A 144,179-nucleotide genomic window follows, 5' to 3' on the forward strand; every position below is an offset into this window, starting at 1 on the left:
AACTCTCGGTGTCTGCTGTCACACACCCTGCATACTCCATCTCCTCTGAGGAAGATTGGGAGATGTATGGTTGTGAGCTTCTGCAAGTATTTCAGTAGGTGTAGTGTGAAAGGGCTTTGTTATTCTTTCCCTAAATCAACCTAAAATTTACCCAGATGGGAAAACAGATTGGTTAATGGGATTATCCAAATCTGAAATTCCAGTGTTGTTCTTTTTTTGGACATGTTTGCTAGTCTGAGTGTTTGAAATCCAAACAATCTGTCTGTCAAGCTGGTATGCAGGTCTATGGAGAAGGATTTTTAAATCCCATAGTTACTTCTGTGCATTAGGAAACAGCCCTTATTTGTTACAAGAATGTATACTTTCTCAAATTGTTTTTTATCTAAGCATACATATAGAAACCTTATTCACCCATGATTTTTTTTAACAAAAAAACCCCCAAACAAAACAAAAAAGCTTTAACAAAAAAGCCTTGCTTCCAAAGGCTTGTATCTCAACTCAAGCAAGTATAGAAAAAATATAGTGCTAATTACCATTTTCTGCGTATTTTCTTTTGAAGAATGTCTTTTAGATATGGATGTTCTCAAAACCAAAAGCATCCTGAAAAAATTGTCAGTTCTTCATCAGTAGTTAGCATCCTGAGATTAATTTTTTCCTAATAAAATTTACAACAGGAATTCAATTTAGACCAAACTTTCTCACTGTAAAAGTTGCACTACAAATCTGTTGTCAGAGTTAAACAACGCAACCACCTTGTCCATGGTGGATTCTCAGTTCCAGTGTTTTCAAGTTCAAATTCCCTTGTTTTCAGGCTACCATGTATTATGTTCCTCCCAGGACAGTTTTACAGTCTTGCTACAGCGCTGTTGTTTTACAGCTAGCAACCTGGGCTAGTAGTTTTTACTGACTTGTTCAAATATCATGGTGCAGCATAGATGGTGGTTGTGATCACTTAGCCACCAAAGGTCAGACAGTTACACTTCAATTTCCCAGTAAACCTGCAAGGATTATTCTGCTTGAAAAATTCATTAGTCCAAGCCCCAGTCTACCATGGACAAAAGCACTCTTGGGTCAACTGGGGTTATTTGCTCTTACATGTCAGTAAACAGAGCCCAATGTATCAAGATACTACATTATTTTCATTGATATAAAGGGGGGGGGGAACAGATCAAGAATTCATTAGTAAAATCATGATTCTGCAACAGTCAAAGGTGCCCACTACGTGGCAGTGGGAAATGCTTCAGAATTTTGTATACAGAGAAGATCTCTACATTGCTGTGAACATTTTCAGAAAACCCATTGCATTCTTAACAGAAAGTGTTAACAAATTTGATTTGGGGAACAGAAGCCAAATGACAATTATAACAAAACCCAGAGGCCACCAAAAAAAAACCCCAAACTTACAATCCCCCATGTTTCTATAGTATTTCTTAGTAATGCTTATATTATGATAGCACTTGATGATCACACCAGTCTGGCTCCAACTGTGCAAGGTACCATCTGGACGTATAATGAATTTCCATCTTTGCTGGCAGTCAGAAAGACAAGAAATAGCTGATGGGTGAGATAACAGAGAAGCCAAAGTAGGAAGCAGTGGGATAGGATTACTATCAAAAAAAAGGATGTGCCTAACAGGAACATTAAAAAAGCTGTATCGCGTCAAAGCAAAGAGCCACCTTGCTCAGGATCCTGTGTCTGACAGCAGCTGAAAGAACACAGGAAACTTATATGGTATGTCCCCACCAAATTCTCCTATCTTCCAGCATTTGCAGTGCAGAGTCTTCCTGAGGGAGACATGGTTGCTATATATTTAGCAATCCTTAACAGATTTCTTTTCTATGAACCTGTCCTGCCCACCCTTAAACCCACCTAAGCCCTCGGCACCCAAAGCATCCCATGTTCCGCTTCGCAGCCACATGCGATTTGAAGAACCTCCTTTTGTTTGCTTTGAGCCTGGCTCCTGCCTGCTTCAGCTGTTGCTAGTTTGTTCCTGGTATCAGGATAAATATTGAAGAATCAATCCCCTACTCCACACCATTCATGATTTTTGTTCTTCATTGTAGAATAAACAGCAAAGAATCAGTATGCCATATCCCCTACACTAATCTTTAGTTAGCAGCAGTGGTGGTAAGCTGTCATTTCCTGGCAGCTGTATCAATAGGTAGTTAAAATACTTTAAAAGAGATTTTCTGTGAAAGAATTTAAAACACTCTACAGACTAAATTCTGCTAGCAATACCAGGGACCCTGCATGGAGGGAGAGGCCAAACTGCTTTGCCCATCGTCATAGATTTACTGTAATCCGTGCAGTGTGTGTCCCCTTGCACTCCTTGTTAGCAATGATAAAATGTGGATAAAGAGCTTTCTATACAATCTCCCCCTCTTCCTTTTTCTGGCTGCCTGGGAGCCCCACGCTTGCTGTGGGAGCTTCTCAGCACCGACCCCAAGCTCCTCTTCTTGCCTCACCTTGAGCCCACCGCTGAAGTGAGCAGCCCACAGATGGGCCAACTACCAGCTAGCCTTAAATCATCCACGTGACATTATTTATTACGGCAACACAGCAAAGAACAGAATCAAACTGCAAGAACTTAAGAGGAAAAGCAATTTGTCTTTCTCCTTGCAGTGACAGTGGAAAATTTGACTTGAGTGTTTCTTTTAAATCAAAATGATGAGTCCTTCTATTTAAAAAACAAAACCCCATAGAACGTGTTGGTTTATAATGGTCCATGGAAGTTGACTTAAAAAAAAATATAATTTAAACTCCAGTTTAAAGAAAATGCTGAGTTTAAAGAAAAAAGAGTATTTGCCAAGACCAAGGGTTTTTTTCACAGAACCATAGAATTGTCTAGGTTGGAAAAGACCTTTAAGATCATCAAGTCCAACCATCAACCCAACACCACCATGCCCACTAAACCTTTCTTCCTAAGGCAAGAAGATTTTCATTCATCTATCTCTTCCTGTTCTCATGGAAGTCACAAATAAAATTCTCATTACTGGGCCAAATCAGACATGGGTTGAGACAAAATCAGTGACATCAACGAAACTGCAGCATCCCCTAAAACACCTGGAAAGAAATGAACAAGGAACCCACTGGTCAGCCAGCAAGAAACGCAAGCATATCACTAAGTAGAGACCTAATAAATGTGAAAGAAATGTGAATATTCTGTTAGTGCATATGCCAGCTGTACATCACATCCCACCCCACCCCAATCTCTGACACAATAAATAGTAATTAATTTTGCAGTAATTCTTTCTGAATGTGATTATTGTGCATAGCCATGAAATCCACTTTGTTTTTAAAAGCTAACAGTCCAGGGCATATGATTCTTAGCTGATTCACAAGGTAGAAAGACAGTTCAGGAGTAAAACTTTCAAAGTTAAGTTCATGGGGAAGAAATAAGTCATAATTCAACACTAGTATGTTCACATCAGTGTCATGTCTGTTCCTAAAAATGTCCAGATTTTAGCATACAGAGCTGCACAGAGCTTTCGAACAATTTGCTCCTGAGCTCAGCTATTACCCACTCCCTGCAAGATTTTTCTTTCAGAGCCATAAGGATGATTCAGTTTTGGGCTGTGTAACCAAGCATTCTCTGAGCTGATGGGATCCCTGTCTGAGTGAGGATCACTATATAAACCTCAGAGCTGATTTAGAAGGTATATTTTATCAGTCTCCTTAAACAGCTGCATTTTTATCAGTGGCAGTGAAATACAGTTCCAACACCTGCAGCATGTTCAGGCCTAGGAGAGTGAATTACCAGCTTTCAAGAAATGGTTACATTTGAGACATCAGAGTCCTCCTTGAGAAAGGCAGAGGAAAACAAGAAAAGCTCTCTGGAGAGCTTTACCCAAATGCAAATTCTGACCTGCCATGTCTTATTTCTTCAGAATCAGTTCGGTAACTACCTCACCTTTTCCCTTTCCAGATACAAATAGAGAATCCCAGTGACTTTTAATTAATAAAATTCTAAATTCATGGACACATTTTCCTTAATTCCCCTCCCTTCCATTTGAAAAAGATGCTTGGCTTAGCATTGGTGCATTTGCTGCTACAATCCAAGGTAGGTGCCCTTGAAAATAACAAATGGACAAATGCTTACATTGTATATTCAGAAACAGTTTGGAATCCTTTCTGTGCCCAAAAGGTTGCTATGTATGCTGTACTAGATCCTTCTATTAGAGGTCTTATAAAAATACAGAAGATGCATAACAGTGCTTCCTACCTCTGAGGTCACTCAACCTTCATTTTATAATTGCTGATAACAGACTCCTGAAGCTCTGTTCTGGAGGAGAAAAGCATCTTACTCTCTTCTTTTAATATGCTATGCAGACAGAGTAATCTCTTTCCCGTCTCTCACTACATAAATTAATTTGCAAGATGCAGCTAAATCAGCTTTTACAAACAAAGAAGGGATCACAAAAATGAAAAGATAAAGAATGGCAAAATGCTAGAGAAAGGACCTTTATACTGAGATGTCATTGAGATGCCAGTGCAGCAGTGCATCCCTTTGAAACAAAGCGTGTGCTTCACTTCAGACACATGCTTAATCCCACTGATGTGTACTTAACACACACTTGCACCATTTTATAAGCCTAAACTAGTACTCAAGTAGTGTAAGACAACCTGATCTAGACCCTTGTGACAAAACTCCTTGCCTTAAAATTGTATACAAGAAAAGGCACATGTCTCAGGAGATGGTCCTCCGCACAATACACCAGTCTGTTTTACGGAGTCCCACACTTTTATTTCAAGAGGCCCCTCCGCACACAACGCTATTATTTGCTCAATATTGTGGGAAGGTGGTATCCCTGCTTTATTTTCATTTGCGTACACTTTTTCAAATGTAAATTCTTCCTCTATTGTTGATATAGATTTCCATTCCCGTTTTCCACATGTAGTAATTGCTTTTGCCTTATATTGGTAATGAAGCCAAATAGCACAGTTGCTGCCTCATTTTTGTATGCTGTGTGCCTGCAGATTGTAGAAACAGGAGATACATCCTCATGACAAAAAACGTCTTTATCAAATTTGCATATTTATCCACCTCTGCTTAATTAACAACTTAGCTTTTGAAAACTTAGGTAGGCTAAAATTTGCCAGTATTTTTACAGTGGCTATATATAATTTACACTGGGTAGGACTTTCCTAACTTGTATGTGTCATTTTATTGAGAAAATGGAATTCTGCTTCAGCAAATACCAGCCAGGTTAAAAAAAAGAAAAACTGTATGTCCATCAAAACAGCACCTCTTTATCTAAATATGCATTTAATACAAGAAGGTGCTAATCATTTTGATTAAATGAAACTTCTGTCATATTAGGCATACGGTAAACAGAAGTTGTTCATACAATTAGCAACATGGAAGTAGTGTGTCTTAGCTTATTCAAAAAAGACACCCACGTATGCCAATTATATTATTTTGCATTGACTGACAAAGAGCAAAAGTATGTTTTTAACTGAATTTTAACCAGAATGTGATTTTTGACAGATAAAATACTAGTAATTTTTAAGTGCTCAAAGAAGGCTTTTGTATACATAATTTGAAATATTTGTAAAAGCAGAGTATTTGTACACATAAAATAAAACAAACTGTAAGCAATCAGCATGTTTAGTTACATGATGTTCTCATAGGAGACATCCTTTTAGCACCTATATAAAGGGGGCAATCTCCTCTTGCTTATATTAATAAAGATGAAGCAATTCACCCTTGTTCTAACATGGAGTTAGCTCCTGGATCCACAAGTAGAGGCAAAGGGTAGAGAGAGACACAGAAACAGACAAGTTTGGGAATCTCTCCATTAAATACTTTATCTAGTTTCATTCATTCCAGGTTTAACACCACAATGGAGGCAATGCATCAAAATCCAAGACCAGCTGTTCCTCAATAAATCCCTGAAATCACTCCCAAAACACCAGTATTTTGTTTACTAGTATTTGCATCTGTTAATGTGTCCAAAAATCATGACCTGGGGCTCTTAAGATGCATGGGATTGTGTAATAATTATGAACTTAGCTTAAAGTAATTGCTGTGGAGATGTGCTTCTTTGATTTCTGATTAGTGCACATTTAGGTTTTGAGGACTTGCATTTGCTCTTTCCTCCACAATGATAGGGACTAGTCCCTTTCCAGCAGAACCGAAATTTCTCTCATCTCATAACAAGAAGCACATGCCGTTCGGGGAAGCGCCGACAGGGAGCTGACAGCCCCAGTAGCCCCTCGCAGCAAACCTGCCCCAAAAGGCTGCAACATGGTGAAACCACCCGTGCCGGCAGCAGCGATCCAAATGTACAACAGTGTAAACAAGAAGAGATCTGGACTCAAACCTAACAATAACCAGAGTGCTTATTTGAAATCAAGCCACTCTTTCTCCATTTAGCTTTCAGAGTACTGAACATAGCTCCATTTGGCAACGCTACTACGCTGTGTAAATCAAATGTAACAAAACTGTATGCACAAGCAGTTCTGTTCAGGCAAGGGCTGCAAAACTCTGGAGACTTTTCTTTTGTCGTAGATTTCTTTCAAAGCAATTAAGTTAGTTTAAATGCTGACGAGAACATTTTCCATCGCATTATTATTCATGTTCTCCCAGTCACTGATATGCATTGCTGTTCTGCTTGGGGCTTTTTTCTTTTTGCTACTTCATACAGGTTTGATTTGAGAGAGTGAAAAACTAATTAGGAATCATCGGTCCCCTCTAAGAAAAACTCATGATTAGGTCCTATTGACTCTGTCTGCTGTACATGTTGTCTGCACATTTCATGGTTTTCACAACGAAAGAGGCTTGCTGACCTAGGATCTTGTCAGCACTTATGTTTACAGAGTATTTAAAGATAATGACTGTATGTGACCCTTCAACTAAATGTTCTGTTTTTAAAAAGTGAAAGAAAAACAAGGATAAGCAATGCATTACCATAAATGAATTTGAAAGAACTGGAAAACTATTTACAGATCCAGCCAACATTTATATGCCTGATTAATCTCCAGGAATTTGACAGGCTAAACCCAAGTTTCTATGTTTGCAGGACTGCAGCCAGGTAGTCAAGCACACAGGTAACATACGGCATTGTTACAGGGGTTACAAAACACCTGATACAAATCACGTGGTGGAAAGCAAAAGGGCAGGGCAGCTTCTCTGCTGCAAAGCAAACTCTGCACTTGGAGTGAGATGCTCAAACAGTCACGTAAGGTGGGCGGTTTATAGCCAGCAAGCTGCCTGTGGCCTGGTGGGATAATTTGTCTTGCTTGTACCTTGCTCACGGTGGCCTTTATCCTGGAAAAACTTCATCAGTGCACCGAGAGGTTTGCCAACTCTAAGACTTATTTTGCTAACAGCAGCAGTCTGGCCCTGCTGCCGGCCTTCCCAGGGGCTGTGCTCTTTCCCGTGTTGTAAGACCAGCACATCTCTGACAAAGACACTCTAAGAGCTACAACATAATAACAACACGTGGCTTGCAACCTCTATTACAATCACTCAAATCTCTGCTCCCCTTGTACTCCTGACTGGCCCCCACGAAAGCAAGCCACCGGCGTGCCAGGGCGACGATCCTGCCACCAGCAGCAATGCTGGATGGAGCATCTCAGTGCACATGCTGCACGCTCTGGCTCTCTGGCAAACCCTGCGCTTGCAACATCAGTCCCGTCATATGACAGGAAAGGGTTTCCAGTATCTGGCTTTCTCCAGGCAGCAGAAGAACTTCTAAGTGGCCGTCACAGGAAGAAAAATTGGAAACGTCTAATCTCGCAAAGCTGGAAGCATCCGAGCACTGCGGAGGAACACAGAGGTTGGGAGATGGTTCCCGCTGAGGTAGATTGGGAGCATCCAAACCTTCTGCCAATGCAGCAGCGTATTTTCCTGGTATGCCAGCACTTGCTTGTGTATGTGTGTTTGTGACGCTGCCTTGGCAGCCTGCGTGGAGTCACTCCCCTTCAGGAAACACCCTGTGATATCAGTGCCCATTTGGGTGCTGCCTAGAATTTCCTTACTGTTTTTCTGTATCATGCTCTGGGTTTTCTGCTGTTTCTCTAAAAACACAAAATGACACCCTTTTGCACCACCACGTCCTGCTCTGCCTTTGCCTTGGGCAGCACAGGCAGGCTCCGCTTAAGGGGGAAGGAACCAGGAGAGCTGTTTGGGGCCTCTGTAGTCTTCAGAAGCCTCAGTTATCGACCGGGACCCCCCTGTGCTACACTATGTACGCAGAACAAAAAGAGCGCAAACAGCAAGCAGGAAGGCCAAAAGGGATATAATAATGCTAGTAGACTTCTGTGGATTTCTAATAGGCCTTAAGTGTTATGACTTTATTGTTCAGCTTTTTTACCCTAAGCAGCCATAGAAAGATGCCAAGGGAATGTGAATCAAAGGGAGTGATCAGAGTTAAGACAATATGAACTTTTCAATTCCATTCAAAAGGAAACACAGAGTGCACAGCCTGGGTCTTTCAGGTGATCTCATGATAAAAAAATACAGGCTAAAAGCTGGCTTTAGACACAGTGACAATATTAAGTGCATTTGCCTCCATTATTTGTATTTATGTTGTATTTTAAAGACTATAAAAGAAGGGCTCTGAGTCAGTGTTTTCTCTGACACTGAATTGACAGTCCTACCTGCAGATCCAGCCAGTATTTGCAACATGGTATTCCTTGTAACCTTTGGTAACCTTTACACTTAACAGGTTACTTATTAACATCTCATAAAACAATTATAAGCCAGACATTAGACGTCCCTTATTTTAATCTACAGACCCATAGCACATGCACACTTCTTTGACGAAGCACTTGTATTATTCTGTCTGTTACTTGTTGTATTTCACAGTAAGATTTTTCACCACAGCTCAGATACCCCCAAACTCCATTGGACCATCACCTGAAATAGGGAAGCATCTGCTAGGTTAGGGAGCAACCAACATACATTACAAAAAGCACAGCTAAAAGCAGAAGGGAGCCTGTATCTTAACATTTGCTCAAGCACTGCAAAACCTGTAGACAAAAGGTAATAATATTAGCTTAAAATATTGCAATACTTCTACCTACTGACAAACCACCCATTCTCTGCTTGCTCCTGTTCCTTGCAAAGCAAATGCAAGCTGTTAAACCTGACACCCTTCATCAGGTAGGCTCCCAAGCCAAGAGTCATGCCAACACCACTGGAAGGCACGCACCGCAGGGCAGAGGCCGGCGTGGGGGAAGTGGTGGCAATACCTCTAGCCAGCACTGTCATCAGAGGCTCCGGCTTTTGGAACCATGTTCTTACTCTGGATCCGGATGGAGGCTGCAGCTGTACTTGGTTACATGAGAGAATGTAATTGTCCTTAAACTGCATGAAATTAAAGATGGCAGTTACACCCTTCACCTTCAAAGAGATTTTAATTTGATCCATCCCACCAGCAAGTACATCTGTACATAGCCATTCTGGCATATTACTAATGTGTTTAATGGCAATAAACAAAGCCATGTGTTTTATGTTAAAACTCTGCTGCAAGGCTCTGCTAAAACACAGAGCATGAGATCTTGGTTACATGGCAATTAATAATTTCAATGGAATTTTATTTCAGCCTGGTATTATCTTTTGGGTCATACACAAAATCACAAGATACTCCTTCTCTATGTGTCCAAGAGCTCTCCTGTACATTAGATGCCCTATTATTAATTTAACCAATAATTTATTCAGACACTATTAAAAAGTGTTTGGGGATGCTTGTGGTAGTGAGAATAGTGAGATTCTTTTTCAAATCTTTCACTTGTAAAGAATTAATCTGAAGTGATTTATTGCTACTACCATTTAATATACCCTCTATATTTATGCAGGACAGCTGCACAACTTAGGGTAAATTATTACACCTCTAAAAATCATTCGTAGTTCAAAGATTTCTTTGTCACTGTGCACAAAGAAGAATAAGAATATTAGCTAGACACTGTGTTAAATGCATAAATAGACTCAGCTGACTTAGCAAACATGTGACTAGCACAGTACTGCTCAGAAATTTCTTGTAAAGTATAAGGTATGAAGCCAAAAAGGAAGTATAACGCAATACGTTCTTTAAAGTTATAATGGAACATATGAGAAAGAAAACACAATGCAATATGACTTACTCTGTAACTAGTCTAACCAGAAAAAATAATTATAGTCAGCTCTCCATTAATACTGGGTGGATTATCAAATTTGGAAATAAATTATGCTCAGGATGCACAACAGCTGCCTTGTTTCCAAACAGGCCAATTAAAGCTGGCAGGGCTTACTAACTCACGCACAGCATCATCCAGGTTCAGCACTGCTGCTTCCAGCCCCGAGCTGGCACTGGGCAGGTAGGTGGAAAAGCACTTGGGCAAACCTGGAAGCATGGCACCGAGACCCTCCAGTCCCGCAGAAGGCACAGTCCCCAGCTGCCATCTCACACCAGGGTCCCTTCATGTCATGTGAGAAAAGGCAGTCTGGGGAAGACCATACTTGACTGGCTGGTTACCAAGGGATATTCCTGTCCAGCCTCGGACAGGAACAAGACTGTCACATTGTAAAACCCCAAATTCAAGTTTGAAGATGCACTAATTTCTGCAAAACCGCAGTAGTACTGGAAGATTTTACATCGCTTTGCCAAGAGATTCATACAGCAGACAAATCTCGAGCTTACAGATCAATCCAAACATTCTTCTTCTTTCCTTTAAAATTGTTCATTCTCTCAACTATGAGATTTTTGGGTTATATTCAGGCTTTTGCTGGAAGGAAGCACCATCTTTTCTTAGAAACAGTACAATTAGTTAGTTCATGTAATGAATTACTTCATACTCAATGCTCAATTATTTATTGATTTTATTTGATACTATTAATTCTTACTAGTTTTATAAGCAGTATATATCAATTTCATTTTGGCCATTCCAGGGTTTTTACCTTAAGTTTTCACATTCTAAGAGGCATTTATCTTAACGCAATCATCTGTAGGTTACAGAATACGCACATAAAAATTAATTGGTCTGCTTACTGGAAGTGTTCTCCAGCTCAGTTCATACTGCCATGACAGGTTTTTGAACATTCAGGTGATTGATTCTAGGTACTGTGTCTGCTGTTTCCCTACTCTCTTTCCACGTGTACAATGTTCCCATTAAATTTGACTTTGAAGAATAGCTATCAGAGTGCTTTTCACTAGCAAGACTTTTTGTAGTAACTGAGTATTGCATTCAATACCCAGATTTAGAAGACAGGAGCTGAAGTGTTGTTAGTCTGCTGCTAGCACTGCCCAGTGCAGTCAGCATCTCCTGGACCACACAAGATAACTGCCCTGCCACTTGTCTTCCAGAGGGGGATAAAATACTGTGCAATGTAAAGCTACCGAGACAGCTCTGGAGAAACTGGCTTGGGTACCAGATGCAGCATAGGTACCACAGAGTGCCCTAGAAGCATGCGACCTGCAACGGGACCGGCCAGGCTGCTTCCAGTGCGCTGCCTAGGCCTGGCAGCCCAGCACGGCAGCACTGGTGCTCTGCACAGAAACCCATGAAACCCAGAGACAGCATCTTCTCATGTCAAAGGCTTAGACACCCCCTACCCAAAGGTCTGCCTATACACAAAGGGACCTCATTTTTTTATAATGTCACTACTGTTGTATAAATAAATTGTTGAAATGTTTGGTGGTAGTACTATGGGTTATTTTAATTATTTTAGAAATATTATTTGGAGTTATCAAGACTGAAGAATAATCCTTGAGACCTAATAAAACTAGGTGACTGGGAAATTAATTGCAATTATCAGTAATACAAGGAAAAGGTAATTTCAATTATTAGTAGGCAAGATTTTTTTATTTTTTTTAATTCAAAACCACCTGGACTGTGTTGGGAAAGTTCAATAAAAATGTTTTGATCACTATAAATAGGCAATCCACCAAGTTCATAGCTGTGTAAGGAATGATGCAAAAAAGAATGACAGATAGTAAAAGCGTCACCCTTCAGTAGTTACTGAAGTGCTTTTAGTTTTATTTAAATAAAACTAGTAGAACCTGTTCTGGAAATAGTTATCCTCAATTTTGGAATGACAACAGGCTTCCACACTTGAACCTTAGACTAAACAAAACCATCAAGGGGAACAAGATAAGACCTTAAAGGTTATAGCTCTTGGGAGGGAAGACAACGTGAAATAAAAACACAAACCACACCAATGTTTTCCTGGTGAAGGAAACACTTCAACCCAATGGGGAAGAGCTGTTGCTGAACTATTTCAAGACTAGAGGAGGAAAGAAAAGGGCCGAGTTGTAACAGAAGTATTTGGGAAATGTTAAAAAATGCCCTGAAGCTACTTTAACAGATACAGAAAACCTGATAAAGCATGGTCTCTTCTTCAGAGAATTTCAAATAATGTTTTCAAAATCTCTGAAGAAAGAAAAATAAGACACTAACACAGAATGACAAAATTAGCTCAGAAGTGGTCATGGATTCTTACGGCCTAGCTAATGCTTTACTTCATAACCTCTAGGCAAAAAAAATTTCTCTGACCTATTTCCACCATTCTAAAATTCTCTGAAATAACATTATTATGATAAAGCCATATCTATTTTTGTTTTCTCATTACGTAAACATATACTGTCATACTTGGTATCTTTGGTATTAGCCAGGGATTTTTATTATCGCTCAGTGTCTTTATTCAGGCAGGAAAAGTGGACTGAACGTGAGAACTGTGTTCTTACTCAAGGGCCTGGAACAGGGAGTCCAGCTTCAGCACCAGCGGAGCAAAGTCATACCAAGGCAGGCTTGGCACATTGGGTTAAAGGTCGTATCTCGAGCTTCAGAAGCAATACCAATCAATGTCAGACTCACAGAAATATCTTAGCCAAAATTACAGGGTTCAGTGATCACTTCTCATACATAATTAAAGCAAACAAACATCCAGCTGATCTGCAAAACTTTCCTAAGGCCACCTGCTTGTGTACAGTCTTTTAATTAGCAAAAAAAATCTGCATTAGCAATCACCTTTCTTGCCATATAAAACGTTAACCATTGTGTAAGAATGGCAGAAGTGGAAAAATCCACTGGGATTTAGATGCACTTACTATAATGGAAAAACAAGCCAATGCTAATGTTTGGAGTTCTTTTACAACTCAAGCTGCATTTTTTTTTTTTTTATTTTCTTCTATTAAAAGAGGGAAGCAACATTAGTTTCTTCAAAGACAAGAATGCCTTATCAATTTACAGCCAATATTTTTGTTTGGATATTGTTTGATTGGCAGGATTCTTCCTAAACCCTTGAGAAATGTTTTTTTCTTAAACAGGATTCTGGTTTTGAGTATCTCCATTTTTGTCTTGAGCCACACTGGAATGATAAAAGCTACAGCTGACAAGCACGAAGCAACTGATCTGCGTGCAGATCAGTAACTCCGGACTTTTAGAGAAGCTGAGGCATCCAAAAGCGGTGGCCACCCTTCAAAAACACGAACATAATGAAACACTCACAGATCAAGCAAGACTCTGCTTACTTTGAAAACATTAGCTTTGTTCAACTAAGCATCTGAATTAATGTCCAAATGCTGAAGTTATTAAACGCAATTAAGACAGCAGTCAGGAAGTAATAAAACGTTGCTTTGTACACGAAGAACCAGTAACTTAAAACGCGTCCCTCCTAACCCCCCAAGTGTAGCGATATGGCTGAGTGGGGATTGACCTGCCTGGAGCGCTCTGCGGTCCCATCGTTTCGCTTGCAGAGCTCTCCATAAACAAGAACGCATGCAGATGCCACAAACGAGGGCCGCTCGTAAGCAGGCCCATCTTAGCCAGCGGCTGCACTGGTTCTAGAAAGTGCTGGAGGCCCAGGGGTGCTTCTCCGAGCCACCTGGGGCTCCGGCAGCCGGGCTGACCCCGCCAGCAGCACCCAGCCCTGCGGTGCACCCGAGGAGAGGCGCGGTGCCCCAAGGGGCACAGCAAAGGGCTCCCCCGCAGCTGGAAGTCCTCAAGCCCCACAAGCCTAGGCTGGAGGATGCGATCTTCTCCTCATTTCCATCACACCCACACACCCAGGGAGACCTCCCTCAGCTGAGGCGGGATCCCAGTGCTCCTGCTGCATCCCCCTTCCCGCCACCCTACTACCGGCCGGGGGGACGGAGCCAAGATGCGGGGCTGCGGGAGGCCATTCCAGCCCCTGCTGCCTGCAGCCGGGGAAGGGGTACCCTGCATCCCCACGGGCGAGGCCGCCGCGGCGCCGGCCAGGCCCGAGGAGTTAATGGCGGCAGGAAGCCCCCACCCTCCCCGCCTGCCGCGCTCCCTCCTGCCGCCGGCCCTCCCCGTGACTCGCTTCCTCCCGCGGACGGGAACTGGGAGGAGTGAGCGGCCCCGGGCTGCCGCCCCCACTCCCGCCAGCGGACCCAGCCAGCCGCCGTGCCCCGCTGCCCGCCCAGAGCCGCGGCCGCCCCCGCGGGGAGGGACGACGGCCGAGCCCCGCCGCCGGGGCGTGCTCAGCGGGCGTCCGCCGCCGCGCAGCCCAGCTCCCTGCGCCCAGCCGCGCCGCCAACATGCCCGCCGTCGATAAACTCCTCCTGGAAGAGGCTTTGCAGGACAGCCCGCAGGTTAGCGGCCCGCTGCCAGGGGGGAAGCCGGGGCGGGGGGGGCGCAGCCGTGCCGCGGCCGCTTGCCCCGGGGAGAGCCCGGTCGCCCCGCCGGTGTGACGCACCTGAGGTGGCGGCGGTGCCGATGGGCAGCTCGTAGGGTCCGGCCGGGGCGGTGGGTTGACACCTCGGGAGGGCCGGGGAGCAGCCGTCCCGCCGCCGGGAGAGGGGTGTCAGCGGGCGGTGCGGGAGGACAAGGCGGCAGGGCGGGCTGCCGACGGGCGGAGAAGCGGGTCAGGGTGACTTCGGCTGCCGGAGCCGTCGGGGAGCAAGGGATGGCGTGAAGCGGGTAAATGGCACCCGGGTGGCGTCGGGGAAAGGCTTTGGTCTCCCCGTGGGCATCTGTCAGGGAAAAACAGGCCGTGTCTGCTCCAGGGGGCCTCCAGGTAAGAGGGTTGCACCCCAGCGGGGTGTGAGGAGGCTGGGGCACAGCGCCCGTTCTCCTCACCTTCCTGAGAGAAACCCCTCCTTTGGCTTTTTCCTCAAGCTGTCCTGTCTTGGCGTGCGTAAGGGTTGCCCTGAAGAGGTGAAGTGTGTTGGGGAAGGACGGGTGGGCATGGCTGGGTGCCCTGGCTTCCCCCGAGGTCCCTGAGGGAAAGGGAGGCTCCTGCGCTGAGTCACCTGGCCCAGGTGACAAAAGTGGGCTGAAGGAATGTCACTGCCAGCGTCCCTGCTCCGGTGAGGAGTCCCAAGGGCTGTAGTTCAGATACAGGGGCTTCCTGTGAGGATAGATGAGGTGAGGTGGACCCGCTGAAGATGACCTCCTTCTGAAGGAGTCCAAGAAATGAGGACAGGCAGTTGCTGCCCTTTCCTTCCCAACTGGAGGCAGGGGAGGACGTTTCTCCCCTCACCCTGGCGCTGTGCTCCATTGCTGGGAGCCATGAGGCGATGCAGCTGCAGACGTGACCCCTGAGGAGCGTGGAAACCCCACGGCGAAGAACGTGCCACGTCATGATGTTTTCAGGGGGCGGAAAGGTGTGAGGCCTCGAGAGCTGGGAAAGGGGGATGGAAGGAGGCATGATTGGGTGGAAGAGAGAAGTAAGGGGAAGGGGAAAGCGTGGAAATTTCACAGAAGGGTGGGGAAGGTGCACTTGAGGACAAAGCGTGGTGCAGACAGAGATACAAAAGTAATTGGTGAAGCCAGGAAAGAAGAAGGGAGGGCAAGGTAGATAAGCATGGATCCTGCTCCCAAGTAGCCCTGTGTTATAATCCTAACTCATCTGCTGATGGATCAGGAGGAGGAATGAGTAGGTAAGCTGTGGAGCAGATTGGTGAAAGGTTTTATGGAGTCTGTCATGAGACATTTTGAAGGGAAGCTTGGACATGCACCTGTCAGGACTTAATGAGTCTTGGGGCTTATCTTGATCACCTCTTCTTAGACCATTTTTCTGTGATTCCATGAAATCCCATCCTAGTAAGAAAGATTTTCATCATCTGTTTGATGTGGTGTATATGGAATCTCCATCCTTGGAGATTTTCAAAACTCGATGGGAAAAAGTGTTGAGTAACCTGATGTAATGTCAGAGTCAGCCCTGCTTTGAATAGGAGTTTGGACAAAGTGACCTGCAGAGTTCCTTGCCAACCTGAACTGTTCTGTATTTCAGAGTTTACCAAAATGTGCTAGATTTATTACGAGCAGTTATTAACATTTTTAACCTCCCTGCTGCACTCTGGAGCTGAAGAACTTGACACGCAGGATAAGTGAACTCATTTACCTTTTCAGTCAACACTTCCTTCAATGATTAAAAATGTAACACTGACTGAAAGCACCTGAACAATGCACTGAATTGAATTTGGAGGTCTTCATCTTTCTTCTGACCTGAAATGAAGGCTGTTAGCATCTTCTTTGCAATTACTGGAAATACCAGGCTGTGCATAAACCGAAGTATTTGCAGGATGTTTTGACTTGATATGGTCATTGCTTTTTGTTCAAGTCCTACAACTTTGGGAGGGAGGGGCATTGTTTAATTTTTATAATGGCCCAGCATTGCTAAAATCTGTTTTTTCATGCAAGGAAACAGGGGTTTGTTATTTTTTTCAGTCTTTTATATTTTTATTACTCTCTTCGTGGAGAGAGCTTTAGATTCACAGTGCAGCAGGGTCCCTCTGTGAGCTGGGTGCTACAAAAACAAAGCAAAAATGCAGTCTCTGTCCCACAGAACTTACAGCATAGCAGCTTATAGGATCATTTACTTCTGTGTAAAGTGACCTGATTCTCCTCTACACTGTGCAGTCACTTACAGCAATGCAAAGGGATGTTAAAATGAGGATATTACCTCACTTTTTATAAACTGTGTGAAGTATGTAAATTATATGCAAGACAGAAGAGAATTAGGCCAAAGTTATTTCTTCATCAGTTTTCTGAAGCTTGATTTCTCTCTCCCCAGCCATATAGTACTTTTGTCTTGATTTGTCTCCCAAGCACTGGATGAAAAAGGCCATAAGAATTGTCTTAATTTTGAAGTGTTTGGCCACGAAATAGGAGAGAAATTTATGTGAACAGTCATGCTAAAACCAAGGGAAATACGTGAAAGTAGAAATTCTTTTCCTATGTTTCCAGAAGCCGAGATAATGGTGCTATTAATGAGGCCTTGTAAATGTTAGCTTAATATTTGGATTACTGGTTTATTTCAGCAGCATTAGCTGCTATTCCAGAATTTGTCAAAACAGCAACAACAAAAATACACACATGCTGGTATTTTGTTGCAGATTTAAAATGGTGTTCTTAAATATACAAGTTTCCAAGAATAACTTCCAAACTGCTTGAATCATTTATTGTTTTTATTATTTTTGAAGAATGTGCTAATAACTGAGGCCAAGACTTTCAGAAATTATTTCCCAGAGCAGTTCTACGTCAACCCATATTTAGACATCTGAAAAACTGAACCTGCAAAAATTCAGTAAGATTTAGGAATGTAGCTGACATTCCTGTGTTTGGAAGCCTTTTCCAGCATGCAGAAATGTGTGATTTGTAGCCTATTTCAGGCAATTTCTTTATAGCTTTTTACTCTTGGCTTGAGATTTGTCTTGATAAATGTTGTGTCAAGTTTTATCATTTTTGCCTTTCCTAGATTTATTTTTTAACCATCTTTATACCATGTGCATTTCATGTGCTGTTGTAACACAAAATAAGGAAGGTGAGCACTGTATAGATAGAAGATAGTTTGTTGACATTAGTTTTGCTTGCTTTAATGCATCATTGGAGATGAAACATTTAAAATGAGATATTTTTGAAGAGCAATATGTTTTCAATTACTGGAATAATAGCTTAGTGTGGCAAACTCTCAAAATCATGCCACTGTCCTTGTAGGGAAGTTCTGCACAAAGGTCCTTTATAAGTTTGGGTTCTTGGTATTCATTTCATTGACTTGGCCTTCTTTCCATTCTTTGGTTTTTATGTTCTCTTTATTTGAAAACAGTACTTTGTATTACATATCTCCTTACATGCTGAGATCTCTAACTAGTTTCCCAAATGCATTGACTGCCAGTGTCTCTAAGCTAGGAAGTATTGTAGCAGCTTAGCATGTTAGCAGACTGAAATGTTGAGAGCTTTAGAGCTACTCAAAGTATGGAAGTACTCCCGTGCAATGTCTAGAACAGAACCCAAGTACTGACTCCCAAGTCATGTACTTTAACTGCTGAGCAATGCTTATTTCTGGCTTAGATACTTCTCGCCAGAGATGAAATGATAGTTAATCTTAGGCCAGGGTTCTTGAAGGATGCTGATTTTGAGTTTTTCAGGACAAACAAAGTCTGGGCAGTTTTGCAGAGAAGAATAAATGCCTTGGGGAAGTACATGTGCCTACTGTTAAAGTAGTGGAGTAACTTAAAACTATCTTAAATCTTTGAAATAAATTTTCCAGATTTGAACATGGATACTTAAGGTACATTAGAGATTCCTGTAATAGGAGGACAGATAAAATGCTTGCTCTGTTGCAGGACTGACATGATTATGAAAGTACTTGAGTCCTTGCGTGCCCCTCATGTAAGCAGATGAAACTAATTAATGTCATATAAATTAGCTGTACAGATGGAAAGACATTACCAGTTAGCATCAAATAGATTGGATTTACCAAAGTTAAGACTAAGGATGGGTCATGACTTTGTTAAAGGGACAACCTTCTCTCTTTCATTATTGTCGTGATCTAGCAAATTCTGGAGCTCTGCGTTATTCCAAGATATCTTTGTTTCCCATCTCAGGAGCTGTGTCAGCAACATAATTCTTTGTTCCTGTTGATTCCACCGAAACAAACCAAGGGAATTCATGTCTTTAAGATAACACAAGTCACTATGCTCTTTTTTTCCCCATTTTCTGACAAGGATGAGCTAGCAGAATGGAGAAAGTACGGGGTATCTCTGAGTGGGTGTATGCTTCTCTGCCTGTTGTTGTAGATGAACACTCAGTTGTTTGGTCCAATTACGTCAGCTAGCTTTGGCAGTGGCCCTTTAAAAGTTGCTCAAGACAGTTGAGAGTGAATAATACTCTGTAAATTATCTCATGGAAAGGGGTGCTTTTAATGCAGTCTGACATTAGAGAAGTGAGCAAGCAGTGGTGTTTGACCCAGAGTCATTAACGTGGTTTGGATTACTGTAGTCAGCAGGCAGATATTCGGGATTTTTTACATTCCTGATTATCTTGGGAGGAATGTCTATTAGAGCAAGAGACTGGGAGTCAGGATTTGGCCATAGCATTTTATCACTTTGCTTCCTTATGCCTCAGCTTACCTATTCGTAATAGAAGGACTAATTTCTATATGTTTTGAGATTCTGAATAAACAGAATCATGCAAAGTTAAAGGCTTATTATTTCTGATTGATTTGTATTTTTTGCTACCATCTATTTACAGTCATTTATGATTCTTTGTAATATTTTCACTCAGGACTAAAACCATTTGCTTTTTTTTTTTTCTATTGAAGACTCGGTCTTTGCTCAGTGTATTTGAAGAAGATGCAGGAACCCTTACTGAATATACAAACCAGTTGCTTCAGGCAATGCAACGAGTCTATGGTGCTCAGGTAATTTTTCATTTGTGTTTCTTTTGTTCGATGTGGAGTAGAAGATAAATTGCTATTATGATGCTGTTATTTACATGAATGTTGTCTGCACCTCTTGTGGTTTAAGAGGAGTTGTGGGTGTTTTCCATCTGATATCTCAGCCCCTTCCTGCCTTGATGTTCAGAAAAGTTATATGCATGAAAAAAATCTTATCTGCTTTGTCTGTCTCCAAACAATTAATGAAAGAAAAATTGTGGTATAGCCTTACCTTATGGTACATTGGAAGGCCAGCATTGACAAAATTGCTTGCCTAAACGTAGACACAATACACAGATAAGTATTCACACTGACTTTAGGCATCTGACTTAGGTGTTGTGACTCACCGTTTGGAAGGAACTGTCTATGTCCATTGATTACAGAGAGAATGTACACTTTTGAGTCATACTGAAATTGAGTACCTAAAGTAGTCAGTGTGAAACATATGAGAGCAGGAGCAGAAAAAAATAACACTTTCTGAAGTGCTTACATGACCTAGATGACTAAATCCCTTTGACAGTAAAACTTGTAAACCATATCCAGTGCTTTGGAAAATATTATTGTAAATCTGAGTGATTTTCAGTGAAGCTAGGATTCCCATGTACATAAAACTAGATATTTCAAAATACCATATCTAGGTCTTTAAAGACATACACAGTGTCTTGTGGAACTTTTGCAAGTATTTATGTAGGTTAGATACCCGAATCCCTTAGAAACAACAGCTTTCCTATTCTTAGACCAGTAGATCAGAGGACACAGAGAGATGAGGAGAATGGGGGTATTTTGAATTTACTGGAAGACTGAATGTCTGATTTTTATCAGGAATTACTTCAGGTATAAAACTACTGTACGTGTACGTCCATTTGGCAGGATTGCTCTTTTGGGGGACTGATAGTATGACTTGGAAGAGATATCTGCCCAGGATTTAGCTACCTACACCTGGAAGATCCAGCTTGGGAGAGCTTCAAAGTCTTCATGTCCTGGATCCTGTGCAAATGTAGAGCAATCAGAGGCTTACAGCACAGCTTAGATACTTAGAAAACAATACAGCGCTGTCATGGTTTAACCCCAGCCAGTAACTAAGCACCACGCAGCCACCCAGTCACTCTCCCCCACTCAGTGGGATGGGGGACAGAATTGGGGAAAAAACAAGTAAAACTCCTGGGCTGAGATAAGAACAGTTTAATAGAACAGAAAGGAAGAAACTAATACAGATAATGATAACAATAATAAAATGTCAGTAATAATAAAAAGGATTGACATATACAAAACAAGTGATGCACAATGCAATAGCTCACCACTTGCTGACTGATGCCCAGTTAGTTCCCAAGCAGTGATGCCCCCAGGCCAACTCCCCCCAGTTTATATACTGAGCATGATGTCCCATGGTATGGGATACCCCTTTGGCCAGTCTGGGTCAGCTGTCCTGGCTGTGTCCCCTCCCAACTCCTTGTGCCCCTCCAGCCTTGCTGGTTGGGCATGATAAACTGAAAAATCCTTGACTTAGTCTAAACACTACTTGGCAACAACTGAACACATCAGTGTGTTATCAACATTCTTCTACTGAACCCAAACCATAGCACTATACCAGCTACTAGAAAGAAAATGAACTATATCCCAGCCAAAACCAGGACAAGCATGTAGCCAAGGGCTGGAGAGGTGACATGAAATCAGCACTGAAAGTCATTGATGGGCATTTTGGTAGAGCCACGCTTTAAGAGTAACAAGAGTGTGGGCATGTTGGGTGGTAGAAGTCTGAGATCAAAGAGCAGGTAGGATTGAAATGGATGAAAGAAGGAAATGGGAGGAAAAATGCGGTTTGATTATGAAGTGTCCAGCTTGTGGATAACATGTTGCTTTCCCCTGCTGATGCTTTTTAGGATGGCATTTTAGGAAGCGGTTACTCTGGCCTGTGATTCATGAAAAAATTCTTGGTCTGCTTTGGTTTGCCTCTTCCTTTTCATCTTGGTTTTTGGCCTTCTCCATTTCTGTTGCCCCACAGTTATGACATTTCCTCTTTCTTTTCACTGCTTCAGCACATTTACCCATCTGTACCTTGCAGTAGTACTGAATCTACTTCATTTTCCCAGCACTTCTTGGCCACTTTCTTCCTGCACACTTCCTGCTTTAATTTGATCTGAATATTCAGTCACTTGTGAATATTGGATGTGTTCCTTGAAATACCTCATCAGAGTTTCATGCCATTTTGAGATGGGAGGCACATAGCAGTTGTTCGAAGTCAAGCTTTGTAAAGATGTGGAGGAAAACACACTGCACTATGACTGACTTAGGAAAATTCAGGTTTAGTGGCCAGTGTTGGCGACTTTACCAAAGACACTGGCTCAACGTTTAGTGTACTTAGTGTTGCCGCTTCTGCTGTTTAATTCCTTGAGAATCACTATGTGTTGTGACTTCAGTTTGGGGTTATGTTCTCAGAATCCAGTAGTGGCAAAAAAATGGCATTGCAGTAACAACAAAGCATATATAGCTCATATTAATTATGTAAGTGGAAAAGAAAACTGAAACTTTTTGTGTGGTTTTTTTTCCTATATATGCTTTAAAAAGTATTGATATTTTTGGATGAGATCTAAAAGAATACACCAAAATTGGGGCAGTATTATGATTTTTTCTTTTATTTAAAAATTAATGGAAATATTTAATTCAGTCATATATGGTGGTTAATTCCCAAGAGAATGGTGGTGTTGTATAGGCTAACATTGATTTCTGACTAATTTTATTGAGCTTTGCAAATATCAAGATATCCTTTCCAGGAGCCATTTCTGATTATTTCAAAGTAAGACATACTTTCTGACTGAATTCACCCTCAATTTTTGAGAGGCACAGGCCGTATTACAAAATTTTATGATTGCAGTTGCTGTAGAAAGAGAAGTGTAATGCTGAATTGCCCAATAAACATAAATGGACAGTTAAGAAAAAAACCTATGTGTAATATTTCTTTGCTGCCTAATCACAAGAGAAAATCAACTTTTGCTGATGTGTTGTTAGGAGACACATTGTCTGGGCCTCAATAGCAGCGTATTAGGAACTGCTACCAACCCTTTTCATTTTGAGAGGGAATGAGATTTAGTAGAGAGACTGTAGAAGCTGAGAGCATTGAGAAGCCAGGTTCTGAATTTGCCTTTTTATTTTCCTGACTTAAATTTTGTCTTTGCAAAGTCATTGTCATCCCCTGCTCTAATTTCCTTATCTGTAAAATAGGAATTAGTTACTGACCTACTTCGAAGCAGTGGCCATAAAAATGGCTGGGAATCAGTGTCATGGCAGTCAGACAAAACAGCAGTGGGTTGTACCAGTCCACAGTATTGAAAAATCAGGGTTTATGCCACCTCAAAACAGTTATGACAGTTTAAAAAATGTTAATCATGTTTTCTTTCTAACTAAATTCTGAACTCTTAAAATTTCTCAGATGTCTCAACCATACTTTCAAGATTTTCTGGAGTAGTTTACTAGAAGTTTGGTGTTCCTTGTGATGAAAACTCAGATTTCCATGTAATTCAAACCACTGTAGTTTGTGATCAAATAACAATAGTTGATGGTTCCGAATGGATGCAGTGCAAAGTCTCAGGGGAGTAGCAATTAGTTGGTACTGCTGTTAATTATCCATGTGGATATATGCATATATGTGTCTCAAAACACTGCTTTGCGTGCAGAGCAGCGGTAAGTTTCTAGATTGACAGCTCAAGCTGCTCTAAACAGTTGGATCAGTGCATTTGAAAGGAGTGTGAGAGCAATGTTTGCCCAGAGCCTTTTGAAACACTTAGGCAAGTAGGAATCTTTTTGAACATTCCTTTTTTTTTTTTGCCCTTTTTTAAGATACAGGTTTCTGCTAGGTGCTGGAGACCTAAATTTTCAGACTTACATGTATATATTCAAGCAGGACGTAATTTTGCATGCCTTTAACTTTTCTACTGACAGTAGGACAATTGTTGGGATGGGTGCATTCATTGGGATGGGATTCAGTAAATGATGTAGATGGACTTTTGAAATGACTTGAAATTGCTTTTGTCCCAAGAGTGGAAGGAGGGATCTGCAGCATCCTATCGCAGGGTGTAGCAGTGGATATGCTGCCTAGGCACCTGGAGCCACTTGATGTGGAAGGGCCAATAACACTAGGCTGCAGCTGGGTGATGTATTGCTAGCAGATTGCCTTTGGGTGCAAGGGCCTCAATGCGTGACAAGCCCCTGGTTGCTGTGCAGGATCAGGACAGTGCTCTCTCCTCTTTGAGCACCCACACCAGATGTGATGGGATCATGACTCTATTTTGCAAATGGAGTTTTTAGTGAAAAAGGGACTGCGATACTACAAGGCAGATGCAGTGTATGATGCCATGATTAAGCACGAGTCACAGCAACAAAATGTATGAGCTGTGCTCAAGGATTGAGTTTTGGTTGATCTGGCAAGCCCATGTGTGTAAATATAGTTAAGCATTTTTATGTCTTCAAGTAAACGACGTCCACGTGAGTACATATTGTACTTCCTGCTGTAGTTCTCCCATCTGTGCTGTGGTACCCTGAAGTGTACACTGAAGTAGTTATCATGTTAGTGGTCTTACAGAGGAAATCTTCCTTACAGAGTTTATTCCTGTAGTTCTTCCTCCTTGCAAGCAAGCCCTGATGCTGCACATGGAATTACTGCTGTCTGATTTCTGAGAATGTTGTGTTCATCGTTCTGGACATTTTATTACTTGAGCAATATGTAGTGCAGCAAGCAGGGATTGTTAGAAAACTTCATTTACTTAAGTTGCACGCTGAGGCTCTTGCAATGGTGTATGAGCAGAGTGTGCCCAGTTTACATTCCTGACTTCCCACTGCCATAGTAAATTATTTTCAGAGCTTTACTATCTTCTCTAGTTCTTCATCATACTATAGAAATGGCTCAGCTGGGATCTTCATTTGAAACAAAATGCCATTTAGAAACTCAGTAGACTGTTGTGTGTCTACTGTCTATTAGAAGGGATAAACAGTTAAGCAGGTTAGAGGAAAGTAAGATGTGGTGTTTTGTCATTGGAAAGAGGTTTCATGTCATTATTCCTGACAAATCTGTCTAGATATTAAGAGCAGTGATGACAGAAGATGAATAAAAATAAACCCATGTTGCCTTTATCAATATATCCAGAGAGAGAGCAGCATGGAAATTGTGAAGTGTGATTCTGTTCAGCATCTGTGTCTCTGTGAGCAGTTGTCTTGTGATTCCAGAGTCACACAGGCAAAGCAGCAACAATCTCTGGGGCTCTACTGCCTTTTTATGTCCAGACTCTTAAGGAAACTCTTGACAATTACTGAATAGTCTTGGGTTATATGTACCACATTACCTGGGTATCAGGATAACTTGTATCTGTCCAGGTCTATTTTACGTGGTGCTTTATACCAGTGTTATTTCTCTCCCCGAATTCATGATACCTCATGTCTGCATTTTTCAACAGTGCTGCTTGTTTCATCTTCCTATGTATTGACTTCACTAGGCTATATGTAACTCAGTAGATAGGTGTCAAGCTCTCTAGGGCATGCATGGATTTTCATATTTATTATGTTGCAGAGCTAACCCCAAGTGTTAAGAATTCTTAAATTAGTTCTTGCTAAACTAACAAGTAAGCACTGATACAGTTTTTCTTTTAATTGCTTTCTTTTCATGTCTGAGGGAACAACTGTGTTGCCTTTTCAAATGATAAGACTTTTTTTCCCAAAACATTTTGAAACAATAAAGTTTAAGTTAACATTTTGTAAACTTTCAGTTCCATATAGAGAAGCTTCAAGAGAGCAGATCGGACAGATAGATAGGACAAACTGTCTTAGTTTAGCCCTAGGAAAAGATTTTTATAAAGTTCACTAACACCAGTTCTCATAGATAAGGTAATGGAAGAGATGTCTTGAATCAAGCATTAATCTACCAGAAATGAAAAAACAACAGCTGCAGTAAATTACAGTCAGCACTGACTTCTGTGAAATACCGTATATATTATTGTTCCATATTCATTGTAAGTTTGCATCATATACCTCTGTGCTTCCTGAGGCGTATTCACCATATGTTGCCAACAGAGGTAAGCAGTGCATTATCACCTGAGAACTAATGTATTTACAAACCCATGGGAGTTGGTTTTAATACTGCCTATGAAGTTGGAGTTGTCTCTGTGCCTGGAAGCAAGTTAACGTTGTGCTAAGCAGGATCTAGAGATTTGAGTACTACAAGGAGGCATAAATGTATGGATGCCTTGCTGATAGTAATTGTTTTGCAAAAAACTGAAGAGATTCTTTCCCTATTGAATTAGCCATCCTACTATAGCTGCTTTTGCTGTTTTACAGCAGAGTTTTGACTAGTGCCTTCCATTTCTTGAAGCTATTAGATGATCCTTTGCTGAATGGTTCACATTTGTGAGGACTGAATGCCATGCTGTGAATCAGCGGCAGGGCAAGCCATATGTGAGCCTGATCTTGTAAAGTGCTGGGCAGCCTGAGCACTCTGGTGAGGCTTAGCTTCTCTCACCCTTGGGTTCATGTTTCCAAGCTATTTAATATGCAAACCTAAGCCTGTAGGACTGTAACATTTACTAGATTGCTGGAGAACTCTGTTTTGTAGGAGGGTGACATGCATATGTAGACAGAGCTGCGTAAAATTGTTGTATCAAGACCCGGTTCTTTCTGTGCTGTGCCTGGTTTTGAAAGTAAATGTCTTCCCTAATTCTGAAAAGATGAGAAGGCTGCAACTGCCTTACAGACCTCCTTCAACCACCTACCTGTTGGGTTTTTTCTCATTTATCAGGCATTAAGCTTTCCTAGATGTAAGCCAAATTTTATTATGTGTCATTCTGCATGTACATGGTGAGTGAATAAATACCTTTACCGGTATCTTGCTTGTTTACATGAAGAAGCCTTTGGCAGTTCTGTGTGCTGGTTACTTGCAGAGTTTTAAAAATGCCAGCTTTAGCTGGAGTAGGAAAGTAGCTTTGCAGAAAGCTTCATTATATTGGGATTGGAATTGGACATGCTGGAATAGCTCTCTGTCTTTAGAAGTTAATTTATAGCTCAGCTTAATCCTTTACATGCCCTCAAATCTGGAGTCTGTTAGACCACTGTCTATAGAATTATCTTCTGACTTCAGTGTATTAGCCCTCAGAGTTTATTTTGGAAAAATACAAAAAGAGACCCTAGAAAGGAATGGACTGTGTCACTGTTAAATTGTTAGTGGCATGGAGATTTTATTACAAACGGGTTACAGAAGAATCATACTCTCTTCTGATGATATGAACAGCTTGGTGAATCAAGGTGATGATGAAGAAGGTGGAATCAACCCAGAAAAATCACATGCCTTTGCTCTGGCACTGGATCAGAAAATAACAGTTGGACACTTTCTTGCTGACTTATTTGAAGGCAGGGTGAGGTACTGAATTAACTTGAGAATTAAAAAATGTTTTTTAATCTCTTGGGTTTTTTTTTCATTTCTGGTAGATTAATGCTACATTCAAGACACCACTTCCATTACCCTATCTATGTGAACTGGTGTTAGTGAACTTTATAAAAATCTTTTCCTAGGGCTAGCATGCTGTAGCATGCCAGCCAAGGTTAAAAAAGAAAAAAAAGACAGCATGTCTGTAATAATAACTGATTACTTGATACCTATTTGCATGCAGTAATTTCTTCTTTCCTTCTAGTATACTTTTTTACATTAATGCTGCAATGATGTTTTCCCTGCTAAGTAAAATCTTCTAATGAAAGTGAATGTATTTGCGAAGCCCAGTACTGGTTAATTTTACCTTAATTTAGAATACTTGCATTTCTGTTCAGGATTTTATTGGGTTTCTGCCTGATACATCATCTCATCAATAGCTCTCCCACTCCAGAAATGAATAATGAATCCTGAAATGTCAAAGTAATGTGGAAGAGATCTGAGCAGGCAGTCAGAATTGTATAGTAGTTTTTCTTTTCCTAGTATATACTGAATTTCAGTCACTTCAGGATAAAAGAAGTGAATGTTGCTGTATTCCATGGGAAAATCTTTTGGAAATAGATAAAACCTGTTAAAATAATTTGCCTGCATTTAGTGGATTTGTCAGTTGAAGCAATGCAAATAACTTTTAAGTCTTGAGACTGATTAGTACCAGGGGAGGGGAGGGAGAAGGCTGATTAGGAAGAAATGGGAGGAGGATTAAACCAAACTTTCCCAGATTAGTGTGCTTAGCAATGCAGTATTACCACTAGGTCAGCAGAGCACTTTGCCAGTTTCCTGTTCTTTATGCATTGTGGCTGTGTTTCAGTTTGCTAGCTTAATTTGATTTGTTTACAACTGTTGGGGGTGTGTGGTGTGTGTGGGGGTGTGTTTGATTGTTGTGGGGTTTTGGGGTGTTTTTTCCTAGTGATATAATGAATGATTTTGTACCTCTAAAGGGAACAAAGTCACACAGAGGTTGGGAGGGAGGATGAAGGACCCAGGATTAACTCTTTCACATGGGCAGGGATTGAGTAACAAGTTTGTTTGTAGTGTTCTGATACAAAGAACTAAACCTATAAATGAAAAATGTGACCTGCTGGCATCAATGGGATATCAGTGATGTGTGGAACTGTTGTCCCAAAATCCCAAAGTAAACTTTATGTCAGGCCCGTCCATCAATTTGTTCCGTACCTGGAGTAGCATGCCATGAATGTCTGCTTGGGGTCTATATGTGATTATTGTCACCTGATCATATACTTGATGAAATGTTGTTAACTTACACCCCTTTGAGACCCTCAGGGTTTATGTATTCCCCTATTATCCTGTCACATACTGGAGACTGCTCCTGGGGAGTGGCGATCACTGGAAGATGCTTCTTCCACACACCCCTTTGCATTGCCCATCCTCAAACCGTCCCACACAGATGAGTAATGATGCTCTTTGTTACTCTTTGGATATTGGGTGAGGAAATTGATGACCAGTCTTCAAAAACCAAACTGGTAGAAGCTTTGAGGATGGCTAACACAAAGGAATAGGATGCCTTTGGTGTCAGCCCATTATTCTGAAGCTTCTTTTAGTGTTAGCAAGTTTAAGCCAGAAGCATTTATCTTCCAAATTCAGAACAGACCACACAGTTGCAGATTTTGCAGGAATAAGTGAACCAAAACAAAAAGGGAAAAAGAGAGGAATGTTTCTAACACGCAGTTTATTTCAAAAGATTTCTCTCGCCCTGACCCAGCTGTACAACTGACAGATGGCATCACAGTTGCTGTGTGAGGACTTCATCTTCTTGCAGTTCTTACTCAGCTCTATCTTTAAGGTTGTGTTTATGAAAAAGATCGTAGGTCTGAGAACCTCTGCTTCTTTTTGTAATCTTAAATTCATCTTTGGACTCCACCCACATGCATTCAAACAAACAAACCCTTTAATGTCATCAGTCCACACAGAAGGAGTCTCATCCTTCCTGTCATTAAGTCATTGCTTGCTAGCTCCCACTTTGAAGGTGGCAAAGTCTCTCAGGTGTTCTTAGAGCCTGGGGGCAGATAGTTAAGGCTCATTCCTATCCTTGCCTGAGCCCTTAACAAGGTTTGTTAATTTATTATAAAGCACGACATCCTTTTCCATTCACTGGCTTGGGAAATACTTAAATGCCAAGTGTTTGTGTAAAGCTTTTTCATATTAAAAACTACACGGTCTGCATAATCAACCTGCAAATCTCACATGAATCCTTGGTGTTGTTACTGAGTGTAATGCTCATTACTAATTGGTCTGAGACAAGAAACAAGAATAATCCATCACTGTGAGATGAGAATAGTCATGGGGTGCACATGATCTGAGTTTGGACCCAGATTAACTCGGTACTGAGCCCTTGTTTGTACCTTGGAAGGCCTCTGCTCTCCCATCTCCAGCTATCTGTGAGTATTATCATCATAGTGTTTTAAGTTGGTCAGAACTAGCTCACCCATCTTATTCTGCTCTATGTTCACATACAGCTGCTGTTACCTAGGCTGTGGCTATGTCTCTTTGTTCTTTCTGAGCACTTGGGCATACTTAAGAGGCTGGCTAAGTGTTTGGGCCTTGCTGTCCATATTAACCTCCTTCCTGGCATGCCAAGGTGGTGCAGAAGCACCAGGCTGTAATACCGTATGTCAGAGGTGGCATCAGGCCAAAGTAAAGGGCGTTTCAGAATCTCTGGCCCAGATAGTTAACTGTGCCATGCTCTGCATGCGCAGGATGACAAGGGAGAACAAGAGAGCACACAAACTCTGTCCCAGTTTTAATGGTTTTCTGTACCAGCGCCAGCATAAAGAGTGCTATTAAAGCAGTTCAGAGACTGCTCTGAGTTTTACAAACTCTCTATGGCCATATGTATTTGGAGAGAGGAATAGATTAGGTTAAGGTTTAAAATGAAATTAAGCTAGTTTTCTGCATTACTGAGGAAGAGAAGGATCTGACAGGGGTTAAGACAGGTCCCAGTTCCCCCCTTCTCCTTTTTTCTTTTATTCCAGTTTTAAGTCATTGTTAACAAATTGGGAACAGAGGAGTTGATACACTTGTTAGGAATACATTGAGTAAAGACTGACATATCCAAATGCTTGTCTGTTTTTTTCCAGCTGTCAAGTAAAATTATACAACCTCCCTACAAGTCTTTCTTTGCTTAAGCATGTCTTAAGGATGTGTGTACCTTCATTGGCCAGTTTAGCCATGAGAATACAGAATTATGTGCTGTTTTGTACTCCTGTATCAACTTAAAGCACTGTAATTGCATCAGTGCCTTCCCTGGGCATGAATGCATTATATAAAGGCACATCTACTGGTTCTATTTATTGCTGTAGATTTGGCGCAAAGATGATTAACCGATATGAAACATTCTTATGCTGGTATGACAGCTTATCTGTTTGAGGTTGTTCTAGTTTTGTTATTTTGGGGTGTGGGAGGGGAACCCAAACCCAAAACTAAACCCCAAATCCTACCTGTATTCAAAGTAGTTAAACAAACTGTGTGTTGATTAGGTCTGAAGTGTACCTGTTATTACTGCTTCTTTATGCCAGTATTTTGGGACTGGTTGTTTGCATACAACTGAATGTTTGTGTAAGTAGTTGCAGATTCAGTCAAGAAGCTAGTAACAAAGTAGTAGTATCAGAAGAGCTAAAGACCTTTCATTATTTCTGTTAACATGTCAATTTTGTTTGTAGAATGAAATGTGTCTTGCCACGCAACAGCTTTCGAAGCAGCTCCTTGCCTATGAAAAGCAGGTATGTTCAACATATGCTTTTGATTTCTTTGTCAAGTCATCTGTGTAAACAGTGTGGTTTCCAGAAGTGCTTAGGGCATTGGCTTTACTTGGTTTCATGTGAAGGCTGTTGTAAAACTCCCCAGCGTGTTCAAGGGAGTTAGGTCACTTCTGAGAATCTTTAAAAAAAAAAAAAAAAAGGTGCAAAATATGAGTTGTTAAATTCATGAAGATGGAAACCAGTTTGTTCCTATTATACGACTATGACTTTAAAAGTAGTATAATAAGCATTAATTATATGTTGTCCAATACCCATTCATTTAAAACAAGAGGAGCAGGGTAAAAGAGTATATATTAATGAGTTACTGTTTTTCCATTTAGTTTTATTGTTTATTGCATTTTGTAGGAGTATTCATTACCTTTGTAGTGAAACACGTATTTTATACTCACCTTTATTGATTTACAGACCAAATGTGTTTTTCTATTTTCAGCATTTTGCCTTAGGTAAAGGAGATGAAGAAGTGATATCCACCCTTCATTACTTTTCAAAAGTTGTGGATGAGGTAATTTGAATTGCCAATATTCTATTTTTACAATATGGAATATTGGTAGTTTTTCTTTTCGTCTTTGTTCTTTTGATTCTGAGCCTTTCCACTGAAGGCTAGATTGTGCCTGGGTTTTAGAGAATCATTTGTTGGGTGAAAAGAAGTATAATATCACCCCTTCATAATGGTTAGAGCTGTTTCTGTGGCTTTGTCCCACATGCTGTCCTTAGAGCAAAGCTGAACTTCCTAAACAAGGGAATTAGAAAAGAGAGTAAACCAGCCCATTTTTTAATTTAATTACATTCAAAAATGACATTTACATTTTTAATCTTTAAACACTGCAATCTGAGCCAAAACCTGCCAGGGATGAATGCAGGGCAGCTGTGAATTAGTAAAGTTGCAGTTTAGTTGCTGTGACATCACGCAGAATTGAGAGATGTCTGAAGGAGGCTGCAGAAGTGCCTGCTGAAGACAGGTTAGGTGCTACAGCTGTGTGCACTGAACACTTCTACTCTCTGTAGGTTGTTGCTGAGTACTGAGTCTTTCTAAATGCTTTTGTTAGACCTGCCCATATAACATTTCAATATAATCTTAGTATCTAGGTCCTATTGCTTAAGTATCATTTGTCACATCACTCTTTCTGTTGTGAGCAGGGCTGTGCCATCAGAAAAGTGTTGTTGTTCTTGTTAATCTACTTTCAACTTTTGTTAAGAAGGCAAAAGGCTGTATTGAGGTCTACTTTTTGGGAGAGGAGAGGAGATAGGAGGGTTGTGGGGCAAAAAATAAGTTAAAATTTTTAGAGCCTATGGATAACTCTAACAATACAATGAGAGGAATCCCAGAAGTTAACTTTTCCCTTAGGCTTCTCCTGCTGCAGGTCTGCTCTCAGGGGATACTTGAAAAGGAGCATTTATTGTCACAGTCGTGTACTTGTCTATGTAAACTACAAATAAATCAAAACAAGAACTTTCACCTTCCCAGGTACAAGAGAACCATCCCATTTGGGAGCAGGAAGCTGAGAGCCTCTCTGTTTGGTTCTGTGGGTCACGTGTTCCCTCACAAGAACTTGCTCCATTCCTCAGCCTCCTTTTCTGTCTGTTAGCTACCCCCTGTACCTGTTTCTCAGTTGTCTGTTCTACAGGCATTGAATTATCCTGGTTTAGTTTTGTGTTGTCTAGTGGGAAATAGTGACTTCACCTTCACCTGCATATCCCTGCTTAGAGGCCTCCAGGATACCGCGCAAGTGGGCAGAATGTCATGTCAGCGTGTAAGCACTCAAGCAGTGTGATTGACAGTTGTCCTACCTGAACCCATCTAATATTCTTAGCATGCCACTGCTGACACGAGAGCCTTGCCTTTGTCCTAAACAGTGTCACACGAGTGCTTTAAAATACGTCTCTATGTGCTGAAGTTTAGAGAAACACTTAAAAAAGCAGGAATGGGAAACTGCTCCAAAGGTAGAATATTTGAATGGGACCTTTCATTGTGTTTGCCCCCTGTTGTGATCGTGTCCTGGGTAACCCTCATAAATGGAAAGAGATTCTAGTCATGGTAGTGGGACTGTAACCCTGTGGTATAGAGACTAACAAAAACTGGTTACTAAAGGCTAATTACAGATTAAATCCTGTTGGCTTAAGCATTAGCATTAATGGTCAAGTGAACTACCCTAATACGGTATGTGGGAACTGAAAAGTTCTTGGATCCGTGGAAAACAACAGGCAGGAATTAAGCGTTTAGGGGAAAATCCCCCTCTGTCTCACGTATCTTGAGATCATGTATTTTAAGCACTGAAATATACTGAAGTACATAATACCCTTTTTTTGTCTGCTGGGCACAAATGGCAGGTGTGCTTCTTCAACAGCTGAAGAGTGCTGTTATTTTTAATTTTTTTATTTACGCTGTGTCTTACAGCATTCCTCCATTCTCTGTTTCAGCTCAATATTCTTCATTCTGAACTGGCAAAACAACTTGCAGATACAATGGTTCTACCAATAATACAATTTCGGGAAAAGGATCTCACAGGTAAATTTTAAGTTTTAATTTTCCTCGTGTGTTCCTTCTTGCTTATTTTATAATAAACTGAGACATAATGTCATGTAACAATTTGTTCTTTGATGACTCAGAGAAAGGTTTTTTTGTGGTTTTTTTTTTTCTGCTACAGAATTTCATTGACAGGTGCTTGCGTTTACTCAGACTTAAATAGTACAAGTTCACCACATAACGTTTTATGCACCATATGGTGCAAGTTTGAAAATACACAGCTTTGTTCTTTGTTGGATCACTTTGCTTTTACACTAGTGTAATTTTACTGAAGTAATTGATGTTATAATGGCCTAAAGAAGGAAAATTTAGCAGCGAATCTGGCTTGCAAACAGTATTTATCCCACTTCAGAAGTTTAGGTTTGTTTGAAAAGCACAAGCAAGAATGCTTTTTCAACTTCAGCGTATAGGGTATTCCCTCCCTTTCAATGAATCAGTCCTCTTTAAATCCTTGCCATTCAAGGGTAGTTCAAAGTAACCTGATTGCACAAACTTGGGAATTCATTACTTAATCAGCAGAGCAATAATGCAAACATTTGGTGTCATTTCAAAAGAAAGAAGTTCATATTCAAGGTCAAGGACACTCTAACCTACTCATGCAACAGAAACATGAGTTTTTACTGCAGCTTTTTTTTTTTTTTTTTAAAAAGCCCACTTCTCAACTCACTAAGCTCAGTCCTGTTTATGTACTTTTTAAAGACATCATTTTGATGGGACACAAAACAACTACAGCAAAATAGTGACTAGTTAAGTAAAATAGTTCCTTATATCATAGCATCTCATTTGAAATTGTGAAGACGTCACTGGATGTCTTGTTTATAATATAATGTCAAATATAAAGCAGTATTTGAATGGTAAGATCTTGGTTCTATAAACACTTTCCCACCTCTTTAATGTGGCTTCAGTGATTGTGCTCCCATCTTTATGGATTCTGCAGTCTGGTTCATAAAAGAAGGCATAAAAGGAAAATGCAAGTGAAGCCTGCAACCAAAGCCTGAGCTGCTTCATGACAAAAAATGAAAGTTTCTTTAGCTTCCCTTGAGGTCAAATATTTTTTGTTCTATCCATTCATCCATCACAACATCCATTTTTCTCTGGCCCAGTCTGTAGAACAACATTTTTAGTAGAGGCCTGGCCACATTGAAATTTCATCATAGGATTAAATGAGGAAGATTAACTGTGTTCTTGTTTTTACTTTTGATCTTGTTACGTGTATGTATTGAATACTGTAGAAACCTCTAGGTACAAGTTAGTCACACCTGAGAAGACTTGTGGTCTTTCTACATTCAAGTCATGAGGAAGTGTTCTAGGGAGAAAAAGGTGGCATGAAGCTGATTAATGTGTAGGTTGTTACAAATAATCAGAGACCATGATGACATTGTACAATTTCCCCTTATTCTTTTCGCAGTTGCATAATGTCTGTTTCTGTGAACGTGCATTCTCTGTAGCTTTTTGAGAAGGGTTTTGCCGGTTGCAGCATACATTGGTATGAACACTGAGAGTAGCTTGTACCCAACGCTTGTGAAAGTTGAGTTGCCTGTTTACTTTCTCTTCCTTCTACCTGCATCAGAAACTCATGGCCAGTGTTTGTTTCGTAAGCATCATAGCCAGCAGTCAGATGTGTTAGATACATATTTCTTTTCACAGAGGAACTTTGCAAAAAATGTTCCACGTTGATGAAGACTCATGTACAGGAAAGGGGCTTAGTTCATAAGTCTCTGGGACTTAGATATCACATAAGCATTGTCAGGAAATTGTTCAGAACTGCCTATCTTTTATGATAGTGGTGGGCCTTTTGTCTTAACAAGCATACTTAAATGGTGCTTCTTTGGGTAAATTACACTGGCAGATAAGGAATCTTCTTCATAGTGATAACTTGCTCAATTAAGTAAACTCGCTCAACTCTTAATTTGCTATCTGCCTGTTCATTTCTCTAGCAGTTGATCTGGTTTATCATTTTCAAGACAGGCACAACTTATGCATCTCTGCTTTGAAAGGATTGGAGTGACTTAGGCATTAAATGTGGCATGAATGGTCTCAGTTGAACAAAGTGTTTACAGCTGTTTTTACTTTGAATATTTAATTTCTCTTTTCCAGAAGTAAGCACCTTGAAGGATCTTTTTGGCCTGGCTAGCAATGGTATGTTTCCGTGTTTTGTTTGTTTCTAATGGTATGCACCTATTATATCACAGAAGACATTTTTAATCTATGCACACACACATCACATTTCTAAAAAAATAATATTCCTTGTCTACAGAACATGACGTGTCCATGGCAAGGTATAGCAGGTTACCGAAAAGGAAAGAAAATGAAAAGGTAACAAACGTGAAAGGGAAAAGGAAAAGTTTTCATCAACTGTTCTGTCTGCATCATTGTTCACTTATGAACTTTGGAGAGTTCATCAGTTAAATTCACAGTAGCTCAAGAGTACTTGTGATTTCGTTTCCAAGCAGACACAAAGCTTTTAAACATCAATTCAGCAAAGTTATACCTGTTTTCTCCAAGTTAGGGAAGTGATCAAGTATTGTGCTGAACTAGAGCCCTTCAGATCCAGGGGAGCTCTTCACACAGTGGCAATCCAAAAGGCTATAAATAGATTTGTATAGGCCTACTGTTGTACAGCTGATGTGATGATGCTGTATCACTGGGTACAATTCATTGTGAACTGTCATGAAGCTTTGTGTCTGCTGTTTATAAAGCATTCCGTTTTTTCGCATCTACCTTCCTGCTAAATTTCTCTGTATGGATTGTCATTCTACTTACAGTACACATAACTCTGGTGGGATTGTTTTACGTTTCTTCTTTGCTCACTGGACCACTATTCCAGAATATATCCTTGTATGCCAAAAAGCGTGTGATTGGCCCTATCCTAAGAGTGCATCAGTTCTACAGGATGGTCCTTTAAAGGAAATGCATTACAGAACAGAATGTGATATAGCATATTGTGAATTATTCATCTCTGAATTCTGCGCTTGCAGGCTTGTGTTGTGATCTCAGGTGCTAATAAATTCCTTGCACTGAGAGCAGATCCAGAATTTTAGTTGTGGTAGTTATGTAGTTTATACTCACAGGGGCCCCCCAAATGCTTAAGTATCTTGACAGAGAAGGGCTTGAAGTACTTGCTTTGGATTTTGGATTTGCTTTCTTAGTTTCTCATCCTTCATTTTAATGTGGAGAAGTTCTGTAATGAGAGTTGTTTAAAGATAACTTGAAAATAATCAGTAAATAAATCCATATGCACAGTAACACTTTGTCAACCTCTTTATCAATTTTTATTCAGCTTAAGGCAGAAGTGGCAAAAGAAGTGGCAAATGCAAGAAGAAAGCAGCACCTTTCATCTCTGCAATATTACTGTGCCCTGAATGCTCTGCAGTACAGGAAGAGAGTGGCAATGATGGAACCTATGCTAGGATATACAAGAGGACAGGTACTGATAGTAAAGCGTCTGTACACCTGGGAAAAGTAAAACATTGTAGCTCTGAAATTTTTTTTGAGAACTGACAAGTGATAATGGAGGGGGGGGTGTGGAACTTTATTCAGCTTGCCTAGATTCTAACAACTGATGTTGTCTGTGGAAGATAGTTGAATGTTTAGATATTCAGGAAAGACACCAATGAAAAAAAATCTAGTACACTTATATGCAAAATCAGCCTGAGGTTAATTTTTTCATGGCTAAGCTATCAGCGCAGCAGCGTTTACTTCCACTATTTACTCTGTCTGCACAGACTCTCCTATGTAGCAGTTCCCTTCCTGGCACATAACCTTCAGCATACTGATGAGGAGTGTACGCGATAGGGAACAGAGCATGCACTGGAGAAGTGGAAAGACCAAACAGTAGAGTGGATTGAGCATAAGGCTGGCAAATCCTCTTTCTAATCTTCATTCTGCCAGCAATTTGATAGAGCATTTCTCAAGTCTGTAAAATGCAGTAGTAATACTGATAATCCAACTCGCCAGTGGGTCAGGAGGGTCAACAAACTAGTATTTTCACAGCACTTGATTCTTATTCCCACCCATTTTAAGGGTCTGTTGTGATTTGATACTGATGAAAGAAAGCATTGGGAAAATGAGAATTGGGCTGTGAAAACAGAAAAAATGGATGCAGTGTTCTGTTTGAGATTGTAGTGTGGTTCATCATCTCCACTGTCCTGTGTCTTTAGCAGATCATATGCCCTATATAAAATAGGTAATAAATGAGAATCCAGTCACTTTCCCCACCACGGGAGTTCACACTGCTTCTCTGCTGTAATTATACTAAGAACTGCATTGGTTTCCTTTACTGGAAGCCAAACAGAAATTTCTTTCCCTGTATTTTATCTGGCAAAACTGCCATATCTCAGTGCTTTATACAGGACAGTCTTATGTTGTCATGGGAATGACTGAGTAGCCAGAAGCCAGTTGATATTGATGCTCACATACTGTGAACTGCCCTTCAGCCAAAATAAATATTTTATTTATTAATTACTCAAAACATGTCTCATATTTCACATTTCCAATGAATGAGCAGGCCGTAAGGGATTTTTGGAAGAAGCAGTGGCTAATATAGGGTTGGTTTGACTGAAAATTGACATCAATATCTAAGCTAGGCGTGTCAGTCATATCATCAGTGGAATTTAGAGCTCTTCCCTCCCGAAGTAGGCTTCTGAAATACAGTGGGTGAATCATTCCTTAAGAAAGTGTGCTTTCTTTCCTGTGTCTGTAAAGGGAGTCTGTGGTCAATAACATGGTTGCAGAAATCTGAGTTACAGGTAAGAGGAATCCCATGTCGCAGCGTTAGGGAAAAGGAGTGGAATCGCAAGTAAAATTGGATGAAAGAGCTAATAAATTGCTTAACAGCCAAGAATTTGCTTTTTCCATCTCTTTCTGGAGTAGTTCACTGATTTTATTTTTTTAAAAAAAAGCTAATTAATTGCACAAATGCAGTAGCCATGTCCATGTTTCACACAGTTGCCAGTAAGTCCTAATGATGACTGTGTGCCCCGCAGCAGGTAATCCAAGGCCAAGTCTACACTGAGTGCTTTGCTGCTGTTGAGTGCCTGCTGAGCCATACCAGCTAAGTGAATTCATCTTCTGTCACAAAATGTGCGCTTTGGCCTTAGTAGCTTTTTTAGCTCCTTCAGTAGAACAAAATCCATGATAAATCTGTAGTTGATATAACTAATTGTCCTGGAGGCTTCTGCAAGCACAGCTACACTTCACTTTCCTGACTGACTTTGCTATAGCAGTTTAAAAATTTCCAGGTTGGAGTTGGTTGTCTAGGTTGGACTACTAATGGATGATTTGTGTCCCATTCCATTTGATATGGTGGCATTGCACACAGTGACTCGTAAACCACTAGACCAAATTCTGCACAGTGCTAGTATGGGAGGAGGCTACCTGTTCCCTTATTTCAGTCATTTAGCAAGTTCATTGGAAACATACCTGTCAGCAGCCAATGGCATATGTGTGTGTGAAAGGGTGGAAAGTTGCAAAAGTGAGAAATACAAAGAAAGGCAATACAGCTGGTTTTGGCCATGTGTTTGATCGCCAGCCAAAAGTATCAGTCATAATGGAGTTGCTGTTAACACAGTCCCCACAATCTGTTATTTGTCTGCCAAAGCCAAGATAACTTCCAATACTCCATTCTTTTTTTATTTTTCAGATCAACTTTTTTAAGAAAGGAGCAGAGATGTTTTCCAAAAGAATGGACAGCTTTTTGTCATCCGTTTCAGACATGGTTCAAAGGTAACACAATACTTAGCACTGTAACCTTCAGCACATAACAGAGAGTGCCTCTTTCTTTCTCGTGAGAGTCCTTCCATGCTTGCATTGCATTGCACTGTTGGGCATATTTTGTTAAAGCAGCAGGTGGAAAGGAGGTACGGTTGTACACGTAAAGGAAAATGCTGGCAGTGCACTGCAGAGAGTGTTTTTACAGTATAGCTGGGAACTATGCACTGTAAAATGTTCACATGCTTTCTTACATCCCTGTGTCTCTTCATGGACACAGAGCATGGAATCTGGGCTTGAAATGGGTTAACAGAATTAATATAACAGAGTTAAAGTGCATTCTGAACTAGAGGTATTTATACTTGCTCGGTCTTCTGTAATAATACTGTAACAATAATGCATTAACCTCCCAAGAAAGGATTTAGGGCCTGTAGTGTTTGATGTTGTAGCTACACAAGGCAAACAAAACTCCTTGCCCTACAGAACATATTCATTGCATCCATAGACAACTGAGTTCAATCTGCTTTGGCTAAGTCCTTATTTCAATAAACTGCCTCACTTTTGTACTCCTAATTTTGTGATTATTTTTTCTTTCCCCTCCTGCCCCCCCACTTGTAATGAAGATTGACATTTTCTTTTTAATTAAGTCCCTGTAAATGCAAACTTTACATTTAAAATGTAATCATATTAGAACATTAATCAGCTGGAACACTAAACGGAGTCCTTCACTTTATTGCTTCATACCTTTCATATTGGACTGTATCCAAATCATTACTTATTCTGACTCTGGTGGCATTTTAAATAATGCATACTTGTTAATTTGAGAACAGTGTTAGAAGTAATTTCCCTGTATAGTAGAGTCTTTCACTAAATGATGCTTTACTTCCTGTGCCTCTATACTTATATATCTTTTCGCACTCACTTCTGAAATAAATCCCTCCACAGTCTACACAGCATTTGTACACACTGGAGGAGAGATTTTAAACTCACTTGAAATAGTGTCCTTTATTTGGTAAGGCTAGACCACCTTGCTTGTATCTTATAGGTACAGTAAGGATATTGCCATTGGATCCTCACCATAGAATAAGCCTTTGTTTTCCAAAGTCTGATGGATTTGAATTCTGGATAGTACGCAGTAGTAAATAGAAGCAAAAATAGGCTGCTCAGTTGGTTTGCCGAGTCTGGTTTTTGTGTTTTAAGTCTGTCACACAGCAAAGCTTGAAAGTACAACTCAAATTAACTAGTACAAGAGTGTGACATCTTTGGAAAAAACCAAAAGAGAAGCTTGCAAAATTCTGAATGACACTGTGCAGCTTAGCAATTACTGACACAGGACATGGTTTCATGACTTAAGATTACACAGCCACTGAAAACCGTGCTGCCCACTCCTTTCTTTCTTTAGGGCTGGGGATCACAAGGCCTCCGTGAGTCAGATCTGCTTGCTAATCAAGCTGAAAGCTTTTTATTTGCCAGGTTTGTCTTGGAACAACAAGCTGATGAGACCCATTGTGCAGTTACAGAATATCAGCAGTGATGTAGTCTTGCATCTGTTTAAGCTGATTGTGAAACTGAGTCTTCATATTTTAAAGTATTTTCATTTATATAGTCAATATTGCTAACAGTGTAAAAACATGTAAGAGAAGACAGATCACTAAAATATTCTCAGTAACCTATTGGTCTAATTGCCACAAATGCATATAACTTCAGAATTGTCAGCTTTTCTCTCCTTTCTACCTTGGAGGCGGGGGAAACCTGCCTTAGGAAGAGGAATCCAGTGTCAGGAACTGTGAAGATGCGAGGGCAGTTTTGTCGGAAGCAATTTGTGGTGCAACAAAAATGACTGATCAAAAGATTCATTGAAGTAGCACTTATGTAAAAACTGACACACTGTTCCATTTTATTTCAAAATGGAATTTGAATAATTCTTATTCTGAAATTTAATGGTAATGTTGAAAGGCACTAGCTTGCAAAATATGGTCTAATTTAATTCAGATCTGATATTACTCAGCTGAGTTATGAAGACTCAGCCTCTCATATGACTTGGCTAGGTGGTACAATGCACACAGCTGGTCTCATTTTGGAGGTGATCTGGGAGCTTAGGAAGTCTCAGCTTTCTAAAGATGCAGAAAAGCTGGAAATAAGCTAACATGAAACAGACTAACACAATGATGTGTGCTGCTATATGTGCTGCTATACCACATGATATGTGCTGCTATACCAGGGCAACATGTATGTATGTTCAGCAGTGTAAATTCATACAAGCATTGCTTTTAGAAGCTGTCTCTCTCAAAAAATAAACTTAACTCTTCAGTCTTAACACTTAAGCATTTCTCATGTGTTCATTTCAGTCTTACAAAACAATCTCATAATTCTGATCCCTGTCTCTCTATACTGCTTGGGGAAAGAAGATAACTATGATTAGTATAAATTGCAAAAAAGAAAGCATAGCTACTGTATGAGACATAATGAGATTAACATCTTCAAGCTAGGCTTTCAAAGTAAAGCGCAAGGGGAAATCCTGGCTGTGCTTCTGCTGCCAGCCTGCCAAAGATAGCCATATTTTCCTTAAACCATTTTTAATACCTTCAGAGCATATGCACCTTGTCTCTTTAGGCTCAGATGATGTTTTCTTGGAGTAGTTCCCTATTGTATGCCTCTTTCTTCCATTGTTTCCTAATTGCACTGATTTATCTAGTCCTTAGAGAAAGCCTTGTACGTGTAGTATTACATTATATTTCCTATAAAATCTGTTCTAAAAATAAACTTTATGTTTGCATTACTCTCTAATATAATCTCAACTGGTATTTTTGTTCATTTTGGCTTACAGATGTTAGCTATATCCTGGTATAAACTGACTAACGATGGCTTTGGGGTTCTTGTTTTTTTCCAGCATACAGGGAGAACTGGATGCTGAAGCTGAAAAAATGAGGGTATCCCAGCAGGACTTAATTGCAGTTAATGAATCTGTTTACACCCCAGATTCTGATGTAACTTCACCTGCTATCAATAGAAATCTCATCCAGAAGGCTGGCTACCTTAATCTTAGAAAGTAAGACAACTGTTGCTACTCTCCAGTTTGTTTAGTTGCTGATTAGTGGGTACTTTTTTTTAAGGTCATAAAGACTCCTCAGGTAATGGTGTTTGAGGCCCCTGAATCACTGTGGTAGCTGTACTTTTCAGCTCCTAAGTATCTCTGTCATATTTGGAAATGTGTTTTAGAGGCCTAAACTAAATTAGAGGCATTTGAGACTCTTTTCCCGAAAACAGAAATTTACTTCTGTTTGAATTCACTTACAGGGATGATTTCCTGCATTCAAGTGGCTAAAAATTAGAAATCGATGGGTCTGGGTTCAGATTGTTCCCAGTTCTTAGGACTAAAGAAGACATAGTGTTTAAAAAAATAAACTGCTATATTTTGTAGTTAATATGTGTTTTCATAAACGACTTCCTTTACATAAATAAAAGCTTTATGGACAGTATAAGTGTGTAACTGAATGTATACCATACGTAGAGTTACCTCTGCAGATTTTTCCAAATAAAATCTTTCATCAGCTTCTGCAGGAGCTATGTATATTGGTGGCATATAGTAACCCTGTTTATGTGATTGATTAAATATCAGTTTATTTCTATTTGACTGATTTTTATTTTTTTTTTTGGTGAGTGGACATTTATTAATTTCTCGGAGCATTCTAAGAGCTGGATTACAATATAATAGGACTCCGTAGCTAGGGAGAAGATGGACTCTGAGATACTACTTGCAGAAGATGCTTTTTTTAATGATTCTTTGTGCTGAAATTGCTCATGCTGCTCTTCAGCTTGAAAATATTTTTTTTTTAATCCAGCTTAATAGTATTCCATGTCAGTTAATACCAATAATTTTTTTATTCCTTAACTAGGAGATACTGCAGAGAATGTTTTTAACTTGGAATGTTTGGAATTAGTTTAATTCTTCAGCTTTCATTAAAGATTAGTCTCTGCTAAGAGTAGGTGCTACTTTTACTTGTTAACAGAGACTTATCATAAAAAAAATTCCAGGGCTGAACATAAAGTTCATATTAGCATCAGGATATGTTTGCACTTTCATATATGTTCGGAGTAATTTCTAAATAGTAATGAGTCTTTATCACGCATCTTCTCTTCAGTAAAACAGGTCTGGTGACTACAACTTGGGAAAGACTGTATTTCTTCACTCAAGGTGGCAACTTGATGTGTCAGCCGAGGGGAGCAGTAGCTGGAGGATTGATTCAGGACCTGGACAACTGCTCTGTTATGGCTGTAGACTGTGAAGACAGAAGATACTGCTTTCAGATCACTACTCCTACAGGCAAAGCGTATGTGACAGGTTTTATCTGAGGACAGTCAGTCACACCTACCCTTTCAGATGCTGTTTCATGTAAAACATGCTTGCTATAATAGTAAGCCTTTTGGGTTTCCAGAAGGGTGTTTCCAAATTAAAAGCATGTTCCTTCCCATCCTCCCCCACAACTGCCTGAACAGCATATGCAGTATCCTTTAGCTACAGCTTATTTGTGATTTTTGTTCCTTTGATGGTTAATAGTTACAAAGCTTGGTGATGTTATTATAAGGCCTGGAGTCAAACAGTCCTGGTGTCCACTGTTAGCACTCATACACTATGTTTATGTTTTAGGGGTATAACCCTTCAAGCAGAAAGCAAGAAAGAATATGAGGAGGTAAAAATACTTTCTTAATGCTGTTATTCTTGTATACAAATGAGCTCAAAGAGTTCAATTTCATTTTTTTCCCTTCCAGTGGATATGTGCCATCAACAACATCTCCAGACAGATCTATCTCACTGACAATCCAGAGGTGGGAGCTTGTTTCCATCTTTCAGTCCATTCCTTCCAGCTTGCTTTCCCATTGTTTTTTACATGGCAAAGTAAAGTACGTGTGTAAAAGAGCTGTTTGGTCTTGTTTTCATAGGCAGCTGCAATCAAGTTAAATCAGACAGCTCTACAAGCAGTGACTCCCATTACCAGCTTTGGGAAAAAACATGAAGTTCACCACCCCAGGTAACAGTCTCACTTGCACAGACTAGAGACTCTGTGCTCAGTCACACTCTTTTTATGGAGCGTCACCCAGGAGAAAGCCCTGTCTAGGCCCTGGCTTTACAAGCCTGTGCGTTCCAGCAAATTCCTCTACTTCTGATGTTTCCTACTGATAGCCATAAGAGATGCTCAGTGTTGAGGGTAATGCTTACTGCTCCACATCACAGCATTGAAGCTTCTTGTGGTTGCCATTGGGATTTTGCTGTTTCTTCAGAAACAAACGCAATGCTTTACTTGTAAGTGCTTTGCTGTAAGGGAATGATTTGTAATGTATACTGGGGACTCCGCTGTATTACCTACATTGAAGTAAGTATATTCTTGCATATTACCTCAAGCAGTTCCTGCCATTCTGTCACAGGAATATGTCTTACACAGCTGTCAGAATAATTGCTATGGTTCTCTTGTGCTCATCCAGGTCAATCAATAAAGCTCCCCTCCTTCAAAAACTGTTAATAATGCTTTAGGATAGGCTTATATTCAAAATACATATTCTGTGTATCATTTCTTTGTGTCCACATGATCCTAGCATCTTGCTCAGTGGGAGTTCTTCAGACTTCATCATCAGCGTTGGCTTTCAAGCCCAGTGCTGGACTGAAATCCTGCTTTCAGAAGCAGTGTGATAAATAAAATAGGACAAGTTTGTGTCATACTGACTTCAACATGAAGAGACTTCTCTGCTAGTTTTGTCAGAAAATCCTAAATTTTTACTCAGATACTTACTTCTAGAAATTCAAACCTTTTCCAGATCTTCTGCCTCTCAGGCTAGTGCCTTTGCTATGATTTATGATTGCCTTTATTATGATTGCTTACAGATTCCTAAGATTCCCTATAGCCATGGAGAATGCCAGTCAATTTCTTTCTAATTTTATTCACAGTACAGCTGTTTCACTTTGATTAGAGATTTATAAATAGAAGAGTATTGCCAGCTATTTCACTGGCCAAAGGAAACAGCTATTTCTTTGACAAGTAATCTCCCAAGTCACTCTTACATCTGTGTGCAACCAGAAAACTTTCTAGAAATAGAAGGATGCTGCTAATAAACCCAGTGTACCATGTGTAGTGTTGTGTATTGTTACAACTTTTGTAGCTGTGGGAAACTTAGAATTTCATGCTCTTTGAGAAAAGGTGCAGGAAGAAATCTGACCCAGTGTGTAACGCTGCTTCTTAACTATCACATTGTGACAAGCCCGTGGCCAAGTAAGGTCTTAAAAAGATGTCAGGATTGCCATTTACACCTGTAGCCACAAGTCCACATCTCTGCTATTTGAACTGATAATGGGGATGTACATACAGCAGCTAGAGGGGAGGGAGGCAAACAGCAACCTATTGCTGAAAGCCTGCCCACACTCAGAGCTGGTCTGCGTTCAGCTGTAATGTACCAGCATTTACATTTTCCCTAATTAATTTCAGGTACAAAAAAATAAAATGGAGATTTTATTAGAGTCCTTGGTAACAGGTAAATAGGAAAATACTCTTATTTGTGTTTATGTATAGTGACTCTATCCCACTTTGGATTTTTGAATAATCTTGTCTCCCTTCCAGAGCGAAGATAGGGTGTCATTGATTGATTGAAACATTTTTTTTCATTTTCACTTTAGCCAGAATGTAAGGAATATGGAAAATGATAAAATAATTCCCAGTGAATCAGCTGGAATTCAAGACTCCACACAACTCATTGCTCCTGGAACACCAATTCAGTTTGATATTGTACTGCCTGCCACAGAATTCCTGGACCAGAACAGAGGTGGCAGGTATGACCAGAGACAGTGATTGATCACTTTGAGTGATTTCAGGGGACAAAAACGGGTATTGCAGTGTGTGTGTGGTGACCAGAATCCATAATTAGTTTTTATTCTTATTTCATAGGCGTGCAAACCCATTTGGGGAATCTGAAGACAGCAGTAAAGATGAGGAAGAAGGTCAGTGCTTCGTTTTTCCAGACAAAATTAGTCATGAATTTAGGCCTAATTCAGCTGTGAGCTATCCAATGTCTCTTAATGAAAGCACCTGACACCATGGAGCAGTGGTAACAGGGCCATAGTACAGTTGAAGGTAGTTACCTTTCAGAAGCCAGTTTTTTAAACATCTCTACCTGTGAAAAGAAACACCTTTTTCCTTGACAGTCCAAGCTGTATTCCAGTTTAGGTTTATTTCAAAAGTTTAAAGGCAAAAAGATTTGGTTTGCTTGGGTTTTGTCTTTAATTTTTCTTTTCTTTTTTTTAAAAAGCAGCTTTTGACTTCTTTAGAAAGGGTTTGATGGGACTGTATTATAATTCTGCCTCAAGTTTGAGGCTGCTTAGTAGCCATTTCATACCCACGTGTACTCTGAAATCCACAATCTAAATCTCACAGAGGCCCAGGATATAGTTAGCTGCAGCAATGCGTCTCTTTCAGCAAAAGAGTTTCTTACTGCTGCCCCCTTTCCCTCCTCCCAGTGACATGCCAGCAAAAGACCTGCCTCTACCAGCACACGCAGGGCTCAGACCCTGGCTGTTCTCTTCCGCTGTGCCAGTTACAACCGCTGTCTGGAACCCACAGCCCCTGTCAGGAAACTACTCGCAGAACCAAAGCAGAACCTACTGGTCTGAACACCCTCACTTGCAGGTGCCGTCCCACTGCAGGACAGCAGAGTAGCTGTGACAAACAGGTGCCTCTGCGCTCTCAGCAGCCGCAGCACCCTGCTCCGCTGCAGCACGCAGAGAGAGAGCACGCTGCTGAGGTGACTGCCCTGCGTCTCTGGCTGCACAAGCGGATCTGCGTAGCTCAGCTCAAGCTGATGCTTAACGCTCTCTGTGGTCTCTTGTGCAATGTAGACACAGCTGTTGTGGCCTTTGAACAGTCATGTTCAGCAGGAGTCATCCTGCTTTACCTTGCTCACCACCAACTGTAAACGGAGCTTGGTCAAATGATGGCTACTTAGTTGTAAATAGGAGTCTTATGGTGATAGTCAATGAGCAAGGAAGGATTTAATAAAGATCTCATTGGAACCAGCTGCATGGAAGGTCAGAAGAACATAGAAGAACATGAGCAATGTACAAGGTTTAAAGATAAGAGTTAATTTGGTGGAAGCCAAGGCTTGTGCACAGTCATAAATTTATCACAGTTTAAGTGCACCTGATAACGAGATAGGCAAGTGCATTTTACTAGCTAATCAAATAAGGCATAAAGGACCAGTTACACTTTTAAAGCTGCCAAGCAACTGTGATTTCCACACCCTGCCCCCTCCCCGCTAGCTGCCAGCACCAGCACTGTTTAAAACTGGGTCAGAGCACTGCCTGGCTCATAGCAGGAAGTCACTACTCACAACAGTCACCACCCGCAGGTTTACTGTTGAATTTCCAAAGTGAAAAAAATAATTTCATTGATAACTTCAGCTACTGGAAAATTGGAGTAGCACAGTGAAGGAAGTCATGCCTTTTATCTTCCAGATTCACTTTTGCAGCAGATGTTCGTAGTTCGGTTTTTAGGATCTATGGCTGTTCAGTCAGATGAAACAAGTGAGGTGATTTATGAAGCTATGAGACAAGTGTTAGCTGCTCGTGCCATTCACAACATATTCCGTATGACTGAATCCCATCTCATGGTCACCAGCAAGAACTTGAGGTACTGTAAAACCTTCAACTTGTCACATTCTGTTTTCATGCAACTTGTGATTAGTAAAGTATTTCTGGTTTTGTTTTTCCAAGAAATACACTCTTTGAGGGAGCAAGATACTGAGATTCACTTTACTTAGTCAAAATGTCTCTTATCTTACTCTGTACTATGTAGAAATCATCATCCTAAGTTGTAAGAACATCCTACCAAAATTTAGGGAATGCAGTGGGACTATAAGGGCCTGCAAAGATACAGAAAAAGATTGAAAAAACCCCACATTGGAATATTCTCTGTCCTTACATGTACTAACAGCAAGAGTTATCGCTGTTCTGTTGTCAGTACTGTCACTGTAGAATATGTTGATACAAGACATTCACGTCAGCTGGAGCGCGTTTTATGTCCTTGTGCATATTAGCGTGTTAGCCCGCACACTCGGGATGCTGACCAGATCAGTGATTCAGAAAGATACTACGGCCTGTACATGTCAGGTGGCTGAGAGTAAGGGTCTAGAGTTGAACCTTGCCATCAACTGACTTGAAATCGGAGACAAAGCATTCGATTCTGTGCAGATGTTTCCTCATCTGTAAAATTGCTATAGTGATTGCCTTACTGTTATAAAGCACCTTGAAATTACTAAGAATCACTCTAAAATAATTTACTTTCTTTTTTATTCCCCTACACATAATTGCAGGTTAATAGATCCTCAAACACAAGTTACACGAACAAGTGTAAGTAACTTTTGTTTTGAATTTGGTTTTCTAACAAAGCATTGAATACTCAGTGACATGAACTTGAGCTCTTGACCAGGCTAACCAAATTCTGGTTAAAAAAATAAATTCTTTGTTATACTCTTCCAGTTTGAACTTGCCACTGTGACACAGTTTGCTGCTCATCAGGATAACAGGCGACTGATTGGCTTTGTGGTCCATCTCAGCGAGACTCTGGGAGAAGAATCCATGAGCGCATATATTTTTGAGAGCAACACAGAAGGGGAAAAGGTTTGCATAACACTTAATAAAATACTTTATTTAGAAAACAGGTCTTAGGCTTCTTGATTGCACATCTGGGAAGCAGGGCTACAGAAGCAAGAGCAGTTCAATTTCTTGCCAGGAAAACATGCCTTAACATTCAAGCCTTTGATGGCTTATGTCTAAAAAGGACCAAATTTATAGATAATGCAGCAGCATGTGCAGCGAGGAGGAAAGGACGTGATTGCTAATACCAGTATTAAGAGAGAGGGGAAAGTGTGTGTGTCTGGCACCAGCACTAACAAAAATCAGCATCAGCCATGTTGAGACATACATCGATAAAGCTTTCAAAGACAAGACGGCCATCCTGTGTTAATGCTGCTGGGTGCTTGCTGCGTAAGAAATGTGCTGGAGAATTTCTGTCTTAAAACACTAAAACTCTTACATGCACTGGAAAATATCCCCCAGGTTTGGCAGTTAAGTCTGGTGAATAAAACTAACCGAGTACAAAGATTTACCAGCTTAAGTGAGCTCTGAAGCAGAACCTAAGGCAGTTTTATTTTTATGTTGTTAGCATAGTGAATTGGTATTCCACCTCTGCTTTTAGACCTGTATTTAAGACTTAAGTTTGCATTGACACTTCTGTGTTTTAGTCCCAGTTAAGGAACAAAAAAAACAAACTAAACCTGAACTTTACATATATTTCTTTTATTAGATTTGCTATGCCATTAGCTTGGGAAAGGAAATCATTGAGGCACAGAAGGTAAGTTTGTTTCATTCCCCATGTCTGTGTTGTGATACATCATACTCTGCTTTTGGTTGCACCATCCAGGTACCTCTGGTGGGCCTATGAAAAAAAGAACTTCTATTTCTCCTAATGACAAAGTTTGGCAGACATTATTTAACACAGCCCTGCGGTAGTTCATGCAAAAATAAACTCAGTCGGACTTTGCAGTAGCTTGATTTCAGCTAAAATTTGCCACTGTAATCAAATTCAGAACTACCAATCTAGTAGTTCATGTTTGAAAGGAAGCTGTGAGCAAAGCTTTAAAAAAAACCCAAACAAACTCTTTGGGATGACGTGTAAGTTACACACATGGCTGTTTCACTTTTAGAAACTCATATTGCTACCTCCCTTAGGTATGAAAAACACACAGTGTTTTTCTACTTAAAATGAATGGCAAAGTTTATCTGTATAAAGATGTGATACTGATACGTTAATATATGCTCTAGGGAATGAGCTTTTAGTTGCAGGCAATAAGCACAGGTATAATAATTTATTTAGACAGTTATTTTTCTCTGTGTTTTTCAGTAATTTTATCAATACCAGATAAGAACAGCAAAATAAAGGCTCAGAATGAATTACATTTTTTTTTTTTTCTTATATACCTAGGGGGTGGTTTTACTGCACCAAAAGGGATTATTTATGTTTCAAAGCTTTAGACTAAAGCTTGTCATAAAAAAAAAAAATATAAATAAATAAAATTGCAAAGCCTTAACAAGAAGTACTGGGAAAACAGTGTGCTCTTCCAAGATTGTTGCTGCCTGCTGAACTCTCGTTTGTTTTTCTTCAGGACCCAGAAGCATTAGCTCAGCTAATGAAGTCTGTGCCATTAACAAACGATGGAAAGTTCATGCTTCTGAATGATCAGTCAGAAGAGGATGGAACCATACATGAAGAAGGGGAGGAGTCAGAAGCATAAAAAGCTCCTGTCGTTTCCTGCAGCCTGTGTGGGAGCAGGAAAAGCAGGGATCCGTTTTGCAAGAATCTCTGGTTTTCAGTCATCTGCACGCACACGAGGCCAGCTTCTGTCTTCCTGCTAGGGAGAGCGTGGCGTCCTTCCAGTGGAGCTTCCTCTGGATGTACAATGGAACAACAGCAGGACTTGACCTTTGAGGCTTTTTGCATTTGTGACTGTCAGGTGTAGGTCTGCTTGGGAAGCTGACAATCTCCGGGAATGTTTCAGCATCAGCCCCTTGCTGCTGGTAGTTAGGACAGCACAGCACTCAGCCACAAAGGGTTAATCTCACTTCTTCAGATTTACAGTGCCAGCAGCCTACAATTCCACTGAAATTAGTGCAAGCTGGCAGCTCCTTTAACAAATATCAGGCCTCAAATTTCCTGCCGTAGTCAGTTTTCATAGTTTGCATGATTATGTGCATCTGAATGAAGGTTAAAAATGCACTATTTACTTTATTTTCAGATGAAGTTATTTTTAGTCTAGTTTTAAGTGTAACAAGATTTATCTTTTGTGCTAGCCTATTTACAAAACAATTTGTTAAACACTAAATTTTTCCTATTAATATAATCTATTTTTATATTGCATCTAGAATAAGCTTAGAAAACAAATCTAAGTGCCTACTTGTTCCTTCATGGGGACCGCACTCACATGTTCTGTAATTAAATAATGGACATAATGTACCCCTTGATTTATTATTCTAAATACCACTGACATGCAAACATCAGAAGTAGTCAACAACTGTGGCATGTTAGTCCTGTGCAGTTTTTCTATGGTTAGGTTTCTTAAAAGTTAAGTTGCCAGAGATGATAATTGTAGGACAAATAAGTACTTTTGTAATAAGAATTCTTTGTATTTTTAACATTATGGTGACATGCAACAGCTGAAACTACCAGCAATCTTTGGTTTTAAGAAACTGAGCAATAAAAAGCTAGATTGTAAGTCTACAATGTATTGACTAGTCTCATAGTACCCTCCTAGAATTAGACACTAGCTATATTTGGCTAATAAGTTTAGATTTTTTTTCCCCTCCAGTTTAACCTGAAAACCTGAAACTATATATTGCAAGAACAAACAAAAATAAAAAAAATAAACAGTAGTTGGGGGGGGCTACAATCTGTGGCATAGTTTATATTAATCAAGGTAAGGTAATTTGAACAAGTGTGGCTGAAATTCCTCAAACTTTTAATTTAACTCTTCTCAATCATTTACTAGGAAACTAGCTTTTCTGTAAGCAGAATCTGTGCTACAGCACCTGGAAGATCCCCGTTCGCAAGTGTTTGACATGGAATAAATTCAGTTTAGCTGGTTGTTGAATGTTTAAATGAACCATGAAGAAAACTGTTAGTAACTGACACAAAAACTCCTTCATAAATAAAAGTTGAAGCTGTCTTATAAAAAAAAATAATGAACACCTGGTGAACTGATGTTACTGAAGACACTAAGAATAAGGTTCTCAAAATTGCATTTATTAACACAGGTTTATGTACATAATGTTCTCTACTCACAAACCAAAGAGACAGAGGTAACAAAATACCCTTTTGTACAATGAGTTAGGAAACATTAAGTGTTACATTTGGTCCTTTGTACCTGAGAAGCTGAAAACAGCTGTTGTTGATGGACATCGGATGAAAACTCAAATTTACTTCTGATTACAGACCACATTAGGACCTCCAGAACCTGCCCTTCAGCACCAGCCCTTCATTCCCTGGTCAAGCACAGACCAGTTGGGTGCTGCTGGGGCCATCGCTTACACCAGTCCGGCTCAGCTGCGCTCTGCTCCCCCTACCCACGATGCTGCACAGCGGGAGGGCAGGGCAGCCCCTGCCTCCAAGGGCGCAGCACCATGGCAGAAGGAGGTTGCAAGACTTCTGGGAGAGCAGCTGCTACCCCTTCTATGTGTGACAGCCTTGTCACAAGGCTGGACACGCAAGGGCAGTGGTGGCAGCTGCCTTCTCAGGGAGGGAGACTGGCCTTCAGCCTGTCCTGCCCCTGTCTTGAAGGAAAATAAACGAGAGATCTGTTTTCTGCCCCTGCAACAAACTCCTCATCCTCACTTTCCTTTTATCACCTCTGGGAATTTTGAGTGAGTATGGTCAGTTTAGTTTTGGGGATTTTTTGTTTTAGCTCCATCATCTCATCTCCAGAAAAACCCATTAGGGTCCATGGTGTTCCTATAATTGAAAGAGGAGGGCAAAAGCAATGAAAATAGTAGTAGCACCACAGCAAGAATTTTGCACCTCTTACAGATCCTTGTGGGGAGGGAGGAAGGATTTAATGTGACTCTCACTGAGGCATGTGTGACATCCAAATCCAGGATCCACCTATTTCAGATGAGAAAAGTTTTCTGCATGTATATGCTGCTACATGACAAAGAGAAGGAAATATAAACTACAATCCTGTATTTTAGCAAGAACAGCTGTTACCACTGTACATATTTGTGTGCATGTGTATATTTTTGCCACAATACATTCAGGTCTCCCAGATTAAACAGGGTTCTATAAATAACAGGTTTATGTCTTTCCTGTAGACTTCCCATCACCAGAACCACAGGAATTTGTTAACCACCATACATTAAGAAAATGCACAGTTCAATTTATGTTCAACTGCAAAGTATTACCTATCCAAGATAGTGTCTTTCTTTCCAAAAAAACACAAGGGAAAATACAAGTGCAGATTTTACTAGAGCACGGGTCACGCCTTGGCTGTACGTAGCTACCAAGCAAGTCCTGGGGGAAACAGAACACCATCTACACGTGATTCTGCAGTTGCTGGCGAAGAAGGAAAGGTGGTGCTTGGCCACTCCAAGCCAAGGATTTACATGACTTTGGATGAGATAATGTGGAAATACGTACACTGCAAGTGCAACAGCATGGAAATTAACAGCAGCAGCAAAAATGCTGATCTCAGCAGTGCTACTGAGTATTCAGTGCCAGCACAACTTGGTCAAAAAAGGAAGTATACACAAATTACAAAAAAAAACCTGTATCAAAATAAAAAAGCAAAAATACAAATCAAGTAATGCAGCATTCTTTAGGGCAGTCTCTGCAATTACAATGAATTAAAAATAAAAACTTTAATGAGCCCAGCTGAATTAAACAGTCCATGAAGCTTCTGTGTCATGTTTTCAGAACCAACGAAAGGACTTTCCTACCAGTCTGGTCTTTCCAGCTGCAACGAAACATTTGTCCTAGCTTTCTGAATGTTGAAGTGACTGGCAGGAAAGGGCAAAGCAGAAGTAGGTCAGGAGTTGTCTTAACCAGCGACCCAAGGGTGGGTGGAACAATTTGAACCATTAAAATATTGTCTTTTTTATAATTAGAAGAGATGAAAGAAGCTGGCAAGTACAGTCTAAAAATATAGCTAAGAGTGCCGCCACCCCCCCCCCCCCCCCCCAAAAAGTAATTCTCAGTTGGACTGACTGGAATAGTTTATTCTAGTTAGTAAGTCCTACAAGTGTTTTATGTTCTGGGAGATTAAACACAACTATATCTTTTAATGAAAGTGGTGTTTACTTTTAAGCCAAGTCTAGCTACTTAAGTTAAAAATCTGAGCAACTCTTGCACAATCTAGAACCTCTACTTGCAGGCATTAACAGATGTTGTATTTATACAGAGTTCTCACAGTGTTCAGCAGCTTCTGAAGCCTGCAGTGCAATTATTGTTAATAATCAGGCATGTAAGACTGTATGAACAACACAGACGGTACAACAGACCTACAAAGGCTAGGAAATACAGAATTGAGGCTGAAACTTGCAATTAGGCACAACATATTCATGAAGTGTAAGATCACTTAATAGTTACAGACACCCATCACACAGTGTCTGGTCATAAAAGGAAGAGCTGATTGTGGTTCTGTCTTGGCTCTGGATTTCCTTACTTCTGTAGATGCAAATCAGACCTTCAGTATGAAATGAGAAGTAATTTATTATGTTAACTTTTCTGGTTTTCCCATTCTCTGATATGGGGGAAAAAACAGCAGGGGAAAATAAATGCCTGACAGGATCCTAAGTTCCCACAGTGCAAATAATATCTATAGGAATAATAAGGGTTTGTGGAATAAAACATTAATAAGGATTTCCATTTTGTATAATAGCTTGAACATACACTCACAACATACACTGTTATACCTTCAGTGTAATCTGTGACTGCATTAAATACAACAGGACTGCGTAAAAACAAGTCTGAATTACTTTTTTGGACAACAGATACACACAATATCTTGATTCACTTTTTTCTGGTTGAAGAGGTACACCAGTTCAAATCTTAGACCAATGGCCTATGAGTCTTTTTTTTTTTTAATGCTATGTTAGAGATGCAAGAATGCATCTAAAAATTAGTAACATTTTTTTCATCTGCACATCTGTACTTTAAAATAACTACCTCCAAGGTCAACGTTTTAGATAATTATTTTCAATCTAAAGAAAGTGCTGTAAATAATGCAGACTCCTGAAAAATAGGAGTTTCTACCGGAAATATAGACAAACACTGACCTAGCCTCACTGGATGCTAGCATACTACTGTACATTTTCTGTTGGGTTTAACAGAGCAAGTAAATCTAGAGCTTTTACCCCTACAGAGTGTTACTGGTAACGACAAGAACATGAATTATTTGAGTATGTAATCATCACCCGTACCAGCCATATCATTTCACAACAGGATCTGCAGGCGTAGAGTTGGCAAGATCTCCATTGCTTGCTTTAACAGATTCTTCTACAAAAATAAAGACATGGATCATGTTTAATATTTTATTCAGGGCAGTAAAACCAAAAGTGTTAGCATATGTATTATGCTGATGTCATAACACACTTGATACATTATACCATGGTCAGCATATGCAAACTGACCTTCCAGCACAAAGGGTCCTGGCCCTATGACAAAATCTGTATTTGGGGCAAAAGGTTTCTTCAATCAGTAGAACTTGTGTAAAGATTACACATACACGCTAACACATTTTGGAGAGTCCAAGTCCAAATATTACAGTAGAAGGCAAAGATACTATCACATTCAAAACCTTTCACTGTGGTATGCATTTCAAGCTTTTCTCACCACAAAACACATTTTTCAGGGAACTGAACACATATCACAACAGTGATTATTTAACCTAAAATATAATTAAGTAACTGATGTTCTGCAGAATGCTCTCCTCGAACTGTGTTCCTAGTGCAGACGAGAACTGATCTTTGGCTCCAATGACTGTAATCTCACAGGTCGCTTGTGCCTTTGTCAGAACCACAGTGGAAAATTATTTACCAATTCCATTGTTAATATACTGCTACCTGAGTTTAAGTAACTTCTGACTGAACTGCACTTCTGTATCTTAATCCTTGGGAGCACTCTCATTTCTTTGAAAAGAACTTTCCCATACCCAAGAGAATCTTCCAGAATTCATGAGGGAGAATATGTAAGCATGAATATAAAGCACAAGATACCCAGGTTACCTAGTCAAGAGACCATACCACAAGTTAAGATCCTACCCTTTGAATATAATTCAATAGTAGACCAAAACATATCATAAACATCTGAAAGTCACCTGTAGTATCTGCATCATCTGCCTGTTGAAAAACAGCTGGTAAACAACAGGTGAAAACCACCAATTTATTTCACACCAGCTGAGGTTGTGCAGAAGAGGCCATCATTGTCAAAACTGGTAATTGAGAGGGCAAGTATGATGCTGAAGTTACTGAATTTAATATTACTGCAAGTATGCAATTCTCCCTGTCCCAGATTTTTGGGGGTTGGTTGACTTCTTTGTGGTTTTGGGATTTTTTGGTCCATCCCCCCTGTCCCCCTGAAGCCCAGCTTGAAATTCACCCATTCCAAAGAAGGTCTCTGTGAGGTGTTCTGGACTCCTCAATCACCTTTGACCTCATAAAACTCTTTCTGGAATACTGAAATCAACCCACTAGCAAGAAAGCAGCTATGGAAAAAAGAAAAAAGCACCTTTGCCTACTAAGGCACACCCTCTCATGAGCCAAAATGTTCTACGTATAGCATTCACCCACCTTCTTTTTCTTTCTTTTCCTGGTTTTCTTCTGCTGCAGTTTTATCTGCTCTGAAAAAAATTCTTGCGCTACTTAATGAGAAATAAAGGAGTTCAAATTCCTAAGGGAAAAGATACAGAAGAGGAGCATCAGTGTTTCACAAGAATAAATTTGTAGACAGATATAAACAGGATTTTTCAGAAGCCTCTAAAAGGCAACTACATTTCAGTATCTAAATCACTTAAATGCTTTTGAAAAATCTTCCTCCATTCATATCTTGTTCACATGCATTTTACAAAGCAAACATCAGCCAAAAACTTTAAAGGGTAATTTAAGTAAAGCAGCATCAGTGCAATAAATCTGTCGCTAATCTACTGAAGCTGAAAATGAGGTTTGTAGCAGCAGTGAGAATTTGGAGCAACTTGCCCATGGAAAATCATGCAAGCCAATAATTTAAGTGACCACAAGCTTGATCAGTTTCTGAACAAGGTTCAGTGATGTGAGGGTTTGGTTTTTTTTAACAGAGGAGCAAACACAGTGCACACTCATGGGAGTCATGAGGACATACAGAGCTTTATCTATTTCAACAACAGATACGCTTTCGCAGAATATAATCATGGGCTATAATAAATAGCCAACTACAGATTTGTCCCATAGCCTCCTCAAATCAAGAGCAGAGAGAGAGAGAAAGCATTTACACCACCAATGAAACCTGAACTGCTATGCTTCAAAACTCAAATGCATCTTTCACAGTGTTATGTAAAATCTTTGTTATGAGAAATTTAACCAAAATGTTATTCCCTCCTATTTAACCATTTAGGTTTTAGCGGCATTAGATTTCAAACTCCATGGGACAAAGACTTCCAATCAACCAGGTCAAGCTCCTGCCTCACTCAAATATAACACACACTTAATGACATCCCCTTCGGATCATACATCTCAAGTCTTTACACTCTTTTTGCATTGTTGCTGTAGACAATGCTCTGTGGTTTTTGCTCTTGATAAGCTCTGTCAGAAAATAGATACCTGAATTGTGATGGGTAAGTGCAGAACTCAATACAGAACAGATAACTAGACCCATGCTATACCTGTAAACAAACTTCCAGTCGCTTGTGTGTAAGGTTCATAGTTTGTAGTAGTTTTTCATCTTGATTAGTGGACTGCACATTCTGTTGCTTAGCTACTGCTCTTATTTCCTTCACATACTTCTCTCTAACAGACTGGAACCAATGCAGAGAATCAAACTCCTGGTACTGATCCAAAAGCTTCAGAATGTAAGCCACACCTATAGTCATTAACAAAACATGTACCAAAGTCAACATGCAATTTGTAAAATATCTTGTGAATGTCTAATGGATCAGCCTAAGCTGATAATTCCCACACATAGAAAATTTAAATTGCAATTAATTTACAATTAAATCTAACAGGAAAAAAAATCATAACAAAGAACAAACTTCCATTTTTTAAAACCTCACAACTTATTCAAAGACTTGCACACCTTCTCATCTGCTGAGATCTGCAAGCTTTGAAAGAAATTGGGGAGCACCAACATATGACAAAACTGTCTGTTCCCATCTCAGCTATTCCATGCTTAGGAGATTCTGAACACAACAATAGCCCACAAATCCACTGTGCTGAAGCCAAGACAACCCAAATTTAAATTATGGAATTTTTAATTATGGGAACACACAAAATATGAACAAAACTTTCCCTGCAAATATCCATTGTGTTGGCTTACCCAAAGGCTAGTCAGTGTGCTGAAACTTACCCATGGCAAACCCATCATCAGTGAAAGCTGCTCCACTTTTGTTCTTCTTATTCAATTTCTCCTTGCAACTGATCGAATGCTCTACAAAATTGAGGGTCTGAAAGAGTGAAAAGCTGTCTTGGAATCATCAAGAGAGACTCACAAGTTTTAAAAGGTATTTGCATACATGCTGTTACTTATAATTCCACACCCAAAACTATGCTAATCATGTCTCCCTGCATTAGGCATTTTTGCATGAAAACTTATTTCCTTCCCAAAAAATCTAGAAAAGGGACAAGTTAAGCTTTGGAAAACATATGCATAAGTAAAAAAACCAAAGGTACATCGTCACTGTTCTCATTAGACTATTACTTCGCATTCTCTTGGTGATTACTAGAGGTAAACATGTAAACAAGTAAAGGATAATTTAAATAACCCAGGTTCTGGAAAGCTTAAAGATATTAGTGTTTTAAAGCTACAGTATGTTATTTCACTCTATTTGGAATACAGTAAAAATATTTCAATAGTCTTACATTTATGATGATGTTGAACAATACATCCAGGTAGTCATATCGAGCAATGGGTATGTGTATACAATAACCACTTGAGACACGGAAACGTGTACATTAACAACTTCTCAAAACCCTATGACAGTTTCAAAGTTAACTACACTGAAATGCCTTTTTAAAACCAAAATGGGTGGTATATTACTAAAACTGTATTTGTCAGAAAAAACTCCACAAAAGGGAAGAAAAAAAAGAACAAAATACTTATGAGTTTTACTTTCCCTCCCTTCTATCACCATGACATACCTGTCCTCTGACACTCTTAAGTTCACAGCTCATCGACATTCCAAAATTAGTTTCTAAAATGGGGTGTTACACATCAATCTGTTAAGATTGTTTAGGCCTTCCAACTGAACTGCTTCCCAATGCCCAGAATGCTGCACTCATGTGTGCATCACCAATTCAGTTGGACTCTTTCTAAACAAAGCTTATTAGCAAAAGCAGGTCCAATTGCAATAGAGAGGGCCCCCCTTTTACTGCATTAGAACATGGCATTAAAAGAGTGTGAAGATACCTAATGTGATGCTGAAAGCACACACAGAAGAGCCAAAGAACATGGTTTTAAACTCCCTTCACACTTGATGTTCCCATTCCTCCTTTTTCATCTCAGCTTCTCTAAATTTGATTCAAACAGGAGAAGTAGTTTTTAAAGTTACCTTTTGAGTGCTAATACATGAATTGATGTAAATAAAGAAAAACATGGCTCTGGACTACTATCAACAAAGCCATGCTCAAAACAATCCCACTCATAATCAGGAAAGAAAGGAGAGTATGGTAGTCAACAGCGTAATACAAAATACATAAACACAAACCTGATCTGATACTTTTTTTAAAAATAAGTGCTGGTACCCACAATGCAAATACTAACCAGTGGGGGAACAATTATATAGAAGTTCCGCAAATGCATATTCTTTGGACTGCGGAACTCAGGAGCAAATACATCCACAAGCATTTTGAAGTACTCCGTTCCTTCTGCAAAGTTACGTGCGAGGTCACCAAGGACAGAGTCCAACTGCCTGCAAAGGATAAGCAATGTGTTACCCAGTTTCTGCTAGAAGTTTCTTTACTTACTCACCCCTTGTGGTAACAACCCTCTCCACCCTTTCACTACACTCACAATCCAGTATTCAGACCAGAGTGTCCAAGATTACATCCTAGCTCTACAGCCACCTTGAATCATGTTTCTTGGCTTAATTTTCTCAAAAAAGGTCTATGAATAGAATACTTGCATCTGTTTTTCCTAAGCCCCCGAACATTCTGAAAGTAGATGTCAGGCATGTGGTGAGTGAAGTTTGTTAGCCTTTAAGTCACAAGGATTTTATCAAGAAACCTGGTTCTAACAGTCTATTAGTACCAATGTCACTTCACATTCTTTAAAACAACTGCTTCTACTTTCTCTGCTTTAAAGAAGAGCAAATATTTTTGTATAAAGTCAGTTGAACTGTTAACACACACACACACAAAAATGCAATTAATAACTGCATTTATAATTTTGAAATTACAACTCTCATCCCATTCCTTGCCCGAGACCTCAAAAGCATGATGTTAGGGTACCTTGCTGCTTTTTGTGTTTCTTCCGAGAGTCCTTCTTCTTTCACCAGCTCTTCAAAGTTAACGATATCTTCCAGATCAGGAACAAACCTGAAAACTTACTGTTTGTTAGGATTATGCTCAACTATGTTCACTGAAGTATCTACCATAATTTAGTTAATTTAATCTTCTAGGCTCAAACTACCTACTTGAAGTTATATCATACCTGCCATACCATTCTTATCCAGGCACTATTACACACACATTATTTGTACTTCTGCTTTTACAGCCCTTGATAACTGTAAGCTTACTATTATTTGCAAGAAAGCCAAGTATTTCTTTGTATGTAAAAGTCACTATGTTTTAATGACCTTATATAAACACAGATAATCATCTATACAGAAAGAAGTATCAAAGAAATGTTTTTTCCAAGTTCCTCAAGGCTGGTATTATTTTTCCTTAATGCACCCTTGAAGTGATTAAAGTCAGGAATTACTGACTTAATTAACGCCTAACGACTTACATGTACATTCTGTTAACTCTTTTGCAGAGTTTTTCCATAGAATTTGTTTGATTTTTAGTGGTTTATGGAATGATTGTACAGTTCTGAATTCCAGCACTGTTTTTGATAATTCTGCTTCAATGAAGGTATAAAAAAAGACCTTTTCAAAATTTATGGGGGATAATTAAGAACCTAGGGAATATCAGCATGAATAGGGAGCAAAGGAATGAGAAGGAACAAACAGAAAAATTAAATATTTGTGGAAGTACCTAATTGCACTACTACAGCAGTGAAGTCCACCAGATCTTATCATTCGTACATAACCCATAGCGTTGCCTTTAAAAATAAGAAAAAACAAGGAAGTAATTTATAATTACTTAAATACATACACACTCTTCATAACTCCTATAAGCTCCGAAGTGTAAATTAAAGTTGCCATATAGTTCTGGCACAGAAACTGTTCTGAAAGCCAAATTCAAAAAGTTACATTGAACCCTGATATCAAAAGTCTAAGTAGAGAAATAAAACACAAATGCATCATCTAGCAAGGTTATGTTCACTTTTGTGATAGCATAAGGGCCAAATAGTACAAACTCTTTCCACTGGGCACATTAAACACTTGTGCAGGACTGATCTGAACTTGCATCTACAGCACCAGTGGCTGAAAATACCATTGTAGTGTCATGCATCACTCGAAGTTACTTCAGCTGGATACATGGCCATTTTCTGAAATATATGAACTTAAGAGTAATATTTTTGTACTTTGAGTGTAAAAAAATCTGGATAAAAGTCAGTTCATAACATAAAGAAAAGAACTTAAAAGGAAATGGGGATCTATGCAGGCTGTAGCTATAGTTGCAAGGGCCATTTCTGCGTGATTAGATGAGAGTATGTAGTTCACATGGGCTACAAGTGAAGTACTTTCCATCTGACTGGAGTTAAATCTAGTTTTAGCCTGAACTAAAAGTTCAGTTACTAGACAATGAAGATCTCCATTTAATAACATTTATAACATTTTCTTAGATAGCATTTCATACCAATTTGACTTATGAGTTGTCTGAACTGGTCAAGATAGCTCTGGCCATCCGGGGTTATTCCAAGTTTCCTGATGCCACGGTTGAATTTATCTGCTCTTTCAAATGGATACTAGAAAAATATTTTAGAATAATTTGTAAGAGTAATTACCTATCTTTAAAATTTTTTTCCATCATTTCAATACAATTATATTTGCAATGTATTCCTACCTCACATCTACAGCTTGATTTTTTTTTTTATAAATTATACACCTGCCTGTCTATATTAGTTCACAAAACTCATTTGGCTAAGTCACTTCTGCAAGCTGAGAAGTGAAACAGAAGTGTTACTGTGAACAAGAAAGTAAAAGAAATAAGCACTTGACATAGCAAAATAGACTGCCAGCTTCTTTGTAAATACATTGTCTCTTGCATTTTTGAGAAATCAGTTTTCCAGCATGGAAGATGACACCCCAGTCCCCAAATCTTGACATACTGGAATAAGTGCTACACGTTCACACCATTTTGGATTCAATTTGAATAATCTTATTATTCAAAACAGAAAACAACTGTTAAGCATGATTTGGACCAGAAGTTTAGAATCTCCAATGGATTATGACTCCATCAAGTCATCGTTTTCAGGTCACCAAGAGAATGATTTTAGCCTACCTCATATTTACAGAGCAGCCAGAATGAAACAAAGCCATCCTGAATACAGACATTTATATCACTACATTTTGCTAGGACAAAAGCTGTCACTTTGTCTGAAGATGCATATTTAAATAATAGGAATGTTATGGTTTGGTGCACCTTTAGTCACATGAAAGTAGCACTTCTTTTAGCGAAGTTACTCTCAGTCCTTCAAAAATTATTATACCTTGTGATCATTTTGATCCTTGACTTCCCTGAAGAATCTGATGTCTTTGATAAGTCTGGATTTAATATGTTCATCATACATGAACTGGCTAAAAATATAAAACTTTTTCCTCAAAAACTGGTAAGTGAAATTTACCTAGAAGAAAAAAAAAAAGTCAGATCAAGAAAGTTAGCAAAATAACAAGCCTATCTAGCAACCCATCTTCAGTAGATTACCAAGTCACTTGTATGTATACAGAAACTTCTACTCAGTTTACTTCAATTTTTTATTCTCAACTTATCTTTCCAATTTCACTGGTTTAAAAGAATAAAGAAAACACCTCTCCTGGAAGGCCTACTCTCTTCCAGGAAGGGCAGGAGGACCAAGGGACAAGTCAGCTATTTCAGTTTGATGACCTGCCCTACACAGCCGTTAGTTTGTGTTTGGAATATCCTGTAACTGTCCTTTTGAAGCAATACAAACATTTTGAAGTTGAAAAGGGCAGACAAGCTCAACTTCCTCAGTCAAGCTGTGGAATCTGCATAATCTCCTGACACATCTTTTCACTTCCTCCAAGTTTTGTAAAACACTTCCCCATAAGGCAGAAGCACACTCCCACCCTATGCAACTCAATTGCTTCTCATGTCTGCATAAATAACTTCACTCACAGTCAGAAGTGCCTAAATCTACAACACCAGGAAATAAAGCAAGTAACATCATTGATGTGTTTTTAGATCTCTTCATTAACTTTTATGTAACAACTGGAAGTGGCATACGTCTCAAGAGATTGCAACATTGATTTGTGTCACATCCAAGAACTGATTTTTTTTTATTAATGCACACACAGAACATTATTATTGCATTATTAAAATTGCACAACCAAATAAACCATTAGGAGATACAAGAGTTTGGAAGCTTTTGTGCACTATTAAAAAAAAATCCAACAGCAGTCCAAAAGATACTCACTGTTGTGTTCATTATTCCTGTTCCGTGAGTTCGAATTGAATTAGCAATGTGTCGGATATTGATAGTGTTCAAGTGTTTGTTATTACTTGTTCTTTCAATGAAGATCTGAAAGGCAGGAGGGGAAAAATGAGGTTATTTACCCAAAACTGATAAATTATCAATCTAGGTAGCCCATTCCCTATTTTGTACTTTTGACCCCACTATATACCATGGCAATGAGTTCCACTACTGAATTATGTGCTATGAGAAAAAGTACTTCCTTTTCTTGAAGGAAGCTGCTCATTTTTGTAGTGGGCTCCTCATTTTCACATAGTGAGAAACCACAAAGGTTTGTTCCCTGTACATGTTCTCCATGTCATTCACTACTTCATCTCTCTAATAACCCATTTTAAGATACCCTTTCTTCAAGTTGAAAAATCATATATTTAGTATGTCCTTATAGAGCATCTGATTATCTTTGCTGCCTTGTCCTAGCTTCACTGGAATATTTGACATGGAGTGATCCTACTGGCACACTGTACTCAAAATATGCTTAGAACATTCTCTGAGACCTATCTACTGCATCCCCAAAAGATGTTTTTTTCTAGAGCAGCAATAGCTATTTTACAGCTTGTTATTATGTATGTTCAGCTTGGGTTTTTCTTACATGTATACTACTCTGCATTTCTCAGACCCTTCAAATCGGAGCCAAATCCAGGAAAAAGTATGGGATGTACCTTACCTGATTATTCAGATTGTAGAGGTAGCGGGATACAAAAACATGAATATTTCTCATGATCTCCAAAACATCCAGACCCTGAAACAATATTATCTATTGAGAATTATTATGATAAAAAATTCTCAAAAACTACTGACGTGCCTAACCACTAAGGTGCACAAATACTATTTCTGTAGTTACTTGAAAGCATTTTAGAAAGCAATGTTTTCACTCTGCACAATGAAGAATCTTTTAACAATCTTCCTTCAGTGTCTGTAAGATAATTCTTACAGGAGAAAAAAAAGCAGCTTAGCTCACGTTTTAAAATTTACACTTCTGCTGGGTTTTTTCCAGCTTCCCCTGAAAGTAAGGAAGCCTCCAGTCTATTCCACAAGCCCCAATTAAAAAAAAAATAAAAATCAAAAACCAAAAAAACAGTGATTTGGCTGTTCTCAGATTCCAGACAATGGAATCTTGCCTTAGAAATTTCTATAGACACATAGATTTCTACAGAGACATAAGCAACTAGCTACTTTTTGATATCATTTTGCCCAACCCATCTAGAAGACTGAAGTTTTGTATTTACAATACATGTTTTACAATTGTTAAGCTTGAAGGAGTCCCTTTAGTATCACTGTGCATAGAGAGAATGCCATTTAATCTATACACTCTACTTCCAGTTGTGCCAAGGATTTTATCAGGATTTTTCTGGGGCTGGGGGGAATGGAGTGTGAGGTGTCTTTGTCTTGAAGTAAAGCTCATACCAGAATGAATGTTATGAAACCAAATGTTGTGAGATGACTTTATTCTTTATAACAATGTGATGGCCAAATACTACCAATAGAAAGCTAAAGCCAGAAATGGAAACTAATCCACAGCACTTTCGTACCAAGAAGTAAAGCAGCTAGAGTTTTTAGTTCTATGCCCTCTTTCAACATAGGAAGACACAGCCATCATGAACATTAGAAAAAAAGAGGCTGTATTTCTAAGAGCTTTCACTGATGTGCTAACCCAAATGAGGGAATGAAGCCAACTGCCAAAAATATCCAAGATACTAAAACTCTTGAAGGCAATTCTTCACAAATATGCAACTTAATTTCTTTTGCACCAATCCTGTAACACTTAATGCCTTCACCATTAACTTGATGAAACTACAACTCTAGTCTGTATATAACCATGTTTAGCAGTTTCTAGGAGGCACTGAGTCACTTTCCTACTAAACTAAGTATAGATGTCCCAAAGTCCTCAATGTCCAGCCTGTGAAACATTTTCTCTTGATGATCACTAAGCAGAACCTGCTGAGAAGCAAGCAATAAACCAGGGAGAAGACCCACCATTCAAAGGTCAGTCCAGATGTATTGCTTGCCAAATTGCTGATACTGAATGTTCAAGAAAACATTCTCTGACTTGGTATACCCAATTTCATTTTAGTAAATCTTACGTTAAAAAAAATGAATGATACAAGTCCAACATGAAATTAACTGATATTGGTATTATCTCCAAAGGTATATAAAGATCCTGTCTCAGAAGTTAACCAGAAATTAAAGGTCACTTTTTCCAAAGAGTTCTCTAATCTTGGGTACTTTCATTTTAACAACTCAGTCCTTTGAATAGCTAGCTACTATGACAGTGTAATGGAACAAATGATATTCATATCTGGTGGGCACCGTACCTGTTCCAGAGTCTGGCTTGGAAGATGTGCTTCAGTCATACTCAAACCATAGCGTTGAGTTGCTAGGTTTCTCATTTCACTGTAGGTGGCCCAGTCATGAAGAGCGACAGTTGTTAAGTTGTAGAAGGTCTTGTCCAAATAGTGAGTTACATAAGCTGTAAACGCAGAAAGATGAACTGAAATAATACTACCTATTTAGTTAGGGAAGTGTGGAAAGAAGTGAAAAGATATACTAAGCCAAAGTGTAACAAAGATGAAAGTAATGGAATCAAGCAAATGTATAACTCCTCACCTTTTATGTCAATGAATCGATTGAAAAAACGTATTGGGTTCAGAAAGAAGAAGTGAGCTAGATCCTTCATACCAACTCTGAAGGGGTTTCTGTCATCGAGCTTTAGGTGTGTATGAACTGATAAGCGCAGGTCCTTTTCTATCTCTTTACATAATTTGTCCAGCAAATGCTATTCAGGGAAGTAAAAAAACCAGAGTCACATTCCATGTCCACTTACAATGCTCTGTTAGCAGAACTAACATATCTCTCTCCAGAGATACATAAAAGATTGATTAAACTAGTGAAGACAGCTTTGCTTTGGCAGGGCCATACATGTCAAAGTGAATCAATACTTGGGAACTAGAAGGATATTTATTTCCTGTGTTCTTGTTCTAGTATACAATAGCAAGACAAAGCTACACAGCTCAGAAAAAGGTAAAGGTTTAGCTACCTAATGCCATTCTGTATATGATTAAAACTTCCACGTAGGAGTTTAACACAATTTAAACTTAAGTATTCTGACTTCTCATCTCAAGGAGAACCACGCTAAGAGCTATCTATCTGGATAATAGTAAGACCCAAGTCAGTGAGGAAGAGTCTTGCAATAAGCAATCTGGCCTGACTTTCTGCAGAATATGTAATGTTTGGTTTTGAACTAGTCAAACAAAAAAGAGTGGTTCAAAGGTTAAAACCTAGGACTTGGGAAATCTGAATTCACATTTTCTCTCTGTCAAACACCCCTTGTAATTCTAGATAATAATTCACTAAAGAGGCCACCTACATTTACAGAGCCTTCACTACTAAAAGCCATGCATACATACTAAGAACAGGAGTACTTATTTTGGGCATTCATACAAGCAGAAGCTAATGTGACAAAAGGCACTCCTGTCTGCAGAGTCAAATCTGTAACTGAGGTTTTGCCAATTTATGTAATTAGAGTGCAGTATTTTCATGTTCCCAGCCAACAGAGATACCACTAACAACAGGTCTTAAATAACCAAAATCATCAAGTGAACACTTTCTTATTTATTAAAATACTTCACACCAACCTCAAAGGTCTCTGCTATTTTTATAGATCATATCAGGTTTGGTACAATAGATACTGACCTATAAGATATTCCAAGCATAGCATTGCCTTTAATTTCTATTCACAACAAATTACCTCATTGAGCACTTCCATGATTTCTTTGTCATAGCATTCCAGAAGCACCTCGTAAGATTCTAAGTGTCTTGCCTGCATCATAGCAGGTACACAGTCCCGTAGCGCACTAAACATGTACTGGAAAAAGAAACTCTTATGCTTAACAAACAGATTGATAGACATATCAACAGTATCTCAAATAGTATTCAAAACTACCAAACAAATCAAAATTGCTAGTCTTCCCACTTTTATTAAAATAGACTTCATAAACCCTACTGAAGTTTCCTGTCCTTAACGTGTTCATCTGAAGTATTTAGGTGCTACGGATCCATTTACTGGAAGGTCATAATTATTAGCTATTTCATCTCCAATTATTTGCACTATATTCATTTTAGTACTATAACCGACCATGGCATGCACAACACTGGAACAAATGATTGATTTCTGTCAGGATTAGCATGCCAAAGTATGATTCACTTCTGCAGCAAATACTTGATCCTTCAAAGAGGGAAGGAGAGACAGAGGGGTGGAAAAAGCTACAGGACAACTACCCCACACAGCATCACTGAACACAGTGATACATGCTTTAGAAGTATGTAACCACAATGTGGAACAAAGGCTTTTAATGTTCAAGTCTAGCAAAAGGTGTTAATTTCAAATTAGAATGAATGAAGAGAGGAACAAAGAGAGACAGACACACAGACCCAGAGTTAACAATAGCAACCTGAGATTTTTAGAGCTATCTAACAGATATACTTTAATTAGATTTAGAACAAAGATTGCTTTTATATATCCTCCAGATTGAGAGATTTCTGCCTCAGTAGTAATTCTTGCCTGGGTTTAATTTATTCTTTTTTTGAGCTTGTTCCTTAAGAATTTCAGTCTAAGCTTTACCCTCTCATCCTCTGAATCCCTCCCACTACAGTAGCTTGTTAAAGTAAGTTGCTAACAGTATTACTTACATGCAGTCTAGCAGAATCAACAGCATTTTCATACACATCATCCAAATAGATTGGAAAGACTGCTCGATGCCAGTATAAGAAACGACAGTCACATTGTGCTCGAACTCTAGAATACAAGATTACTTATTAGACACAGATTGGAAGAAGCCATTCTTCTAACACAGTGATATTTATTTTAGTGTGTTTAAACTAAAAACAACTGCTTTTCAAGCCCAAGTTTTACATGGTTACTTTAATGTTCCAGATGCATTGTCCTTCAAAAGAAAGTTCTTTAATAAAGAACTCTTTATTTCTTGTTTTCCACTAGGCTATCTATAAATAAAAGGTACCTGCTTTAGAAAAAAGGTTTACTCAGTTTCTGAAAGAATTAAACCTTACATTACAGCAAAATCCTAAATAACTACTTTCTTATTGCATGCAATTAGTAGCCTAGAGGTCATATTCTAGATTTGTCCTGTTAAGTCAAAAAAGAGAAAGAGCCCTCTCGTGATACAACCTGTGTACAACACTTATCCCAGGAATTTATCCCATGAGTCATCCACCAAAGGTGTTTGTCTCTCTCCATAAAGTATGAATGGAACCCAGATATTCACCTGGCTTTCACATGGCCAACATTATGTAACTTGGGTGTCCACTGAAACTACAGCAGCAGTAAAACATGGTGTCACATGTGAACTAACAGCCTGATCTCCCAAACAGACTGGTATTAACTCATAACTCTTGGGTTTGGGTTAAGAGGAAGACTTCAGCTGAACATAAAGCCAAGTCATCCAAGAAAGTGACAGAATTTCTGAACAATCAGAGAAGTGGATTACCTAATTGGCAACAGTTAGGTAAAATATGACTTGCCCAAAGACCAGTGAGCTTCAGGCTTCGCTCTGGAATTCTTTCTGCGCATCCCTAGTCTACAATACACGCAAAAACCACCACCAGCATGCAGCTACCAGATTTTGCAATTCATGCAGTGAAAATCCAGCTCCCCCAGTGACACTACGCTGCCTTCTATATATTATGTGCCACTGCTTACCGCTCTGTAAGTTCACTGATCAAGTCTAGTTTTTTCAGAACTAACTGAAGGGGAATGAGTTCTTCATCTTTAAAAGTTTTCTGTACAAATGAAGGGGGGAAAAAAAAAGACAGACAAAACAAGATTATATTTCTTTATAAAGATACTACACCAAACAAGTAAAGGTCTGGAACAATCATGGCACTTACCATCTGTGTTCCCACACTTAGTGCAAGGGAAACAATTAGTCGCCTCTGTTTTGTACTTGGCCCATTGAGGGTGTTCTCAGCCAACACCAAAGCAGAGAGGACATCCAGGCGTTGCTCACTGTACTTTTTATCAGAAATTACTCTTTTCTTGATAACAGAAAGACACAGAAATTCAGAGAAAAGTTACCTAAGCGCAAAAGCAATAGCTTACCTCTTCTTTCCAAAGCTTATGGACTTGTCATAAATTGAGTATTTCTGCAAGCAAATTATGTTTTGCAAACAGAGCTAAGTGAATCCAGATTCGCTTACTATCAATTCAGTGGTACTATGCAGCTATTTTGAATATGTGATATTCAGTATGAACATGGGTCAGGTCATACAGTACACAAATACTGTGCAAGCTGCATGTGACTGCATGCTGGTTTTAGTTCTAAAGTACATGCGATTTAAAATTTTTAATTATCAGTGACTCCCTGTTGTTGATAACAAAATCCAGTTTACAGCTGAACAGCCAGAAGATGTGTAAACATGGTAATAACGATAACTTGCAATTTTCTACAAATTCTAATTTATCAGAAAGATTAAGTGCAAATACATTTGCATGAACAAATGAAGGGAAACAAGTCTCCTGGCTAAGAAGCTGAAGTAACAGACATATTTGTAAGTAGCAGCATAACTCAGAAGAGGTACAGTTTGACAAAAGAGTTAAAGAAAACCTCTTCTGATTCTGAGAAAGTATGTTCAACATGAAGCTCCTAACCTTACATGCTGAAGCTATGTTAGGTATATGCCTTAGATCTTACACCACTTAGAAAAAAAGCGGAGCAGATAAAAAAAGATTAGTACTAACGAGCCCTTCTATTTACCAGCATTTGCCTTTTACATATATTTTCTGAGAAGTACTCAAAATATCAAGAACTGTCCACAGATGTGTTCTCTTTGATACCCCTCAATTTACAAGTCTCAGCATATTTCTATGCTTTTAGAAATAATTTGTAATGCAATTACAGATATCATTTGGAAAGGTTAGGAAAGTTATCTAAATGTGTGTGAACTGTTTGTTTGAAGATAGTCTTTCTTAGTAGCTTTGAAGCTTGGAATTTCTTCAGTTCACACTACTCCTGATATATGTATGTACGTGTATATATATATATATACACACAGATCTCTCTTTTTCAGAAGTACACCTTTTTTTTTTTTTACTTATGCTAGAAAATACGGAGATTCCAGATACATAAATCAAGACTGTGGCCAAATAAAAGGAAAATTTAATAGCTGCACTGATATCCATAGCATACATCCTCTGTGATTCTGCTACTGAATGTGATGAAAGAATAAAACAATCAGTAATACATCAGAACAGGGATGCTAAAGCCTCATTTTCCCATTTGCCCTGAATTCAGAAATTCAAGATTTGATATGCAAAATGTATAGTAAACTGATCTTGTTTATAGAAGGATATAATATGTAGGTACTACAGTGTCTCACCCTCAGAAGCCATTTTACCTCACAGCAAAATAGTGAATTTATGCCTGCATTACTCCTGTAAGCCATCATGTATTAACCACTGCTATTTTGCCAAGCAGACAAAGATTTAAATAAACAACAGCCTGTTTGCTTAGACCTATAACAGATTGCTTTAAGAATGTGCGTCAGAAAAGAGGTAAGAAAAGGTCAGTTTGAAAATCACTAGAAATAAAAAAAGCCACAAGAGGAACATGACAAGAGATGCAGCAGTTTAGAGGAAGAGAGGAACCATTCTTGGTCAAAACTAGGTAACCTTGTATGCTGTACAGTTTCTAGGGCAAAGCTCTGACCTACTGGAAAGCTTACGTATCTGTCAATTATGATAGAGCACTACACTACAGATTTTGCAAAAGTAAGAAAAATAATTTAAAATTAAGATTTATTTTTTTAAACACTTAGATAGGAAGATTAATTATTAGAACTTGGATTACATACCTTGGCTACAGAAATAGAGTGAAGAGCCTGATACTGCAGATGCTGAGCAATGTGCGTCACAGAATCTGCCACAACCATACTTCTTCGGTAAAACATGTGCTCTATTGCCTAAAGTCAATCCCAAAACACAATATTTCATGTAGTTACTGAAATTGTTGCCTTTAGAATTTGGCTTTATGCTCTCTGACTCATCCACACTGCAAATACAGACTCTTTCCACTTTGTAATGTACTGTTAGTAGCAGTTGCAATTAACCCTTAGAAACTGAGAAAAATCAAACCATTCAGGATTGTAAAAAAAGTTTCAGGACTGATCTAAGATTGGTTGGTTTTTTTGTTTTGTTTTTTTAAATAATCCAGTTCTCTTCACCATTGATTTCTGAACTTCTCTCAAAACAGAGTATCTTCCTTTTGGAAAAAGTACCAGGAAAAGTCCACAGTCCTGCAGCTGTGGAGGAACAATCCCATACACCAATATATACTGGGAGTCATCCAGCTGGTAAGCAGCTTGGCAGAAAAGGATCTAGGGGTCCTGGTGGACTCCAAGTTGAATGTGAGCCAGCAGTATGCCCTTGCTGCAAAGAAGGCTAATGTATCATTGGCTGCATTAGAGAAAGTGTTGCCAGCAGGTTGAGGGAGGTGATCCTTCCTCTCTACTCAGCACTGGTAAGGCCATACCTGGAGTATTGTGCCCAGTTCTGGGCTCCTCAGTACAACAGAGACATGAACATACTGGAGATAGTCCAGCCAAGGGCCATGAAGATAATTAAGGGACTGGAGCATCTCACATATGAGGAACGGTTGAGAGAGCTGGGACTATTCAGCGTGGAGAAGAGAAGGCTGGGGGGGGAGAGGGCACAGAATCCTATCAATGTATAGAAATACCTGAAGGGAGAGTACAAAGAAGACAGAGCCAGGCTCTCTTCAGAGGTGCCCAGTGACAGGACAAGAGGCAATGAGCACAAACTGAAACACAGGAGATTCCCTCTGAGCATCAGGAAACACTTTCTTACTGTAAGGGTAACTGACCACTGGTACAGGTCGGTTGCCCAGGGAGGCTGTCAAATCTCCATCCTTGGAGATATTCAAAAGTCATCTGGACAGTCCTGGGCAACTGGCTCTAGGTGGCCTTGCTTGAGCAGGGGGAAGTTGGATCAGACAACCTCCACAAGTCCCTCCCAACCTCAACTATTCTGTGACACGAACTAAGGAAGCTGGTTAGACATTACATAAAAATCGGTTCTAGCCCCCCAAATCTGTTCTTTAACCAAATCCAGTCTTGAACAAGAAGCCATTCACTCAACAACATTTCCCATCTCAGGGGTTTTTTTAACATGTGATGTTTGATCAATGTTCTTTGTAAAAGTTTACATGAAATAAACAATTTTCATCCAGTGACCTACCTTCAGAAGTTCCACAAGTCTGCACAGAGCTTTCACTGAGGTTTTGGTCATAGGTTTTTGCATTGACATGTAGAGATTCATTGTAGTTTTAACGATGGTACTAAGACTGTATGCATAAAGAAAACCCTAAAAATAAAATGAGTACGGGGCGGGAAGGGGGGAAAGAATATTTTCACAACATATCAATCAGATTAAGTCCTCTCTGTTTTCTTTCATACATGACAGACAGCTAACTTTTGCCTCATCACACTAGAGAACCTACCACTCCCCTTAATAAGCAAGCCCGGGATCCCAAAGCTGAATGAGACCCTTTTATTAGGCAGACATTATGAAACTGCCTATGAGTCATTAGATCACCTCATCATTAACCTCTTCTAGAGCCATTCAAATTAAACATAGGTCAGTGAATTAATCACACAGCCTCAAAGGTCTAAAATTTCAGACCTATTGTAAACCAACCCACCAAACAAAGCCCATCCCCCCCAAAACAGCTTATCACAAAAACAATCTAAAACTTCCAGATTCCATGGAATAAATACGCTGACAGTATTTACACAGTGCTACCCTTTCTAAACAGAGCTGTCAATCCCACAATAAAAAAAAAAGTGCAATCATTTCTAAATCAATGTATGCTAAGCTTTTAAATACAATGTCAATTACATACAACATGACAAAAATGTTGTTCAACTTATTTCAAAGGAAAAGTAGTAACTATAAAAAAGAGACTAGAAAAAGACAGCAAATGGTGTAGGAAACTCAATTTGCTACAGTGCAAAATTTTAAGTCCACTGCAAATAATTCAAATATAAAAAACACAGATCCTAACACATGTATCTTTAGATATGGAAGATTCAGGATCATGCTTCTATCACACACCTATTCTCATCAGATTTCTGTCAGGCAGATAGATACATGAAAAACTAGCAAAAAATAAATTCAGAAATAAGATGCATCTTACATTAAGACTACATGCTGTTAGTAGGCCAAAAGAAAACCAGCTGCCTCGGAACGTAGTAAGTTCTTGCAAAGTACCATCACTAGGCAAAGCACAATGAAACAACACAAAACCTTTACTGGAAGTATGTTCTGTGCTAAATAAAACTAAATCAGACATTGGTTCAGTCCAACTTATGTACCTCATGACTGACTCAAAAGGAAAAAAAAAACAAAGCCTTTACTACAGTGGAAACAAAGCTTTCTTGATTTCTTAAGTCAAGAGAAAAATTCAAAGTTTTAGCCACTGAGTTGTAGTCAGATTCACTTTCCCCACATGCCTTGTGGAAAGACCTTTACAGATTTACTTAAAAGAACATCTACTGGGCATTTAAAGTTTTAGAAGAATTCCCACATTGTAAAATAACACGCTGATGATCACTGAACTTCTGTGGTTTCTTTTTAATGTTCAACAATTTGCACCAAGACATGTTTGCTGCATCATTTGCTGCATCACCACATTTAAAGACTGCACACCTGGATGAAGACATTGCAGCGGTTAGAAAGATCTTCAGCAAATTTATCAACGCGTTGCTCCTTTGACAAGATAGATTCCATTTTTGTCATCCATGAGCTCACAAAAACATAGTATGACTGCATATCTCTGGAGAAGGAAACAAAGATTGTTGTTCACTTCAAATAAGAAGAGTATGAGGATTTTCTTTTCTCTTTCCAAAGCTTAAATTCTTGCAAGGGAAACATGTTAAATCTTCAGTCCCCAAAATAATAACTCTCCATTCCCAGAAGTATCAGAACCTCATACCCATTTACATTTTAAATTCTCTATAGGTAAGTATTAGTTAGTCTGCCAACTATATCTGTACAAGCATACTGGAAAGATTCAGTATAATTTATCTTTCAAGAGAACAAATGGCCCTCTTAGCAGTACATACACTACAGTACTTTAAATTAGAACAATAAATAAAACTGCTAGAAAATGCTTTTAGACACTAGACAAAAAAAGTCCTACACTGATGTTAATTTTTTCCTCCAAGTTTTAATTTGTTATATACAAATATATACACACACACATAAATATAACTTGTCATTACATCAATGCCAGACTGGACTGCTCTTAAATAACATAAATCTCCAGAAGTTAATCTGCTTAGATTACACTAGTTGTAATTAAATGTTTAACTAGAGTTCACTTTTAAAACTGCTATTTATTCCATGCTACAGAATTGTGACACTGCAATACCACTTATTGTAGCAGTTATAGCAGGAATGTATTCAGGTCATTGATTATGACATCAAAAATTACACTTTAAGGAGTACTCGTATTTAAGGCAACAGTCCAATTACCAAAGGCAGGGCAAGAATTTGTAAAAAAGCAAGAAAAAGGTATTGGCAGAATTCAAATCAGCAGATGCAAAAATCTAGATTTTATTATAATATCCTCAAAATTGCACGTTCAAAGAAGGGCAAAGCAGCTGGTGAAGAGTCTAGAGAACAAGTCCTATGAGGAGCGGCTGCTCAGGGGAGACCTTACTGCTCTCTACAACCTCCTTTCACGTGGTTGTAGCAAGTTGGGTGTCTATCTCTTCTTCCAGGTAAGAAGCAATAGGACAAGAGGAAATGGCCTCAAGTTGCACTGCCCAGGGAAGTGGTTAAGTCACCATCCCTGGAGGTATTTAAGAGACATGTAGATGTGGCGCTTAGGGACATGGTTTATTTAGTGGTAGACTTGGCAGTGTTGGGTTTACGGTTGGACTCTGACCTTAAAGGTCTTTTCCAACCTAAACGATTCTATTATTTTATGAAATACATATCTGTGAATACCCAGATCTTTTTTTTCAACCTTTTCTTAATCTTAAGAGCTGCGACACATGATTTGTACCACTGCCCAAGACCAGAAGCAAAGCAACAGTGCAATTATGCTCCATCCAGGAATTAAAGCCCAGGAAAGAATTCAGTCAGAGCTCTTGACTCTTCCTGTGGATGCAGGGACATAAACCAGGAAGAGGTGGATTGAAACAGAAACTGGGCAGTAGTGAAAATAATCTGCCAGAGGATCATGAAGGCATGGAGTTGCTTTGCCCCGCCTCCCTCTTCTCCTCCAACCCAGTTCTGTCAGTTTGAATACAGGGTTGGAAGACAACCTGCAAAATCCAAGTTTCTACTTCTATTCCACGGACCTCATTTTCCGCCTTCTTATTTTGGTCTGCAACATAAACAGAAATCTTAGCCCTCTTATCTCCCTATGCAGTGCAGCACACTTGTTCATAAGACTGACAACTAAAAAAAATTCCAACTCAACTTTAAACGTATTTTGAAAAGAACTTAGAGAAGGAAGTAACCTGCAAACTACATGCAGAGCACAAAACAAGAGAAGCCTTTTCCAATACAGATAATTTCAAAGACCATTAAACAAGCAATTAAAACAGTCATGAAGAAAGAAAAGCTTGCAAAGAAAGTATCATCACCAGAGAAAAACTCCTCTATAAGCCTGCTAGCAACTTACCTCCAACACATAGAAAGCAGAGAGCCCTAATAGAAAACAAAGCAGCTTAGGTTACTAGACACTCGTTTAAAAAAAAAAGAAGTTGAAAGTATGGAAATAGAAATAACTGCAACAATCAAATATTTAGAACTGCAGGGAACATTGTTATTTTGGTGACATAACACACATTCTTCTGAAAGCATGACATGAAAAAAGCTTAGTTTTGACCAACACTTTTTCAGCAACATTAACACACACATATTGCTGCAGTGAGGTGGAAAAGTTAACACCACTGAGCAACACTACACAACATGCTAGTACACTGAATGAAGAAACTCATGTGTTTATAAACTGTTTGCCAAACAGCATCATGAAGCAGTATTTAGGAAGCATACTTGGTAAGTGACTGTGCCTTCTGCTGTAGAAAGTTCTCCCTTTGCGTTTTAACTGTATGAATACTTTTCTTGTCCAGAAGTTTGGCAGCAGCTGGTATCTTCTGAATCAGGAAGTTGTCAGCAAACCAGATAATGTTAGCAGTTAACGTGATGGCTGGTACCTGGAACAGGGGGAAGAGAAAAAAAGGGGATAAATACTTATGTTTATTGCTACTTTGTAGTAACTACAACAAGTACTATGCCACCATGCATATGTCTTATGCATCTTTTGAAATGTAACACACAATTCAGTTTATTTCTGCATAACCAGTTTCTACAAAGTATTATGTTCATGTTAAAAAAGGCCTGTCTCCTAGAAGTCCACTAAGGACACCACTGGCAAAGTTATTACCACTCTCAGTGATTCTAGACAGCATTAGAGAATTTAATAATTTCTTAATACCACCTGATATGAAAAAGCTCCAATCACCTTTGGACTTAGAGGTCTTTCAAAATACATGTTTTTAGCCAAGGTCAAAACCCACAGCATTCAGTCCCACAATACTCATAACTCAAAGAATTTTTTTGTCCTCAGTGCCATATTAATCTTAAGAAACATTTTAATGGTAATTTCAAGTTACTTTACCTTGCTGCTAAGTGAGCACACAGGTTTTAGACCATCTTGAAAAGAAAATGGGGGGGGGGGATTATATAAAGTAGAAAAATCTTAATTCTGCTTTCTGACTTGTTTTGGTAAATTGTGTGTTCTTTCTTTTCCCAAGTCTGTGCTATGCTATGCAACTAAGAAAATTACCTACTTCATTACTGAAGATTTTTTCCCCCTTTTAATTATTGACAAAAGAATAAAGCATTCACCTTTTTACAGACATCCAACAATGACTTGTAGAATTTCTTGTCTATGGTCCGAAAAATCTGAAAATGCAGTACGAAGAGGCCACAGATGCCCACGTATTTATCTCTCTGGTCGATTTCTGAAGGTTCACCTGCAGAAATACACTTGTTTTGAAGTCTACTCCCAGACAAACAATACAAACATTTTTAGAAACAGTGAAGCTGGCAGGAGAAGCATGAGCTTGCATTACCAAGTTTGGCTTCAACATTTGCAAAAGCTGTGCGAAGAGTATGAGCAAATTCTTCAGCAAACGTGCTATTCTTCGACACCGACACTCCACCATTTACAGAATCAAATTGTTGCTCTATACAGGCCTGAGCAAAAAGGAAAAAAAAACCATATCGATAATGCCATGAATTTTGGACCTTAAAAGAATACTGATTTTGGAAGAGAAGAATACTGCAAGAGCGCATTGATTTAAGACCAACCTGAAGTAATCTTAAACTTCACAACAAACAGATTTTTAACGATGCTTAAATTATTTAGTATAACAACAGAAGACATTTAAAACCTCTCTTATACCTAACATTAAAAAACCAAAACATTTTATTTACTTCACATTTCTGTTAAGGGGCATTTTTAAAGAAACACTTGATGTGCCAGTGGTAAGAAACTAGATGCATATTTGCTTTATTACATTATAACATGTTACTAACTATCCATTAACTAAACAAGATTATCATGCAAGTTGCTTGTAGGATGTGGTTCATGAACTAGTAGCATAAAACCCCATACCACTGGTGGCGGTTTAAAAAAAAAAAACAAAAAAAACCCAAAACAAACCCCCCAAAAAATTACCAAACTCCACACAATACTAAAAAGAGACACACACTTCAGATTTTCTAAAGACATTAGAAAAGTCTTTAACAGAATTGTATTGAAGAATATTTTTCATGTATTTTTGCTAGGAAGGGCCATTTGCAGGACAGGAGGGGAAACTTCCTCAGTGAATACCAGACAAATCCTACTGATGACTCTAACATATAATGAAGTCTTTGTACTAATGCAATGTTAGAGAAATGTAATATGAAAAATGGATAGCTGGTAGCAATGTCCTTTGAAAGAATAAGACAAGTTGTGCTTAATTATTTATCTACCATTTCCCTTTTGGAGGCTTTTAAGAACAAAAACCTTCTTCCCTGTGCCATCTAAGACGTAAGAGTAAGAACTGAGCAACAGTTTTATTCAATTGACTCTGCTGTGACCAGATTCAGCAATGCTATCCTCTATCTGCTATCCCACAACATCCAATTTCAGTGTCTCAAATACACACTTTCAAAAAAAGAAAAAAAGAAAAAAGATGTCTTCTTGCATGAACACATTTAAGTTAACTGTATTGAAAAAGTAATAATCCTTCTCATCCACCTGTACACTTGCCTATTTCAGGGGTATCCACCACTGAAGTGGTACCTAATGACAGCTAGCTGTCATTCCTGCTAGGAATGAGAGAAAATATGTAACAAGAGGTCACACCTAGCGTATTTTGAAGATTACTGAGAAGACTTTAAAGTCCAGCTAAAATAAAGTGGACCTATGCTATGTCAGCCAGCCTGCTATTAAAATTTCTGGTGAAAAACGGACACTCTGATAATACACAGTTCTAATGCCAAGTTGTCTGCATTTCTTTAATTCTGCAAAACAGTAAGCATTAACTGCTACCATTCAAAGCCTGGCACAGTTCTAGTACATGAGAAGAGCAAGGAAGGATCTTACAATAGAGCCTTTTTATTTCCCCCCCATGCACAGATGCAAGAGCCAAATTCACACATCACTGTATCCGGAACAAAACAAAATAAAAACGAAAAAAACAACCATTCTAAAAAGAGTGTCACTTTAATGTAATCGTTTCCACTATCGTACTGGGGAACATTAATTTCATTACCTGAAATATCATTCCATCAAGCAACTGGCATTCCAGTTTTAAAAGTAGCTTTTCAAATGGTTTCAGTTTATCTTCTTGAATCCCAAACTTAGAAGGGTTGTGATGGACAGATTTTAGCAGCCTAAAAGGAATAGGTGCGGAACACATACATACAACACAATTAAAACACGCCAACGGTTTTATCATATCCTGTACTATTTTAATAGTTGAATTGCCCACATCTGTGCCCAGCAGCAACTCCAAAATAAAAAAAAAACAGAAAAAACCAACCACTAGGTCTGTATAAACCATTTGCATTTGAAAAACTCCCATTTATTTAGGTTTTCAATGAAACTGAGTTATTATTCCACTAATTTAACTACCTTTATAACTGTTGACTCTTCAGCTTTTACTTAAATCTGTATGCCCATCCCCCTAATCAATATGGTTAGGGATGGTCTCAGATCACTTCTGCACAAAATTAGATTTCTTATTGAATGTATTTTAAACCCCATCAACCATTACTCTGTCAGGATGCTTACCATGTATTGTAAACGTAACATTCAGCACTTTAAAAACTTACTGGTGCTGTTAGGAGGACACAGTGGGAGCTTAGCCCTGCTCTTCATTGAGATTTCTGGAAAACTCTTGGGGCTACCAAAATCCATGTTCCCACACTGACTTTCTTGGAACAAAGACACACGCACATGTTTTTATGTTGTGGGAGTATTTTTCACACCTTCAGAGACACACCTCTTATACATGGTCCAGTGATCTTTCAGAGTGGCATGATTGTCAATTATTTCATCCAGAGTGATTAAGACTGTCAGCAACTCTCCCAGATGCTCGTACATTGCCTGTTTAAAAAAAAAAAAATACTGTAGTTATTGAAAAGTTTATTGCAGTCATGCATGGTGTATAAAATTTCAGTTCCTTTCAATATATTGTCAGCCAACAAGACATCAGCTAGAGAGTTAAGTCAGATTTCTTAGTTTGGTAGCTTAAAGATTTAGTATTTCTTGTAGTGACACAAGGAACGTTAGTTTGCATGCAGGCACTGCTTTAGGTTCATTGATCTATTTCAACATTGAAGGTAGGATTTTTAAAGTTGTCTACATGCAGAAGCACATATTGCACACAATAAGGGAGCATGCAAACACTTTTCCGCTAAGAAAGGTAGAATATGACAGAGATGGAGATACCAGCCCTTTCCACATAAAAGCCAGAAAAAGCCAATTAGAAAAATAAAACCTTTAAAGGAGATTCCAGGTTGAAAGTCATACTGGAAACTCACTTTCTCACTGCTTTTCTCGGGATTAAGGATCAAGACATACATATATTAACATAAGCAAAAGGGTTCAAAATCATTCCCACCTGAAAATGAACTCCAGATGTCTCTATAATTTTAGGTGCATTCCTGTAAATAAAATTAATATTTTAATGACTTTTTAATGCTTAGAACAGAGCATATTTATCAATTCTGTATCACAGTGTGTTCTTTGTTTCTTGGGGTACATATTTCTTCATTAGCATAGTAACTTCAGAAAACAAAAGAACCTCTAAATCTGATTAAAAGTATATGCTATGTGAAAACTGTGTGCTAAGATCAAATTTAATATTGCATTTTCAAATGTATAGCATGTGACTGGTTCAAACCACTGATTGCATTCAGTGCACATGTATATCAGCAATTACCAATTCAGTTATGCTAACAGCAAGTAGCCTTGATACATACAGCCTTATGGCCAAAAAGTACAAAAATCACTTCACATATTTAATCAAGCCATGTCCAAGCTACACATTCAGCCTTGTTCATTCAGCACCATATAGAAAATCCACCTTATGCTGTAGTGTAAGGCAAAAATGAAAACAGTAAATAAACTGAGAAGAATGATGCTATCCTGTCTGGGGCAGGGAGGCTGGGGGGGAATCAAGAGCCCTGCAGTTTTATTCAGAGCTAAACTCTCCTCAGTTTTTAGAGGAGCTAAACCCAACAGCCCTTCCTAAGTTCAACTTCAGGTGTTAAAACCATGATTGTTCTGTGAGGAATATATCTACCAAGATTTACATATTTAAAACAGACTGCAGAAGTGATCTGATTTTTAAGCTTCTGAATCTACTGGTATCCACTGTATCAGTCAACAGAGGGAATCTCTCTGTCAAACAGAGCAAGGATAAAAGAGTAATAATATCTCTTAACCATAAAGACTAAGTGCCTCCGAAGCATGAATTCCATCAAAAGATGACAAAAAAATAAAATTCTTGCATCTCATTATATAAAAGCACTGCCTTTTCTGAAAATAAAACAAATCCACTTCCATAATAGCTTATGAAACGCAAACTTGCACAGCAAAGCACTCTCCATATCTCTAGACAACAATATTCAAAAAATTACCATGCCTTAGACAGCACATGCATATTTTATACATTTGTTTAACTACCTAAAAACAATATAGCATTTTAGGGAATAATTACTTGTTGCTGGTATAGAGAACAGCCAACTGATGCACTACATTCACCACCACTTCGTAACATCGGGTAACAAAGCAAGACAGCTCCTGAAATACAAGAAAATGAAATGCATATATATATATGTATATATATAGACCCTCCTCATACCCAAGTTGTCATTACGTCCAAAACACTGAACATAAACCACTGAACTTGCAGACCAAGCTCCAGCTACATCCCTAATCCAAGTCAGTGGACAGACCTACAGCAGGATGGAAAACAGCCTACTAACAGCTCCGAAAAAGTATCTGGGACTAAGCTAAGAAGCTACTGAACACAAGCTTCCAGTACAACTTGGATTATTTATACTATTGGTTCAATTTATCACAGACAGTAAGAAGTGACTTGACAACAGTGCACAAGTACTTTCAGAGAGAATAACCCTGATAGCAAAGGCTGTGCCTTTTCCCACTAGATTCAAGAGTCATGCTCTGGGAGCTGGTGATAGCCAAATTCAAATTAGAAATGAACACAGAAGCCTGTACCTACTGCAAGAGTGATAAACCACAGAATACTGCTTTAAAAAAAAAGATAATGTCTTTGAGAGATATGCTTGATCAAAGCAGAACTTGAGCTCAGTTACATAGTACAAAATGAGAAAGAACAGCCCAACTCTGACCACATAAAGGACTATCTTAATTTCTATAACGGATTTTAACATGGCATTCCTTGAGCAACAACAGGATAAATCAATTCAAGTTTCCCTTCACTGCAATAATATTTGCTCATTAATGCACCCTATAATCCCATCAGGGAAAAGTCAGCATGTGATGAGTCTAGCCAGTCAGCACACAGATGGCTTCATAGCAGACAGCCCACACTGGCTAACCAGCCAGCCTGCCGTTCGTGCCAGAAGACTGGCCAACAGCTGAATTCTGTCTTCCTCTCCATCAAAAATAGATCTTATTTGGGCTTCTGCCTTCTATTAGTCACCAGTTTTCACAAAACATAGAAGTGTCATTACTTCTTATACTTGTATTGCTCTAACAAATGCAGCTGAAACAAGCCAACAGATTCCAGAGGAATGGATTAATAGACAATTGAGATCATGTTTCCTGGGAAAGGGGCACCTGCTGCTGTTCTAAAACTTCCAGGAAATAGTCGCAATTTAACAGCACATGCATATTAGCAGCTTCATAATACAGATTATATTATTTTATCAGTTCTTCAAATACACTAACTTCTGCAGGATCAAGAGTACCTAACTAGTGTTTCACAGCAATATTTTGATAATTTAAAAAAAAAGTTTTGACACAGCAAATTTGAGGCTATTGCATCTAGTTAATCAAGAAATCTTGAACTTAGAAAAGCCAATAAAGCCATACGTGGACATTAGCTCTATTGTCATATTTAACCCCAGCCAGAAACTAAGCACGATGCAGGTGCTGAATCACTCCCCCTCAGTAGGATGGGGAGAGAGTAAAAAAACCACACACTCATGGGTTGAAATAAAGACAGTTTAATAGGACAGAAAAGAAGGGGAAAATAATAATAATAGAATATACAAAACAAGTGATGCACAATACAGTTGCTCATCACCCACTGACCTGTGCCCAGCCAATCCGTGAGCCACAGTGTCCCATGGCCAACTTCCCCAGTTAATATACTGGGCATGACATCATACAGTATGAATACCCCTTTGGCTCGTTTGGGTCAGCTGTCCTTGCTGTGTCCCCTCCCAGCTTCTTCTGCACTCCCAGTCTCCACTGGCAGGGCAGTATAAGAAGCTGAAAAGTCCTTGACTTAGTATAAACACTACTTAGCAACAACTACAACATCAGTGTGTTATCAACATTATTCTCATCCTAAATCCAAAACACAGCACTATACCAGCTACTAGGAAAAAAATTAACTTTATTCCAGCCAAAACCAGGACATCTAGGAAAGCAACATTTCACCCCTTCCATCATCTTCATTTGTATTTTCACACCACCCTTGGGATATGCTTATATCATTGACCAGAACAGCATTTCCCAGTCTATGGATATAGACTACTACCGAGTGGATTTAGGGGAACACACAGTTGAAAAAGAACACACTACATAAGGAAAAAGTTTTCCTCATAGCTTTACCCAAAGCAATACACACCTGTTAGCACAGCAGGCCTCCCTTTGGGGCAACATCCTGCATCTCCCTTCTTTCCAAAGTTGCTCACCAATCAGCAAGCCATCATAGCATACATAAAAAGGGGCTCACAGGCAATACTACTATATTTTTGTATAGTGTCTACCCTATAAATATACACATCAGCATATACCCCATAAACAAACATAAACTTGTTCTACAGAGTGGGTTTGCAATGTACATAGATATCCAGACAGCCAGTCACCCTGCTCTCAACTTCCACCTAGACAGAGCATCCTGGCAGGAAAAAAAAAGTCTGGAAAAACACAAATGTACAGTAACCCCATTTCAGAACCACTAAAAGGTCTCAAACATCTGCTCCAAAAGAAATAGAGGATGAAGGATGAAACTGACAAAGCTGATAGGACAAAAAGCTTGAAAAATGGGGAAAAAAAGTCCCATGATACCCTAAAACTAACTGTACTTGGGCATGGTAAAAGAGGTTGAGAAACAACTTCCAATAGCATTCAACCTGTTATGACTCAGTAAATGACTACTGCCATGCTACTATACACCAAGAACAGCAATTTTAATCTTAGTTAAACTAGAATTTGTTTAAACGTTCTGGAAGCTTCCTGTATATTCTCTGCTTCAAAACAGATATTTCATTACAAGCAACACTGCAAAAAAACAGAGACATTTGGGGGAACAGGACAGTCACTTAAGCTATGCTAATGATAAGAAAAATTTCACGGTAGACTGAAGCCCCAGAGCACAGGAAATCTGCAGAAGAAACACAGATCCTGTTTTCATGCAAAGGACCCTGATAACAACCAAGCTGTAGAGGAAATCAGTGTTCTTCCCTGAAAGTTTGAGTGAGGCACAAACAATTTTTTTCCAGGTACCTGTTTTAATTTTGCTTTCTTTTATTAGCTAAAAAAAGATGCATAAACAATTAATCCATTCCCAATGCTCAATGAAAACTAAAACTTACTAATAAAACCATGAAAATGGATAACTTTACCATCAAATTAAACAACCTCAATTTATCTTCTCTTACCAAAATTTTAAGTAAATTCTAATTTCTTTGAGCAATGATTACACAAACTGTAATTCTTCTCTTGTTAGACTTCCAGAGTTTTAGTCAAGTATAAAAAAAACAAAACAATGCGTGATACATCAGCTGGTTGTGACAGGTTTGCATGCAAAACATAGTAACGTATCAAATGACTGAAATGCCTTTCAGCAAGATGCAAGCAGGATACTGCAGACTGTTAAATCCACTTTGCAAGTAAAATTAAGAGTGTAATTGCTGTCAAAAAAAAATAATCAAAACATACTCTACCTGCAAGAAAGAAACAAATCTTCCCATCTGTATTTGGCTATCTCCCTCCACCATGCTGGAATCTGTGGCTTAAAAGAAAACATTTGTCACCACTTTCAAAAGCCTGTGTTATACCTGTTAAATGAACATTGAAACTGGCCCTCCAAGCCAATTGTTTGTCATACAAGTGGAGCACACTATTATATGCATACTGATGGAGCCTTAAAAACTTTTAATTTTGCTTTCCTAAGCTGGACTTATTTTTGAAGTTTCTTTCTTATTAAAAGTTACATTGTTTATAAGTTAGACACAAAGCAGGAAAAAAATCTCCATCACCTGAAAGAAAATAAAGAATATGAAACATAATTCTTTAAAGGCAATATATATTATAAACTTTATATAAAAGTTTCCATTTTAAAAAGTTTGTATGAAAGTACTAGGTATTTATATTGCAAGGAACACCCACTGGTAATTATTTACTGAAAGAATATACTACACCACTAATCAGAAGAAAAAGCTGTGCAGCATACAATTTCCTCAAAAATTTCATTTTCTTCTTCCTACATATCATCCTGCACAAAACAACCGGCTTATCACCGTAGCTTCAAAGCATTACCTGTATGACAAAGTACACTAACAGGATACTATGAAACACAGTAATTACACCATCAATGCCAAATTGTTTCAGTCAGCTGGAGTGGTTGTAATATCACCTGACAAAATACAGTCTTTTTAATTTGATGACAGATTCATGCTCTAGACTTGAGATTTTTCTATTGGGCCACCCGGGGCAAAAACGGCTTACAATTGCAAGTTTACCTGCAGAAGAAATGCAGGTCTTATTGCTCCATAAAATGTTCTTTTAGACCAGTCACCAGAGACTAAAGGAGTCTCCATACTTCTGTAAGATGGAGCTCTGGGACAAGATTCTAAATATTGCATGCTTCCCCTTTACACACTTTATGTAACCTTTACTCTATTTAGTGTATGTCCCCAAAAAAATCTATCCAACTATATTTCAACCATCCTTGAGCCAGTAACTTTGCCAGCTGTTCTAAGTAAGCAAGCTTTCTGTTATCAAAGCAGATGCTACACGGAGGAATATGGAAGTGGAGAACATAATTTCTGCATCCCTACCTAACCCGCAGAAGGCTGACCTCTCAGTTCCTGCCATTCTCAAGCATTCCCTGCAGAACACCCATCAGGAACAAACTGCTGCTGTAATATGTTAATATACAACAGTCTGACTTCTTTCATGCTAGAGACATGGAAAACTTTTCAGGGATCCCCAGTATAATTTTGGCAGCATATCACTTTCTTTTAAGATATTTAAAACCACTTCTGATAAGAAGTGAGAATCTGCTAAGGGAAAAAAAACCACCGCACCAATAAAACAAAACCCCCACACTTTTTCGTGTTCCTTAACTGAAGCCATCTTATATAGCACCTAAAAGAATGATAAATAGTCCCTAGCTCAAAGATTTCACATTCCCCAATACTTCTGTCACAGTCAAGGCTCTTGGAAAGCTTTTAAAAAGCCCTTTTACAAATCTATGAAAAGGCCTTCCCTTTCTCTCAAATTTCTGAAATAGAAAACAAAGTTAGGTGATATATCCTTAAATCAGCTCATTAATATATTCAAGCCCTCAGGACCAAGATCTGTGCTTATTCCCAGACTAGCATCCTTTATGGTGGAAGCTTAAGACCAACCCTTCGCAGGAGTTACCAGTTTAAATCCAAGACAAAAAGCAGCTTTCACCTGAAGCAGGGTCTCATGACTTGTCAATTGAATTGACTTGTAATCACTTATGCCCCTGTATTACATCGTGGTTGGTCTAAACAGTAATACAAGTACTGTTACCTGCACTTGAAGGGCAGGTGACACTAACACTGCAACTCCTCTTGAAACAACTATGGTTGCATAAGTAAAGTAGGCAGGACTTGGTCCAACTTATTTATTAATGGTTTCATTGGTTTATTACAATCAAATTACAGGTTTATTATTTTACTACAACTGATGTAAAATCTAGTCCCAATAGGAAATAAGCTGGTTTAGGATGTGTTTACATGTGAAAAACAGGTTTTCAATACATTACTTTGAAAAAATATCTGCTACAGTATACAAGCTGTACATTATACATTTCATACAACCTCAACAGCCCATACTGCCTACTTCTCATGTAAATAAAGCGGCAACAAAACTCCCTGTTAATGTAACAATACTTATTGCAGGTAACAGGGCTTTACAGATAAATCTTAATTCTTACCTTAAGCTAACTCAGGACAGTTACAAGACACTAACATATATCCCTATAACCTCAAAGTCTGATATTTGGTGTTCAAAGCTACAGAGAAAGCATGTACCTGTATTATAAAATTACACTTATTGTAGCATTTAATATAACCTGAAGCATTAACATAAAACTACAAACTTTTACAGTAAAGGGAGCTACTTACCTCCTTCTCCATAAAACAAGAGGCCATTATAAAATTTAGTTTCTGCCTAACAACAAAAGCAGAAATTTGTTTTTTAATAAATAGGATATATGTAATCATGCTACAAAAATTTAGACATCACATCTTGTTTCTTTACTGCTAAAGAATAAAACTATATATCAGCTTGCCAATCTGCAAACATTTTAATACACAGTAATAAAAGACAACTGAATTTACCTCATATTTTAACTTCTTGATTTCACAGCAAAGAGCAGCATACACAGTTATTACTTTGTTTAGAACCTAGATTCAAAGGAGGGAAAAAACCACACAGATTACAAATAGATTCACATTTAGAGGGCTTGGTTTTAGTCAGAATAACTATTATTTTAATTTTTTTTTTCTTTTAAGCATAAAGCACTTACCTTGTTTTCTGTCTTTATGAGCTCTAGTAGGGAGGACTGTTCGTATGGTAAAAGCTAAAATTTAAAACAAAAAAAACAAAACCCAAGACACAACTTTAGAAAGTATTGGTCAAAAATACATTTATCCAACTAGGTAAGTATTCCCCTCCCCCCCCCCCCCCAAGTTTAATCTCAAACAGGGTCAGTAATAAGAGGGCCATAATTGCACACTACTGGCAACCTATGCTGCAGGAAACCTTCGCTCTTCACATTTACTTGGAAATACCTTTCCTTTCACTCTAGGCAGAAAGGCAAATAACTAGGTATACTATATAGCATTTACAACAATTTCCTTACAAAACTAAGAAAACAACAGCATGGTCATTATGGAGTATGTAGAAAAAAAACCCAACAGCTCAGGAAATCTAAACATGAATTAAGAATCCCAAATGCAGGAAACAGGATGCATGCTGTGTATCTATATGCAGGCACTGACACTGTACTGAAGTCAGCTATTATATTGGCTAGTTCTTATACATCCAGCACTGTGGTGGCCCTACACATAATTTATTCAAATTATTCAGACAGATGATTGCTTGTCTGTGCTGAAGATGCACTCTCAAATTCCATGTGGTAACAAAAGTGCTTTTAAATGATGTCTGCAAATTCAGTGAAGAGAAAAAAATAATGCTCCACAGAGGACAGAGAACTTATGACCAAGGAAATAGCCACCTCTGGAGGACAGAAAATACTGTACCAAGGCCATTAAGTCAAAACACAACTATAAATAGACACACAGTTCACTCTGCAGTTATACAGCTATTAGTGAGCTCTTCTGGAACCCCAACCCCCAGATAAAAACACCAACACCCACAGGGAAGAAATTTGCTTGAATTAGCCTTCCCAACACATGAAGAACTATAAATTCATTTAACTTCCACTACTATCCAAAAGACTAGAAAAGAATAATATTAAAACATCTTCTCTTATGATATGCCTTAATTTATTAGTTACTTGATAATTAAAATAGTATTGGATAGGTTTCTCAAACACAAAAGTCAAAATTTTAAGAGCACAAGTGCATCAAGCTTTTACTTCTCAGGTTTTGAAGGGAAAGAGGCAGTAGGAAAAATAACAGTTGCAATGCTTATTAAATATATGAAGACCTTTAATGCAATGGGATCAAGACTGAAGTCCCAAACATCTCCAACAGAGTCATCCAAAGCATCTTCAATTCTCTTCAGCTGAGATGTATATTCCTCAAGAAATTTTCCATAATTCTTCAACTGCACTTCGGCATGAATTTCTGAGAATTGATAACATTTGTACAGTTTTATAGACTGTTCAGTAAACTGCAATATCAAAAATGTTACTAAAAAAATATTTAATCTGTTTCCATTTAGCTCTAGTACTGTATTCCTCATTTTGATGCAGCATTTTTCCTTAACACAAGTGCATTTTTAATACCAAGTTCTTATTTGTTTAAAAACAATCCCAGAACTCAGTGTCAATTTAAAAGAAATCGAAATACTAAAAGAATATCAAACTTCCTAGTGGTTTGTAGAAAATTATTTTTCAAATTTACATATATTTTCAAACTAAGATCTTAAACAAAACTAACAATCACATTACAATACTGAGCAAAGAAATGACTGTAGAAATTGTAACACAGCAGGTGATTCTACCTATCAGCTGAACCAGCATATATGCAATTATATTAGAACTTTGAGGCAATGGGTCTAATCATTTTGGCCTGAATAGCAGTTGTATTAGTAACAATCCTCCTTCCACTTTCCCCCTGCTACCTCTCAGTAAGTTATTTCAGCATTACACAGGAAGTTTATGGCTTTTAACAGTCCCCCCCCCTTGCAAATTCACCATCTTCAAGCAGAACTCTTCTTCCACTTAGCACCTAGACATTGAAATGCACAGCTGTCCGTTACTGTTAGGGGTAAGTAGGTTCAGCTGGTCAAACACTAAGAACAGTGGTATTAGCAAAGTCAGTCTAAAAACAATTAGTCCACAACAGTTTCATTCAATCTATCCTGATCTTTTTTCTTCCCACATTAAGACACTCCCCCCTCCTCCCCAGATTATATACAATTACTAACGCAGTTGCATAATCTGAACTAGAGAGTGAATGATTACGGCTCAAGGCTTCTATGCTCAGTAAGGAAGTACAATCCTTTTTCATGTGAAAACTAAAGTGTCTTCCCCATAATTAGATAACAAATCTAATAGCTTGTGATCTTCTACTATTTGTTGAAAACAGCATTATCTAAAAACTTGAATGTAAGTCAGCTGTACAACTGACCTTTTCCTATACAAGAATTCAACTCTCACATAGCTTTATACATGCCCTTTCCACATTTCAGCAAGTAGGCTGCTCTAAAAAGTTCAAAGAACTTACATTCTTTTATTCTTCATGTTTAACCTCTTACTCATCCACATTGCCAATAACCGAGCCAAATGGTACTTGATGGCTACTTCAGTGGAAGAGCACTACTGAATCAATTTTCACTTAAGACATTTTTTGGAGAAAGAAAATATTTGACTGAGACACTGCACCGGGCAGAAGGGGAGGAATGAATAAGGACAAAAATAAGGAAAAGATGAGAAGGACTATGCACAGGAATGTTGAGATTGAGAAGGAGAAATGACTGCAATGAAATCCTGAACTAATTCTAAGCGACTACTTTGAAGCCAGCAGCAATGCCAACCATAAGGGCACATGGACTCCAAAACCTATCCAAGAAGCACAGTGAAGTAAATTGTCCCTCACAAAGTTCTGCATTAGTGCCATTGGGTGCTACCTGTACCTGCAGCCTAGACAGTGTACAGGCATTGTCAAAATAAGGAGACTGAATTTCATATCAATGGATAAGAATCAAGTGAACAAAAAACTTGCATCAGCAGTATGCACTCCAGACACTAATGTGCAGGCCTTGAATTGTATCATCATAACACTCTATTCTATCAAATTCATCTCATCTTTCAGGTTCCTTCCAGTGCATCTTCTGGAACCTCTGCTGCAGAAAACCAGTAGAACACTGATGGATGCAGAGCCCTGCAGAACAGAGTTTAACTAGCCACCATACCAGCTTCAGTACTTTACTGCTAGAAAATCTGGAGTATGGAGACTTATTATTATAGAGGTATGCTGTGGTATTTCCCCAATCCCATCACCTGCCTTTGCACAAAAGACAAACTAAGAGTAGAGAAACTGACAGAGATATTGGGGCTTTACAGGAAGAACAGAAAAAGCTTCCAAGTCACACAAGAGTAGCAAATTGGCACTGCTGTTCAAATCAATTCCCTACAAAATAGGCAACATATCTCAACCAAAATCTCACATCAGCACTCTGCTAGACCCACAAACTGTCACTTTTTCAGCAGCCACATGATGGATTTGAACAATGCTATAGCTCAACATAACAGATATTAAATATTTCCAAATACTTAACTATTGATAGCCATCAATTTGCCACCTTGTACTGATCATATATAAAATAAGAGACAGGTGTGAATAATTTATCACTATTTTAGAGAGACAAGAGAGTGAAAGCTATTTAGCTAGCCAGATACAGGCAGGGCTGAACTGATAAAAAAATGACTTGGTGATGGGGAAAGCTTTTTAAGATGCAGAAAAATTTTCCTAAGTAAACTGGCTTACATGGAGAAAGGAAAAGAAGTCACAGAAAGCAGATATTTTCTTTTTCTTCAGAGCAGCAGACATATTTCATAAGGTATAATCTGTTTACAATAAAGTTTGATTTAGTTTCTCCTCAGGTGATAAAATGAAACCATTACAATTGGAAAAATGCAAGAGATCTACTCAGCAGTACAGATCCCCCAACTTAATCTTATCGTCTTCCATAAAATCAGCAATATCAATATTCAATGGACTTATCGTCACAGCAGGATTCCCAAGTGCTATGTCCATAAATATCTAGGACAGAGGTACAACAAGCCAGCCTTACTTAGTATCTTGTGTCCTCAGCTGAGGCCGTTATAATTGCTAAAGGTTAGTGATATAGTTATAAAATGAAAGTAGACAACAGCAACGAAAAATGTTTTTCAAGTCACAGGATTTTTCTTTGGCTTTTCTCTAGGAGAACTTTGTGTGCCGCTCACAACGGAAGATCAGCCTGTTTGTTCATCATCAGGATGGTGGTAATGGAGCATATTATGTCATGTAAAGTTCTCCCAGCTGCACTTAATGTCACAGTCAAACTAGTGGAGATCTGGCACTTTGAATAAAAGCTACATTCTCCATTCTGCAGCTAGAGAACTGGCAAAAAGCTCAGCTCAGGACAGTTTCAGTTTCCACTGAAATCCAGATTAAATGAATATGGCATAAACAGTATCATCGGTTGGGATAACATTGTATGTGAAACAGTTAGTCCATGAGTGGCATATTTTCACAGTAACACCTGGTGTAATTAATCTAGCACAGTTCAATTTACAGTGTGTATTACAGTGTGACAACCGTATATGTTCCATGTTTAGAAAGTAGGTCACCTCCACAGGCTGAGAAAAACATGGATTTTGATGGGCACACGAGCCCACTATCAAAGACTTAAGCATCACAAGGTCTTATTTAATTATTTTTTAAAGGTGAAACCGCAAGTGACCATCCAACTCCACGCCAGAAAGCCTTTACCAACAGAAGCTGCATACCACTAACTTATCTCGGTATGACTTCTCCGGCTAACCGAGGAAGCAACTGCCAAAATTTGTGAGCCACGAGAAGCGATGGGGAGGGAAAGAAACACCATCCCCACGACAAGCATCTGTTCCTCCTGCCCGGTTCGCGCAAGAAAAGAAAGTCACGCAAGCCTGCCTGCCCCCTCCCTGCCACACTGGGGGCACTGGAGACGGCTCCTCAGAGGGGGGTCAAGGATGAAGGGTTGGAAAACCCACTCTCCCACCCCAAACAGTCCCCGACAACTACGCAGAAGGCGGTGGGAGGAAAAAAAAAAAAAAAAAAAAAAGGTCACCGCGACCGCCCACCCCCGCCGGCCTGACCGGAGGAGGAAGCAGCGCTCGGCCGGCGGCCGGGGGAAGGGGCGAGGCGAGCGCCCGGCTCCCCGCGCAGAGCGGGCAGGGTCCGTGAGGGAGGCTGGGGAGGGCGAGCGAGCTCAGCTCCCACGACCGCTGCCTCCTCCCTCCCTCCCTCCCGTTCCGAGCGAGGATGCAGCGACCTGAGGGACCAGGAGGGGGTCCGGGGCCGGGAGGGGAACCAGGGTCTCCTCAGCCCCCGCCTCACTCCGTGGCGTTTACCGCCACAGCCCGCCTGGCCTGGCTCGGCCCCCCAACCCTCCTCCCCACCCTGCCCTCCCTCAGCACTCACTCTGCGAGCCGTCGTCGAGGCGGTCGAACTCCCAGTCCGGGGAGAGGGTCTCCAGCGCCATCACCGCCGCCCGCGCCCGGCAGCGGCTCTTCCCTCCACCCCCCCCCCCTCACGCCCCTGACTCAGGCGCACGAGACTTCCTGCCCCGCTCCCGCGCCGCACGCTGGGAAATGGAGGCGGAGGGGCAGCGCTTGGCCTCCGGCAGGAGGCGGGGCGGGGCGGGGCGGGGCGGGGCGGGCGGCGGCGCCCCCGCGAGGACAGCCGTTGCACAGCCCCGCCCCTCCCTCGCCTCGCGGGCGCCCCTGAGGCGATGCCGCGCGCTCTGCCGCCCCCCCCCCCCCCCCCCCCCGCCGCCTTGCCCTGAGGGGTTTCCCGCCCGGTGGGTTCCCTCACGGCTCGGCGGGCCGGTTCGCGAGTGTCAGTGACTGCCCCGCGGCGAAGGTCAGGGGGGATTAAAGCAGAGGGAGAGCGGGGATTGGGGAGGCAGGCGCTCCGCTTCGGCCCCGTGGTGCGGGAGGAGAGCGGAGCGGCAACCGCCGCGGGCGGTGGGACTGCCGGGCAGCGGCTCCTCAGAGGTGCGGTGAGGCAGGGGAGTCCGCTCTCTGGAGTCCCCTCTCTGGAGTCCCCTCTCTCCCCTCTTTACTCTGACACCCCCCCCCGCGTCTGTGAGATGATGGTTTTGGCGAGGCAGGGCCTGACTGCGAGGTGCGGGGGCTTTGGGAGCTTTTCTGCTTTTCCCCTGGTGCACAGGGCCCCAGCCTGAGTCCCCCTCGCACCGATTCCACACCTCTTGTCACGCTGCTGAGAAGTGGGAAAACTTTGCGGGGTACAGTCGATAGAGTGTGACACCCCCCTCCCTCCCCCGCCAGCACTTCCCTTTTCTGATGCTGGAACAAGGGAGCGGTGGGAGGAACTATTCCAGCTGTGGGGGAGGGTCTGGAGCTCAGAGGCAGCTGCACGGGGTGACCGCTGCAATAGTGTCATCTAACCATCTCACTGTCATTTGTTGTCGCACAGAGCCATGAGGTACTTACCTGCATGCGATCAGTCACTGTTTTCAGGGCCCCGATGGGTCTAATATCAGAGAATAAAAATAGAAGTACTTTGGATAGCAAGAGGAGTAGCCACTCGGGACCACTAACAATGACCACAGCAATTACATTACCTCAGCAGAATCTGTAGGAGCAGCAGAAAAAGAAATGGCTTCAAAAGCAGTGTCACCGGGAGCATCAGCAATTTCAGCAGGGAGAGCGCAACAGAAATAGCAGCTCCAATGAGGGATGTATCAGTAAGTGCAGGATCAGCCATAAAAGCTAAGTCTGTAATGCAGCAGGTCTGAAAATAGCACCTACTATAATTGTTTTCTGATTGAAAGGAATCCATCCTTTAGAATCTATTGATTGTAAAAGTTTCTCGGGAGGAAAGATCTGTTTGGCAGGTTTATTGTTCCCGAGTTTTTACCTATTTAAAGTGAGTTCTAAGAGACCAGCCTAGGTCTGGGAAAGAAGAGATCAAATTTAGTTTTGTGTGAAACGACATAAACAATGTTTGGAATAACTTTTTTTTAAGGGAGAGAATTCTGCTTTGGTAAATGTTGTCAAAAAATCATAATGTAAATAAGTTTCCTCCATTCATTGGCTTCTGTGCAAACTTAAGATGTTCATATTGGAGTGTTTTAAGTCCCTAGAAGTTTAATTGTGGAGGACGTTGACAGCTGGCAGTGAGCACAGGTGCCTCTAAGGAGAAGATAACTATCACACAAAATGAAACCACAATTTATGCTAGACTTTAAGGATTGCATTCTGTCTACAGCAATGCAGGTGCAGTGTTCGTTGAACTCAGTAGAGCTGCTATACATTTATTCAAAGCCAAGGTATGTCTTCCAGTGTTGGAAAACAAAACAATAGAAAACTTTTCCCTACAAACCATATATGCTTTCTTTGAAGCAAATACTGTCTCTTTCAGTTATGGAAGACTGCACATAAACAGAGGCTTTCAGACTGCTTAAAAAGTAGTCGCCAGGCTTTTTGTTACCTGTCTCAGAAAAACATGTCCTTGAATTCTGCAGGATGGTACAAGAGAAAAACTTGTAGAACTGGCACTTTGTAGGGCCCTCCCTTCCCTGCATCTGAACTGAATTTGTAAAGAGTGAAATACTGTAGGGCTGGTTATTGCAAGGTTGTGAGATCGTCAAAACTGCATTCAAGGTAACCCAGCTGGTTGGTCTATGCAATGGCCACACCAAAGAGTGCACTGTGATCCCCACAGCATAAGCTGATGTAACCCTTATTTTGAATATGGAAAAAAAAAATTACTTTAAAAGAAAATGTATTTAAATAGTGCATTTTTTTAAAAAGTAGAAGGAGGCTCCATAACTGAAAAAAATCATAATTAGAATCAAGTAAGTACAGCAGTTAAATTTTATGCTGCCATTCAAGATGCAGTTATTTAAATGACTTATTATTGGGTTTTCCTGTGGCTCCCTAGGTGGCAGTGTTTTGTTGCTTACACTGAAGTTATTTAGGTCAATTCTAGATGCTGCTAGAATTTCTATTTCCTCTGAAAATCTGATTTAGACTTTATCTTGAAGCTGACTGTTTTAGTGACAGCAAGTCTAGCACAGCTTTGATAAGTTTTCTGTGCTGTCTTATCAGTGAATGGCTTTATGCTGTTTGCTCATGTGAAATTATTGACATTTTATAAGCATCATTTCTGAAAGCTGGGTGACATTCATGGCTTCTGTTCGTACCAGGAAGGTTTTATGTGGTACAAGCTTATAGGAAGTTGCTAAGATTATTCAAATATCTGTTAGTATCTTCAGATAATACAGTAGTCAGAAAAGTCTTTAGACTCTGTTTAATACAGTGATTTTTGGTAAGCTGAGTATTACCGAACACAGGCATAGTTGAGAATACATTTTATTTTGACCAGAACAAAATGATCATGAAAGTAAAATTTCATGTTGGACTTTCACATGAACTGAGTGAAATGTGAACATAAATATGTTCCAGCTGAAATTACTTGTTACACTTGAGTACAAGGAAGGATAGGTGAGAGAAAAAAGTCCAAAATATAGTAGAATTAATATGGTACCATGACTGTTTTATTTATGGACTGAAGTGGCTAGGTATCTATGAATTCATAAATCAACAGGGGCTTGATTCCACGAGGTATTAAAAATCTTTTTTTCCTTTGAAATTATCCCGGTTGGAAATATCATTCAACATTGGACAATACAGTTACCTGGTATTTTTAAACAGTGTTTTTATGATGTTTGAAAGCTTGTTGAAAACGTAGCATCCAAGTGGTAACCATTTTATACAAAAAAAACCCCAAAACACCAAACTGGTGAAAAGCATCCAGAGCAAAAATTGCTTCTCGTGTATACAGGCAAAGCTCCACCAAGATTGATAGAATTGCAGTTACTTACAGGAGAAAGAATTTGGCTTGCTGGATCTGCTGGAAACCAACTATGCTATACATTCCTTGTCTGTGGACATTTAATGCTCAGCTCTCTGAATATTTTAAATAAAATGAAGTTCTTGCTGAAAGTTTTTGTGGCAGGATTCCCAGAAAGGATTTACTATCTGAGATTTGCTCTTTGCAACTCTGTTCCACAAAGATAACGCCAATTTTTGCAGAAGTAGTTTCTATTCTATTGTATGGAATTTGAGAGACTTCCATTTATGCATATGAGTAAGGCATCTGCACATGATAATTCTTTCTACTGGTTAAATTGGTAAAATAATTCCCTTTCCTCATCAAATATATGCCTCCTTTCGGTTACGCTTGGAAAAAATGAAATGTCAAGCATGAAGCTTTAAATGGTTGTCTAGATGGCAGAAAATCAGTATCAGTAGATTGTGAAAGCCTTACTATCATGTGGGTATCTGGTCTGAAATGAAGTTAAGACCCAGTGAAAAAAAGAAGAAGAAAAGCAAGTTTTAAATATAAATGTTGCAGAGATAAAACAAGAAATAACTTTCCCATTAAATCTTGCTTCAACAAGTGGAAAAACATGAAAAGTTTCTGCTGTATAAAATTTGAGTTGAAACCTGTCATGCAATTAACATAGTTAGGAAATAACCAGTACAAAGCCTTACTTTTTTTTTTTTTTTTTAATTACTCAGTCTTTAAAACTGGGTGAACTCTAAAGTACTCCTGAGGAATTTGAATCTGAACTATGACCAAATCTTTATTCATCATGAAAACCTGCATCAAGGCTGATTTCCAATGACAAAAAGCTTATGCAGAGCTAGTTTAGTTGATTACTGAATGCCAGGACATGATTTTCAAAAGAAAGCAAATCCTGGAAGATTCTGAGCAGTTTCCCAAGCACTTCGGTATATGCACGTACTCTGTGTCCTGTGGAACACAGCCTTCCCCAATGATCTTGCCAAGTCTTGATGATATCTCCAAAGACACTGGGTAACTTCTGCTTCACAGAAATCAACAAGGATTTATAATATTCAGGTGGATTAGGTCTTACATTTGTTCTGTACATTTCTGCACATACAAACACATTTTGCTTTGTGAGCAGGCTATTGAACAAGCATGTTTAGCTCCTGAATGCTTTTTGTATACATATCCCCTATCTGGTTTTGTGACTTGCTGACATACATCTCTGGAAAATTAGGGAACAGAAGGGGGGAAGCCCATGCTGGAAAGCTTATTATGGATAATTGCAGGTTTTTTCAAAGCTAAACTTTGGCTTTAAGAAACAAGGACCAGAACTGGAAGAAAAAAATAGAGAGAGAAAACTTAATGTATAAAATGTGCTCCAAACCAATTGCATAAATGTACACTGATATCACTGGAGCTAGGATTTCTCCCCAGATTAACAAGAAACTTCGATAATTTGCAAGGTACTTTTCTGACTGGGGTACAGAAATCAGTAGGGAATACTTGGTGTCACTTTTTCCAAACACCAAAAAGCCTGGAGGAGTGCATTGTAACCATTATAATATTTGACACTGATGTTAGAGTTTACTATGTCACACAAGACCTATTGCTCATTCTCAGACAGGTCAGCCTAATAATTTTCTGAATGACAAAAACCATACAATTTGAATTGACTGTAAATGTTTACACTGATCCTTGAAATTCTGAATAGCCGATTTGTTAAGTGTTTGTTAAAACCTGTGCATATGAGTTCATCACTCTAATCATAAGGAAGAAGCTGATGGTATGCAGATGCCATCCTTGCATGTGATTTAGCACACCCTTATCCCTGTTCGTCTCCCTGCCCCTCTCATTACTGTGAAATCTAAAGTAAAGCCCACATCTTACTCCCCAGCTCTTTTTGTGCCGTGATTCTGCTGACAACGGACACCTTCTCTTGTGATCTTTCCCTTTTGTCACCTAACATTTTAGTAGTCTGTGAAGTAAATGGAGATGTATTATTGTCTTAATAGGTTTGGAGTTGTGTTTTGGAGTTGAAGGTATGCCAACTAATTAAAACCTTCGTGCTTTACACATGCATTGTTTTATTGTCTATGTTGTGTGTGTGTAATGAATAGAGCCAGAAGTAATTACAAATTGCTTACCTGGGAAAACCAGGTATTTTGCCGTAAGCCTGTGCATCGATAGTTAAATGCCAAATGAGTGGTGTTCTAGTTGAATAGGAGTTTGGATCACGAACCAGGATTTGGAGTTTCATGAACTTCAGCAATGCTTGAATCCAGTTCCAGACTGCAGTATAGGACCATTTTGATGCCAGCTTTTATAGTAGAAGTTGTTTGCCCTCTATTGTATGGAATTTGTGCAACTTCCGTCAAGTCATAGGAAGACTATACATACACTGATTCCTCCTACTGTCTGAGGTAGTGAAATAGTTCCTTTAGTAAGGACTAGATGTCTACACTTTTTATTGAGCATGTAGTGGTTTTCGTCAGTTGCATGACTGTCTTGTGCTTGCGTGCATATAGTCACTGTATCACTACAACATGACCTATCAAAGTGTGCATTTATTAATCTTTCTTAAAGAAACTGCAAATCCAAAATGAAGATTAAGAGCAGGCATTTCAGACCAACAGTACCTGTAGTAGTTAAATGATGCATTTTAGTCCAACAAAATTATGAGTTTTAATGTTTTTATTGTACAGTTTAAAGAGGGAGTAAAGAAACACTTTTAACAATGAAATTTGGTAGATTTTATGTAAGGTAATTACAAGATATGAGGCCGCATACCCATAGAAGTAGCCAGTAACAATAGAATATATACTATTTCAAAAATAAGCTACAAAGCAAAACATTTTAGCTTTCTTAATAAAAATCTGGAATTACTGTACACCGTTCTTTTTAAACCCATAGTACTGGAGGTATTAGAGAAGGAACCACTTGTATAAACATATTGTCCCCCCTCGCTAATGGGACTTTTTGATGAATTCTACGAGTTTGTGTTTTACTGTCTCAGAGCAAAGAAACTCACTAATTCTCTATTCCATAATCTAATAAATCACCACATACTCCAAATGACGGCATCATGAGAAGAATCTTCACTGAAGTGGGCCAAGTACTCCCCTAGGTTTTTCACCCCATGGAGAGGAAATCGTAGGAACTGACTGGTGATTTTCTGTGTTGGATTTTCATTGCAAAAGCAAAGTCCAGTGGTTTATTTTAATTAAAGTTTTAATTATAATTTCTGTTGATTCCACTCCATGCTACCTACACTTAGGGCAGTAAAAGTAAAGGGCAGGATATAGTTTTGCTACACAGGAGTAATGTGGGATTCCCTAAAGTAATCAGGGAATGAATTACGTTATGAGACTCATAATGCAAGCTCTTGTGTAACTTTACTCCATGGGGGAATTGAGTTGTGCCAACCTGACTTACTTTGGGACTGGCACAATTGGAAAACGCCTCTCCTTCCCGTGTCCCCTGAACAGGGGGGGAGCAGCAGTTCCACAGCAGTGCTCTTCTTGCAGGTATAGCCAAGCATTTGAAGTACCCAGAAGAGGGTGGAGGCCTTGGAATTAAACCCTGGGGATTACTGCTGCACTTCTTTGCAGGAAAGGATCAAAAAAATCAGTGAGACACAGCTGTTTGCAAGTGCTAGGCGAGACTTTGCCTACTGTGTTTTCTACTGTAGCAGGATGTCTGCAGGTCATAAATTTGGCGTTAAGTCTTGCTTCCTGACCTCTCTGATGCGGTTCACAAGTCCGCCATATGATGACCAACTTCTCCATTCTTTCCTTTCTTGTTTTCTCCACAGGAACACAGTGTATTTCAGCCTTTTACCCACCCTTGTACTTTAAGTGTTGCAGGGGTTTAAGCCTGACCCAGTTTGCAATGATGCTTATACTACTGCCATGCTATCTACTTCGGGGTTTGCTATTCATACCCGCTTTGGGATCATTTTCATTTGCCTTCTGATTTTTTTTAGCACTTTGAATTTGTATTTGCAAGATCTTCTCCATACCTCTTGTTGTGACTTTAGAAAAACAGTGAAGTTGAAACCTTTATGTTAATAGATGAACTCAAATGCTAAAAGATTTTTTTTTTTAATTAGGTAGAAAGAGCAGCTTTAAAAATACCTGGTGATGTTGGCGATACGGATTTCCAGAAAGTCATTAATGTTTTTTAACCTCATTACCGGCATTTTTGGCACGCAATAAACGACAAATTAATCTACGTGATCTTTTGACTGTCGCAGCAGATTCACATGAGTGTCTCGCCGACAGCCTCGGTAGAGGGGACAAAGCTGGAGACGATCGGCCCTGCCGCCTCCGAGGCTGTAAACGGCCGGGGGCCGTAGCGACCCCCGCGGCAGGGGAGCGCTGGGCGCACCGGGCGCGCCGCGGACCACGAAATCCCGCTCGGGTAGCCGTGGCTCGTGTCTTCGTGTGCCGGGAGCCCCTCACACCACCACCCCCCCCCCCGGCTAGTCCCTGCCCTCGGGGCCCCCCCGGGCAGCAGCGGGGGTGGGGAGAGCCGGGGGGGTCCGGTCCCGGTCCCGGTCCCGGTCCCGCCGTGCAGCCGCCAAGGGGGCGGGGGGACGCGGCGGCAGCGGGAGCGGCAGGTGCGGGGCTTCTCCCCTCCAGCCGCCGCGCCGGTCCCCGCGGGCCCGGGCGGGGGCGCGCCGCCGCGGCCGCGGATGCATGCGCTGGCGGGGCGCCAGCGGCATCGGCGCGGGTTGCATCAGACGAGGCGGTCCGCCGCGGCCGCGGTGCCGGCTCGGTTTTCGCCGGGCGGCCGAGGGAGCCGGGGGAACCGGCGGCGTTCCGCAAGATGCTGCGGACAACCCCGCGGCTGCTACGAACGATCTGCACGACGGCCGCGGTGAGTCGTGTGGGGCGGGCAGCGGGGGACGCGGGCCCCCGCCGTGCCGTGCCGTGCCGTGCCGTGCCGTGCCGTGCCCGGGAGAGAACGGCGGCTGCTGCTCCTCGGCGTGCCTCTCCGGTCGGAGGGCAACCCGGGGCCGAGCAAGGAGAGGGAAGTGGCGGGAGGGGGCATTTTTCAGGATGTGATGCGTATTGTCTCTGCCGGGGTTTTGATCAAGAGCGTACAGGCACGGGAAGGTCAGGAGGGTTCGGAGGAGGGCTTGGTTTGGGTGCAGAAGCAGCATCCTGCCCGGCTGGTCTGCGGGCGGGATCGCAGCCATCATCTGGGCGCTGCGTCTTGCAGGGATGTGACTGGAAGCTGCAGGGAGCAGGCACCAGCGATGCTGTGATAATCCCCAGTAACCGTGTGTCGAGAACAATGTAAGTGTGGCCGTTCGCTGCCTCCCTCACGCTGGATTTGCCCTGTGAGGAGCTGAAGGTTGCCTTCTAGTTAGGTAGGACCATGCCGGTTCCCACTGCCGGAGAGAAGCCCCACACTTTGGCCTAGGAAGAGTGTTTAGTTTGTGACCTTCTCATCGCCAGTTCCTTGCTCGGGGTTGAAGTTGATGGCCTAAATTCCTCTGCACCCCATGGTTTAGATTTTACAGCTCTGCGCAGTTGTTCCAAGCCATTCTTTATGTCCTGTTAAATATATAGACTGCAGAACTCCTGCAAGCTCCCTGAAAGCGTTGCCCAGTCCAAATTGTCCAGATGTGTAGGTCTGGCAAGCTGAATGAGGGTGGGAGATTTTTTCTTTCCTAGAGACTCTTCTTTGTTTCATGTTTGACTGCTCAGTTTAGCGTGAGGACGGCAGTCCTCTGAAGGTATCTACATGGAAGGCGTTAGAATAAAGAGATTTAACACAAGCTTTTTGGAAATGCACTCAGCAATGCCAAAAAATGAGAATGAATGACTGGTGAGAACGCATTGCCCGTAGCTGTGTAGATGGGAGGGGAGGCTCTACGATAGGTTTCTATTTGGAGGCACTGGAATTTAGCACATGTAGGGGGATCCTCTGTAGAAATAAAGTTGCAGTACTGCTTTTCAAAGAACGCATAATTCTACATTCATTTAAACAAAGATCTAGCATTAAAATATTTACTAGCTTCACTGAATTCTTATTCACAGGAGAAGTAAAATGCTGTAATCTTTTTGAGAGTAAGCTTCATAAGCAGAGTAGCAGTTACTAAATGTTAGCCTTCGAGAAATTTGATTAGAAACTGATAACCAATTGAACGTTGGACACACATACAAAAGAGGCAGTAACAGAAAATTATTTTTATCTATGAAATAAATTCTCCTACATATAGGTTTTGTAAAGTTAGACTCTTCTGCGAGAAGAAATGTAGCTCTTGGACTTGTCTTCCATTTTTAGGAACTAGAACTTGACAAGATAGTTAACAGCATTTGTCAGGCTGCTTCTTTACGCAGTGCTTAGTTCTATTTATTAGTTTTATTTTTGCTTAGGTGTTTTGGAGGAAGAAAAGAATCAGAACAGAAGCAAACATTAAAATACTGTATACCTTTTAATAAGCCATTGTAAAATAAAGTCCAGTATGGGATCAACAGGTGGTATGGATAGAATTTTTAAATAGGGACATTAAATTTAAATCTGTGCTTTCATATTGAGGTGGTGAGGTAAAAGTGGACTTTCAGACAAGTTGAGCATTCAAGATAAGACTGCTTGTACAAGCAGTTCTTAGGTTTTATGCTCTTTATCTTATTTTCTTCATCCAAATTGGGAGCACTTGAGTCAGGGAAACTGAATTAATATTAATCTGCATTATAATATAAGCAAAATAGAAGGTTAAAGAAGAAATTAAAAGTTCAGACAATGAAAACAACAGAATTACAGTAGAGTGAACACCAACTTTCTAAATTCTTATCTTTTTGTAGCACTGTCTTAATAACTGCATTATCCTATGCTTAGTCATAAAAGAAAGGCCAGATCTCTCTAAGCCACCTGAACTGCACTGTTTGCCATAACTAGGAATTGGGTAATCTTACAAAAGTACAGCAAAAAATCTACTCTGATACTACATGACCATTAACCTTCCCTTGCATCTGTTAATGAATGTTATACATCCATAGTCAGCCAGGCAACTACAAAAGAAGTCTAATATAACCTCTTAACATCACGGACAGAAATAAAAAGTTTAATCTTTGCATATGTTAGTGGTAATGATCCAGTATCCATCTAGCACTTTATTCAACAGCAAAATTGTTTCGGTGTTCTTTAATGAGCTTCCTTTCTACAGCTTCTTGATGAATGCTAGTGATGGTACGCTGGCCAAAATGCGCCATTTCTGTAAGAAAGAAAACACCAAATTGTTTTTCGTTTCTGTGTAATCTTATAGAACTTTCCATTTTAATTGGGTGTTATGTCCACATTAAAATCTTCTAAAAGGATTTCCCACTTTCAGAGGTCTAACTCATCTTGAGTTATCATTTTTATGTTCAGGAGAATTTCCCAGAGAAGATACAGGGTGGCTATAAGATCTCATGCAGTTGCTCAACTGTAATTTTTCAAATAAAACAAAATTGAAGGACTGAATTTGTGGTCTGGTCATGCAAACCCCTCCACATATGGGATTTCTTTTCTTTTTTTTTTACTCAGTAGAAATCCTTTGCATGGCTGACTTATGGGTTTGGCTCCTGCTTTCTGCTGATGGCAGTGTATGTGTTAATGTGCTACAAGCAAATTGCCACATCTAAGCCAGATGTTCATAGAAATCACACAATACACATGTACCATTCATTGGAGAAGTAACTCAAGAATCACAGCACATAGCACAATTACCAGATCCATCTTGCAATTGAAATCAGTCCCCATTTGAGTAACTTTCTGTAAGTCTGAGACAGCAGAGCTGATTTGCTGCCAGGCTAATCTTTTTGTGCGCTATAATGAAGAAATTGGACTTAGCCAGTCTGCAATCTTCTCAGTTTTACCAGTCTTATTTTTTTGTTTGTTTGGGGACTGTGTTCTCTGCTTCTCACCATTTGTTGACTCAGTTCCACAACTAGTGCAACTTAAGCACGTGTAGCTTTACTGAAACTATGTTGATTTACAGCAACTGTTCATGATTTGGAACTGGGACTGGTATACAGTTCCATGTGATATGAGAATTGGATTTATTCACAGGGAAACATGAACTAAAAGTTAAGTTTAGGAATAGAGGATGCATATGTTATTAACACTTTGTGAATAAGTGGAGGAAAAGTAGCTCTTAAAGTGGTGATAAATTCAGACTCAGAATTACGAGAAGATTGGCCAAGTATCAGAAAAGCAACAGAGTACAGCAGTGAGTACTTTAAAAGTACTTTTAAAAGGAGATTGGGTAAATTTGTAAAAGCAATCATATGACATGATTGCTTGTGATGGCAGTGGACTAGATTTGTTAGCTAAGAAGATCCCTTCCAGTCATGTTCTTACTGAGAGATGTTAACAAAGGACAAAAGTAGAGTAAGTAACTCTCATCTGGATTATCTTTAATGTTTCTTCAATGTACAGTTGGGCTACCACTGTAAATTAGCACAGTACAGAAATCAAAGGATTTCATACCATGCTAAACATGTTCAGTGATCCAGCAGGTTAATCTTTCTCCATCTTGCCTGCTTTAGTTAAAATAATTAGGAAAATCTGATGATTACTTTTTATAATGCAGCAACATTTCGGCTGTGAAAACAAACATATCAGTCATAAAGCACTGGTAATGAGGTCTACCTGCATCCACTGGGCCTTGCTAGATAAGGATTGCAAGGATAAATTGTGCTTATTGTAATTCAGAACAAGGTCTTGTCTTATTAAGAAGAAAATAGTGAACATATTTTAGGCATTACTGCCAGCAGTGCAGCATTTGTTAGTAATATTGTCATCACCAGTCTCACAGACATTTTTTACCCGCCAACTATAACAATCTGATTTTGAAAGAGCCGGAGTTATGTCCACCTTTGCATCTTACTACTTGTTACTACTGCAGTTGCACTAGTGCTAACTAATGCTGTAATACAGGGACAGTTTTACTATGCAGTTTTGTTCTGAGGGAAGATATTGTCTCTGGACAAATAGTTATCTCCTGCTGTTTTATATAAAAGATAAAAAGCACACCTCAGTATTCCTGTAATGGAACGTACCAATTCATAACTCCCTTTTTTAAGGCCAACTGCACAACTAAGATGTCACTTGAAAACAGCAAAATAGATCCATAATATTTCAGCTGTAAAATGAATTGCAATGAAATGGATTGTGGTTTTGGCTAACCTATTTTTCAGGACATTTCTCTTTGTTTTAGAATTTGTCATATGATCTGATGGGCAGTCCAGACCATTTGGTATCCAATCAACAACCCACTTAGTCAAGGTATCCTCATGTCCCAGCACCATAAGAAAGGGAAAAGAGGAGGGAGGAGAAAAACATACAAGTGCCAATGTACAGAACAAATGCCAGTGGTTAAGATATTCAGACAGTGCTTTGATTCCTCTTTATCATTCTGAGCTTAGGGCATCTAATGGGTGATTCAGAAAAAATGGAAGACAAAGTCCAGTTGGAAAGATGAAGTTAAGAATAAAGGTGGGGAGTATGTGGATTTATCTTCTACCTTTCATTCAGACCTCCTAAAAGGAGGGGTCTTTATAGTTTGAGTCTAAGAATAATTTCTACAAAATTCAGCTTTGAGGAAGGTTAAGTTTTCTGTTTATTCCGTGTGGACGTTTCCTTCATAATGAGGTCTGCTACTCCGTTTGTTTTTCAAAGCTTTCCAGTTTTCAGTTTCCAGAAGCTGGTGAAAAATGCAAAGACAATGGTTATAGGGACAGTTCCACCCTTCTGCCAGTACTTGCATACTCATTCCTGCTCCCCAGCTGGACCTGTGTTAGGACACATGGCAGTGCAATGAACTAGATCAGTGAATAGACCCAGTTAAGAATAAGCCACATTTTGTCAGGTCAGTGCCTCCCCAGCTCAGTACCCTAATCCAGTTCATGCAGCTACAGGAATACCAGTTCTGGGATAAAGGAGGTATTAGAGGGGAGGGACCAGAGGTAGGGTGGGAGAGGGAGGGGAGCATAGCTGTCCCCTAAATCTAAAGGGACTCTGAAGGAATTAGTCGTTTTCTCAGGGTGCAAGCACTTGAATAACATAGCAGTACATGATATCCTGGTAGCATAGTAGTGTGGTGATTCTAATTATCCTAAAAATAAAAAGTTGGGGGAGTTATTTGCACCTACTCAGTCTGAAGAAGCTTAAAAGCACATGTCCAGTGTACTGGGATGCAAACGCAGAAGGCAGTGGAAGTCCAGCAAGGGAACATCACATGTAGCAGTATTTCCCTGTAGAAGGATCAAATGGGTCATCACTACCTTTAACTTGGCACGAACAATGTAAGCATGTCTGAATTGTACATTGCCTGTCATTAATATAAAAAAATTTACTATTATTCCTTCAAAGGTGATTTGGGCAGAGAGACTATTCCATTTTAAATCAAAATGAAATTGATCAAGAAAGAGCAAGAGAGAAATGTAAGCAACAACATATTTTATTTGCATCCTAGAACATGGTTTGTTTTAATTCTTTTTACCAGGCTTATCAACATAAGCTAAAGCTAGCCCTTATAGGTCAAAGTATTTTTGGACAAGAAGTTTATAACAAGCTGAGAAAAGAGGGTCATAAAGTTGTGGGAGTATTCACAGTGCCTGACAAGAATGGACAAGCCGATCCTTTGGGTAAGTGTAACTTTAATCCAAATGTTAAAATTACAGGCAGACATAACAAACTTGCCTTTTCGTGAGAAGGTGGTATCTATATGGGAATGACTTGCATATATTGCCTTTATTACACTGGATTCAGCGTAAGAACGATGCTTTGACAAACACAAGTCCCAGAACCAGTTTAACCTTGTCAGTTAGTCAGTATTTAAATCTTTTCTAACCATACCGGGCCATACATTAAGATATTTGAAAAATAAATTGATCTAGGTACCTTATTTGAATGTACATCCTAGAGGTAATTATCCTGAACTAGGTCTGCATCTTAAAGCAAATAGCTGCTCAGCCTGTACTCGAGCACAAATTGTCACCTGTTTCACTGCGCTGTCCGGGACACTCAAGGCATGGAGCCAAGACTGTTTATCCCTGGTGTTCTGCCCTTTCTAACAAGCTTGCATGCAGCATTGTACCTGCAGAGCCTATTTCTCTTCCACCTGGACTATTGAAAACCCGTTGAAAAGGTTAGAGGAGGCTTTGCTCTCCCTTTTTCCACTGTCAAGATGCATAAGGGTTTTCTAGACTTCCTAAAGAAAGAGTTGTTGCCTGACAGGTATTCAGAATTGTACGCATAGAACAGAGCCCAGTGTGACAAAGAAGCTACTTTGGAATCATCTGAATTGTAACTTTTTTTTTTCAGTGGCATAAAAACAGTGAGTTAATATGATTAGCAAATAGAAAGAAGTGCCAGAATGGAATGTACCTTTATGGATAATCTGAAATTAAAACTTTAAAACTACATTCCATGAGCTGTCTCAAGTCTCTCTCTCTTTTTTTTTTTTTTTTTTTGGTCCTGACATGTTTTCACAAAATTCTTACGAGGGAAGAATCAAACATAATTTTTGCTTACCTGGGCTATGGCACTCCCAAACTAGCATATAGTTCTCAAGTTTATTACATTCTGTAACTCTACGTCATTAAAAGATTTAATCACACTTTGGAAGAATTAGAGGAGGTAACTATTAGTTTAGAAAAAGACAATTCGACTATCCAGCTCTGGAAGCATACCATAATACTTGGTTACATTATATAAACTGTTGTTGTACAGTTATTACCTGAGCAGATGTAACTAAGTAAATCTTCCACTGATTTCTATCATATATTTATTGTAACTAAACCATAGAATTAGTTTATTGCTCTCCTAATGAAAAAAAAGGAAATTGCTGGATACTTTGTTGCTTTTTACTTCCAGATGACTCAAAAAGCTTAAGTCTCAAGTGAAATTTGCTCATGTTTCTGTATCCTCAGACAGCTACAATTTTTGTTTCTAAAGACAATTGAAGTACACACTAACTTCTATGGAATGATATTTAAGTAAGTATTTAAGACCTAAGTTAATAGGCTAAAAATGCATCAGCTCAAACTCAAGTTCCAATTTCAGAAGTGAAAAAGAGAAAGGAAAGTATGAAAATGTGTTTAGAAATATAAATTAAATTAGGTGAATTTTCCATACCTCTTCTTGTTTTCCCTTTTCTTCCTATTACACATACAACTCAACAGATGTAGATTTTGACTCTACTATCCTACTCTCTGTGATGAGTTATTAAGTGGTTGCACAATGGAATTTATCAAACACTTAAAAATTCTCTCTGCAATTAGTGCAGTTGTTTTTTCCAGAAAGTATATCCAGAAAGTATATTCCAAAAGTATATCCAGAAAGCATCAGTAAACAGTATTTTGAAGAAATTACTGAAGGCCATTAGCATCTGTAATTATTTGTACCACATGGCAATGTGACAAAATGCTGACATGAGTGAATCTTACTTGTACGTAGTCATATTCACATACAAATTGCTGAAGTGGAAAATTAAGTTCTGCTAAATGAAACCAGTTGCAGGCAAATGTAATGAACAGAAAAGAAATGAAGTGTCACTGTTAAATAGTCAATAACATTCATCACTCTTTTCTGCTTTCATTGGTACTTATTAGCCAAGTTGTAAGAGTGAACTTAAAGTTGAGAATGACATCAGCTGTAGGAATGAGAATCAAAGACAGAATTAATAAAATATATCCAAACGCCAAGGTTTTTAAACAGCATACAGAACAGTACGAAGGGCATTCTGTAATCATATGCTTGATCTGCTGGGGTCGTCATGCAATATCTCTCTGATTTCAGTTTGAATTTTTAACACAAAATGCGGATTAAAAAAAAAAAAATTGTTCTTTCCCCTCAGCACTGGCAGCAGAGAAGGATGGCACTCCTGTTTTTAAGTTCCCCAGATGGAGAGCTAAAGGCAAGCCTATCCAGGAAGTAGTTGCAGCTTACAAATCGGTTGGAGCAGAGCTAAATGTCCTTCCATTCTGTACACAGTTCATCCCCATGGATGTTATTGACTGCCCAAAACATGGCTCAATTATTTACCATCCATCCATCCTACCACGCCACCGAGGAGCTTCTGCAATCAACTGGTGAGTTTTATGCATCAAAACTATATGTATGTCACGTTATGATGTTGGTCTGTACCCACTACTAATGTAAACGCTGGCACAGTTCTGTTGACTTGCAACTGCTCTGAAGGAACTTCTCTGAAGCAGCTGAGTATTTGGTTCATGAACTGCACTTCATACCTAAGATTCGTTATGATTTCCAATGCAAGTGCAGCTGTTATTCTGGGAAGATCAGTGGTGTGATCTGTACATTCATATATTTTACTCACACAGGCAAATCGACCATCTGGAGTTTTCATAGGCAGGACACTGCTCTCGTAGCTCATCCTCCACAAACACTAAATAACTGTCACAACAGGGCTTGCTGCAGAGCCTAAGATTTCACAGAAGGGAAGAGAGAGAGAGAATAGAATCCACAAGAATAAAACTTTATCTTGCTGTCCTCCTGAGCAATGCACAAGGCTAGATTCAAAATGTTACTGTGAAAGAACTACGCTGCAATAATGACCACAGTAGACTCAGATCTAGCATTCTTGTGACAACAGAAATGCCATTATCACAGTGTTTAAATTCAATAAGAAATTGTCTAAATATGAAGAAACAATTTTAAAAGAATCTTATAGGCAGCATGGTGATTATCTAAAGACACAGTGTTGTAGATTCAAAACAACAGCATATTTTGCTTTGGTTTGTTTGTTATTTTTAATCCTTAATGGAAAAAATGCTAAGCTGAAGTATTTAAACAGAGGAGTAAAAGAGACTATTAGAGACATAAGGAAATCCTTCAAAAAGTGGTAGTTGTGTCCAAGTGGGGAAAAACTCTGGCAAATCAGGTGAAAAATGAGAGCAAAGCAGTCCAGAAAAGAAATAAAGAACCAACTTTTAAAGGCATAAAATTGAATAATAACAATTTTCCCAAATACATTAAAGGTGGGAGGTATGTAGGGTGATATAGGTGTTTAATTTTAAAAAGGTGCTTATCAAAGAGAACACCATAGTAGGAAATCTGTATTGGTATTCAGGATGGAGGAGCTTAAGATATTACTACCATGGCCTTCTTTGCGTAGAATAAGTCAGAACAATTCTCTTGAGCTGAACTGTGAGTAGAAGAGATTTTAGATAAACTGATGAATGAATAAAAATCTCTTCTCAGGACCAGGGGACTTTCAAAGTTTCTGCAGGTTTGGGACAGCCTACAGTGTTTCTATTCCTTCAGACTGTGATGGTGCAGGAGACTGGAAAACAGCAAAAGCAATACCAGTTTTAAAAGGGCTGAAAGGGAAAGCCATGAAACTTTAGACCAGTCACTCTGATTTCAATCTGTAATAAAGAATACACTTTCTACACAAATGGGTAAATGTGATAATGTGAAAGTGAGATTAAGAAAATGAGAGGTCAAATTAAAAGTTAAAAAACATAAGGTAATGCACATAAGGGGGAAAAAACCTGACTATATGTAAGCAATAATAACATTTAGGTTAATTGTTGTTACTCAGAAAACAGACCATGGAAGGATCTTAAATACTGTCTGCATCTCAGTCAGAACATGAAGGAACTAGAAATGCTTCAGAAAAGGCTAAGAAAGATAGTCAAAGATATAGAACAGCTTCCACATGGCAGGAGACAAATCTAGGAGTCTTCAGATGGGAAAAGAGGTCTTTGGGAAAGAAATATGTATCCTAGCAGTGTATTAAGCCATGAAAGACATGGGAAGGTAAATAAGGAACTATTGCTCATTCTTAATCAAAAGTTAGGGGGCAGCCAGCAAAGAGATCAGGTAGTGGAATTTGACTTAATGAAGGAGTGTATTGGGTTTATGTGGTGGGGTTTTGGTAGCAGGGGAGGGGCTGCAGGGGGGGCTCCTGTAAGAAGATGCTAGAAGCTTCCCTGGCTCCGAGTCAGACCCGCCTCTGGCCAAGGCCAACCACAATCAGCGACGGTGGTAGCACCCCTGGGATAACATATTTAAGAAGGGGAACCTGCCGTGGGGGAGGAGATTGGAATGTGAGAGAAACCCCTGCAGACAGGAGCAAGGGAAGAGTGTGAGGAGCCCTCCCCCTGAGGAGGAAGGAGCGGCAGAGACAAGGTGTGATGAACTGACCCCAACCCCCATTCCCCGTCCCCCTGCGCTGCTGGGGAGGAGAGTTGAGCCCAGGAAAGAGGGAGGGGTGGGGGGGAAGATGTTCTAAGATTTTATTTTACTTCTCATTATCCTACTCTGATTTGCTTGGTTACAAATTAAATTGATTTTGGTTTTTTTCCCCAAGTCGAGTCTGGTTTGCCCATGACCATAATGCTGGATTCAGTTGCAGCATTTCTTATGTCGCTTTGTGGAAAACCACACATCAAGAGTGTCAAAACTGTGGGTTTCTGACTATGAAATGAGCAATGAATTAAAGACAGTTAGGATTTTCTTTTCTATCTACCTAAAGTAAATGAATGTGTAACAGATGGGTTGATATCCCTGACTACTTTCATACTGTCTGTATTTACTGTAAGGCTTTTTTTATGTCCAGGACTTTAATTCAAGGAGATAAGAAAGCAGGATTTACTATTTTTTGGGCTGATGATGGTTTGGACACTGGACCAATCCTTCTGCAGCGAGAATGTGACGTTGGCCAAAATGATACTGTGGATGACCTGTATAACCGGTTTCTCTTCCCAGAAGGAATAAAGGCTATGGTATGCTTACCTGTACTAAATATCAACATTTTAAGTGGAAAAGAAAAGCATCTGCTGGAGTTTGAAAGCAAAGGAAATATAGACAAGGTGCATGCATTCAGAAAGACAGAGGTTGTGGTGCTCAGTTGACTCCTAGACTTCAGTGGAGCCGTGCTGCTTCACGACAGCTGAGGAGGTGGCCTCAGAATATTTGTTGTTGGCAGCAGGCAAAACATATCCTGTTTCCACAGAAGGCAAGAAGTCGAATTTGTCTGGAGTGTGGCTCTTTCCACAGATTTCTTGAATGTTTTTACAAGGTGAAATTTTTTAAAGGCTCAGAGAGAACAGAAAGTTAGGGTAAGGTTGAAAAAAAAAGGGGGGGGGGGTTAAGTTCAGAGCCCTGGTGGATTGGCTTTGGATTTTGTATGCTTGTCCTTTTTTGTATTGTTTTAAAATGAAGAAATGAAAATGCATAAAAAATACTCAGCATGGATCGTTAGAAAAATTTTTTCTCTCTCCATTTAAATGCAGAGAAATAACTTTTTGCAGAAAGAAAAAGGAAAGAATTGAATGCAATCATACAGAGCCACATTCTAGTCCTGCAGAATTTAGGCAGCTGCTATATGTTTGGTGACTAGGTACTCCCATCAAATTTCTGAGGCTATTTCTTTTGTCAAAGAAGTTTAAGTGTATGCGTATGTTAATCAGTGCATCATTGGTCCCCTAGATTTTGGAAATCCTAGGTTTTAAAAATAAACCGGTTCCCCTTGTGGCAGAAAGTCTTTTGCTGTCATTCACAAGTATTACTGAGGAAAAAAGGCAAACCAAGCTAACACTAAATCTGTTACTTTTTCGCTTAGGTGGAAGCTGTACATCTAATTGCTGATGGTAAGGCCCCTCGTATACCTCAGCCTAAAGAAGGGGCAACATATGAAGGGATCCAGAAAAAAGAAAATGCAGAGGTAGTGTTAAATAGCACTGTGCTTTGTGCATATCACCAGAAAAGTTGTTATCAACTCAGATCACAGTAGTAGTGATATGAATTTAAGATTAATTTCAACTCAGTTGTTTCCCCACCCCTTATTCCTGGGATAAGTCCAAGAATGCATGTAATGGAGCCCCAGGTTAAGTTCCTATTTCCTTTCAGCAGTTACATATATTTAGAAACTTGGTGTTCTACTTGGGATCATCTACACACAGCTAGATGGCAGCTGCACCTTCAGTGGATTCTTAATATGTTACCAGACTTTTAAATACAGCACTGAATGAAGATAGCTCTCTTTGTTTACCAACAGTCCGTACTAAATTCTCTACCAGAAATAGATTTGATGTTAGCAAAAGCAAGTGTTGGCACCTTTCCTGTTGGCACCAGGAAAAAAAAAAATAGGTCACGTAAACAAACAACGGAAAAAAAAAATATTTAAGCATCCATATAAGAATTATATAAGCACCCCCACTGCATTAGCTGGATCTTCTTTGTGGTTGGGAGGGCCACCATAAAATGATAGTGAATGCTGCCTTTAATACCTTCTTTTCCTTTTCTAGACCAGTGCAAAAGTTTTTTTAAAAAATAAAAAGTAAAAATTATTCCAACAATTTCAATCTCTTGTCCATGGTGAATATAGTCCTTTCCACCTGAAATATTGTAGGTGATGCTTTTTATCATATTTCAATTCCTGCCTTACCTTAGAAACAAATAGCTTTGCATAAGGATATTTTTATTCATTCATAAGGAGCTTCCTTGGGGTGAACTAGCTTAATCTTCCTGCTGTAAAACACTTCTCATTGGCTTATAACTTGCTTCTAAATATTCCTTGTGCTTAAACTAAGAAGGATGCTGGGTACCTGAGATTTGTTATTTAATAGCTTTTCTGATTCTTTAATTAATTTTGTGCATATACTCACAATATTGCAAAGATAAAGGAATACAATTTTCACTGGTTTTACACATTAAATATACATGACATTCTTAAAACATTATTTCCTTTTTCCACAAAGTCTTGCAGGAATTGCAAGTTGTAGTGGGAATTCCATTCATGAAACAATTTATAAAGGGTTAGTAAATGATTAGAAAGTATTTTAATAAAAGTTTGTGGTTTTATTAAAGAAAGTAAGATCCAAGCAATAAATAGATCATTTTCAGCAGAAGGTGATATCCCAGACGTACACGTATTCCCATTTATACTATGCTTATTAAATTTATTAATCATAATATTAATTATTTATGAATGATTACCTAGTAGCAAGAGTTATATTTTCATTATATTAGTGTGAGAAGGAGAATCTATGATACAGACTGCACAGAACACAAGAGTGCTAATAGCATCCTATTTGATAGGTCTTTGATGATTAGCCATCTGGAGATCACTGATTTTCCTTTATTAGACCAGACCCTTTCTGTGTTCTTAAATAAATGAACAGTTGAAAGAGAAGGAGGGAGAATTTGTAATTCTTATATAGGAAAACATTACTAACTTGATTTATGCCTAAACAGAGAAGAATTACCTGGCATGTCTTGATTTCCTAGATCTCCTGGGACCAACCTGCAGCAGCTTTGCACAATTGGATTCGAGGGCATGACAAAGTGCCTGGAGCATGGGCAACAATAGATGGCCAGGTATGCTCTGAAAAATCAGGAGAATATTCTTCTTTTCTATGAGCTCTTTTTGACCTTTTTTATTATAAAACTAAAGGTGTCTGCACACAGGTGAATACAAATGAGAGTTACATTGCAGTAGCTCTCATTTTATGACTGTATGTTTTATATATATCTCAAACAGGCACCTAAACAAATGTACAGAACACAGTAGTTAAGATTTAAAAAAAAAAAAAAGAGCATGGTACAAAGCAATAAGTAAGAAGGGTAGAACCAAACTGTGCCAGTCATTTTGTGAAGTAGGCATGCATTACAGTGTAATGCAACCCATGCTGTACAGTGGGCAACATCACAGTATTAACAGAAAAGTGAAACACTTTGAGCTACTGAAATAACAAAGAAGGTTTTATTTAAAGAGATTTGGGCCTAGATCATTTGTAGAAATAAATCTATCTCATTTTATGCAAAACCAACTACTTCTTTTCAGTGTATTAGAAGTACTGTACATTTGATCCACATTGTACTTACATAAAATATTTTAAAAATTGCATTCTCTTTCCTGCCTGTGATATCCAGATTTTGTTACTTAACTATTAGCCATCTGCTGGTAAGCTGCTCCAAAAGCCCTGCCCTAATGTCCAGGAACTGTTGCTGATTTGAGAGCCCAGAAAGAACAGAAATGCCCCAGAGAGGCAGTGTTCAGCATTGCCAGGCTGGGAGCAGAGCCGGACTCCACCGGTCAGTCAGGCTTCTGCCAGTCTCTTCCTCTGGGCATGCACTGAAAAAAGCTGCTTCCCTTTCTGCACTGGTTCCAGCATGCACATTGTTACAGCTAAGCAGCTCCGCAGGTTTAGGCAGCTTGCAAAATTTTACATGTCCTGGGTTGTAAAGATACAGAGATAATGTTGTAACATGTTTTCCATGTGTAAGTACTTATATTTAAGCTTCAAAACAGTATAATTTCATTATTAGAATTTTAGAGCATGTTTGGAATCTGTGCACTTTTAATTCCATTTATTTTTAGGTGGTTACTTTTTATGGGTCATCATTACTTGATGCTTCAGTGCCTCCTGGACAAGAGCTGGCAATAAAAGGTGCTTCAAGACCTGGACTTGTAACCAAGAATGGTCTAGTCGTTTTTGGTAATGATGGCAAGATGGTAAGTGCTCACCCTGGCAAACATAAGCATGGATGAAATAACTTTAGCAAGAAGTGCAAGTAGTGTGGAATTGTCAGGCTATACAAATCCAGCTGCTAATGACATACAGCTAATTTGTTTGGAGTTTATCAATCCTCTGCCACCCTATAGAGAAGACATTAATGTTTTGCTTCTCACTCAATCCATATTCATTTCTAATATGGAGTAAAATGTACAAATACTAGGAGAGAATCTGAAAGACAGGTAGGAGTGGCCTGTGTCAAATTACCTGAATCATAGCAGCCTTCCTGCAAGCCATTTATTTTACTATTTCAATAACCATATTAATGCCTAAGAACTCTTCACACAAGGATGTGTTACCTCCCAAATAATTTAAAATCATATCCTCTCATTTTTCAGGTACTAGTGAGAAATCTGCAGTTTGAGGATGGAAAAATGATCCCTGCATCTAAATACTTCTCTGCTGATGAAAAAACTGCCCTGGAACTTACAGAAGAGGAGAAAAAGATGGCAGAAGATATTAGGGTAATTCAATAAACTGCTTTAGTAGGATATTACTTCAGACAAAAGCATTACATACTTCTCATTATAGGCAAGGCATATCTTTTATTTAGCCATGCAAATTGCTTTTTGATAAAATGTACTCAAAGAATATGGAGTTGAATCTTTAGTTATTGGCATTAATTCAGGTGGAATTGGGAATTCATTAGAGCACTTAGACCTAACTTTAGAAAGTTTTCTTTCAGATATGAGTGATACAAAGACAATGATTGCAGGGTCAGTTATGGTAAATATCTATGAATGATGAAGGTGGGAGTGAGGAAAAACAAATGGACCTTTGCCTCACAACAGTGAGGTTTTCAACACTGACAGACTTGGACAGTTCTGAAATCCTTTCTTCACTGTGGTGTTACTCACTAGGATGTGCTCAGAGTGGTCCTGTTGGACAAGCTCCAGGGAGACTTAGAACAGCAGTCTGGAAAAGAAAAGCAGCAGTTTTCTCGCTGTACCTGTGTGTGCTGTCTCTCTTCTGCCACAGCCACCCACACGGGGCTGGCTGGCAGAGGGATGCAGCAATGGGGCTGCTGGAGCAGAAAGCTCTCGTAGCCAGAGAGGCACTTTGCTGCCTCTCATGTAATCCATCCTTTCGTAGTGAGTGTCAGGGGCTTAGCTGAAAGCCACATTTGTCATGAAAGTTTTGTGCCAGAGCAAGTGAATCACAGGTGTATTCCCTTCTGCTAACTCTGCTACAGGGTCAGTAACTTCTGACACAGGTCAGGCAGCTTGATGCACTAGTATTTTAAACAGCTGCTTTGAGATTACCTTGAACCTACTTGCCAGCAGCATAAAACCTACCTGGAGCTATTGATTGACTGAGACAATAGCAAAAAGAAATATAAACTCTACTTCATGACACTACCTGCTTACTCTGAAACCTAATAATTAATTGAAATATTATGTTACCAGTTATTTCACTATTCATGTTAGCAGAAATCTCCACCTCATGCATGCAGCTTAAACTACTTCTCAGCTCTGCCTAGGTGCCAGAAATGCCATCAATCCAGTTGCAAAGTGCTCCGGGCTGTCCTTGTCTCTGCTGACAACATATTCCATAATGCAATGGGAAGTTATTATTTGGAGGCTAAAGATCTTTAAAAAACGGGCCTGAAAATTATTAGCATTATAGCATTCAGGTTTCATGCCTGATTAAGTGAAATTATCATGGACAAAATAATACTTTTTGATAAGCTAATTATACTGAAGAATTTATTGGCTAATATCAGGTCTCCAGACGGCTCAAGACCCCTTAAAATAATTTTCTGTTTTAGAATCCTTTGAAATAATACATATTGTAGGCACAGAAACCATAGAAAATATGGTTTGTTAAATACTTCTTACGATTAAAGGATTATTCATTATTGCCTCTGTTATTTTTATGTATTATTAGGCTATTTGGAAGGGAATTTTGAGCAATGTTGCTGTAATTGAGGATTCCACAGACTTCTTCAAATCTGGAGCATCCTCTATGCATGTTGTCAGGTAAGAAATATTCAAAATAACAAAATTTTGAAGCCAAAGTTAATGGAAACAAAGTTGTCATGGTGCTTTTAAATCAGGGTTGATCAAGTAGTGTTAAAAAAAAAAATCCCCCTATGTTTTCCAATACTCTAACTATTCCCTTTCCTACCTTTGAAAATGTGATATGGTTCTGCTCCCAAAATTAGGAGATATTGATGTAATCCTGCTCATTCTATTGAAGGAAAATTCCCCTTAACTTCAGGAACATCAGCCACATGGGGGAGCATGGTGATGCTCAGACTTGTCTGCATGCAGTGACAGGTATCTCAAGACCAGGGGGCTGACTGGGAAGCTGAGCAAAGAACTCCCCAGAGGGAAAGAGGAGCCTTTCATAGAAAGAATTGAGCCTATGCTTACAAGTGCACTGAGTTCATGCTGTGTTGGGTCACCTTATTTACCTTCTTTTTGCGACTCAAATAGCCCAGGTTATAATATAAGTTCATCATTTCAGGTGGTTTTTTTAACAAACTGATTATTGTCCCCGTTACTTACCAGTCTCATAGAGCTCTGAATGTCCTCCATGTGTTGGTTAGAGTAGTCCCATATACTGTTTTATCAATCAATACATGCTATTTGTCATTTATTTCCAAAAGTTTACCTAAAAGTATTCCAGAACTGACATTTTCTTTTCCGTAACACCCCCAATTAAACCAACAGATTTCAGTAAAATTCACAACTTCTGTGCCACTATTGTCAGAGAAACATATACACATATTCACACGCATACAAACTGGTGCCCAGTTTTGACCCCTTTCGACCTTCTAATGATTCAGTTATCTGAATAGTTCTTTCATTTGTAATTAAACTTATTCTTTCTTCAAAATCTTTAGAATGCTAGAAGAGATCAAACAGAAATATAGTGGACTGCAGCTACAGAATGAAGATGTGTATATGGCCACTAAGTTTGCAGACTTTATTCAAATGGCTGTCAGAAAATTCAGAGGAGAAGACAAAGAAGAAGAGTTAGTAATTGATTATGTAAGACCTTTTATTTTGCTTTTATTGCTTATTCTTTCTTTCTTGTTTTTTGGGGGGGAGAGTAAATAATGCATTCTATTAGACTGCTTGATGCAGTAGGAAAAGCAAACAAATATTTGGTCATACAAACTCTTCTTTGTGACTTTTTTTTTCAGCTTTTATATATGTGCATTTTGGAATGGAAGTATATATGTAATGTCACTTACAGTGGACCAGAAACCAGAGGTTTCATCAAGAACATGCAGTAGAGTAGATCACACATGGGCAGATATTCCTACTTCCCTTGCATCCTCCTGCCAGTATGCTTCAGTCAGAACAGTTTTGGAGCTTCTGCTTTCCTGAGGCAAACAATGCTAGATTTTTCTCCTAATAGTCTGTTTGAAAACTTTGTGTGAAAGGAGGATTGTATGTTTTTTAAGTCATTAAGTAAGTCAGGATTTCTTGAATTTGGGAATTATGCATTTGATTGAAGTCCACTAGGACCAGCCTTAACCAGGGCTTAGTATTGGTTTGAACAGAGAGATCCAACGATAAAAAAAACCAGAAATCTGCTTAACTATCTCAGAATATGGTCACTGGTGTTCACGGAGAATATGATTTCCATTTCATTTTAGTCTTTTGTCCACTTCTAACAGTACATTGTAAAATGTGGCTGGATGTTGTCTGAAGATATCAAAAGTTTGTTAAGCTACATTAAAATCTTAGTTATTAAAAGTTTAAATTAATTTGTTGCTTATTTCACTCCTAGGTTTCAAAAAATGTGAACAACATGACTGTGAATATGCCATACCAGTGTTTCATAAATGGGCAATTCATAAATGCTGATGATGGAAAAACATATGACACTATAAATCCAGCAGATGGATCAGTGAGTAATTTCTAAATATGATCAATACCAGTTTATTTCAATTTCTTTGCCTATTAAAAAATCTAAACCACTAATTGAATATTGCTAATTTCAAAATCATACAGTACACATTAAACAACCCCTAGAAATAATCTGACATTTCCATTTACTTCTCAGTCTATATATTTTACGGTTTTTGCATTTCAGTCAAGTTGCACAGTAAAAATAACCTACTTCGACTTCAATTATTATGTCAATTTCCATACCCAGCCATATGTTTTACCTTGGTTTCATTCTTGTTTAGCTTTGCAAACAAAAATTGCTGTAGTTTAGTTGCTAAAGAAGGATAGGATACTGTATAAATTTCCTGTCAGTCATCAACTTCAGTTTTTACTCCACTTTTTTTTTTTGCAAGTCTGATGTCTTAGGGCAAGTGTAACTTTAAAATATCCCTTTAAATTCCCACTAAGAAAAATGTCTCTTCAGCAGGAAAATATATGCAGTTGCACTTCGGCCCTGAACTACTGAATCTTGGTTGAGCAACTCATAATTATGTATTATAAATAGGAGTAGTGATTCTGGTGTCTATGTAATTGCCATTTAATTCTGGAGCAAATAAATTCTGCTGAAATCAATACCACAAATTTAATTGTCATTAGAAGTCAGACTCTGGTACTTTTCCTGAAACTCATTATGGAATTGAATAAAAGTCATAACAATTCTGTGTTAGAATTTACAATGTGTGTATTTATAGAACACAATCATCATAAAATACTATGTGTATATGGTGCCTTATGGTAACAGAAGCTCCATTCCTAAGAAATGGAACATGCAGGAGTCATTTTAGCTTGTTTGGGTATTAGATCGTAATACCACCTATAAAGACTTCCAATTTTTGTAATACCACATGGATTTTACATCTCGAAAGAGGGAGTGAAATCAAGTAGGATGATGGACCTTGATGTGAAGAGGGAGATAGATCTAGGAATCAGAGTCCATGTAGTGTCCTCCAAATTCTGCCACCTCACTTGTTTCTGAACTTTTTGCAGCCTGACTCACCCATGCCAACTGCTGAGCTTGAGGATATTAAGTATTTGCTACCACCCAGTCAAGAAGTTTGGGAGGCAGTAGTAACACTCTGCATCCCAGCCTTTCAGTCTGAGCTAACACAATGCTACCTTTGACAGATAATAGCCAGTGTATCTTCTGCTTCATTGGCTGACGTTGACAAGGCAGTAGCAGCAGCAAAGGAGGCATTTGAGAATGGTGAATGGGGAAGAATGAATGCAAGGGAAAGAGGGCGACTCATGTACAGGTATGTCAAAGGCAGTTTGTGTTTGTTTTGTTTTCTTAAATCTTATTGTTTTGTTCCTTTGAAGAATTGTTGCATACATTTTCCAAATATAATGGATATTCATAATCCCACTGTCAGAGGAACCAGACTAGTCATCTTTTCATCCCCTAATTTACCTCAGTTTACTGGCCCCCAGTCTTAGCTGGCTAACCTTTCTTGTGGCAGAGAAAAATCTTGTGATCTCTCACTGCTACCATTTTTTTTTTTAATTATTTATGAGCGGAAACAAAGAATTTGAGGAAAATGTCTTTTAAATACTTGATGGCTTCATTTAATCTATATGGGTTTTGTTGCAAGGATTGAAAACTCCATTGTAAAGTCCAAATCCTTCTGTATAAATGAGGCTAAGTTTTACAGACAGAGTCTACCTAGGTTAGGTAGACAGAGACTTTTGACCTTGCGAAGTCTGCCTGAGTCTGTGCTCCATAGAGTAAACATACAGCCACATTGCCGCTAATTTTGAAACACACTGTAACTGATGCTAGATTTTCCAGGCTCATACCCCAGCATACTTCTCACCTGGCTAAAGACCCATTCTAGGAGATGTGATATGGTCTGTTGTGGAAGAATTGTCCTGCGTAGAAACACTCTAAGCTGAATCCCACATGTATCTGAGACACTTCCAGCTCAGTATTTCTTATTTGTATTTGTTTTACTGTGTCAACCCTAGATAATGCCTGGTTCTTTTTTTGGCTCTGTTGTTATTATTTCAGAAGATAAACAGAGGTTATGCTGAGTGAATCATTTTAGTGGTGGTTTCTGAACCTTGAAGGACAAGAGGTGGTCTTGGAAGGATGATGATGCTAGCTACCTATTGTGAGGGCGATACTGGAGGCAGCTAATAAAAGCTGAATTACTATGGACTCTCCATACACAGTGTGATACTTCTGGTGCCTTACAGCAAGTGCAGGGAGAACACTGTCTTGCAGACTTGAGATGACTAGAAGCTCCATAGCTTCCTTATAAAGTAAGCCTCTTTTGTGGAGGTACATGAAGCGTTTTCACTGCTTTTTCTTTTCCAGGACATAAAAAAGAGTGAGTAGAGATGAGTAAAGAAGAAGATCACTACTCCTGATTGCCACAGGTCCACATTTAGCTAGTGGGATGATGGAAAATCAATCGTCAGCACAGAGGAGGAGGTGTACTAGGCAAATTTGGTTCCTATTCAGTGGGTGGAGGGCTTAGTTACTGTGCTTGACATAGCAGCTGGCTTTGAAGATGTTAGGATCTTGAACAGAGCTGAAACTTCCTGCCCCAAGGAGCTCATGAAGTAGTAGGTCCTGTGTATCAAACACCTTTTTTCTGCAGGCTGTAGTCTGCAGGCTCATCAACATTACTATTGGATGTCCTGGGCAAGTCAATTGTGCCGAGGAGACTGCATATATATCTATAGGGAAGAGAAGGAATTTTTTTCACCTTCAAAAAAAAAAAATCTTCAATAGTATGCCCATAACTGCTGCTATATTAAGCCTTTATTGTACTGTGCCAGGAGGCTAGCCCTGGACACCAGAACAGGCAGCAGAAGAAGGATCAGTGACATGGTAAGCAGCTGCAGGATGGTAGCAGACTATGTATTTGCATGGCAAGACAGTCTGGCAGTTTGGATGGGTGCAGGGGTGGGTCACTGCCCTTCCTTTTATTGTTGCACACTGCTCTTTGCATAACTTCTGTGAGGATTTGGAAACTGAAGATCCAGCTGATTTAGAGGTTTGGAATATGCAACTAGAAGATGATACTGTCCTCATAAGGCTGGGCTTAGCCTAGCAAGACTGTAGGGAGTAGGGAATCCATTGCATGTCTGTGCTCTGGCAGCTAAGGAGGAGCAGCACGGGGAAATGTAAGGCTGCACTTGGGAAACATGGGTCTGTGTCCGCTGGTAGTGTATGCAGCAGATCATTTGTTACCACATTAATAGAGCTGTAATTTTTACTTTGTTGAATGCCTTGAATGTAAATTCCCCTCCTCTCTTTTACCATATCCATATGGACCAAGTAGATGTAATTAGAAATAAAAAAGTATTGTAAAATGTGTGGCATTTTTTAAGACATTGCAGGCATCTTAGCAAAAGACAATGAAAGCAAACCTGAAAATTCTGCTTGTCTTATAAAGTATGTGACCAGGCCTTTGAAAAAGGCCTGCAGGACTGTAAAAAACTTGAGTGATCATCACAACAGAAAATGGGTGAGGCAGAACTCATATTAAAATTAAATACGGTCGATCACTTAAATTTTTCACAAGTGTGCACAGATTCAAAGCATGTACAAACTTGAGTTTAATTTGTATTAGGAACATAGGGCGCTTTAGGAATGTAGAGCACTTGAGAGCCCAAGTTAACTCTGCCTTAAAGAGAAACTTTTAAGGTCTTAGAACTACTGCTCTTTGTTTTACACTTGAAAGATTTGCAAGCATATGGAAAATATAACTCCCCTACACTGCATAGATTATTCCTGGATTAAACTCTTCTCTGCTTAGGCTACTGGCTCTCTAGGAGAGCTGTACCAGAGTGTTCATGTTGCAAACCATCCCCAGTGTGAATGAAATACCTCACTGGTCCACTTTAATTCAAACATGGCCCCCTTTTCTCTAGTCTCTGGTCAAACTAGAGTTTTTTCGTGCTGAACCAGAGGGAAGGTTTGTACCATTAAAGCCCCTAGCTCTGCTACTTTGTCTTAAGAGGAATTGTTAATAGAAGACATTAGGCGAGCATTAAATGGAACTTTCTCCTTTATCCCTGACATGCCATATCCATTCTTTTACACACTACTGCTGAAGCCGTGACCTGTGGCTGGGTCTTCAAGATACAGTTAAGTATTAAAGAGTATTTTTCCACATCTCTGCAAAAGCTTTAAATGGGCAGAATTTACATAATGGAAAAATAGGTTTCACACCCAGTTTTGCATACTCTTTACAGGGTCTAAAATGCACTTGGTTAAGCTCTTAAAATCACATGGGCGCATTGATTATACATCTGAGTACCAAAACACTGAGAGAAGCTTAAGAAAAACATTGTTTCATCTGTTTCCCTGCCATGTGAGAGATCAAAGACCTGAATGTAAAAATTTGTTCATGAAAACAGACCTTTCTGCCTGAGCAGGGGACCACGACAAATTACAAGAGCTCCTCAGAAGTGTAGGTATCTGTCTGTGCAGATGCATTTTTGAGACACTCTGATAGCTAGCATTAACTCAATAATATTTACCACAGTCTTACTATACCTCACTGTGTTGCTTCATAAATCTAACAGGTGGAGAACTTGAGGCCCAAGGAGACCATGGGCTAGATTTCAAATGTACTAAGGCATGTAAAATTCAATTTGCATTACAGGTTAGGAGCTCTCTCTTTGGACATATGAGTGCCTCTGAAGCATCTAACACTTAAGTATTTTAGTCCGTGTTCAAACAAATACAAAACAGCATTATGAAGCTAGGTTTCCTAAATCTTAAGCTAGGACTCTGAGTACTCCTTCTCAGTGCTTCTGATGACTTGACATTTCTTACGTTATTGTGTATTTGCTTTCGGCTTACTTGTCTTGATTTTCTATAATTGGCTCCTTATAATACAACAGAAAAAGAGTACAAATTTTCAAATTATTATTTTAGTTACAAAACCATAATTGAACAATCAGGTAAGTTTTCACTGTTCATGTCTTCATCCAGTGTCTACTACAGTCAATGTGAAGACATTTGCAGACCTTAACAGACAATTCTTCAAGCTCTTGCTGATATTAATGAGCAGTGGCTCCAGTGCTCCACCTCCACATTCAGTGGGAATGCAATTTTAATTACGGTTCTTTGCCATACCAAATAGAATTTTGGCTGTCAGTGGTTAGATGTCACTCCTCTTTGATGTGGATTTGTAATGTTTTTATTAAAGACTTGCAGACCTGATGGAAGAACATCAAGAAGAGTTAGCAACAATAGAGTCTATTGACTCAGGAGCTGTCTACACTTTAGCTTTGAAGACCCATGTGGGAATGTCTGTGCAAACATTCAGATACTTCGCTGGATGGTGTGACAAAATTCAGGCAAGTGAATATGTGAAGGGAATAATCAATGGCAGTGCTTCTCTACTTCTCTACACTTTTTTTTTTTTTCCTGACACATTCCCAAAAAGCAGTGTTAGCAAAAGTAATCAAGGAATCAAAAAATAAAGCAAAATTCAAAGTTTACCTAAAATGGGTCTCCCTGGCAATACAGAAGGACAGTCTGCTTCCAGTTGGAGAATATGGATTTAAAATGTGAATCTAAATGTCTAAGAAATCAGCTGAGGTGTCACAGTGGATATACATACTTAGTCAGCTCTTGATTATTCATGGAGCAGAATGTCGTTGTGGTCGTCATGCATGTTAGTGCAGATACTTGTGTGCTATGTTACATTCTGACCAAGGCTGGTGAGTTTGCTTGATGGCACAGCACGTGGCATAGGTTCAATAACATTTCCTCAAGTATCTTTAAGATCCACAATCAAGAATATCATTCAGCTTTTTTCGTCCATAGGCCCTCACTTTATGTTCTTTCATACTTTTGTGATCTATGTTTTGATTTTATACAGCTGAAAATCAGGAGTTGACTACGGTATCTACAGTAGGAAATCATACAGTAGAAGCATCCCTGCCCCTTTCTTTGATGCAAAAATCCTTCTGGTTTTGAAGCCTACTCTGTGACTTTCCAAAACACACTTACATGGCAAATATATTTGTAATAAAAATGATTAAACAGTACCAAGATTTGTCCCTCCTCTGTCTTTTAGGGTGCTACAATTCCAATTAACCAGGCCCGGCCAAACCATAATCTAACATTCACCAAGAAAGAGCCAATAGGGTAAGTGTCAATTTTTTCTTCTTAGTGACAGCCTTGACATACAGAAAAGCCATTCAAATGCTGCCATCAAAAATGTAATCTTTCTCTGTTTTTCCCTACCTGAAGTGTCTGTGCAATAGTTATCCCCTGGAATTACCCACTGATGATGCTTGCATGGAAGAGTGCAGCATGCTTGGCTGCAGGCAACACACTCGTACTCAAGCCAGCTCAGGTAAAAACGAAAAGGAATGTACAGATGGCTCAGGTCTTCCTCTATTTGTTCAGGCAAAATAATTCAGGCAATTTAGCGGATTTCACCCATAGATTGACCTGTCACATGTACCCATAGGTTGACCGTGTCATATGTTTTAAAGTGCATGTATAGTAATACAAATTGCCATGATGATATAAAGTACTGATTGTCTTCAGTTCTGCTCTGATGCTACTCTCATTTTCAAGAAAGAATTCTTTTCCACAAGAAGCCATCCCTTTTAATTTGTCAATACTGTAAGAAGATGAATATTGTATCAAAATTAAGATGTATTGAATGTAAAAGATATCATCGTGCATTTAATTAAAATAGGACACCTAATCTAAATGTTTCTACTTAGGTCACACCTCTGACTTCCTTGAAGTTTGCAGAGCTCTCAGCTAAAGCTGGATTTCCTAAGGGTGTTATAAATATTCTGCCTGGCTCAGGTAAAACTTCAGCTAATCATTTTTCTGGGAAGAGAAGGTCATGCTAAAACTGGTGAACTATCATTTTACCTTTTTGAAGACCTATTACGTAAATGCATGTATCTTCATAGGTAGTAGGCTTGCATCTATGTCATACAGCAATTTCATGTGTTTCCAGAACAGAATTGGTAAAATCTATATGTCATCTATATGTCACTAGCTAGTGGTAAAAGCTGTCAGCCTATACCCTCTACAAGTTCACACAAATAGCATGAACACTCTGAAGAAGCATGTATTACAGAGAAACATGTTTCACTTGATTCATTTTTTTCTCCTAATCTCATCATCACTTGGATGTATTTAAATGTGACTGTGAGACCTAGAGCAAGCTAATAAGATGCGTATTGGTCACTATAGGTAAGTCATGGTCCAGACCCTGTTACCTGATGTCACCATTTTCCTCTTTCCCCTAAGGAAGAAAAGTGACAAAGTAACTGTATGGGGCAGGCTCTGTTACAAATTAGGTTGTTATACTTACCCTGGAATATTAGGAAGAAAGTTCTTCCGTCCAGATAGGGGAATTTGGAGACACTAATGTGATCCAAGTTAACTAATATGATATTTTTCATAGTCATATGAATAAATTTGAAAATGTAAATAAGTATGTGATATTGTACTTGATTGACATATTGTTAGCTCTTTCTGTGTTACAGTCCTGCTGCTGGAGTAGTAAAAATTGCCTATGTACTGTCTAGTTAAACTGTTTTCCTCACCCCAATAGGTGGCTTAGTGGGACAGCACCTGTCTGAACATCCAGATGTTCGCAAAGTTGGATTCACTGGTTCAACACCAACTGGTAAACAGATCATGAAGAGGTACTCTCAGCAAAAGATTTGTAAACAAAGACTGCTTAATCTAGTTCTGAAGTATCTTATTAGCTATATTGTGTAGGTAGCAGTAACAGAAAAGCATAACTACATATGGTTGTTTACATTTATGTAGAATTTACTAAGTCACTATTGGAAAATAAAGGTTTATACAATTTCCCTAGATATGATTGAAAGGAAATAGTGAAATAAGCTATTTAAAAGTTATTTTTATATGATTATTTATATTTTTTACAGTGCAGCCACTAATCTGAAGAAAGTTTCTCTTGAACTTGGTGGTAAATCACCATTGATCATATTCAGTGACTGTGAACTTGACAGAGCTGTAAAAATGGTAAGTTTACTTCCAAGTACAATATATTCAAAGCCTTTGTAATACATCCTCACAGTACTGCAATATACTGCCAAAAACTGCAGTAGGGAGCCCTTGCATGAAAAATCATGCAGTCTGTTAGAAAACAGACTCTTTTTCTACAGGATGTTTCTTTATGCCAGCACAATTAAACTGTTCATGCTGCACCAGAAAGGCAGAGATCAGTACTACAAGAAATATACATTAGGAAATACAACAAAACAAAGAAATATACCTGGAAAGTATTTTCACTACCCAAGTTAACACATTAAACTTGATTTGTCAAAATCCGATACTCAAAAGAAAAGCGCTTAAAAAATTAAAGCCTGAAAGTGAGTTAAAATATACATTGAGCTCCTTATTGCCATATAGTTCTTCTTAATTCACCATCAATCATCATAATCCACCTTCCCAACCCGCCATAATGTGTTTAAAGTTCATAAATAAGATGTGCAAATGAGAAATTCAGTGGATTTAAGGAGCTTATTTCCTGCTCAGGTAATCTAATTCATCAAAATGACAGTAGATGCAGTTTGCTCACTAAGAGGCAAACAAAGGTCTTCCACACTGTACTTACCCAAAATGCTAATTCTGTGAATTCTCTAAACTAGCATAAGCAGGTACTGCTACCAGGAAGAAACTGTTATACACTTTCCCTGTTTTTGGAGTGTCTTTTGGCAGGATGAGAGTCTGAGTGACTGTACAGTGAAGTATATGTGGAAAATAATAAAAGCTGAAACTTACTCAACTCACTCCTTGGCCCCACCACTGTTCTCAGCTGTAGAAGTGAGAGGGTGACGTAGAGCTTGGCCTGAGCTATACCTGGCATTGATGGCTTTAAATGATTGTGAAACAATGCTTTTTTTGCCACACACTTGGCACTAGCACACGATCCCAGTCATACCTACTAATGCCAAGACCCTAGGCCTTTGCAGCTGCCAGAAAACTGCATTTTAGGAATTTTATTTGTCCTGCTTTTCCTTCCCCCACCTCCCTACCACCCTCGAAAAAACAATGGCAAGTATCAGTTTTTGGTAAACAAAAAGCCACAAACCGCACAGGGTCTGAATCCACACTCGACATAGGAGGTTCTCTGCAGATTAGAGTTAAGCAATGTTCACCCAGTTACATGTGACTTTTGACTCAAGCAATATTGCTCAGTGGATTAGCACAGTTCTATATTAAGTGGTTGTGCTTCCAGCCCTCTTCTCTGTGACACTGCAGCAGGTGTTTCTGTGGAACACTGGTGGAAATGGAAAGAGCAGTGCTAATGGGTTCATCCTGAGCCATTTGTCTCCATGGAAGTGTGTTTGCCCTTTATAAGATTAGTCTGCTTGTTGCATTGATGATGTTTCTTCACATAAAGCATTAAGCTTTGAGGGTCACAAACACAGAATGCAACCCAAGGGAACACAATGAATGGGAAACTGAACAAAAGGGTACATATAAATATTAATGGTTTTTTCCCTGATCAGGGTATGGGAGCAGTATATTTCAACAAAGGAGAAAACTGCATTGCAGCTGGCAGGCTGTTTGTGGAAGAATCAATCCATGATGAATTTGTTCGAAAAGTGGTAAGATAATCAAGGACTAAAGTTTAAACAGATACTTTACTATGGCACAAAGATCCAGTAGTTTTACAGACACTTGCATTTCTTCTTATATTCAGTTGTTTAATTTCTCATTATTGCTTATGATAGGCAATGCAGCTTCTTGGGAACCTCTTACAGGGTTAAAAGGAAGGCACTGAAGGGAGATATTTTCATCAGTAATGCACACATAAATGACATTGAAATAGATATTGTACCTTCAGTGATATTTCATATTTGACTAGGAAAGTAAGATGAAAAAAAATTCTGAACTTAGGTCAATTTGATTGAAGGCTGCTGTGAAGCTTAAAAAAAAAAGCATATTGGAAATGTAGCTAGAATAAATCAAAGGTTATTATTAAAAATCCAATAGTCACCACACTGTGCCACTGGAGAATTAATTTATTTAGCTCAAGAACAGGAAATCACTGTCATAACTCATTTACCACTGGTAAAAGCTAACATTTTACATGCCTATTTTAAAAGCGGAAGAGAATGAATACAGGAAAACAGCATCATAAACTTTCAGAAGTAACCAGAGATTATCAAACATAAGACAAAGCCTCATTTTAGAAAGGGAGGAGCATTCCACTTTCTAAGAACCCAGCCCTTTCTTTGAGCCTAACTTCATAGCACAAAACATGAAGTATACCGAATCACGGGTCACTTTAACAACTCTTTGCCACGTTATGTAATTTCATTTTCATTGGGTAACCCATAGGTAGAAGAAATAAAAAAGATGAAAATTGGTGACCCACTTGATAGATCTACAGATCACGGTCCACAAAATCACAAGGCACATTTGGAAAAGCTGCTGCAATATTGTGAAACTGGAGTAAAAGAAGGAGCCACCCTAGTGTATGGAGGAAGACAAGTACGTAGACCAGGTAAAATAATGTTCAGAGGTGTTTGGAGTTTTTACACTTTGAACAAAAGCCATCATGATTGTCTCTGCTGCAGTATGTGAAGTAGCAACGTGGGAACAGTACCAGGTAAGCCCAAGATACCACTTGAGAACAGGGCTTTCAAGTCTCATATTAAGAGAAGCTGTGCAACTGAAGCGTAACATATGAAATTGAATCAGAATCTAGTCTGTATGGAAATCTTTTGTTCATTTATACCTGTTGCTTGTGAGGCATTGAGGCTTTTTTTGCAACACCCTTGAACTGTGAAGAGCCATAAGTATAATTATATCCATTTAGATCACACTAACGCTAAAGCTGACTGAGGAAACTACTAGCAGAGTTTGTGTAAGATGTTATTATCAAAAGCCTTTTTTGCTATACAGACAATATGTATGCTAAGTTTAGTGAGCCGGCATGAAAGCAACATTTTCTCATGGACATCTGTCCTATATCAATATTGAAGGAGAAACATTTGCATCAGAGTTTCAAAATATAATGACCGTATCCTTAAATAAAATGAAAGTGGAGATTCATAACTATACAAAATCAGTGTAACAAAATTAAATGGGAAATCTTATGGAAGGGGGTGGCATTTATATAAAATCTCTGAAGTTGATTTAACCCACTCAAACTGGAATACAGTCACTGACCAAGATGTAGGTGACCAGGATCGCTTGTGTATAACACCAGGACAGTTCTTGATTGGCAACGATGAACTAGCTTTTGGACAGGTCTTTACAACCTTCAGAAACGAAGTCATTATGAGGCGTTCCCTTGCCTCAGAATTCTCTTTACTTCAGCATCCATAAATCTTAGGCAAAGTTGCTGCCAGTTACATGTTTTTTCGTTGTTTGGAATATACAGATCTTTATGGCCACAGCCTATCTTCTTGTCGGATAACAAGAGTGGCCGCTGCGGCATGCTGTAACCTTGTCTTCCTGCTGTCGGGTGCAGGGTCTTCCCCTGAGGAGTCACCTGGGCTGTGGCATGCAGACCTTCTGGCCTGGTCAATACGGGCCATTATTTTAACCTTTTTTCTGCTGTTTGTCTCATGCTTCCAGACATGCATTTCCGTTCATACTTCATTCATATCAATCCTGGTATTTTCTCTTTCAAGTCTCAATGTATCTATGACCGCAAAGTATGGAAGAGAGACGGCCTGGACAATACAAACCGTGAAGCATTTTCGCCATGCTCAAATGATGCTCTATCCTCTGTTTAGGTTTCTTCATGGAACCCACTGTATTCACAGATGTTGAAGACCATATGTATATTGCCCAGGAAGAGTCCTTTGGTCCTGTGATGGTGATTTCTAAATTTAAAAATGGGTATGTTCTCCTCTGGTTACTGTTAGAAACTTTCTCATTTTCACTCTATGTGTAGAAATGATAGCATATGTAGTATGATTTTGTTAAATCTTGTAAGACCAGTCTGAATCCCTAGATCCTCTTCCAGCTAAATTCAGAGAAAACACCCTTTTTAGCAGGGGGTATCCTGCTCCATGTCGATATAGAACTAATGCTATTAGCAGTGACAGGATAGAACGCAACTGTAAGTGCCAGTTCTTAAATAAGACTTAGTATTCAGTGAAATGTTTTTACTGAAGTTGATGTGGTAATTGCAACAGCTCGATCAAATTACAAAATGTGTTTTTTCCAGGGGAATCGCTTATTTTTCTCTGTCACGAAAGACTGCATAGCATTGTTGTGCTTTGTGTAACATTGGCACATTACTGTTGCAAATGAAAATCCCTTGTATATTTTGTAGACTGCTAGTTTTAATAGTTTTACAAGTATTTTTGTATTGCTGTAATCCCCAAGTTGTACTGTAGCTGAGCAAAGTTGGTATGTGTACTGCAACTTTTCCTTTGACATTTCTTTGTGTAGATCTTAACCACTGAAATGTAAGGTTACAAGCTTTACAAGTTGGAAGCAAGGGTATGAATTTCCATAGATCTGTCAGATTGACACACAGATTAGTCCTTAGTAAGTTGTCTTTAAAAAGACTAACCAGAGAATAGCGAGCGTGGGAAAAGGTGCTTCAGTGACATTGAAGGCAGAAGGTTGCTAACACTTATTTTACCTAGCTGCAATTAGATTTCTTTCCCCTGTAGGGATGTTGACGGAGTGCTGCGACGGGCAAATACCACAGAATATGGCTTAGCTTCAGGAGTTTTCACAAAAGACATAAGCAAAGCTCTCTACATCAGTGAAAAGCTAGAAGCTGGAACAGTTTTTATTAACACATATAACAAAACTGATGTGGCAGCACCATTTGGTGGATTTAAGCAGTCTGGCTTTGGGAAAGATTTAGGTAAGTCATTCTTTCCCTCCCTCATTTCTCATCTGACAGTCCAAATCCATGAAAAAACCACCTTAGCTGTGTACGCTGCCTCTAGTGAAACGTGAGCTATGGATGCATTTCCTGCGTCTCCTACATTCCTCCCATTACAGTAATCTAGTTCCTCTCCCATCCCTACAACAGTCCCACCTCAATACCTCCAGTTCAGCCCTTCCTGTACATTTGCTAAATAATGCTACAGCATGCAGAATATTCCTCTTCGACTCCTCTCAGAGCAGTCAAATTACAGCTTGTCCAGAGCTCCATACAGGCTACAAAATGCTGTCAAGCAGCAAAGGTATTGGCCAAAATCTTCTTTCCTTTCCCTGAGAAAGAACACTAATTTAGGTTTCTCCTCTAAACTTGTAAGAGCATGGGAAACTTTTTTACGCCTTAAAATGTCATCAAAATTTGCTGACAGCCACAAAGATGCATTAAAAAAAATCTTTTCTTTTCAAAACCAGTTTTAGAAAAAGTGAAGTCTAGTCTGTCAAAGAAACTTTACAAGTCTGGACAGATCAAGCCTCCTGGCAAAGAAAAATGAAAGAAAAAATGTTTTCAGTGACACAACAGATTTTTGCCTTTGGAATCTCTAGCAGTATCAGACATTTCCTGAAACCAAAATGAGTAATAGTATCAGGAAAAAAAAAAAGATTACCGATTTTTTATACAGCTTCTTTACCTAGAAACTTCAACATAGGCAAACCAAAGCTCGTAAATTCAACTATGAGCCCCCAGTGGCCATCTAGAAACTTCTGCTGCTTCAGCCCCACCCAGGTGGTTTGTTAAATTCCAGCCCCTTTTTCTTTCCACTTGTTGGGTTTGGCCTCTTCTTGTCAAACCAGTTCTGTAAATCTCTGTGGGAGAGTAAGTTAATCAGTTTCCATTGTCCCTTAAGGACTCAAATATTGGCTAAAGCATTTTAGATTTTTTTCTTAATAATATAATGTCTCTGACAACATTCTCTTTTAGCTGCCATTCTAACTGGTGAATATTGTGTCTGTACAGGTGAAGAAGCTCTTCATGAATATCTCAGAACCAAGGCTATCACTGTGGAATACTAAAAGTAACAGCCTCACTTAGAAAGTAAACTTTCTGCAGAGTTTGAATCTTAATGACTCCATGAAGCACTTCATACCAGGCACAGGATGTGCTGTCTGCAGTGCTACAACTGAAAAAAACCCAAAACAAAACACCCATTTCGTGGCTAAGTTTCTATAAATCAGATCCAAATTTTAGTCTCGCTGACAGATAAAAGCATTTGGAAATTAACCTGAAGTTCTTTACATTATGCAGCAGCAGTTGTTAGCACAATCTCCCCCAAAAACCAAGAACGTGGTTTGGTTTTATTTTTTTAAATACAACTGAAGAATGAGTTCTCACATGTCTACTTCTTATTTGTGTGAACGTATTTACGTGGCCATTATAAGTCCTTAGTCATTAGGCTTCTCTAAAGTTGAACTAAAATATACTGACTATGCCATTTTTGCTATAAACCGGTTCAAGTTTTACAGTAGCAATTAAACATTCTGCTCTGGTGATTCTTCAGCAGTACAGAAAACCTTTGTGCCATAAGAAGTAAATCAATACAAGAAAGTGCACTTACTATGATCTTTGTATAGTACATACAGAGTTCGACATTGGTGTTAAACTATGCATATCAAGCTAAAGTTACTGAAAATATTTTCTATCTTTTTGTTGATACGAACGTGTGATCTGCCTGCAATTTGAAAGGTGGTTACATTAACAGATTAAAATCACTTTTTGTGTCTGTGCACATGGACTGTTATCACTGTTTTATACAGAATTATTATTACTTTGTATTTCATAATTTTTTTAATCTAAAGGAAAATCCCTTGTAAAATGACTGAGTTAAGATGTTGGCTTTCAAACTTTCTTCAGTTTGAAGAGTTTTCTGTAGATTGAGAGCTCATCGAACAAACTAAGCCTACTTCAGACCACCCGCTCTTCTTAGAGTGCAACGCCACCCAAAGCTTAATCTGATCTGTGGGCTGCCATTAAAAATAGCAGTCCCATTCTTTGATTCCCATCCTTCCCACTCACTAAAATATTTTGTGTTTTAATCAGTTAATCCCAGTAAATCATGCCCCCTTCTATTTTTAAGAAGCCGCATTGTGAAAGAAAGACCAGAATCCTTGTTATTTCTTATCACAAATATTACAGAAACAGATATTAAAACTATAGCTTTAAGTATGGAATTCAAAATAAGTCCTGTAAACAATTGCAGGTTTCAAGTCATGACATTAATATCTGAGCAAATACAATATAGAAAATTTTACTTTAATCGTATAGAAAATATAAAGTTCCTTTAAGAAACAAATGATGACATCCAGGAGCATGGTAGATACTTCTGAAGTGCAAACCGATCTATGAAGTAAATACAACAGCCCAAATCATTGTATTTGATCAATCTGAGGCAAGTATGAGACATAACTTTCACGGATTTTGGTTTCACAATTGTTTCAAGCTAACGTAAGTACAGCCCAGCTGAAAATTCACCTTTTTATTCTCCCGAAGTGACAGTTGTCAACAAAATGGAGAGGACAGAAATGTGGCAGGGAAAGTAGGAGATGAAAAGTGTAGCTTAAAGCAATTGTAACACCACAGAGGCAGAGTTGACTGCGTAAGTCCTGAGGGTATCTGCACTCCAGCCACAAACGTTCCAGACAGGAGCTAGTAACCCACCCGTAATGATACAGAGCTCAGTGCAGGCACAGAGGGTAAGTGATCCTTTGCTGAACTCCCTCGTGAGTCATGGCTGTCCTTACCCATGCTAGCTCACCTTGAAATGACCTCAGCCGCTGCTTTAGTGTTCAACAGTTATTGTCATGAATGCAATGTAGACATACCTCTAATGTACTTTAAGATAATGTTTAATATTGAAGACATTGTACATAACACCTCACAGGACATGGAATATAAAAACCAAAGCTTTTTTCCCTAGTTAACTCTGTCCTGCCCTTGAAGCAAAAACTTCCAGCACACTACAAAAATCTTTCTTCAACAAAGCAACAGAACAAGAATTTTAACTAGTTCAAGTGCCCCAAATTCTAGCTGCTTTCTTAGTCTAACCTAATTTGAAGTTCATTTTCATGTTGTTTGATGAATAAAACCGTACTTAATTCTTCAGAAATCCAGCCTGCCTCAGTCATGAGTGGATCCTGAATTCTCCACCATGTAAACTATGGCATTTCATATGATCCTGAGGGATGATGCTACATTGGGAAACAAGGTAGTTTTAAGGGCCAAGTCTTCAAAGTAAGAAAACATGATTTGGGTTTTTGTTGTTTTGTTTTGTTGGGTTAAGTAAAATAAAATGGATTTACTCATTTACTTTGCTGTCCAAAATTTCTATTTTGCCCTTTTCTCCTTTTTGTTTAGGAAACTTAATGTTGTCTATTGTCACTTCATTAGTTGTACAGTCATCTTCAGATTCTGATTCATCTTCTGAAGTTAGTATTTCTTCATCTGTATCAGAATCACTCAGTTCAACTACAGCCACATTCTGTAAAAAAAGACCTTAGTTAACACATTACACATTTCTATACCACTTCTGTCATTTGAGTAAAACATAAAGCAAACACATGAAACAGCCTACTACTACAAGAAAACCATAACCACAATTAGAAAGACTTTTGCATTCTCCTAGGATTATGACAAATATCATGAACAGATTCCTAAATATTTAAATTGTAATTTATATTGCCCTGTAACAAATATAAGGCCATCTTTATATCATTATCAAAGAGAGAAATGAGTCAAAAGCTGAACTCAGATAGTCTAAATCGGGTACTTAAACTGATGAGAAGGAGGTATCAAACTTAATTTTCAGTAAAGAATTCAAATGAAACCATTTAGTGTATAAGTGGTCATGACATATACAAACGTGTGTATATATATTTATTAATATAGTTCATATCTTATAACCTAGTAGCGTTCATGGCACTACAACTACTGCAAAATAGCAAGTAGTTTAAACCACCAGGATATTTTTTGAAGTAAAAGTGATCGTATATTTCCATATGCAGAGCCACGATTTTTAAGATCTGGTTTTCTCTCTGAAAATATCTGTCTTAAACTGATAATCCTCACCACAAAAACTTCCCGTATACAGCAAAGCAAAATACAGGAATTTGAGATGCAAATAAATTTTTTCAGTGATCTGCAAATAGCATTAAGCTATTAATCACTAGGTGTCCTTGTTTGCTTATTATAAAGCCAAGACACTTGTGAGACACTGTCACATGATTTTAAAAATCCTGTCCAAGTTACCCATTCCACTTCAGCATACTGAAACAAACAATTTTCACGATCCACTTTGTTTTCTCACTATTTAGTTGGAATTCTTCAGCATTTACCAGCACTGGACAACCTACTGCATGTAGGCTGAGTACAATCTACAAGAACTCTGAATCCAACCGGTGGTGAATAAATTGTTCTGACAGCTCACACCAAACCCCAGGCTGCCTTATTTCTGCCTTTTATCTTGTGGGCCTGCAGGCCAGAAGGCACTCGTCTGGGACATGCGCATATCGCACGCATCACCCTCATACTAAAATTTTCTTACGTGAGCATGTGGCTGCAGCATTTCAGTTAAAAAAGAAAAAGAAAATATTGATGTGAATGTAAATAAATAGACAAATACCAGCTATAAAGGATCACAACAACACTAACAACTTTTCTAAATCCAACACCTATAGCCAGTCCTAAAAATACCTACAAAGCACAGCTGAAAGCCAGTTATTAACTCTTATACTAAAGCCTTCTGTTATGCCTTACTACGCCTTACGTTATCCAGTTTCTAAACCAAATTACCCATGAGACATTTAAAATACAATTTGTGACTTACTTTTGATTCAGAGTTGCTGATTCAAAAGTATGTCTTATTCTGGCCTTAAACTACTTCATCCCCAGTCATTAAGTTCTGCAAGTATGAAAACCAAGTAGTAAATTTTAACCAAATAAGCATTTTTATTACATCTATGTTTTGAATTTGCAGATTGCGGACTAAGATGGTAAAGACTTAGCCTTATCTATCAAAGTAGCTCATTCTAAGATCAGAGAATTATTTTAATCACATCTAAATTTAATTTATAAAATAAAAATACAGAAAGTATTTACCATTTCTATAACTTTTTCTGTTGCAGTGTCTAGATTTTCAATATCAAACTGATGAGCTGGTGCTGTTACCATTTTTCTTCTCAGCTCATCATTTGCATGGGCCATCTGCGGTAAAAAGCTCTGTACTCGGTCCAAAACTGAAAAAGAAATAATTATCACATGTATATATACAAACAGATGCCCATTAGTTTATACATTTATACCTCAGAAATCTGAGCATTTAAACAGATTCCATTTCAACTGTAATTTCCAGCTGTCTACCATATTTAAGATGCTTTAATAGAAGGATTTATTACAGTATTCAATTTTCCAAGACACAAACAGCAAAAAGATATAAAATCTATTGGTCAGCATGTGGTGCAGGAAGAAATCACTTCAACAATTCCATTTGGATTCTTAAACCAAAATGTGACTACTTTACAGAAAACTTGCTTGTAAATTCCATGGTTTTAAATACATCTTGAGTGCCAACTTCCACATCAGTATTATCTCCAATGGAAATATAATTACGTCCTCCTTTCTTCCCTGTTACAAAGTATAGATGGAAAAGATGGAAAAATTAGCTGTGGCAGATGCCACAGATGTCATGCTACACTAAAGAAAGTTCAACAAAATTATCAAGAGGGGCTCTGAAATTAACATGGTGGGAGAGAGATGGATGCTCTATTTTGAAGTGTAAAGCACTTATCCCCTACAGAAATATCCCTCTAAGCTCAGTGGGACTTCCCAGCTCCAGTTTCTTCAAATAATCTTTGCTCCACACATGCAGATGAGCCAATCACTGGTTTAATTCTCCGTGAGTAAGAGGTACTATTCTGAGTGAGCTCCACAGAAGTCTAACAGGTATAATCTACCTTTGAAACACTGTCATCTTTGTTGAGACTTTTATCCAAGAGAACTCAATGTAACAAGTTGGTTTTTGTATTACTTTTTAAATCTGAGCTCATTCACAAAATAAAAATATAATAATTTGACAGGAGGCTGTTTTAAATTAAATGCCTTTATACACCAAATATTTTATACTGAGACATTACTTCTGAAGAGATAAGAAGCCTAGATCAGCAAAAAAGCAACAACTCTATACTGGAAAAGAACAATCTGAGACTAAAGAACTGCGGTATATTTTAATGAAGAGAAAAACTCCTGAAGATACACTACTTTCAAAGAATAACAATTTTTACACTATGTCCTCTTATGCACGGAGTTACACAGAAGACAATGTTAGCAACCTATATGTAGCTTAGTCAAAGGAAGAAGGAGCATAGCTCGATTAAAGAAAAAAGTTTTCTTAATGCATTCAAATTAATTTGTTATTAATGAATGTTTATATGATCTGGCTTACTAATTTTGCCAGCACACTCATTAAAAATAAAGTTCTGAAACTGATCTACAGAACTTGCATCAATTTGAAAGCAGCTGACTAAATGAAGACCAGAGGTACAACCTGGTGAATTCACTATATGCAGACAGCAGGAGTATTTCTGCAAGGAGAACTAAGTCCCTAAAACTTACAGCTGTAACACGCCTAGCATCACAAAATCTAGCTTTGCAGAAGCAGCAGTTACATGATTAACCTGTGGGTGATGTGCAACAGCAAAGGAGGACCTAGCACCCATAAAAACAGAACACAAGAATTTGTCCCGTTACTAATCCAAGGAAAGCACTGAAGCCAAAGTTTTGTCACGGATGTTACCTACTACTTGACACTGTTCCAATAACTAAGTCCTACTGTATTGGGTCTGTGTGGCAAGGTTTTGGTAGCGGGGGGGCTACAGGGGTGGCTTCTGTGAGAAGCTGCTGGAAGCTTCCCCTTGTGTCCAACAGAGCCAATGCCAGCCAGCTCCAAGACGGACACGCCGCTGGCCAAGGCCGAGTCAATCAGCGACAGTGGTAGCGCCCCTGGGATAACAGATTTAAGAAGGGGAAAAAAGTTGCTGGGGCACAAAAACTGCAGCCGGAGAGAGGAGTGAGAACATGTGGGAGAAACAACTCTGCAGACACCAAGGTCAGTGAAGAAGGAGGGGGAGGAGGTGCTCCAGGCGCCGGAGCAGAGGTTCCCCAGCAGCCCGTGGGGAAGACCATGGTGAGGCAGGCTGTCCCCCTGCAGCCCAGGGAGGTCCACGGTGGAGCAGATCTCCACCTGCAGCCCATGGAGGACCCCATGCTGGAGCAGGTGGGTTCCCGAAGGAGGCTGTGACCCCGTGGGAAGTCTGCGCTGGAGCAGGCTCCTGGCAGGACCTGTGGCCCTGTGGAGAGAGGAGCCCACGCTGGAGCAGGTTTGCTGGCAGGACTTGTGACCCGTGGGGGACCCGCGCTGGAGCAGTGTGCTCCTGAAGGACTGCACACCATGGAAGGGACCCATGCTGCAGCAGTTCATGAAGAACTGCAGCCCGTGGGAAGGACCCACGTTGGAGAAGTTCATGGAGAACTGTCTCCCGTGGGAGGGACCCTATGCTGGAGCAGGGGAAGAGTGTGAGGATTCCTGCCCCTGAGGAGGAAGGAGCGGCAGAGACAACATGTGATGAACTGACCCCAACCCCCATTCCCCATCCCCCTGTGCTGCTGCGGGGGGAGGAGGTAGAGAAAATCAGGAGCAAAGTTAAGCCCAGGAAGAAGGGAGGGGTGGGGGGAAAGTGCTTTAAGAATTGGGTTTTATTTTCTCATCACCCTACTCTGGTTTGATTGGCAATAAATTAATTTAATTTTCCCCAAGTCGAGTCTGTCTGGCCCGTGATGAATAATTGGTTGAGTGATCTCTCCCTGTCCTTATCTTGACCCATGAGCCTTTTGTTATATTTTCTATCCCCTGTCCAGTTGAGGAGGGGGAGCGATAGAGCAGCTGCATGGTGCTTAGTTGCTGGCTGGGGTTAAACCATAACACCTACTTACCATTACTCCTTGGCATCCTAACTGTCTGTAAAGTTGTGGCCTTCTTGCTGCTACATTTTGAATTAATCAACAAAGTTTCTTCCAGCCCTGGAAACAAAAAAGTATTTGAATGTTTACCTGTCTCAACCACAAATGTCACATCTTAACTGTGAGGCTCTCTTCTTGCTGCTACTTTTCCACCTTTCTACCACAAGACTAAACATGAGAATTCAACTGTCTCTGCCTCCAGGAATTCCACTCTGCTTTCCGGCAAATACTGTTTCTTGATGTTTGTTTGGGGTGCTTGTCTCAGTATATCTGTATGTAGTACGTAACGAATGGCTAGAGCTTGCTACCACAAGAAGCTGTGAAAGCAGAGAGATCAGCGGGTTCAACACAGAATTAGACCAGTTCAGGGCAGCAGAGTCATCATCAGGTACTAAAAGGACTGAGCAGGAATGTACCCCCTGTCATCCCTACCCCTACAACCCCAGACACTGGGCAATTACAAGGACAGGGAGCACACAGTCCTTAAACTAATGAGTTCTCTGTAATTATCATCTGCTATTGCAGTTCCTGGAAGAAAGACTACTGGGTTATATGGACCACTGGTCTGACCCTGCAGGTCACCTCTTACAGGCTCCCGCTGTTTTCAAAGTCTTTGTCAAAGATTTATTTAGTGATAGTTATCAACACACAGAGAAACTACCTGTAATACCCCCAGCAAAACATAGCGAGGTAACAGCTAGCGTGTGCTAGCAACACTGACTGAAATCCCTTCCCTCATGCATGTGACTGTGGTGGCGACCAATAAAGTGATGCTCATGACCTGAAGTAACTATTTTTACAAGAGTAGCATCATAAAATCCAAACGAAGTAGGAAAAATCTGCGTTAATTAGACAAGCCAGTACTTACGGCCGCCAACACAGCCATCAGCCCTTCACCTTTAACTGAAGTGGAGCTTTATTGCTTTTTAACATTTTTTTCCCTCATAGGAATATCGTTACGACTATGGATGCTACTTTAAAGTTTGTTTGTGGGTTTCCCCCGCCCCGGCCCGTATTTACACAAACTATACCAGCCATGCCCGGGAAAACGGTGGCTCTTCAAACCCCGCGAGATGTCATAACAAGTGGAGGACTAACAGCCAGGCGGCCTGAAAACCCCCCGAGGCCAGAGCCCGGGGGTTCACCACAAGCCGAGCCCACCCCCCCGCTCCCCAACCTCCCGTCCCGGGGGGCGGCCGGGCTGAGCCCCGCAGCACCGCTCCCTGCGGCCGGAGGAACCCAGCTCAGCTTGGAAAGCGGCTCCGCACCTCTCGGCCGCGGGGCTCCCACCCCCCGATCCCGGGGGGAACGCTCACCTCCTCGCCGCCCCACCACCAGCAGCTCCCGAGAGGCGGCCGGGCCCGCCGCTCCGCCGTCCGCCGCCATGCGCCGGACCGAACCGGAAGTGGGGGCGGGCCGGGAGGGCGACGCGACGCGGGGCAGCGCAGCGCCCCCTGGAGGGCGGGAGGAATTAGAGCCGCCCCGAGGCGGCGGCGGGGTGAGGGGCTCGCCGGCCCGGGCACCTACACGGGCCTCTACAGCTGGGTTAATAATGCAGGAAGGGAAACGATTCACGTTACAGAGAGAGAAAAAAAAAAAATCCCTATTTTTAAATCCTTATGAAACGACTTGGCATGAAAAGTCCGTCCCGTCACTTGGAGGTGAAACGGGAGCACGAAACCGAGCTGGAATCGGGCAACGCTACTTTCACTCCTGCCAGCAGCTGCTCTTCTTTGAAAACTTTCCCTCTTTCTTGAAAACAGAATTTGGCAAACCCACATAACATTAAATTGCAGACCCTGAGGGGAATTTTAATTACCGTTTGGAAAAGAAACTTGCGGGCCGTCAAGTTCAGTTGACGCTGGCCAACCTGTTATTCAAGATTCGTTCTGCAGTTTCTGTCCCTGTCTGTTTATCACCTAGACATTGTGAAAACTGTAAAAAAGAGAACTGAATGGTTCATAGGGGACGAGACGGGGAGTCCAAGCCAAAAATGAGAAAAAGAAGTAATCAGGTGAGTGGTGTCTATATGACCTCATTGTAAGAAAAAACACAAGGAAAAAAAACAACCAACCAACCAGATCCCAGTATCTTAGACGTAACAACTACCAAGAAGCAAACCTGCAAGACCTCAAGCAAGAGACTGCACTGCTCTCTTCCTGACAGACCTGCCCAAACAAGTGTCCTCTGCTGCTTTGCCAGGCCACCTGCAGCGCCAGGTGCATTCCTCTGAATTTGCTCCCTGGTTTGCACATTTCTACTCAACGGTGCTCCAGAATTCCGGTTTCCCAGAAAAGTCCCGTTGCTAGCCTTGATGACTGAAAAGTCTGGAGGACTGAGGGTTTTGCCTTGGGCCCCAAAAGTGAGTCTTTCTGAATTTGCACACAGCCTGAAATAACAGTGCGTCAACCTCAGATAATATATTTAATCCATGGGTATTATGTGATTTCAGTGGAGGGAAGGGCATAATACTGTCAAGAAACCTGTAATAGGGAGCAATGAAACAATTGCCCAAGATCACCAGGCAAGCAATTAGAAAAGCCAGAAATAGCACCCTCAGGTGCTATTTCCAAACGCCAGGTTTATAGTCTAACCCGTTGGCAACAGAGGCAGACATGATCTTTATCTGAGTTGCAAGGTGGCCCAACTATGTACCCAACGCTGCCTAACAAGTGAACACACACGAGGCATGGATATACTAGGGTAGGCGGACAACAGCATCCGTAGCCCAAATTCCCGATAAATTCAGGCTTGAGACAGCACTCACCGCTGAACTAATGGCTCTGAGCTTTGGGCTGCTTCATTTGTTTGATGCAGTACTGA

The 144,179-nt window shown here is 39.4% G+C and overlaps 4 protein-coding genes across 7 annotated transcripts; 2 read left to right on the forward strand and 2 right to left on the reverse strand.

Annotated features, from left to right (window-relative positions):
* The first annotated feature begins 14,311 nt into the window (after positions 1-14,311).
* On the forward strand, positions 14,312-51,864 carry APPL2 (adaptor protein, phosphotyrosine interacting with PH domain and leucine zipper 2). Its single transcript, XM_075051307.1, has 21 exons — positions 14,312-14,537; positions 19,493-19,591; positions 30,746-30,805; positions 31,275-31,346; positions 33,263-33,350; positions 35,466-35,507; positions 35,626-35,684; positions 36,649-36,795; positions 39,010-39,092; positions 41,968-42,126; positions 43,220-43,408; positions 43,726-43,768; positions 43,848-43,904; positions 44,019-44,107; positions 45,742-45,894; positions 46,010-46,062; positions 47,572-47,746; positions 48,429-48,465; positions 48,595-48,735; positions 49,421-49,468; positions 50,280-51,864. Exons 1-21 carry the CDS (start codon positions 14,484-14,486, stop codon positions 50,406-50,408), a joined length of 1,977 nt encoding a protein of 658 aa, XP_074907408.1. The 5' UTR covers positions 14,312-14,483; the 3' UTR covers positions 50,409-51,864.
* A 28-nt stretch (positions 51,865-51,892) lies between these two features.
* WASHC4 (WASH complex subunit 4) lies at positions 51,893-93,748 on the reverse strand. Of its 4 annotated transcripts, XM_075051304.1 has the most exons (34): positions 93,606-93,748; positions 89,419-89,558; positions 88,274-88,327; positions 88,086-88,151; positions 87,870-87,915; positions 85,434-85,501; positions 81,989-82,071; positions 80,888-80,930; positions 80,267-80,370; positions 79,535-79,655; positions 77,843-77,966; positions 77,616-77,743; positions 76,761-76,921; positions 74,400-74,526; positions 72,930-73,055; positions 71,528-71,635; positions 69,566-69,712; positions 69,378-69,457; positions 68,351-68,456; positions 67,410-67,526; positions 66,269-66,437; positions 65,977-66,131; positions 64,329-64,403; positions 63,608-63,712; positions 62,663-62,797; positions 61,810-61,918; positions 61,042-61,108; positions 60,295-60,381; positions 59,609-59,756; positions 58,196-58,292; positions 57,516-57,712; positions 56,449-56,548; positions 55,081-55,156; positions 51,893-54,344 (listed from the first exon to the last, which is right to left on the reverse strand). In XM_075051304.1, the coding sequence occupies exons 1-33, from the start codon at positions 93,664-93,666 to the stop codon at positions 55,089-55,091; spliced, it is 3,522 nt and encodes a 1,173-aa protein (XP_074907405.1). In that variant the 5' UTR covers positions 93,667-93,748; the 3' UTR covers positions 51,893-54,344; positions 55,081-55,088. The 4 variants fall into 4 exon arrangements, with proteins under 4 accessions (XP_074907405.1, XP_074907406.1, XP_074907404.1 ...); XM_075051305.1 differs by having other exon boundaries at positions 51,893-55,156; positions 85,434-85,495; XM_075051303.1 differs by having other exon boundaries at positions 51,893-55,156.
* Positions 93,749-101,762: 8,014 nt separating this feature from the next.
* On the forward strand, positions 101,763-135,427 carry ALDH1L2 (aldehyde dehydrogenase 1 family member L2). Its single transcript, XM_075050817.1, has 23 exons — positions 101,763-101,885; positions 107,506-107,647; positions 109,861-110,095; positions 112,591-112,756; positions 113,596-113,697; positions 115,263-115,352; positions 116,356-116,490; positions 116,890-117,015; positions 118,439-118,530; positions 119,400-119,547; positions 120,296-120,415; positions 121,582-121,709; positions 125,622-125,772; positions 126,498-126,568; positions 126,674-126,779; positions 127,159-127,246; positions 128,007-128,100; positions 128,350-128,446; positions 129,940-130,038; positions 130,775-130,940; positions 132,181-132,286; positions 133,072-133,271; positions 134,307-135,427. The coding sequence occupies exons 1-23, from the start codon at positions 101,835-101,837 to the stop codon at positions 134,360-134,362; spliced, it is 2,769 nt and encodes a 922-aa protein (XP_074906918.1). The 5' UTR covers positions 101,763-101,834; the 3' UTR covers positions 134,363-135,427.
* A 749-nt stretch (positions 135,428-136,176) lies between these two features.
* Positions 136,177-142,769, reverse strand: NOPCHAP1 (NOP protein chaperone 1). Its single transcript, XM_075050819.1, has 4 exons — positions 142,673-142,769; positions 141,330-141,416; positions 138,441-138,577; positions 136,177-136,824 (listed from the first exon to the last, which is right to left on the reverse strand). Exons 1-4 carry the CDS (start codon positions 142,740-142,742, stop codon positions 136,642-136,644), a joined length of 477 nt encoding a protein of 158 aa, XP_074906920.1. The 5' UTR covers positions 142,743-142,769; the 3' UTR covers positions 136,177-136,641.
* Positions 142,770-144,179: the final 1,410 nt, after the last annotated feature.

This window comes from Buteo buteo, chromosome 19 (genome assembly GCF_964188355.1).
Source record: "Buteo buteo chromosome 19, bButBut1.hap1.1, whole genome shotgun sequence".
In the NCBI taxonomy this organism is placed as follows: domain Eukaryota; kingdom Metazoa; phylum Chordata; class Aves; order Accipitriformes; family Accipitridae; genus Buteo; species Buteo buteo.

Bases quoted from the DNA above. Each gene is read 5' to 3' on its own strand.
- APPL2 (XM_075051307.1), top strand. From the start codon at position 14,484: ATGCCCGCCGTCGATAAACTCCTCCTGGAAGAGGCTTTGCAGGACAGC. The intron at 39,093-41,967 runs GTAACACAATAC...GTTTTTTTCCAG, and splicing joins GTTTCAGACATGGTTCAAAG to CATACAGGGAGAACTGGATG. The intron at 43,409-43,725 runs GTATGTGACAGG...TTTATGTTTTAG, and splicing joins ACTACTCCTACAGGCAAAGC to GGGTATAACCCTTCAAGCAG.
- ALDH1L2 (XM_075050817.1), top strand. From the start codon at position 101,835: ATGCTGCGGACAACCCCGCGGCTGCTACGAACGATCTGCACGACGGCC. The intron at 115,353-116,355 runs GTATGCTCTGAA...ATTTATTTTTAG, and splicing joins GGGCAACAATAGATGGCCAG to GTGGTTACTTTTTATGGGTC. The intron at 120,416-121,581 runs GTGAGTAATTTC...TACCTTTGACAG, and splicing joins TAAATCCAGCAGATGGATCA to ATAATAGCCAGTGTATCTTC.
- WASHC4 (XM_075051304.1), bottom strand. From the start codon at position 93,666: ATGGCGCTGGAGACCCTCTCCCCGGACTGGGAGTTCGACCGCCTCGAC. The intron at 73,056-74,399 runs GTGTGCAGTCTT...TTTTATTTTTAG, and splicing joins GCTGCAATGTCTTCATCCAG to GGTTTTCTTTATGCATACAG. The intron at 64,404-65,976 runs GTACGGTGCCCA...ATATTGTTTCAG, and splicing joins CAAGCCAGACTCTGGAACAG to GGTCTGGATGTTTTGGAGAT.
- NOPCHAP1 (XM_075050819.1), bottom strand. From the start codon at position 142,742: ATGGCGGCGGACGGCGGAGCGGCGGGCCCGGCCGCCTCTCGGGAGCTG. The intron at 138,578-141,329 runs GTAAGTAGGTGT...TTTCTTTTTCAG, and splicing joins TAGGATGCCAAGGAGTAATG to TTTTGGACCGAGTACAGAGC. The intron at 136,825-138,440 runs GTAAATACTTTC...CTTTTTTTACAG, and splicing joins CAGAAAAAGTTATAGAAATG to AATGTGGCTGTAGTTGAACT.